The sequence below is a fragment of the Larus michahellis genome, chromosome 2 (assembly GCF_964199755.1).
Source record: "Larus michahellis chromosome 2, bLarMic1.1, whole genome shotgun sequence".
NCBI classification, from domain to species: Eukaryota; Metazoa; Chordata; class Aves; order Charadriiformes; family Laridae; genus Larus; species Larus michahellis.
In genome coordinates, this window is record NC_133897.1 from 81,125,908 (window position 1) to 81,252,310 (window position 126,403).

The 126,403-nt window shown below is 39.8% G+C and overlaps 2 protein-coding genes across 11 annotated transcripts; one reads left to right on the forward strand and one right to left on the reverse strand.

Annotated features, from left to right (window-relative positions):
• Positions 1 to 6,959: 6,959 nt before the first annotated feature.
• On the reverse strand, positions 6,960 to 27,874 carry C2H5orf22 (chromosome 2 C5orf22 homolog). 5 transcript variants are annotated; one of them, XR_012585631.1, is made up of 10 exons: positions 27,716 to 27,874; positions 25,302 to 25,447; positions 23,965 to 24,114; positions 21,252 to 21,708; positions 19,864 to 19,926; positions 17,572 to 17,693; positions 16,604 to 16,670; positions 15,870 to 16,009; positions 10,150 to 10,258; positions 6,960 to 6,982 (listed from the first exon to the last, which is right to left on the reverse strand). XR_012585631.1 is itself a non-coding variant. In XM_074576144.1 (10 exons), exons 3-10 carry the CDS (start codon positions 25,340 to 25,342, stop codon positions 14,385 to 14,387), a joined length of 1,173 nt encoding a protein of 390 aa, XP_074432245.1. In that variant the 5' UTR covers positions 25,343 to 25,447; positions 27,418 to 27,599; positions 27,716 to 27,869; the 3' UTR covers positions 14,023 to 14,384. The 5 variants fall into 5 exon arrangements, 3 of the variants coding, with proteins under 3 accessions (XP_074432245.1, XP_074432243.1, XP_074432246.1); XR_012585632.1 differs by lacking the exon at positions 6,960 to 6,982 and adding an exon at positions 10,043 to 10,063; XM_074576144.1 differs by lacking the exons at positions 6,960 to 6,982; positions 10,150 to 10,258 and adding exons at positions 14,023 to 14,517; positions 27,418 to 27,599 and having other exon boundaries at positions 27,716 to 27,869.
• A 25-nt stretch (positions 27,875 to 27,899) lies between these two features.
• Positions 27,900 to 100,797, forward strand: DROSHA (drosha ribonuclease III). 6 transcript variants are annotated; one of them, XM_074576135.1, is made up of 32 exons: positions 27,900 to 27,967; positions 30,583 to 31,501; positions 34,642 to 34,734; positions 35,300 to 35,531; positions 36,430 to 36,571; positions 38,777 to 38,931; positions 41,956 to 42,036; positions 44,115 to 44,201; positions 44,313 to 44,399; positions 47,454 to 47,525; positions 49,133 to 49,214; positions 50,504 to 50,578; positions 53,934 to 54,103; positions 58,657 to 58,781; positions 62,515 to 62,614; positions 65,597 to 65,704; positions 69,479 to 69,586; positions 72,019 to 72,157; positions 72,820 to 72,880; positions 74,986 to 75,045; positions 77,024 to 77,123; positions 79,867 to 79,969; positions 82,462 to 82,532; positions 83,632 to 83,676; positions 86,608 to 86,765; positions 87,614 to 87,719; positions 91,373 to 91,514; positions 92,480 to 92,562; positions 92,674 to 92,777; positions 94,401 to 94,493; positions 95,319 to 95,365; positions 98,334 to 100,797. In XM_074576135.1, the coding sequence occupies exons 2-32, from the start codon at positions 30,651 to 30,653 to the stop codon at positions 98,462 to 98,464; spliced, it is 4,011 nt and encodes a 1,336-aa protein (XP_074432236.1). In that variant the 5' UTR covers positions 27,900 to 27,967; positions 30,583 to 30,650; the 3' UTR covers positions 98,465 to 100,797. The 6 variants fall into 6 exon arrangements, with proteins under 6 accessions (XP_074432236.1, XP_074432242.1, XP_074432238.1 ...); XM_074576141.1 differs by having other exon boundaries at positions 27,913 to 27,967; positions 30,644 to 31,501; positions 34,584 to 34,734; XM_074576137.1 differs by having other exon boundaries at positions 27,920 to 27,967; positions 30,644 to 31,501.
• The last annotated feature ends 25,606 nt before the right edge of the window (positions 100,798 to 126,403 follow it).

Sequence of the window (126,403 nt, forward strand, 5' to 3'; positions counted from 1 at the left end):
ATAAATGTTTTCTTCTTCTGGGAAAAAAAAAAAAAAGGAAATTATTTTGTCCATAAATTTCTTCTCAGGTTTATGTTTTGCAACTGGAAGATTAATTTTCAGAATGTGACAAATACAAAGAAAGCATCATTTTCCTTGTACGTTACATTCTTCTTTTCAAAGAAAAAAAAAGTTTTTCCCTCTCTCTAGCTATCGTTGTCTGAAAACAACATATACAACTTGACCTTTACCAGCAGACAGCTCATATCTAATGCTATTCCACCCTTAGGGAATACATAATTCTGAAAATCAAAACTGTATCATCAAAACATAGCCACAGTATTAGTCCTGTTGGCAGCTGGGAGAACTCTCAGAGAATAAACATATTTGAGATAACGTCAAAGGTACTTAATATATTAATAGTCACCCTTTCAATAACAACTTACTAGTTTCTGCATTTTCATTGGTCAATCAGAAATATACAAAGAATTCAGGAAATAAAAATTCTGCAGTAACAGACATGACAAATGATGGAATAACATTTCCTTCTTCCCTTTCTCCTTTACTCAGTGGAACATTCACTGTGATTGAGAAGGTTGGATAAAGTGTAAGTTGATTAAGATTGGTGTATGTCTAAAATAAGTTTTAATAATAATTAATCTGTTATACACTCTATAATTATAGCCCATGCATACAGCTATAGGTGCGCAGTAGTGTACATATAAGGGATTGGATTGCACAGATTCCAGCTATAGAATTTATCTACAGGTTCCTCTAAGACCAGAGACCAACAAGCTGTTTATAACTCTACATAATGTTTTCTACAGGTAAATATCTAAAGATATTGATGACATATATTGTTCATACGTGCCCTTAATTTACAAGTTAAATCACGTATTCACTTAAGTGATTCTTAATATGCCATGTTGCAAGGTGAGATCAATACAACCATCACCTTTTTATCTACCTAGGTAAGAAGCCTAGGTATTCATCTAAAACAACTGCAGTGCTGAACATAGAGTGGTCATATTCACATGACAAAATAACATTCTGTTGGGAACAAATAAGTACTGGCCTGTTCTGAAAATCATCAAAGCTAAGAAATGGGCACAGACAGTGGGAGAAAATTTTCAGAAACAAATGCATTAATACTATCAAGACTAAATAAACTCTCTGGTACAAAACCAAATATTCTGGAAAGCTATCTCTCATTCATGCAAAAAAGCAAATGATTGCACATAGCAAAATGGTTTTTAAAACCCAGAAGTAGGTAATGCTTTTTACTAGCAGGGAAAAAAGCTGAAAGTAGTAAATAAATTATTTACAATAAATAATCTAACTGTTAAAGCCCTCTCATCTATCTTATTGATTACTTCTGGGGGACTATGGACATCACTAAAAGGGAGGACTTGGATGCTGCTGCGACTTGCAGACTACTGTGGTGGGTTTTCAATGAACTTTTTTGTTAATGAACAATTGTTAAGATTTAGACAGTATTTTAGCATCCTGGATGATGATATTTGTCTTGTTCTTAGCTACTATTAGTAAATGTTTTGGGTTTTTTGTATCAGAAAAATGTATTTTCCTTCTGAAGTATTTAAGTTGGAACATTTTGATATTTTTTCAATTAAAAATTTCATTTTTTCAGATGAAATTATTTTTATTCTTACATTTCTTTCATCTTACTTAAAAAATATTTCAAAGACTCCACATTGAAGCAAACAGACTAAAAATATATGTAGTTTTGACCAACTCAGTATGAAAAATTTTTACAAACTAGTAAAATCACAGATAAAAATGCTGAAGCTTTCTTATCCCAATGAATCAAAAGGGAAAATGGAAATGGAAATTGAGGGAGTATCTTTGGTAGGGTAGGGAAGGACAGAAGACTTGAAAGAAGGAATAATAGAGCACATTTATATTTGGAACTTTCTCCTAAAAATACTTTTAAGTGAGCAGGTTCTCTTCTGTTCCCAGACACTGCTTAAAAATGTATTGACCTGTGTCAGGTATTTGCCAAGGTTTTCTCAGAAACCTGAAGAATCACGAGGAGCACCAAAAATAAACACACTAGTGGGAAGTCATCCCCAATAGTGTCTAGTGCTTTAAAAATGTTTCTTCTCTATGGGACCAGTCACAGGCATTTTGTTGACTGACCAGTCCTCCTTTTCAGCCGTTGGACCTAAAATCTCCAGATTTTATTCTGCCTCCAAGAACACTATTTCTTTCCTAGGAACTGATGGACTGAGTAATTTGCTTTTTTTGCTGTCAAGCACCCTATGAAAACTGTAGTGTATCATATATACTTTATAAACATATTCCTATTCTTTTTGCAGTTTATAAACAAGGAAACAAAAAATCCTATTAGTGAAGTATTTCTGTCTGATATAATATCGTTGCCTGCATTGAAACTTTTGGACTATCTGGGAAATGGAAGTCACTAATGCATCAGCTTTTGATTTGCACTTCTCGGGAACTTTAATGAGCTAGCTGTGAGCAGTCCCACATTTACTTGAAATAAAATAACACTTCGAGGCATGGAAACAGAATCCATCCAAGATTTGGTTTTAGTTACAGGAATTTACAAAAAGCCACACTTTAAAAACAAAATCAAAACAAGAAAAAAAGAGTTGTCTTTAATTTTCAATGTTCAAGGTGTGAGGAAGGACTGAGATTTATTACATCACTACATTGTACATTTAGTAAATCACTACATTGCTTTTTGAGAAGAATTAGCCCTGTGTGCCAATTAAGGAGGACCAGCCACCTGTCAGTTTAATGACTGGCCTAGGGCCAAGGTAGGGAGGGACTCAGAGAAGCAGTGGGCTGTCTGGACCAAGGGGGCATTCAAGTTCGAGCAATTGGAATTGCACAGATGATAGCAGAAATTCAGTGTTAACGGGAATTGGGTAGCTGGCGACCTGTACTACCTTTAAGTGAAAAAATAAATAAAGCTGAAGAAAAGAGAAGAAAGCCCCAAGGCAGGCTTTGATGCATTGAAGTCAGGTATTTGAGTTAGCTTGGACGTCAGCGTTCAGATGTGAGCAAAATCAAGTGGCAGGGAAGGACCACCTTGTGCGGGGCACAGCGTTCCAGAAGGCTTTCTTACACCTTAGAGTCCTATTAAATTTGTGTTTTCCAAAATACATTTATGGCAATAACAAGAACAGCTGGAAGAGACACTGGATAGCAAGCAGAGTACAAAGGACATAAACATTAGAACAGAACATAGTACAGGGAGATTCAGCATATTATCTCATATCTTCATATTAATAACTCAGCTGTGAGATGTTTCTTGACTGACTGAGGCTGTACATTGAATAAATCTAAGATTTAATGTCACTTAGGGCAGGTGAGGGATGGACACGTTAGACCTGTTTTAGGTGGCCTAGCCCTAAGTTTGCACATAACAGGCCTCATTCTGTAATGTAGTGAAAGACAAACACAAAGGTAATATTATTTTTCTTTGTTTTGCCAAGTGCCTTGAGTAAAATTATATGCTAATGATTCTGCTAAAGGTAAGCAATCCCATAAGAAAGCTCCCTAGCAGACAATGCAGTCCTCTGTGGCAGAATATGTGCAAAACCATTAGGACATTTATGGAAACTGCTGACAATATGTAACTAGCATTTAGCGAGGGAGGGCTGGAATGATTTGTCTCTCTCCAGTGCAGTGGCTCCTTCCTTGAGAGGATTAAATATCCCTGTTTGAAATGATGTATGCCCAAAGTGAATTGTAATTAAACTGTAAAAAAAAAAACCCAAACCACAGAACAGAACCAGATGAAAACTCAGACCAGAGCCCATTTCTTGAATCTTTGGGTATATGGTGAGCAGCAGCTTTTCCTTGCAGAAGAGAGTTCCCTTATCTGAGAGAGGAGGGAGGTGGGAGCTCCTGTAAGGCTGCGGGGAGGTGAGCACCAGCCAAGGGATCCATCCATCACCTTCGCGAGCTGCGCTTGTGACAGAGAAGCCGGGAAGCCAGGGGCTCACAGACTGAAAGAAAGGTAAGGAATTAATCTGCTTTGCGGGGGTGTTACAGTACTGGACCTAGCCGGGCTGCCTCTCTCCTGAGACGGGTCTGCGGCGGGAGCTGATGAGGGTGAGGGAGGGGGTCTGTGCCAAGGCTGGGACTGGGTTTGCCGGGTCCTTGGCTTCCCGCCTGCATCGGGGTGTGGGAGCTGCACCTCCGCTGCGGGGAGAGAGGTGCTCCTCCTGCAAGAGACACTGCAAGCCGAAGGCAGAAAAACGGCGTATTTCCTTTCATCTTGCCTCCTGAGAGTGGACGGGACATGCAAAGGGTTTGTGGTCCTGATGGGGCCACCAGGCAGGCCAGGACAGGCCCTTCCAGGTGCGGCCCAGTGGAGGCATAAGGAAACAGGACCCTTATCCTGGGTCTCCTGGAAATGGGTCTCTTTCCCCAAGACTGACCTTGCTGAGAGTGGTTTTATTCCTCAACAGCTGCAACAGAAGGAAAATGTTTATGCTGTTGACTCTTTGACCCCCCCTGTCCCCAGCCAGGGAGATCGACTCGCAGTGCAGCCATCAGGGGAAGGCAGAGAACAAGAGCTGCCAGAGACAGAGAGCCTGCAACGAGGGGGAGAAATGGAGACAGAGGGCACAGTAACCTCAGCCATCTGACTCATCCCCTGTCCATTTTTCCTGAAAAAGCTCATTTTGTTCCACAGTGACAAGCAAGGAAACCGCAGTGTGGCTGGGGCGGAGAGCTGGTCATGCAGAGGGAAGAGAGTCGCCACTCAGTATCTGTGGTTTAAGACCCTATTTTGTATTGCACACAAGTGCATGATAGTTTTACTGTTTGTAACAAAATGCTCAGGCCGATGGTCCCTGCTTACTGCAGGGGGCTTGGGATAGATGACCTTTAAAGCTCCCCTCCAACCCAACGCATTCTATGGTCCCTCTTGGAAGCTGAGCCATGATTAAGGTAGAGCTATCTCAGCATACCTCTGCTGCTGAGGAATACCTGCAAACGCCCTCCAAAGTGTGCATCCTCCCTCCTCAGCGGTGCCAAAGAGAGCAGCTGGGCTGGCAGGGCCATCTGGCTACAAGAGCCCAGGTAGAGCCGCTGTCTTAACACGGCACTGCTACACCGATATCCCCAAGTGAGTTAATTTCTAATGGGCCTTCATGTCCCACCTTTACAGCACTGACTGGAGGTGTTATGTATTACAATTCTGTTGTCTTGCTCTGCATAACAGATATCGAAATAAGCTGAGAGGAAACTGAGGCAGGCACAGGTAATGGGGGATTTGTACATGTGGTCAACAGATAAGCCACATCCAGCAGAAGTGAGAAACAGAGACAGCTGTTTCTGGTTTTGTTTGATTGCTTTTTGCCAAAGTAGAAAACAACCTTGAAAATGTCCTCTTAATATAGAAATTAATGTATTTTTAATTATGTAAGACTGGTATTTTCTGGAACATATTGCACAGCCTATGTTAGTCATAGATTTCAGTTGATATAAATTTGACATTCATGAACAAAAACTGTGCCTGAAATGAAGAGTTCTTAAAAGCTAGGCTAACATATAGTCAATTCATGATCTTACTTTAATTCTGCAGAACCATAGTGAATGTGTGTGAGTAAGCACAGGCAGGGTGCAGGAACAACCACAAAACCACAGAAGAAATATAAAGAGTAAATTTATTTTTGTTACCTCACCAGCCAGGGGATCCCCGAAGCAGCACCCAGGCAGAGGCACACAAGCGGGGATGTGGGGACGCAGGCACCGCTGAGCTCTGTCCATGCTCAAGGATCCCCTGGTTGGTGAGGTAATGAAAATAAATTTACTCTTTGCACTTTGTCTGTGGTTTTGTGGTTGTTCCTGCGCCCTGCCTGTGGTAACTCACACATTTGGTGTAATCGCCAGGATCCAGGAACAGCCATGCCATGGCCAGCCAAAAAGTTGAGGACTGGGACCACTTTCCTGGCTACACTGGCACTGCTGGAAGCTTGGCCTGAAATAGATGATGGGTCAGTTGTTACTCCCCAGGCAATTGAAACGGCTATGAGGGGACTGCCATGGAAAGGGGAATGGAGTCCTCTTGCAAGTTAACGAGGAGATTGGGATGGTTTTTAGTTACTGGTCTTAGAGCTCTTGATCATGAAGTTGTAGCATTACGGCATAAAATGAGAGAGCTGGAAAAGGAAGTCGTGACTGTAAGATGCAAAAGCAATTGCTTAAGAAGTAATTACTACTCAAGCCATGGGCTGCAAGGTACTGTAGAGCAGTTGGTAGCATGTATTGCTAATAAATGAAAGGACAGGTATGGAAAAAGTAAGGTTTTTATTTCCCAAGTTCATGCTCTCACCACAAAACCTTTGTGGGATCCCAAGGAACGGGATGGAAATATCTGGAGTGAATCCTCAAACTCGAAGGTTAAGTTTAAGTCGGATTTAGAAGGCAGGGAGGTGGTGGAAGCACAACCCCTCATACAAATCAGGGGGCAACAGGAACAAGTGGATGGGGCAGTGCAGGTCACACGTACTTACTCCCCGAAAGAGTTAAGGGAATTTTTAGAGATCTATCAGCAAAACAGTAGAGTCGGTGATCCTCTGAGTCCCCGCTTGTGCGCCTCTGCCCAGATACTGCTTCAGGGATCCCCTGGTTTGTGAGGTAACAAAAATAATTTTACTCTTTGCAAGCTTTTTTAGAGATGCATCAGCTAATAAATGGTAAAAAGTAGTGCTGAGCTTTCAATATAATAAAAAATTCTTGAATACCCAGGAGGGAATTATCCCATTGTTTTTTCTTGATCACAGTTTAGGAAGGGAATGAACTTGCAAAGGTTCAAGGTTTCTTCCACTTTACTTCCAGTCCTTCAAGTAGCTTTCAAATGATGCATTTGTTGCTCCACCTAGTGACAATAACAAGTATCTCCACGGTCAGGAAGGATTCCTCAGTTCAGGAAACAATTGCAGGTCGTGGGGATACAGGAACTGGAGAGTCACAAGAAGGTGGTTATCTGTTTAGGTGCTCTGAGCTGCATAGAACCACAAAACAAGATGATTTACTTTTGCAAACATCACTTTTGGATGACATAGAAAGTGTCTGCACAAAGGATAGTGGCGAGTGATTAATCTAATGCTAAGCTGCACGAAGTTGACGTGTCTTCGTTTCATCCCAGTGCAGCATGCAAGTGAGTTTTGAGGTTTTTAATAGAGAACTGTCTCCAGTGCAGTCCCCAACGCAAGGACTCAACTAGGCTTGACTTGCTGTCTGAGCTTCCTCCTCTAGAGTTTCTTTCTGGACATCCTTCACTCCAACCCTAAGACCACTCTTCTAACTAATAATAGCTGATTCAGAGCCTATCACTTGCAAGCCTCATTAGGATCATTGCCTATTACAGTATGGTTAAACTAGCAAAGCCCTAAATGTTTGTTCACCCTTGGCGTGACTTTTGACTCCTTCTGAGGCCTTCGGTTTCCTAAAGCAAAAGGTGAATGCTAAATAAATGTGATGAGGTCCTACATGAACTGGGATTCCAGTCTTTTCAGGGTTTTAATAGACTTCTTTTTCTTCACACAGAAATCTGATGGCTGTGTCTAGCCCAGGATGGAGTGGAATATCTTCATATACTGGTTGGGTTTTTTTTCTGTTGTTTGAAAACAACAGAAAATTGTAAAATTCAGTTTCACTTCGGTGATTACAGGGGCATGTGTGCATCCATAAAAATAAGATCTAGCCTCAAGAAATATGTTTTTAAAAATGTGTCCTCTTGCACATAAAGATGAAAATATGGATGAGGTGGTTCCTTTACTACTGCTGCATACTAAGAAATTAGAATTCATGTTGCTTGTCCTGGTTCAGTACTAATATCCAGATACTGTAGTTTAAGCCAGCTGGTCTATAGTGTCCTCCTCTTTAGAAAGTCTTCTGCATTCCTTCTGATTTTCTTAAGCATATGTAAGATATTTGTGCCAGAAGGAAACTGCCAAACTTTCTAAAGCATTCTCGTCTTTTGTATCCACACAAGGTGAAAGAAAGCACAGGTGTTACCTTCTGTTTCTGAACTTCTCTGTCAAAGAGGAAGCCAAATCTCTGCCTTTTGAAGACTTGTTATGAAGTTTGTGTATCCAATAAATTATTACCCATTTCTGGATGGCTCTGTGGCTTTCTATCCGAGTTACCCAATCCTCCATCTGTGTATAGATAAGGCTGCACCAAATACTACATTTTAAAACATAAAAATCATATTCAAGCAAGGCTAGCTATTCTGTCTTTCAAAGCAGTAGTGGATAAATACAGTTTTAAAAGGCTTTCCTCTTACAACTTGAAAAAAAAAAAAAAGGTTTGTATTGCAAACAGGCTCATCTTAAGTGACTCCTGTGTCAGTGTCTCAGAAAAGAGAATAAAGCATCTTTTACTGCAGTGCCGAAAAATGTCAGGTTTATTCCATTTCTTGACATAGAAGAAAATCAGTGATGATGGATTTAGAATAAAAATGGAAATGAAGTGTCATTTTCAATAGTAATTTAAATTCTAATTGTAAGAGAAACCCCACAACATTCTTGCACTTCATCATAATACACTGCTGCTGCTCCAGGGTAATTAATCCAAGTCAGTTATCTAATTACAATAAATAAAGAATATCATTGAGTATTCAAAAGATCATGTATAACTGGTATGAAATTCTCAGAGCAAACACTAGGTCTAATATTAACGTTTCCAGGGAGACAGCCATCTCGATGCACAGACATCTGGAGAACTACTGAATATAAAAACTTTATGGATGTTTTCAGTTCTGCTCCTATAGTCATCCTGGCAACGTCTTGATTAAGGTCAAGTAAGTGCAAAAGAGTAATGGTAAAATTTCAAAAAGCAAAAGCAGATGAAGATGCAGAAATCTGTTTTTGCAGTGATAACCAAATTGGGGGTGGGCTATTCCATTCAGTTGGCAAAGACCCTCTACAAAGCACAGCAAAGCAAAGATCAAATTAAAAAGCTGCAGAGGAGCGTTTCCTTTCCTTCATTCCCCTTTTAGATGGATTTCTACCAGTGAGCACAACTTGCAGTCCCCACATTGTTAATTTCTGCCTCTCCATGGGAGGCGTAGACCACCAAGGAGTTCGACTTTTTTGCTTCTGAAGCTGGAAATCTACCCTGACAGAAAGGTAAATTTTCCTGGCAAGATCCAAATCTTGATGCCTCTAAAACCCGGTGTAGCCGATGTTGCCAGGGGCCTGAGGGGTAGCTGAGACAGGGGGGACCCGAGTGCACAGTGGCACGAATCAGCCAGGATGAGGGATTGCCAGGTGTCCCCCAGCCCTGGCATAAGCCCAGGGTTGTTGTCCTTTTTCCCCTGTGACACTGAATGTGCTGGGGCACCAAGGGGGCTCAGGACACCTCCCAGGTCATTTCAAGAGAATTGCAGTCTACACGTTGGTGACTCTGTTAGAAGTGGCCAGTCATTGCCCTCCTACTCTAAACCCCAATTAAAGGGCTTTATACAGAGCAGAGCATGGCTAATTTTATCAATAATTAAATTGTTAGTGCTTCTTCTGCACTAAAGGCTGGGAATTTCTGGAGTTGTTCTGTATGCTGCCTGGGGTTTGCACGGGCTCTCAAATTTCAGAGGTTGATGGAGGAGTGAATACATATGTTAGTCACTCTGCTGTTATAGGTGCTATTTAAAATCAAATCCACTCTTCTCTTAAAATTAGCAGCTGCTCCATTTCTTGCAAAGAAAAAAAAAGTTATTGTATTTCTTATTTAAAATGGGTAAATTATAATCCTGGTGCCTTCATGGTGGTGTTTAAAAGCACTATTCTGATCAAATTTCCTTAATAGCATATCTGTACAAAAGAGTAAATGGCTTAAGCTTGTTTCTAATAATGTTATTTTTCCAAGCACAAGGTTATAACATGCTTTAACTGTATTGCTTAAGTAAGTAATGAGTACTTGTAGTTCATTTAATTACAACCTTTTCCTTTATCCTGAGGAAGTTCTTTACAACGTACCTTATTTTTTTCTTTTATCTTCTGGATGAAATATGTGAAACGTTAAATGCAAGAGTGTCCATTGGTATTGGGATAAGTAAAAACTTACATTGCACTGACGTCCTCTTGGAAGAAACAGAAAAAAAACACAGCTGGGTCTAGGTCACTGAGAACATTCCCCATAAAGAAAACTGTTCCTTTGAGTACTCACTGCATTTGTTCAGACAAAGGTCCTGACTGGTGAAGGGTTTGCATTAAGATGTTCATAGTAAAGTGAGTCGGAAGAACTTCTCACCTATACGCGTTCTTCAAGTGTCAACCTGTGGCAAAACAAACTGCAGGAGTTAGGCAAAAAATTATTTGCCATCTGGAGGGACTTGCAGAGAAAGGTGGAGTGGGAATGAAAAAAAAATTATTCTAAAGTGCCGTTATGACCTTCTACAAGTAGCCAGTAAGTGAAAGCAAGATGAAAATATTGCATTGTGCCAGGCAAAAAAAACCCCCAAAGACAGAGTTCCTGACAGAATAAAGTTTGGATAGGAACGCTTTTTTTGCAAAAAACTTACTTTTGGCAAACAAATTATATGTTGTAAAACCCATTTGCTATGTAGTTGTCAGCTACCTCGTGACATGCAAATTGAGCTAGGCTCAGCGAAGGTTCTTTAAAAGTCACTAACACATGTTGTAATAAAAATTAAGCCCTTAGACTTCAGTTCTACACACTCTAGCCTGAATTCAATAGGTGATGAACCAGACAGTTTTTCATCAATGCTATAAGGCTTTTGTTTGCTTTCCAATCTTTCCTCTAAAGCCCTACAAGCTGGCTATTGCATAATCATATCAGCAAAAATCAGCCCTACCTGAAAGTGGCTGGTTGCAGCCCACAAAAAAGACAAATAGCCACATAGGAAGTGAAGGGAACATTAAATTCTGACATATTTGTGGGAAACTGTGGTATAAACAGACCAGGTGTAACCCACTAACACAGGCAACTATTAACCTGAACTGGAGCTTGACCCAGACTTTAATCTGGCATAGAGCATCAGTCGGAGAAGTGTATGCTGGTTTATAAATCCAGGCCATTCCAGTTGAATCACAGTAAGTCTTTTCAGCCAGACGCACAGCCAGAAACTCATCAGCACCCGCTTCTCACCGGTGCTATCCTCTTTCTGGATGCTTACCTTCCTGGATGCCTACTTCCAGACTGGACGTGAGCTCTGAGTTTTCCTTCCCTCTCTCCTCTTTGGGAAAAAATGATCCTTTCTCTCCAGATCAGCAGCCTGTCTATTAATTTATCGCAGCATCTCCAAAATGAATTTGTACACCATTTTCTAATATGAATTTCAGGGTACTCAGGGACTTTGCACTCATACTTTATTAGAGAAGTGTAATTTTCATGGGTATAAGAATTATCTTGTCTTACTGACAGGTGCTTCTGAGAGTGGAAATTAGTGCAGTACTGATTGCAGAGAGAAATGAATACCCTCCATTCAAGCAGGAAGCTGTTTCTTCAGCAAGGAAAGTATCTGATCCTTGAAAAGGCAAGTCTAGCTGTAAATTTGTTCATAACATATCAGCAATGAACTTTCATCTTTTTAATGGCTATATAGGAGGAAGGACACAAATGGCAGAAATTTCAAGCAGAATTTTTTGGTACAGGCAAATTCATTTACCATCCAAACTCAGACAAGAAAGGCGAGTATAAACACTGTTAATTTTGCCTTCTTCCTTCATGCTTCTGACCTGAAGACAGTAGATGGGAGGCTTACAAACTGCACAATATGCTTAGAAATGCCCCAGAAGTGTAATCTGGTGCTCTGCCTGGACTCTTTAACACCATCACAGGAGGTACCAGTTGCCGAAGAACCCTTCTTGACCTAAGGGCAGATTCATCCTGTCAGATCTGAGAAGGACCAGCCTGATCCAGTGCCCCTCATTAGGCTGGGGACCAGCTAAAGGCCCTTCTTTCTGGTAACTTTATAACAAATTTGAAATTAAAGGTCTTTTTCAATCAGGAAGTAATTTTAATATCTAATAGCTTAATTTTGAAAGCTTTTTTAACTCTCAGGGGGCTATTAAGAATGTCTCAAGTTTCTACATTGTTTAAAAATTCTACAACAGAATAATTCAAAGACGCTTGCTTTGACCTTTCTTGAGTTCCTTCCAGACCTTAACTATAGATTTTGTCTCCTTTCAAGTGTTTTTAGTAATGTGTGTGCCTTTTGGCTATGAAAGAAAAGCAAGCTGTGAACTGAAGAGACAGTATTACAATCTGTGGTCCTGAAGACTGGACGAGCTAGCGTTGGCCCTTTTGGCTGCCAGGGCACACTGTTGACTCATATTCAACTTGCCGTCAACCCAAAACCCCAGATCTCTTTCCTCTCATTCCCCAATTTGTAAGTATAACCAGGATTACTCCATCCCAGGAGAAGAATTCACCACTTGCTCTTGTTAGATTTCATATGGTTGGTGATTTCCCAGCTCTCTAGTCTATCCAGATCTGTCTGGAAGGCCTCTCTACCCTTGAGGGAGTCCACAGCTCTTCCTAATTTAGTATCATCAGCAATCTTGCTCAATGTACATTTGATTCCTGTGTACAGATCATTTATAAAAGCATTAAAGAACACTGGCCCTAAAATTGAGCCCTGCAGAACCCTACTGGTGACTGGCCGCCAGCCTGATGTAATCCCATTTACTATAACGTTGGCCAGCCTTGCATCCAAGGTCCTTTAATACTTCATAAACAGTCACACATTGCGTACAGAAATGGAATCAGATCACGTACTGCTTGTGTAAAGATTTTTTTTTTTTTTTTTTTTTTTTTTTTTTTTACAAGTAAGAGACGTTCTTTGCTGGGCTTGGAACAGGTAAGCAAACAAACCCATTGGGTGAAAGGTGGCAGGGGTACTCCTGTGCTGTGAGAGTTACGTTAGCCGCGGAGAGAGAAGTGCTCGGGGTGTGATAGCACAGTTCTGCCCGGCCAACCGAGGCTCTCACAAAGCCATCTGTGAATAGAGGCACTGCCTCAAGCCACAGCGGGCCCTCAGGGCTCACCCTTCCCACCCAGCTCCTGCAGCCAATTTCATGAACTGACACTGTGCAGCCTAACGGCCAGGCTCCACGGCACCCAGCCTGGGGACAGTCATGGTGGCAGCCCCCAGGGCTGCGCCTGGCAATGGGCCACTCAGGACCTGAGATGGCCTGAGCTGACTGTCAGGGCTCAGCAACGGTGGCTGCTCCCTCCAGGAGAGCCAAGGGTGGCCCTGGAGCAGGCCAGGCCGTGCCGCACCGACAGGGCAGAGCCACAGGACTGGAGCCAGGAGAGCAGGGCAGGATGGAGACAGCAGCAGGTCTCAGCAGTACAGTGATCACTGGGCAGTACAGTGAGCACGGAAAGAAGCCAGGTCAGCAAGGGCTGTCGTTACCCCAGGGCCCTGACACTGGCTGAAGGAGGGGACGTATTACAGACTAATGAAAACAGCCTGTTTGTTTGTTTTGTTGTTTTTTTTTTTTTTTTTTTTTTTTTCTTCCCTCTGGAAGTGGCAGTTTTCTCTAGAACCAGATTTCTTTCTAAATTAAATGGTTCTAAACCTGTTATTTTCCAAATAGCAATACTGAAATGAGAGGAAACCCAGTCCTGAAGGTTTTGCTGCTGACTTCAGTGAAGTTAAATCTTTCTTTCTGAAGAAAACATCAATTCGACTCCTTACAGGATTCAACAGATACAAGCATGCACATGCACGCGTATTTTTTATCCTCAAAAATATCTAAAATGAAAATACCAAGCCAGTGTCTGTACATTAGAGATATTATCTGAGTCACCAATAAAATACTCTAGGGCAAAATAAGACAACGTTAACACAATAGATTATAAATATAAGTGATATTCTGTGGATGGGGGAGAAGCCATAAGCTACTCTAGAGAAATGACAGAGGGATGCCTGGTCAGCTGAGCATAGCAGTTAAGAAAGATCACCACGTAAACCTAATGTCTTAATGGCATTATTGAGATAATTTTTTTAAAAAGTACAATGCAACTCAGGAACATGTCTGTTACTCACCAAGCTCCAACAAAAAAAAAAAGTTTAATTACATAAGAGAAATCCATTTATTTTAAGAATTTATATATATAATTTTTTTTTTTACAGATACTTAAAGAAATCAGGTAAAAAAATAATTTTATGGACAAAACATAGTTTCTTTTGCACCAATTTTAACACGCAAGACAGTAAAAATAATAATCACAGAACTAATCTGAACAAAGCCAAACAGGTGACAGTTCAGATGCAGCAGACTTGGAGAAAGCAATGCAACTGCAAACTAGCTCTTGGTCAGCTTGGGTTCTAGTGCCACCTGCTGAAATAACAGTATTTTTCCCCTTGCAAACATAGCAAATATGCAATTTAAATTAATCCACTGCATTAGAGGGCAATACAAGAAGAACAGTCACAAAGAAGATGCAGTGCTTGAGTAATCTAAGTGCACATCCAGAGTGCCATACACCGAACCTAGTAAATTGAGAACCTTCTCTTGAATGATGTCAACCTGCTCTGAAGGGCAATAGTCATCCAAACTTGATCTGTAACAAGGAATTGAAAAAAGCATGAGAGAGTACAGATATCACTGCAATATGTATTCTTGTAATGCTCTGTGTCTAGGCTGAAGCTACTTTCAAACCGTGATGAGTTCTGCCTCCCAGTATCCCTTCAAAGCGTTGAGCTGTGCTTCTCCTCACTACTTTCAACAGTAACAGTTTGCCTGAAGAACAGAAAGTCTGGAGCAGATTAGGCATGTGACCTATTCATCCTTCCAATTCTACTCTCTTCCTGACTCTGACACAAAACATGTTGGCAGTCAAAGTTCAAGCAAAAGGACTGGTGGAAAGTTAAGACTGAAGAAAAATTCAAGTGCCACTGGTGAAATAGGTAGGAAAACTTGAAAAAGAAATCTTCACAATCCCTGGGATATGACATTATTTACAGTATCTATTAATGAACTGCAAAAAGATACTAGTGAAAAAGCAGAGCTGAACCTTCTTGGATTTTACATCTGTCAAGATCTATGAAAATGATTCTGTATTTTCTCAGTAACAGTGGCTGATAACCCTGCAGCTGGCACAGGAAATACAGCTTTCTTTTATTGTATGCATTAGCCATATTTTCCTGTTGACAAAAACAATTTCATGTCAGTTTCTGCTATTATTGCCTGCCCTTTAAGGGCACACTTAGTATTTCTGAAGTGATTAAATTACATCAATTTGTCAACAGTTACACTGTGGTGTTCATATTAAGTTTTCTCACGACAGATCCCTGGTTCACCCAGGTCGCTGGCCTCAAACTCCATCCTATTCTCCCAAATAAGACCCTTACACTCTTGGAAGCGTAACTTTTACCCCATACAAAGCTTTACTAGAGCTTTCTAGAATATCAGTCCCTTTAAGCCTATTAAATGAAAACCCCTTCCATCAGGAGTTCCACTGAAAACAGAAATCCTATCTGTGGTAAAACCCTAAAACAATAGATTACGGAAGGTTTGTCCAAGCTAGCTTTGCTCTAACTAGCAGAAGTAATAAAAGTAGCGAAGGTGTAGGAAACCCAGTGAAAGCTACCAATCTCAACACACACAAGGCCTCATCACGTGCTTTGTATAGCCTGTGCTAAAGCTCATTAAGTCATAATGTTTTCATTGCTTTTGAAATCTGTGCTAGCTACTCTAAAGCCCAGTAAAACCAGAGATCAGTGCAGAACCTTCCCTTAGACACTGTCACTGCCTTATGAGCAACATTTTCAAATGTCAATTTTCACTACGCTGTAAGTCTTCCACTTTAAGACAGAACTTAAGATGTGCCAACCAGTGCTACATCAATAGAATCATTTAGCTTTGTAAGCACAGTCCAAGTGTTTTAAAGTAAAGTTATCTACATAGTCTTACCGAGCAACTGTCACAAGTGTGGGCTTAGGCATATCTTTTAGTAACACTTTAATGGATTGTATGAGGCCTTCGATTTCCTCTTCAGTGCTAACATGGTGGGGAAGCTCCACATAATCACAGGTCAGACCAGCCTGATGGACCTACATGTAAATTAAACAGAGATTTAAGTTCTGTTGATGAATCATTGATATAGCTTATCTGTGTGAAAAGTCTCTAAGATACTATCTCTAGCCCAGTAGGTAAGTTACACCTCTTCAGGCAGTAAGAGTTGTTTTTCCCCAACTTGTTCTTTAAGCAAAAAGAATAAAATTCTGGAAGGTTGTATGGATCATTTCATTATCTCCAGTGTACTGTACCTCTCCTATGAATTCAGAGTATGCTATAGCCCTTGAAGATGATAAGTCTGATCTTATACAAATAGGTACCTTGATTTAAGTTCTATAAAGCATATCAGCAGACCCTGGTGAAATGAAACCTTCCTTCACAGGAAGCAGCCTGAGACATCACAGTCCTGAAAGATCACATTAATGTTGCCTAAATATAGACAAGTAGAATTTCAGAAGCTTTAAAAAGAAAAGCTGGCCTAAGCAATAAGACATGGGAAAATTACCAAAATCTCACAAAGTCCTGAATAAAGATGCAAGTCTAAAATGAAGCATGATCTTTTCCCACGCATAGCTGAAGCTATGCTTTTGAAATCTGTCTACCTCCTGCTCTTTTACCCAGTCACCTACCATTTCGTAGTCTGGGCTTTCCATCCTGGTTTTCAAACTGTGAACTAGTTGAACAAGTGGCTTCATTCTGCAGTTGGAAACACATATATTTACCTTAAGTGGTAAAAAAACAAACAAAAAACCACCACCAACAAAAAAACAAATGAGAGAGGGGAAAAAAAGAAGAATGTAGAAGTTATCATGGCCTAGGATTCGAAAATGAAATTTGTCCCTCTGTGCCATCTCACACCTGAGAAAAATGGAAATTATCAGTACTATTGTACTGTTTCACCAGGTCTTTCTTAGCAAGACCCTATACTCACACCTGCCTCTGGCAAGACATCTTTGCACTTCTTTTAGGGCAGACCTGGAGAGAAGCTGTTGTAGCTCTAAGTTGTATGAACTTCATAGGAAATACCTGTGGTCATTGTTACAGAGGTCTGGCAGTAACTGCTGCATTTGATGGGGAAAATGAGTGATTTTCCCATCAAGGGAAAGCTCGGACTTTTGCTATTTCTTTTCAGCAGAAAACATTTAGTTTAAAAGCATAGTGGATGCTGCCGAGATGTTTTGTGGACACTGTCACTCAGGTACAGCCTTTCATTCACTTCCATTTTTCCACAGCAAGCAGAGCCTTTGGGACCACCGAAGAAATCCTTCTCCATATCCTCCATAGTCTGTTGCTTTTTTTGAGAGCTCTGCTTCACACAGATACCTAAATTGTTAGTCACCAAATCTGCCTTCCTCCACAGGCAACACAATTTGCATGAAGCTGTACAAGGCTGATCTTGGAAGGCTTACCATGGCACTGAAGACAGCAGACTGCCTTTTCTTTTGTTTTGTCTGACTCTTTCTTCTCCAGAATTAAAGAAAAAATGGTAGCTTTGCATAGATCCTGTCCAGCTTCTCTCCTTTTCTGTTAACAAAGTGCTGGGCTAATCAGTTCCCAAACTACCGTTTGCATTTTAAGCCATTTACAAATCTCCTACCCAGGATACGAAGCCCACTTCTGTAGGGTCTCTTCATCATCACTGTCACACAAATCTGCAAATGCTGCTTCCAGATCTTCTAGCTGATGAACACGGTTTTCAACACAATCCAGCAAACCCTCCTTTAAATAAGCACATATAAAAGTATGTTAGGAAAAAAAGAGGTAAGAACATCATGGCTTACACTACGATTTAAATTCTGAAATGACTGATCTACTGGAATTGGGGAATCAGACACAACTGATTCATTACTGCAGAACACCTTTTCAAAAGGATCAGAATGAATGCCTGCAGAAGCTGTTATACCTTCAGAATAAACCACCTCTCTTTGCACTGTCTTTCTTACAACAAATAGGAAAGGCCACATCTACATGCTGGTAGAATACACTAGGGAGAGCAAAGAAACTGTGTATGGCTTATTGTTGGATTTATTTCTATAGCACTGCAATGCTCAGATGAGTGTGAAAAGAGAATTTAATTTTATAAGTTTTAAAAAAATATTATTAAATCAAATGCATTTTCAGAAAAACAAAACAAAATGGGCTCTTTGATGCTTTGAGGTTGTTTCAACTCTCTGTGCCTGAAAAAACATGGAATTAATTTGTCAGTTATTACTCTGATCCTGCAAAGGCTTATGCCCTTTCTTAAAAAGTTTAGAACGCTTGAAGAGTCAGTCTTCTTCGAGTGACACTATGTACATGAATATAGTTGTGCATGCGAACATTGTCAGAAAGAGATCCACATAACATGTAAAATGAAAAGCAATGCTTGGCATATTTGGTATTAAAAACGCTCAGTGCAGTGGCATGTGAAGGAAAATTATGAAAAGTCACATTGTAATAGATGGGTAACAATTAAGAACATAACAATTCCCTCTTAGGATTCTCCTGGCTGTATCATATAACAGATGCTGCTTCTTGTGGCCAATGATATCAACTTTGGGCTAATTTTTAAGAGGAGCTGAGGGTATCAACCATTCATAGAGTACAGCTTTATGATCCTATCCTGGGGTATAAGATACTTTTCCAAGCAGCATCGGTAACTAACCTTAAAGACACGTCCCATCCCCCTCTAAACTACTTAAAAAAAACCCCAAAATCAAACAAAAAAACCTCAAACACGCTATTACCTTCTAGTATGACAGAAATGTACACCTAACGTACTCTGGAACTACGAAAACAGATTTTAAGAGACAAGACACCTAGGATACTTTCTGAAACTTTGAAAAACCACAAAGTTCACTAGTTTTCTATCTTCAAGTACTTTAAATTGACTGTCTCACTATAAACTCATCCATGCATCTTGCCTTGTTCAGTTCTATACTTATCCATTACTCCCTGTCTGCTAACCATTTCAGTTGCCTCCTATAAACTTGTTGGCTTTCATGAATAACTTATGCCCTGAAATCATATTGGGAACTTAAGTCAGAAGTGTTTACCCCTTTCACATTTAACTACTTTTTAAATAGGTAACTGTTTTCATTGCTGATTGACTAAGAAACATTACAATCAATTTGACAATCTTCCACATACCTCCATTTATTTACACACACATATTAATTAGGATTCAGTAATCTGTGATAACTGTATGTGTTGAATCGTTGTGTATTGGTGTTCAGATGAGATTACAAAAGCAAAGACAAGATCTTGTTTAGAAATTACTTGGTGTAATGACCATTAGCATGGCTGTCTCCATGGTTTGGGCTCAGGGCTGAATGATTATTTTGGCAGCTACAGCAGGCTTACATTTCCATAATTCAGAAGCACACAATGCACACAATGAAAAGTACATTACAGTGGTATAATACTGGCTTTTCCACATCTAAATAAATAGGTGAAATACCAGCTAGGCATTGAGCTCTGACTATCAAGGAAGAGCAACTACAGCAAGGAAGGGGAGAGCCTGGAGGGAAGAAAAACAAAAAAACCCAACATAAAAACCCCCAAATAAACAACAGAAAAACCCCAAACCAAAGCCCTGTTGAGTCATGAAAAGAACGGGATTGCAGATGACTTACTATGTTTTAAATTCTTCCTTGTCAATTACCACTTGTTTACAGAAATTAATTTTCACATTCACGCTAAATATTTATGCGGTTCACACGTTTAACCAAAACACTTAATAAGAAAGAACTCCTAAGATGCTGCTGATTAGCATTCAGCATGCTGCATAGCTTAATTGGAGACCACTTCATTAAGCACCTTTCATAGGTTCCTTCCTCGTCGTAACTCATTTTCATTGGGTAAATCAAAAGAATCATTCTCTCATGCATCCCACAAGGAAACACCATACCTCTGTTGCATTTTTATGAGGCTTCTTGAAATTGTACAACTCTTGCAAAAGCTCATACTCTGTCTTTGAAAAGGAAAAGAAAGAGGCAAAAAATTAGGCTCTTCAAACGTGAAATAAAATCGTCAAAGCTCTCCTTCTTCAAAAAAAGATTTTGATCACTTAGACCATTCATCTACTCTAGTACTGCAGACAACTTTCTATAAATGCAGGTGAGGAAGAGGCTGTGAGGCTTGAGAAAGTACTTGAGTTTGGCCTCAGCCAAACATTTTGCAATTGCTTAACTTCAAACCTGACCTCAAGAACACAGCTTTAAAAGCTAAATATTTACAGCCTATTAGTTAAGAGTCTCTGAAATGAAATACACATTTTGCTGAACAATGAGATGCTGAGTAAAACTGGGATAGCAGATTTAGGCAGACAAAAGCAACAGGAGAGTATGACTGTAAACAAAAACTGGATGGGTAAAGGCTTCAGGCTGGTTGGCCAAGTTCACAAGTAAACTATTACCAGAGGCTTGCCAGCCCTACTCCTTGATAATACTCTCATTTGCTTTTTAGCTTTTCCTTGTAGTCTTACATTTCAAGTGTTAACTTGTGAAAATTTTTGGATGGAACTATCGCAATTTACAATAGAGGAAACCTAGTTAAGAAATATTAACTGCAAATGAAGTCGTTATATCAAAAAAGGTACGCTGGGTGCTCTGCACAAGTCCGCTTCCAAAGCTGAGAAGCTACCATCGCATAAAACCAAAAAAAAGCACAATGAAAAAAAATAAAAAACCCTACACCACCAACCCCCAGAAAAACCAACCAACCAAAAAAAACCCCAACCCCTGAAACTTCTCCATTATTTTATTCAGAATGTATTTAACTAAGAAAGGTATTGAATTTTATTCTTATATGGCAAGACCCCCACTGTGCTTTCCCTTTGTTGTTCGCTTCTCTCTGTGATTCAGAACAACTGACACAGCACACTGTCTGAAGATACTGTGATGCTAAATACTGAACAGCAAAAGCTAATGCAGGTCAGGGACAGTATATGAACTTCTTTACGGTGAACAAGGAAGCAGTAGTCTAGGTGAAACTCAAAGATGTCAGATGTTGGGGGTCTTGCCATATAAGAATGCTTGCTCACTCTTATACTCAGCAGTCCAGACAAAGGAAATGAGAGCAACAGCCTCTCATCAGGAGAAGTTACCACTCTTCGGGGATAAAAAATGATACAATCTGCCACCCCTCCCTGATGAATCTTGCTCTGGGTATTTGGAACATTACCTTTGGAAACCCAAGCTTAGCTTTTACGTCCTAAGCACAAGCAGAAGTGAGCCATACACCACTGAGCTGAAATCAGGACAGAATGGTATGAGGCCTCTCCATTGTCATGCTTACCTGTGTGTACATTTCTTTGAACGGATTTTTAACTGAAAAAAAATCTAAGTCAATGTCTAAAACATAGGCATCCCCTTTCTGCAGCACTTGGCAGACATCTTTAACAACTTCCCTTATTGGGCATTCACTGAAAGAGCTTGAAGCTGAGCACTCTGAAAACGTTTCTGCCTTGTTTGGGGCACTTGCATTTTGTACTTCCTTCTTCTTCAGACTTGGGGTGCTGTGATCAAGGTCACCAGGAGCCACTGATGAAGAGGCAGAAGCAGTGCTGGCTGTGTCATCTGTGTTTAGCTTCGGTCTCTTCGCAGATGCTACTTCGCCATTTTCTTCCTGGCTGTTTGATGCTTCAGTAGGGTTAATGAGAATGACGTGTAAATTTAAAGGCTTCTGGTTTTCTAGCTGATCAGCAGGGACATAAAGACCATCACTTAAAAAGTAATGATCTGTACCTGTAACCCTACAATTGACAATAACTCACAGTTAATATACATCTTTGCAAAGAGCTTAGGAAAAAGCATGAACACTTAAGGGATTCTAAGATGAATGATTGGATGATTGATGGGTAACAAAAGCAATAAAACTGTGTACACAAAATTATCTATTTTAATCTGCAGGTTTTTAAATTTAAGTTTTTTGTACTTTATTGCTGAATCATTAAAATTCACCCTACATTTTTTATGGTAGCCCTGCAAGGTTTTTAATGGATAAGAAAAAAATTCTACATTATGTGCTACTAAGATTAATTTGTCATTGAATTGCATTCTAAAGACAACATTCAGAATTTAATAAGATATTGTCAATATTATGGCATATAAGACTGCAAAGCTCTGGATATTTTGTCTTGGATTGCCTATTTTTTAAGGAAAATTCTGTTAGCTGTGTTTGTGAATTGCTCTGAAACCCATGGATATTGATTTAGTAAAAGTAAAATACTATGAATTAATAGGTAGCATTTAACTCTTCTTTACCACCGATATAGATTCCCTGTTCTAAGTGGGAGAGACCAGGTAGTTTGATGATGAATAGCTACATATCAATGGAATCCACTTAATTAAAAGCAAACAAACAAACAAAAACCAATGCTAAAAACTCTGCTTACAGTGCAAATTTAAAGAATATTATTTTCTAGCCATGTTTCAGTACATTAAACCTTCAGCACCATAAATTCAGATTAAAAAACAAGCTTAAGAAGAATTGTGAACTTCTGCTCACTTGTGTTCAGGCCTTATTTGATTACAGAGTACATCATCAATCAACCACAAAGACAAATAATTTCATGAGCAGCAAAAATGTGAAGCTTAGTTCCCTCATATCTTGTGGCTGGATTATCCTAAGCCTGCTAAGGTGAAAGCTTGGATCACAGCTTCATCTTGTTGATGGGGCATTCACAGGGCCTCTTCTCAGAAATTCTCCACGGTTCAACGTGAGCTTATGGTACTGCCTTTTGCTTAGTATCTATTGCCTATCCAGCCACCTGTTGTCAAGAAAACATCTAGGAAGTTCGTATTTCTGAGGACTCTTTCCCTTTCTTCCTTCATGATTTTTGTAAGCCTAGAACCTGAAGAAAAGATACTTGACCGTTTTCAAAAGGCATCTTGAAATGTTGTTTTCAAGGTTGCTAAAGCAAACAGGATCTGTGGGAGAGCTATTCAGCCATCATGAAGTATTTCTGTACGTGTGCTAGTTCTCATGGTTAACTGTAACTGAAAGCATTAGCTTTTGTCTTATTATTTAGGTTTACTTTAGGCCTCAGATTCATAATTGTAGAGTTTCTGTGTTCTTAGGTGGTAAAATAGAGCTATGCTGTCTTCTGTTAGACTTGCTTCAAAAGATTTATTCCGATATGCTGGCAAGAGACTTGATTTGGAAATGTCCATTCGAGCTGTACAAAATCACAATACAGGGAAAATGGTGAATGTGAAATTGTCATTGACTGCATCTTGCACAATTATGAGGGGCTGTCATAGGAAATCAAATCACAGAATGATTAAGATTGGAAGGGACATCTGGAAGTCTCTTGTCAATCATCTGACTGACGAAGAACTAACTTCCAAACTAGATGAGGCAGGCTATCTAAGGCCTCATCCAGTTGAGTTTTTACTTTATCAATAATGGAGAATTCTCTGTCTGCTTGTGTACCTGTTTCAGTACTTAACTAGTAGATTAAGTTAAAAAAACAAAACAAAAAAAAACCACACACAAGAAAAAAGAATCATCAAGGGAAGGGAAGAGATTTCTCCTCTTATTCAGCACCAGTGAGGTCACATTTGACATACTCCACCCAAGTCTGGGCCTCCAGGATGAGAGAGATGACAAGAAACAGAAGAAGGTGATTAGAGGGTTGGAGCACATGATGGGAAACTGAGGGAACTGGGTTTGTTTTGTCCTGATAAGGGAGGACTGAGGAGGATCTAATTGCTGTCCTCTGTTACCCAAATCCTCTGTTAAAAATTACTGCTTTCTGAGATTTTGACTTTAATGAAGAGAACCTATTTAAAACTTGGGTAGCTGAAATTAAACGTGAATAGCTAGAATTACCTATTAAAAAAAGAATTCAAGGCACAATTTTAACTGTACTCACTCAAATAGTCACCGAGGAACTCACAAACAAATTAAATTTTCATCTTTATCCAAGAATACAAAAAAAACCCCGCCCATGAAAAGCTATAAAGATAGCTTTCATATTTGTAGCATATGACAGCAGACAATTTACCTGATTGTAGTTGTTGATAGGTCTTTCCCAACTAAAAAGTGGTGTTTTCCTTCCGAGATCTGCTGAGCCCAGGGTGGGTGAAGCCACACTACTTGAGAAATATGGCCAGCATAAACAGCAGGCATAATCCAGTTCTCAATACTTAATTCACTGTAATGAATGGAGAAAGACTGGAGATAATACTGTCACTTTCCCTGTAAGTAAAACATAGTCAAGGACACAACAAACAACTTCTACATCTTGAAAACCCCCATGCAAATCATCTGAAATTAGTTCTCCGCGTAAGGTTCACATCATCAAAGAAACAAGAAGAGGGAAATCTTTATTCCTAAAACAGACCAGACCAAAAGTGTCTACGCTAGAATTTTAAAAGTTAGGATTATAGAGTGTGATCAGCTTCACTCTTAGTATGGCACGTTGATTATAAACTACAAGGATTTTTTGTCCTTTTTCTCTTGATGCATCACACAGAGGAAAGTACGAGGAGCATCATCAACACTGTTATAAATGTCTTCAAACATACCTCAAGGGAGTATTTTGCTATAAACTGCTCTAAGTAGATTTTAAATATAATCTCAATAATTAAAGGGAGTCAATCAGCACCTACAGAATAGCAACTTTCCTGATTATCAATGCTCCTATTTTTAGGTGTATGCTACTGCCCACAAAACTTCTTATTCATCCAACAAAGAAAATAAAATATTGACCATGAGTAGCATGATACAATTACTTACATACCAATTACATCATCATGTCATTGCTGTAAATCACCATAACACTGAAGAAATCAACACTTATTTTAAAACAGGAAAAGAAAGACAATAGCAAAGATCACTCTGTGGCTTGTTACCGACCTAAGTAGTTGGGCGAAATGTCGGTCTTAACAGGAAAATCTTGTTCAGCTTCACATATTCAACCACGTCGACACAGGAGAAGTTATTTAAATTTCAGAGTCAATTTTTCAGTATGAGGAGAGCTGTTTTAAAACCACAGCTCTTCAGACATAAAGCACCCACTCAGGGTGTTGTCCTGTTACTCAGAGGAACTACTAATTGGCCTAATAACAAAATATACTATTGAACAACTACACAAAGTAAATTTCTAAGTCTTAAAGAGCTTAAATAGCTTGACAAGACACTTAAATATTTGCCCACATTCAAAAAACATCGTCAAAAAAAAAAGTTTTCAGTAAAAGTGAAAAGACAGCAGATACAACTTGAGGCTGACTTACATCTCTTTTGTTCATATGTCTTATACAGTCATATCAATATTCACTATAAATCAAAGGCAGCAGGAACTAGACTTAAAAGTATTCTGATGCAGTACCCAAGCCTTACCTAAAAAGAGCTTCTTTGTCAAATACAGTGTCGGCAGGCATATTGACAGGAATAAGAAGGTCTGGATGGGAATCAAGATGAACAAAGCTGATGTTACTGGCAGGAAGGTGCTTTGAACCAATGGCACGATAGATGAAAGGCAGCACCTAAAACAACGGAAATGAAAATATTTCCATTGTAACCAGTGAGCTGAAAAATGCAACAGCTTTAACAGCAAAACCACTAAAGCTTCCTCACCATGCATGGGTGCTGTGGAGATAAAACCATCTCGTTACTTGTGTTTTGTAAGTTAACTGACAGAGTGTGAAAACTGACCCCACCATCATTTAAACTGTAGCTGATCTTTTAACCTATCCCCCTTGAAGAAAGGGCTTAATTCCTAATACCTACATGATTTAGTGGCTGCAATAAAGAGACTACCTTTCTCAACTGCCCAACCTTATTCCCTGCTGAAGGTCTTCACTCAAAGGTAGGAAAAACCTACCTGAGATGAGACAACTCATCAATTTATAGTGTAGCCAACCACTGAAGTGCAATAATGTAGGGTAGTAAAATGAGAAAACTGACAGCTGATTCATGATACCTCTTACACTGAACTGTAGTAGATGGAGTCCCTCCCACAGTTATGGGCCAGTAACTGCCTTAGCTGCCAGAACAAATCCAGCAAGGGTTGTGAATCACAGCCCTATTATACAGGGAATGTGAAGACTGTAAAAGGACTGGGCAACAAAAATTACACATGATTTCCAGATTACAACAGAATCTGAGACAATTTTTTGGCATAAAACTGATGACAAATCCTGTGTACTACACAAAACATGACTGACAGCTGAAATTTGGACTGTATTTCATCTGTCTAGTAATAAATTCCTCAGTTTACCCACTAAATATGCAGTTATATGTATACTACTGTAACAGCTGATAAAACAAGGTTAAAAACAAAAAGGGTTCCTTGATCCATAACTTTTACTTGTTTGAAAAAAGGAAGTAATCTGGCCTACGTAACAACCTACAATCTTTGCAACTAAAGTTAAAATTTCACCTCAGGTAAGTGTAACTACAAATTGTGAGACTAGGAGAAGATGGAGGAAGACATGAGCGACTAGAATCTCTAACCTTGCCAAGTTCTCCTGCTTTGGAATTAAGAACAAAGTTTCCTTTACACTAGCTGGTATTATTAATGATGCACCTAGTGACATCTTGCCCTAGAGGAACATCAGTGTCAACAAAGGACCATATAAGTTTCTATGAAGTTCTTACACTTGCTTTATGCAAGACAGACCAACACACATACACACATTAACTGAAAACACAGCGTATATACTGAGTATGAATAGACTTTGTTAATTGAGAACAGAAGTATAGAAAGTAAAACAAAAGATGAATCATTAATAGTCATTATCTCAGTATTCCTGTCACAGTGACACGCTTAGTCCTTGGTTACCATGAAAAGCCAGCTATCATAGCATAATATATTTCAGTGAGTCCTAGCAAAAATGACCTGTGTTAAACTATTTACTTAGAAGTTCAGAACATTATTTTCTTCAGTCAGCTTTATTACACTAAAATTTTCTGTTTGCAAGACACTAATAGCATTAATATTTTTCATTTTTATCTCCACAAGATCTTCATGCCCCCAGCAATCCTCACTGAAATCAGCAGGCTTCTGCACTGCTGGGTGAAGAATCTGCTTACTTCAGACTAAGGTCTCAGCTTACGTTACTATAGACAAACAATACGAGAGACCTGAAAAAGCAGTTCAAAAGCAACTCCTTCTTTGCCCCCTTGTTTAATTACTTAACTAAAAAAAGTAAATTTCCAAATTTAACATTTCTCATGAAGCGGCAGTCATTCTGCTTGTTGGGATGTGATTATATTTACCAATTTGCTGTCCACACATCACACACTGTGTAGGGTTGAGTTTCCAAGCACTTTTCTGATGCCTAGCTAATTCTAAGAGCTATGTAATGTACGTATTATTTCCTTTTAACTACAGCAACTACAACACAAAGAAGAAAAAAAAAAAAGAAAAAAAGACAGCAATAATTGGTTAAAAAGGTGCCAAAATGGGATCATGGCATTAATTAACTTGAATCAGGAAGGAAAGTGAGGTCACCTGAGCACTGAACTTCACTTATGCTTCCTTAGGGAAAGGGGCCGCAGGCGCGGGGACCGTTCCCCGCCGGAGGGAGACACCCCGGTTACACGGCGGGAAGGCGCATCCTCCCAGGAGACCGCCGGCGACCGCACAGCGCATCCACCGGGCACCTCCTTTCGCTTCCGCCTCCCGGACTAAGCCTCCGCACCGTGGTGAAAGAAAAGAAACAAACAAACGAAGCTACTCCCCATGCACGACCCTAGGGACTCCCCGTTCCACCGTCCGGCCCGGCCCGGCCCCACCACTGGGTACTCACGTCCTGGTGGTCCTCCACCACCCACACCGGCAGCGCCGGGTAGGCCCGCAGGCAGCCCCCGCGGGGCCGATCACCGCTGCCAGCCGCCGGGCTGTTCATGCCGCGGCAGCCAGGCAGAACGAGGCAGAGCCCGGCCTTCTTCCCTCCCTCTCTCCCGGCGGGCGGTGCTTCCGCCCGCAGCGCCCTCCCACCACTTTCCGCTTCCGGAGCCGGGCGCTACGGCCCGGGCCGGTCTCGGCAGCGGGGCGCCAGGTGGGCTCGGCGGACCCGGCTGCCTGTCTGGGGGGTGTTGCGGGGAGGATAGGGACTTCCCTTGGGCTGCTCCGTTACAGTGCCGCGGGTCCCCGTGGGGAGTCTGTAGCCGCGGCGGGGGCAGGTCCAGGGGTGGGGGGGGGGTGCGACGGCGCCGGTGGGGGTCAGGCTGGCGGGGCCCAGGCGGCCCCTGCCGGCAGCGCCTCCCGCGGCAGCCGAGCGGCCTGCGGCTGGGGAGGCCGCTCCGTGAGGGGAGCGGGGCCGTGCGGCGGGAAGGTGGCGCGGCGGAGCCGGCCCGGGCAGAGCCTGCCCCGCCGGGTGTCGGTCTCGTCGCCGGGTTTGTCTCCGCCGAGCCTGCGGTGGCCGTTGGAGGCCGTTGCAGACCGTTGGGAGGCGGTGGTTGGATGTGGCCTGGTCTCGGTGCCCTGTTCCTCTCAGCTGTGTGGCTGCAGGGAGAGAAGGGTTGTTTTTTCGGTGTTTGGTAAAGGAACTGGTGTTACTTTTGTGTGTGGTGGCCACCAGCACAATAAGCTGCTTTTTTTTAAGTGACAGGAAAAGGAGAGTTTGCCTTTTACAGTGTTTTTGAGCTTACTTAAATTTAAATGAAAATTGAATGTCACCAAAGTTTGCGGTAGAGGGAGCTTTAAAATAATCTGTGTGTTTGAAATAATTTCATGTATCTTTTTTTATGTTTCTTTGCAACTGTGATTCTGTGCATTTTGAAGCAATGAAATTAAGGTGATAAAACCAGAGCAGTTCTCTGGTGTTGGGGAAGAACTCTATTTAAGAGAGTTAATAAGCAAGACCTTTTGTTTGAATCCTATAACATGTTAAAAAAAAAAAAGTGCTTTAAGGCAAGGCACTGTGGTATAGTGGTCTCTGCTTTAATTTCTTTAAGGTGATAAGCATATAGCTCAGTGTATGTAAACGTCAGCAAAGTATAGAACGGATTTTTCTTACAAGCCTGAGCTGTGTAAGGTCGTGACCGGAGAACTAAAGCAAAATTGATTAAGCATCTAATCGCTTAGAATTAATGATGATAAAAGGTTGCACTTTTGCCAGACAAAATAATAGAAATAGACTTCCCCCCCGACACACACAGTTTGTTTCTTTTTGAGAGCCTTTACAAGGTTGGAGGGTACTGAGGAGGTACGGGCTGACTGGAAGGAACAATTGGCTTTAACCGTCCTGGCTGCGACTTCCTAGAAATGCAGGATTCTCACTTTGGCCTTAGTCCAGTTTCTCTGGAGAGGGAATGAATGCCACTGCCACCAATTCCAGTGGCTTCCACTAAGCCCTGCATGTGTAAGGAGAGACTTAAGGTCCTCTTGGTTCCTCCTTCTCTTCATTTCTTTTCCTTTCTCCCTTCTATTCACCAGAAGTTGTCTGCTCTCTCTCAGTAAGCTACATCTTTTGCAGCAGTGGCACCAGAATGCACCTGAAAGTGGTGCTCTGAGCCAGTCCGGGTTGGACATGTTGCATGGTAGCACGTGGGAGAATATTCTGTGCATCTACGTCAGCATCAGCAAAGCCTCAGTAAAAGGGAGATTTTGTTTTCTTTATCTGGTGATCTTTCCGATTATGAGTGTGTCTCTCCTTTTTTTCACTCCCTCCCCCTTATGGAAAACAGGATTTGAGTTCTGCAACTGCTTAAACAATTTTTTTTTCTCTCCCTCCATTCCAGCCAAGACACCATGAATGATTTTTTAAATTTTATTTTAAAAGTTATTTCCTTTCTTTTCCCAGTTTTTGAAACTTAACACTGTAATTAAAGAATGAATTTTAACTTTAATGAAGCATAGTTGTTTTCATTTATGAACATTAATACAATGAATTAAATACATGTGTAGTTTTGAGCAAGACTTAAACCTACTTTGCAGCAGTGCCAATTGCTGGAAAAGTAACAGGGCCAAGCAGACAGCAGAGGGATTTTTTGAGAACCATTTATTTCAATGAAATTGGAGTAACAGCACAGTCTACATAATATTTTTTTTTTTTTTTTTACTGTAGCCTGTCAGATTCGCATTTCACAAAAATTTACCTACCTTACTTAAAATACTTCGAAATATCTATTGAATTCAGCCCTTTACTAAATTGGGGTCACAATTTTGAATGTAAATTGCTGCTATGTCATTTAGGATTTACATGATTTATTGGACTAGGTAACTTGCAATAAGGCGTTACTAAATTCATTCTGCCTGAAGTTTAGAATCATGTTCTAGAAAGGACACCTTGTTATGGGACTTTGTATGTCCATTGCGGTTGTTAAAATGAGTGGTTTCTTTGGTGTGGGGTATCTGAAAACTTTATATCAAAGTGTCTAGTGAATACTAGTAGAGGTACTTGAATCCTTGGCCAGTCGTCGTATCAATCATTTGTTGAAATTAATATTGCCCAAAGTCAAGGAGTGTGGTCCAGTTTGGGTTCTGGCTTAAAGAGAGTAGAGTGCTTTTGTGGATTAGAGGCTTAAAGGAATCAAAGGGGCATAAATGATGTATACTAGAGGTACAAGGAGCACAAAGCTCTGCGTGAAAGACAGCGGACATCCTTCACTCCTTCTGTTAAAGGAAAGTGCAGAATCTCTAATTTCGGTGCTTTGGAAATACTTCCTGCAGATCCATCAAGGACATCCTACAAAAATTGTGTGACACTGGACTTTTATTTTCCTCATCAAAGGTGAGCCATGTCTTTCCATTCCGGGCGAGGATGTCCCCGTGGTCAGGGGGGACCAGGAGCAAGAACTTCAACACAGACCTACCGCCCTCAGAACCTACGTCAGCTTCACCCACAACAGCCCTCTGTACAATACCAGTATGACCAGCAAACTGCCCCTCCAACAACCTATTCAAACCCTCCGACCACCGGTTACATGCCCCCCAGGCCAGACTTTGTGCCCTATCCTCCTCCAGTGCCACCTTCCACGCAAAATCCCATCAGCCAGTGTCCCATGAGGCCACCATTTCCAAACCACCAGATGAGGCAGAGCTTCCCTGTCCCTCCATGCTTCCCTCCTGCACCTCCACCCGTGCCAAATCCTAGCAATGCTCCCGTGCCAGGAACTCCTGCTGGGCAAAGCACCTTCCCTTACATGATGCCTCCACCTGCAGTACCTCATCCTCCCCCCCCACCAGTCATACCACAGCAAGTCAACTACCAGCCTGTGTACTCCGCGGGCTACTCACAGCAGTCGTTCCCACCACCTAACTTCAATAGCTATCAGCACAACTCTGGCTCCTTTCAGAGCAGCGCTACCAACAGCGGTGGCGGCAGCAGCCATTTTCGGCACACGGGTCAGTATCAGGGAGAGAAGTCACAAAATGATCGACGGTCTCCAGAGAGGAGCAAGCACTACGACGAGCACCGACATCGTGAACACGGGCACATCCACGGTGACAGGCATCGGTCCACTACCCATGGGGATCGTCGGGATCGAGGCCGGAGTCCGGATAGGAGGAGGCAGGAAAGCAGTCGGCACCGGACAGATTACGACAGAGGAAGGCTATCGCCTCATCACAGAAGTTACGAGCGTAGCAGGTAATGTGAGGTATCTTCCACTTGCAGGGGGAAAGCTGCAATTATTGTCCCATAGTATTTGCATCAATGTTCTTCCCTCACCTGTGTTTTTCCCTGTAGCTTGGGAGGTAGTTGGTACTCAGGTTTGCTGGAAAGAGCTACTGTTTTGACACCTTTCAGGTACACTGCTCCTGCCTCACCTTTGCAAGCTTGGCAGATTTGTTGCCCTTGTCCATGGAGACAGCTGGAAGCAAAGAAGGTCTTGTTTGAAAACTGAGTGGATTGCTGAGTAGTGCTCTACTCTCATGGGTATTTACCGTAGAACATGTGGCATGAAAGTAGAGTTGGCACAACTTTATGCAAAAGGCTGCGTTCAGAGTTGAGCCTTACAAACGTTTAAGTCCCAGCACTTCAAATTTCAAGATTTAGGGTTCCAGGTGTTGCTTGAAATTGGTCTTTCTTGGAGTAAGCCCTGTGTTTGTAAAGAACCAGCACTTGGAGGGGGTTTACAGTCTGATGGCTGCACATATCTAATCCTTGCAGTGAGGTGTTTTAGTGAAAAGCATGTTGCGCGGTGTTCTTCGTCCTACGCTGTCCTCATCCTCGTGAGAGACCAGTGCAGGTGTGTGCAGGCTTCACAGGACCTCCCAGTGAGTGCGTAGACCTGCCTGTGTGATTCTGTTCAGGATGAAGACCTTGGCAAGCCAGCCTGTCATCTCAAGAGAGGACTGAGGTGAAAATTAGCATATACCAGTTAAAAGAAATAGGCAAATTGTAAGCTACATTGACATCTTATGATTCAGGTGGATGAGTGTGGACAGCTTATTTTGGGATGTATCATGAAGTTTCTGTGTTTCATAGACACAAAGAGCTTGCAAATTTTGAGCTGGCCTGATGCAGTTTGCTGCGTGGTGTTTTAGAGCAAACCATCAGCAGTTAAATCTTTCAAATGTCTTAGATTTGCTCTCTTGATCACTCTTTATATGTTTAATGATCTAGGTCAGAATATTCAAGGAGAGACACTGGAAAGTTAAGTATTTAAATATTTGATCAGGGCACTCGTATCATGTGCTCTGATTTTAGAAGCTCTGAGCTTTCTCATATCACACATGAAACATGAATTTACACATAGTGCCTGTGGAAATGAAGTTACTTTAATTTAGATGTGCAGAGATTTAATTGCAGAAACTTAGCTGTATTCCAAAAAAACCCCACACAGACATCACGTTCAGTAAGTTTACTCTGATTTCCAAAATAGGATTTTCCTAAAACTGAAGGCAGCTGGCATTAAGGCACTGGCCTTTTCTGTATGACAAGCTTGTGGAATTTTCTGCCCTGTGTAGGTGACTCAGATATTTGCCACGCAATTTCACAATTTATTGTTTAGATTTTAAAGTTCAGTTTTAAGTTTTAAAACACACGTTTTCAGCAGCTTCTTTCTTAAACATTTGTGGAGTACTGCGTGAGGCCAACAGTTTCCAGGTCTACATTACAATGTATCTGCTTATTTTAATAAGAACTACTTCCTGGCCATGTTGTGGATTTTTTTGCACAGCATGGCATAGAATACGCTCTCTCTGAAGACTGAAGTCTGTGCTTGAACAAGGCACGGGTAGAGAAGGATGAACGGGTGTGGGGAAGAACAGTAGATAACTTATATGAACTTTGTGCTTTGTAAATTTGCATTCTATTTCATGTTATGCATATGGAAACATACATATATGTGTTCATAAATAAACTTTACTCATTCTGTTAGTCCACCAAACCACCTGATGCACGTATTTATGGTTCCTTGTGTATCAGCATACTCATTTACTAGGAGATTTGACTGATAACACAAATGGTTGTGGACTAGCAAGTTGTCAGCTGTTATCAGAGTGTGAAAACTGCCTGTGTGATCTTTGCTGCCTCAAGTACACAGTAATTTCACAGAATCATTTAGGTTGGAAAACACCCTCAAGATCATCAAGTCCAACCGTTAACTTAGCGCTGCCAAGTCCACCACTAAACCATGTCCCGAAGCACCACATCTACAGGTCTTTTCAATACCTCCAGGGATGGTGACTCAACCACTTCCCTGGGCAGCCCTTTCCAGTGCCTGATAACCCTTTTGGTGAAGAATTTTTTCCTAATATCCAGTCGAAACCTCCCCTGGTACAACTTAAGGTCATTTCATCTTGTCCTTTTGCTTGTTACTTGGGAGAAGAGACGAACACTCACCTTGTTACAACCTCCTTGCAGGTAGTTGTAGAGAGCAATAAGGTCTCCCATCAGTTTCCTTTTCTCAAGGCTAAATAACCTCAGTTCCTTTAGCCGCTCCTCACAGGACTTGTTCTCTAGACCCTTCACCAGCTTCACTGCTCTTCTTTGGAGATGCTTCAGCACCTCAATGTCTTCCTTGTAGCAAGGGGCCCAAAACTGAACACAGTATTTCAGGTGCAGCCTCACCAGTGCTGAGTATAGGGGGACAATTTCTTCCCTAGTCTTGCTGGCCACACTAGCTGTTGGCCTTTTTGGCAGGCCAGGCAGCTTTTCAGCCACTCTTCCCCAAGCCTTCAGTTAATTTAAAACTCTTTTGCCCCAGAAATGTGTTTGAATGGTCAAGTTCTTTACATCTGTGTCCAAATTGAGTCTTGTAGATGAGTGTCATAGTTTCAGCATGATGCAAATTTTCTGTGTCTGTCAGTTTTTTGTGTGTGCTTGAGGTGGCTGTCAAGGAGGGAGGGCTTGCCAGAGACACTTGAGTGACTGCTGCGCTTACAAAGCTATTGTGCATGGAATAGGTTTTTCCCCTTCCTTGAGGCATTAGGAGTGGTTAAAGACACAACAATCTTACCCTTTGCCATTTGTAACAGGAGAAGAGGAAGAATGGCAACAAGCCCTGTGGTGAATTTATAGAAGTTACACTTATAGAAGCTCTGTATGGCTTGAATTAACATTTGTATTGAGATAGATGGCTTTATGACAAAGGCAGCGGAGATAGGTGACTGTCTTTTGCAAATTTCTTGAAGGTTAGCATTAAGAATGTCTGGGTTTTTAGCAGTCAGCATGTGTGTATTATTTTGCATAACATGATCTCAGCCTGCTTCTGTGCTCCTTTCAGGTGTGGAATGTATGAAATGCCAGATTTCTCATTTAACTTATGTTTTGGCCTCTCCAAGGGAGCGGGAGAGGGAGAGGCATAGGCACCGTGACAGCAGAAGATCACCGTCGCCAGACAGATCCTACAAAAAAGATTACAAGAGGGCAGGAAGGTAAGGAAGATTACATTCGGTCTCTTGTGTATTTGAGGCTCTGTGCATCTATGCATGTGAGTTGTTGTGTATGTATATGTGCATACGTGCCTGGTTTGAAATCAGAAAAGATGATGTCTTAAATTTATTACTGTCTCCTTATACATGCAAATGTCAGTTATCTCAAGACCTTGTAGACTTAGAAACAGGATTAATCTCTGGAGAGGACTTTGCTGCTCTGTCCTAAAAAATTCCTCTTGCATCTGCTTCCAGTCTGTAAATTACCAATGCAAGAATGCAAGTAGGAATTTTAATCTAAAATAGTGTGTATTTTTTCATTCTAATTCTTGAATAAGATTTAAAATACAAAAGCACTTTCAATTTTAAGTCATTTTTTTATAGTAGGTCAGAACTACAAAGTGCTCTTTACGTTGCAAGTTAAAAGCAGGATAAGGCAATTGGATTTTGTTGTAGTTTATATGATAGAATGATGTAGTGATATGAAGCAAACTATTTTTTTTCATTACAAAACTGTCACTGTTAAAGTAATAAAGGGAATTGCTTTCGTTTACTTTCTCCCACTAAGTCGGTCTCCAAGCAGAGAGAGAAAGAGACCCCGATGGGAGGAGGACAGAGAAAGGTGGTCTGAGAACCAGAGCTCCAGCAAAGAGAAAAACTATACCGCTATCAAAGACAAAGAATCAGAGGAGAATGCATCTGAAAAAAATGAAGAGGAAGATGAGGAATTACTTAAGCCAGTCTGGGTTCGCTGTACTCATTCTGAAAGCTATTATTCCAATGACCCAATGGATCAAGTGGTATGTTTGTGAGAGAACTCTAAAATTACTGTACACAGTCCTTTATTGATTATTTGATTACTTGATTAATATGAACCCTTCAGCAGGATCATGTTTTGTGTCATTTAATCCTTCTCTCTTCCCAACCATCTCAGTCTTTTAACCCTCTTAAGGACTTAATTTGTTGGTATTCTTCTCTATTTTCGTCAGTTTCTTCTGTCTGTTTTCATTCAGATTAGTGGTACATGGAAGAGGGGCACTTTTTTGTCTTCAGGAGGGAAGGGTGTTTTGTTTTTTCTGTTATAGCTGTATTTGAGCAAAGATGCCTCAAGCATCGTATATTCCTACAACCATGGAGAAATTTTGTGCAGAAGCAGGAAGTCAGGTTTCTTTGTACTTGACAATAACACTCGCTGATGGAGTAGAGATAGAGGGAGGGAGGTTTCTGGGTTTTTTTTATGTTTGTGGTTGGTTGTGGGGTTTTTTTTGAGAATGACATGGAGGGTGGATTCATGGTAATTTGAAGCAGGCAACAAAATGAGCTGAGTTTTGTGTTTCGTGTCTGTGATGAAATTTTTTTGAATTGCAAAATACTTTCACAGGTCTCCTGTTTCTTCTAAGCCTGTTAAAAATCAATGCTGAGCTGTACTAAATGCTTAGCCATAGTTCTGCTTCGTTAGGCCAAAGGTTTGATGATAATGCACTAGCAAATTAAGTAATTTCTCTGCTAATTCACCTGGTGGAGCAATGTAATGGTATGCTAAAGCCTTAACAAGTATTTCCATGTTTTGTTGTACTACACTGAGATCTGTCTTTCCCCTCTCTTGCTTTTCATCGTGAAATGCTGTTACATGTTGTGTTCATGTGCTATTTCAACACTGTCTTTTTCGTTGTTGTTGTTCTGCTTTTTAATTAACAGGGGGACTCTACTGTGGTAGGAACAAGCAAGCTCCGAGATCTGTATGAAAAGTTTGATGAGGAGTTAGGAAAGCGACAGGCAAAGGCCAAAGCAGCCAGGCCCCCATGGGAGCCACCAAAGACCAAGCTGGATGAAGATTTAGGTAGGTAAAATTGATGACAAAACTTTGAAATGGAATAATCTGTAGTTAACCTGGTTTTGGCAGTTGCGTGTATTTAATAATGTTGGTGGGGTAATCTGTGTTTTGTAAATCGTTCCTTTGTATTGCATGCTCATGTGAGTTTTACTGTTACTTATTGTCGTGGTTTTGGCCAAATCGGCCTATGGCCAGCGACAGACTCTCATGCACAGAGAGTAGGAGGAGAGATAAAGAGAGATTTATGAGTTTAGAAGAAACTAAACTACTTTAATAAAATACTAAGAATAAAATAAAAAGGAAAATAATGAAATAGATACAGTATATACAAAACCATGTTAAGCTCCCAGGATGACGTCACCAGCAGGTACTGGGGAAGTCCCAGGCTGGACTCAGCAATGGGTGGGAACTGAATTCCACAGATGGAGTCAGGAACACACCGATCGGGATCAAAGGCAGATGAACAGACAGGGTCCTCCTCGGACGTCAGCCATTGAAGGAAGAGAGTTGACTCTTTGATCCCTCAGCTTTTATACCGAGCATGGGGCAGGTGGGATGGAATACCCCTGTTGGTCAATTTTGGGTCACCTGTCCTGTCCGCTCCTCCCCGCAGCTGGGACCCCTCTATGCCCCTCCGTTTCCGACCCTTTAATGGGGCAAATAATGAAATTAGCTGACCGGGGTTGTTATAGCGATAGGTACAATCAAGAGCCTCTCTGCATACCATTCCTTGGCACAAACTGTCTTATCACTCTGAACAAACTGCTTCAGACACAACATGCTGTTAATTTCAGAGAGTTAGAAGAGGCCTAGCTAAGAAATAAAAAATACTGAACAGAAAGTTGGTTCTGTTTTACCTCAAACCAGGACACTTTTGACTGAAGCAGAGCTGGATTCTTTACCCAGAAAGCCTAAGGGAAGATGGGGAGTATCCAGCACTGCCTTATGCTAGAGTCTTTTCCATGGTATGAAAGCACCTTGAGCATGATCAGATAGGCCAAAGCATGGTGCACAAGAGGCTTTGAGGAGCTCCTGGTCTTATGTTTCTAAAAACAAAGCAAGAGTAGTGGTGATAAAATTGCACTGACTTCATCTTTCTTCTGGATTGTATTTTGGTTGTGCAGCTCTGCTTCCTATAATCTTATGCAGAAGTATTAGTTTTCAAAACATGGTTTATCTCCATTGTCATGTGCCACCCATGTGGATCTTCTTCCAGTGAAATAAGTCTGCTGGCTGTATCAGTCTTGGCTATGAAGGCATTTATTTAAGTTGGAGCTGAGGAGATCTGTGGAAATGAGTGATGTTACTTGTATAAGAAAGGGAGTTGCTTGTAAGTACCACAGGAGGTTAGAGATATTTATGAAGTCCAGACACTTACTAAAATTATTTTGACAACACCACAAAGGAGATATTTTAATGAGTCTAAGACCGTCTTCTGTTCTTTTTTTCCTTTAGCATTATTCTCCCCTCTGATACATCAGAAAACTTCTTTCAGTTAATACAAAGAAAAATATCTTAAAAAAAAAAAAAAAAGTAAGGAGGAAAACTCACAGAACAGGGCTTCCAAGAAACTTATGACTGGATCCACTCAGTTAGTAGTTCCAGGTGTTTTTCTTATCTGTGGTTTCTGATATGTGATAATGGATTTATTAGAAGTAATTGGTTTTGAAAAACTAGTCTAACAGTACATGTTCTACAGTAATTCTACAGTAATTCTGTACTTCTATACATATATGCTTTTTCGAAACTCTTAAATAGAAAGTATCCTGCTACAGACAGGAGCATTTTTAGGTAAAATGAAACTAGACATAAGTACTTTGCTTATTGCAAACAGAATTAACTTTTAAACAAGAAGAGGTTTTTTTGGTTTTTTTTTTTTTAGCTTTATGGTAACACATGTGTTGGTTATAGCTCTATAATCGTTAATGCCAAGTAACTGAAATTGTTTTTCTACAACTGAGCAGTGGTGCTCCTGGACAGCCAAACAGCAATCTCTCAAGTATGCAAACAGATGCAGTTGTTGTAGACATTTGCTGTCATTTTTAATTAAAAATGCAGTTGCTGTCCCTCTTCATTAGCGTGAATATCACATACAACTTTAATAACTCTGTGCCACAGTTAGCTATGGCATGTCAGAGAACGCATTGCTATTGAAGGAGAGAGTGTGTGGAAGTGTTTTTCAGCTGTTTTTATTTTCCCTGTGTGAATCAGAGAGCTCCAGTGACTCGGACTGTGACTCTGAAGATGACAGCAGCTGCTCTAGCAGTTCGGATTCAGAAGTTTTTGACGTCATTGCAGAAATTAAGCGTAAAAAAGCACACCCTGATCGTCTCCATGAAGAACTGTGGTACAATGATCCAGGACAGGTATGGTGAGAGGAAAAAGTACTGTGTGTCTGAAAGTCATTCTCCCCTGTTGACCTAAAATTCTGTGTTGCTGTCAAACATGCTGAGCGACATCTATTTCAATATGCATTTTTTACCCACCTTTTCCCTTTTCTCTCTCATCTCCTTCAAAGCCCTTCACTTTTGATTTCAAGAGTGTGGTTCCAGCTCATGAATCCTGGGATTTATTCAGCTGGAATCATGTCTGACAGTGTTAATAAAACCTGAATTGCTAACGGTCTTCTAATGTCCTCTTAGCCCTGAGATAAAGGCGCACAGATGAATTCTGGGATGGAGAAAAGGCAGCATGTTTACCTCCTTTACAAATTTTTCACCTAAAAGCTCTCTGCTCATAATGATAAATAATGTTTTAAATATGCAGTTAATGCTTCTGATTTCTTGTCTAATGCTTTTTTTTGTAATTGCATGGAGATTATAATTCTCATTAAATGTAATTGCTGAACTCATGAAGTGGTGTTTTGAATGTATACGTTGCACAGAAGACTAGTTTTTGTTTGCAGATTTGCCATCTTCATCTTTCTTACTTAAATATTTTACTGTCTATCCTAACATTGTCAAATACCACCTCAGTAAATTTATTTTTCTGGCACTTTGTGTGATGCATGAGTTTAACATGCAACAAATCATAATGCCAAGAGATACTGCAATGGTTATTGCCACTGTGGTAATTCAAAGGAGTGTTGAATATTCTGTTACAGACTCATGTTTGTGCTTCTAGTTAAAAAAAATAGTAATAATGTGACTGAGCATAATTAGCTATTTTTATTTGTATGGAAAACAAAATTACAAAACTGTTTAGATATTTAACTGAAAAAATTGTGTAGCCCTTGGGCACACGTCAAAGTAATGTTCCAGGCCAGAATATTAGCTAAATAAGAAGACGCGGAATAACTGTTGTATGAATAGATACAGGAATGTGTGGTTTATGAGTTTCCTGCTGAAAAACTTTCTTTCCCGAGAACTTTCTTGAGACTGACTCTTTGTCTTTCTTGAAGGGGCTGAAATCAGATCATAGTGAGCTTGTCAGTGCTGTACTACTTTTGAGTAGATTTTATTTGAAAACATTTTAAGTTTTCCTAGGTATTTATGTGTTGTGCCAAAATTCTTTCTAACTATCACTACATAAACCAGGAATGATTGCCGGGCACACTGGCCCATACAAGTACACCGTCTGACATGGACCTGGATTTTTACGATGGATCTTTCCAACCCTTCAATCTGAGCAGTGTGTTTGTTACTCTGGATCATCTCCAGCAGTGCTGGCAGGTGCCAGAAAAATTGTTAAAGCTGATGCCACCACAATGGCTTTTTGCTTACAAGTGTTATTTACTTGTTTGTGTTGCCCTGTTGGTCAGAGGAAGTAAGAAGCCATTGCCTTAGTTTATGTAGAATTGTGATCTTTCAGCATCATTTTATCATCACTTCATGATTACTTTTTGGCATCTTGTTCCATGAGCTGTGTCATTAGTATGTCAATAGGGACGAGATATCTGACTCGCTTCTCGAGTCCTGGACTTTACAGGTACCTCACATCTCTCCCTCCGTTTCGGTCTGTGCGTTTAATGTAACAGAGGCAGCGCTAGTGCTTGTTTTTGGGGGAGTGATGAGCAATTTGCTATTGAGTGTATTTTTTAACCCTCTTCTGTTTTATGGCTGTATAAGCCGGTGAGGAAGTATGCTCTTACCTATAAGCATGATTCAATTTCATTGATCCTGTACTTTCCTCAAGGGTCTCAAAGTGTGGGAAAAAAAGTGTGAACAAAAAGATGTCATGTCACTTTGTTGTTAAGATTGCAGTAGTCAGTTCCCAAAGGAGTAGAGAAGTGCCCGACTTCTTACATTCCTTTGCATGTATGCACTGTGCCGGTCTGAAGAAATTAAATTGAGATTAACATTCAGAGAATTAACATCAAAGCTAAAAAGTTGTGTCCCTCTCCCTACTGTCTGAAGACTACATTAACAGCAGTTTGGTGGCTTTTGTTTCCTGAGGTATTTTCACATTGTATCTATTTGCTGGTGGTACTATTTAGCTCCGCCCTGGACACTGGTTCCATTTTCAGACTGTTTATAACGGCATGAAAAGTTCTGCTGGTTTTTGTATTGCATTGCAAGGTTGTTGGTTTTTTCCTAAGTCTAAAAACAATGTTTCAGTTCTTGAATTCAAACTTTGAAAAAATGCCATTAAGGCCTGGGGTTGGGAACTTCATTTGTTTTTCTGATTTGGTTCTGGGTTTTGTGTTTTTTTTTGTTGGATTTCTGCAATAGGTGTGATGTTAAGAGCAGAAAACTTTAGGCTATTGTGGTAATTGATGGTCTGCATTGAACTTGGTCATAAAAGTGAAAAGACAGACACTAGCTTTATACCACGTGCAATGGCCCTTTTTGATATAGCTACTTGATGCACCCATGCAGAATACTGAAGTGGGTATGTTTTTCCCTCTTCCTCTTTTTTACTGAGCTGTTCGCAGGATGTAATTGAAGTCTTCCCATTACTTCTTTAAAGTAACAAGTAAAATCTTCAAATGGTCTGCTTTGCACACTTTTGGTGATAGCCTTCCCACGGTGCAGAGGGGTTAATCAGGGACGGGATTTCAGTCAGTGAACTGTGTGGAACTGTTTGCACTTAGAGATTTCAGTATGTAAATATTTGCACGTGCATGTTTAGGACGTGAATCTCATTTTAGGGAGAAAGTGTTCTATTTGTATGTAAAAGAGATGGAAAAGATGTATATGACAGTAGAGCGGTAAGATTCTGCTGAGAGCATTTTTCCATCTTATGCTTCTGAAACGGTGATGAAGTTCTAATGCTATTGTGCGGTTCTCTTACATTAGTCTATACTGTTTTCAGTTTTATTGGCTTAAGAACATCCACTTAATCTAAGCATGACAGGCTTTTAGAAGCATCAGCACTCCAGGCATTAAAACTAACATACTTTTCCAAAACCATTTTTCAATAAAAACAGAATCCTATTTTGTTTTTGACAGATGAATGATGGACCTTTGTGCAAGTGCAGTGCTAAAGCACGACGAACAGGAATAAGACATGGCATTTATCCTGGTGAAGAGGTAACTAATTCTAAGAATTGCCATTATGAATACAAACATCCTGCTGTAAATTCGTACTTGGGTTGATTTGAGGGTTTTTTTCCATGACTTACAGGCTTAGTAAAAACTCCTGTGCAACTTTAAAGCACATAGTTGTGTAACCTCATATTTAAAATGCAATACTAGTAATGAAATCCACCTGAAAATTATGTAAAACTTTTGCTTGTATTTGTTCAGTTCTAGGGTGGGTTTTTTTTTAAAGTTTCTGAAACACCGTTGCATTAATAAAAAAGAACTTGTGGTCAAAGATCTACCATCTTCAAGTGGATGAGTATGTTATGAGGGCCGTCTTTGTAAAGGGATTGTTTTAAAAGTAAATAAAGTATTAATTCTGCTGCTGACAGGAGCAGGAAGCTTGTCAGGATATGTTCTTCTTGCCTTAGCACTAGAGCATGTCTGCACTGCGCACAGTGCTGTCTGCACGCTGTCAAACAGTTTAAGTTCTTTAGGAATGAGTGATTAGAAAAAATTACTCCATCAGCTTCCTGAAACACATTTGATAGTGGTAGTGCCTTTCTTTTGAAAAACATTGATGAAATAGTGCTTGGTTATTTTTCCGTAGAAATACTCATTTTTACACAGCATGCTTCGTGACCAGTATTGTTTCTGGAAAGAAAAATACTGTTTGGACCACCTCAAACTTTTTTATTATAAAAACCGTTGCTCTTGTGAAAGAATTTGCGAACATTAATACATAGGTTTTACGATTTACCTTTTTAATTTTTCTTGAAGAATTTCATTTTTCAATTTGTCTTTTTACGTATATTTACTAAAACATTCTTTTATTTCTCTGCAGTTAAGGATTTGTGAATATTTCTGTGTATTATTCCATTTCAGAAAAATGACTTTAGTCTTACTATAAATTGTCCCAGTTCAGGATCAGTTCCTCCCTACGTTGTCTCTAGTGTTTTTCTTGCAGAGAAGGAGAGAGAAAATTTTAGCAGGAGAAAACCGGTATATAAAACCTGCTGCGTGAAGGCAGCTGCTCCCTGGAGGAAGGCCAGCTGGGAATTTGCAGTTTCAGAAAATCTCCTAGGATATACTAGTTTTTACAGTGTCCTGTAGATAAAACTGCCTAGCTTTAAACTGGCTGGTTTGTAACGGTCTTGTCGCAGCAGTAAGAAGCTTAATTTGGGGCTGAACAGCCAGAGTAATTTCCCTACTTATTGGATGGGGTTTGCAAAGCGCACAGAGCTGCGTACGTGTGTAGCTATCTTGCCATTCCCATCAGGCCAACTTTAGAAATGCTGTTTACAGTAGTACCCCACTCGCTGCCGTGATTTTTTGTGTTTTTTCCCTGTGCAGACAGATGTATTCTGAACAGGCTGGTGGCAGCCTCTGAACTGCAGCAAATTGGATGTAGGGCAGGCGAGAAACTGGTTTTGTCTGACTGCTGAGGATTTTTAGGTTTTTAAACTGGACTGCTTCAGAACAAGCTGGAAGAAAACATGAATCCCAGGCAATTGGTGTTGCATCAGTGGGCACAGAGGGCTGTCTGCCTTTGGACCTTGCAGGCGGGCATTACAACCTGGCAGACAGAGCAGGGTTACCAGCGCTGCCTCTTGGTGATAGACTAATCCCTTCTATTCAGGCCCCAGATTTGCCCCAAGCAGATGAGCTGATATCTGTCTATCTTGATAACAGACTTTGAGATCTTCTCATGTGAGGTCCATGTTCCTTTTCATAAGCTTTTAAAATCAGTTTCCTGAAATGAATTTATATAAAAGAGGAAATCAGCCTGGTACGTAAACAGCTAACTGCTGTGTGTAAGAAAGACGGAGAGTCAAATGGAAAATGACAAAATTACAGCAATGTTTTTCACCTTTTTTTCCTTTTGAATAGCTCTAAAAATATTTCAGAAAGTGAAAATGTAGATAAGGCCCCGCTTTCCCTCTTCCCAGAATGCTTAATTATGACTACCTGCTTTTATTTAATTTTTCCTAGTGCACATTTCATGGCTATTAGAAATGCTTTATTCTCTCTTTTAATCTAAATTTGCCTTGACTCTACACATAATTCTACTTATCTCTTTCTTTAAGCCCATTAAACCATGTCGCCCCATGACCAACAATGCTGGAAGACTATACCACTATCGAATTACTGTGTCGCCTCCCACAAACTTCTTAGTAAGTACTTTATAAATAATTCTAACCAGGACTCTATTTTTTTTTTTTTTCAGTGATGGAAGTAGTAATGCTTCTTGCTTACTCCGTGGTGGTTTTGTTTGCTTTTTTTAGACAGACAGACCTACTGTTATTGAGTATGACGACCATGAATATATCTTTGAAGGGTTCTCAATGTTTGCACATGCCCCACTAACAAACGTAAGTATGTTCATTGTTAGATACATGGGATTTGTTTGGAAGGCAAGCTGTTTCTCCCCTGAAGTAGAACTTCTGTAAAACAACAGTACGTGTGTGTTAGAAATATCTTGCCAGCCCTGGGGACGTGGGAAAGACATTTATGCTCAGGTTTTGTCCTGACTAATTGTGGTAAGCGTTGTCTTCAAACTGACTGGGACTGTGATGTGCATGAAAGTAATGCTTTTTACATGTGTCACAGTTTGGAAGTGAAATAAAACATGGAATAAATTGTTAAGACTGTTAATTGGATTTAAATTGGATGAGGAGGTTTGTTAAGTTGAAAAAGTTTAAAAACCAGCAACAACATCAAAAAAAGGTTTTCCCTTTGTTAAGTGACAAATGGACTTCTTTCAGAGATCCACTCTAAACAGATTTCAGAGATCACTGTAAACAGATGTACGCAAGTTCTAAAAACTTGACTAGATGTATCCTCTACTTTCTGATATCTGTTCAGCTTCTTCAGGAACTAGGCAAGTTATGATTTTTATTAAAACTTGTAGATATTTAAAGGCAATTAATTTTCTATTTTGAAAGCAAATACAACAAAAAAAGGACACAATTGGTACCTGATTGCCCTGCTTTTCCAATAGAGGCTGTTAGCCATATCTGAATGAAAATTATACAAATACTCCATTTCTGTACATTTGAAGATTTTTTGTTTTCCTGATATTTCAAGAACTGTTTTTTCAAATGTTGTCAGGTTTGTTTGTTACCTTGGTTTTATGCCTATTGCTAGCTACACTGCCAATACGAAAACTCAGTATAAGAATGGTTATCAGTACAGGACTGGGATATAAGAATACTGGAGCTGAGAGGCACTGAGAAGGCAGCAATTATTTTTTTTTTTTTGCGACGGTTCGCTTGCAATGGTATCACATTACTTTTGGTGAGCAGGGGAAGGGACTGTAATGTTGATGAGAAGTCAGTAAGAGACTAGAGTTCAGCCCATGGGATTGAAGCGTGAAGCGCTCCTGCCGGGTAGCGTTAACTCAGCCTTGGGATTCAGGGTAGGTTTGTTCCAAGGCTTTATATTTTCACTTTGCAAAGGAGCAAACAGGAACAGTTTTGTTTTGCTCCCGTTACAAGGGTAAAGAGACTACCTTATTTTTATAATTTTTGTGTTTACTGCATGACAGGAAGGCAGACAGTCATGGAAATCTTTAATATACAGCAAACAAGGAAAACTCTTCTTGTCTGACATGAGTAGTTAGTGGAGACATTGAGCTTACTCTTACCGTAAAGCGCTTGTGTGTTTTTCTCATTCCAAAGAGGGGAAGTGATCAGCAGCAAAATGGTTACTTTTTTACAGAGTTGAATATAAAGCAACACTGTATTGTCAGTTCCTGTTACTAACAGGTATAAAGCCCTTTGGAAGTAGTCTCCTACTGTCTTGGGATGATTTTGTCAACATCTAAGCTGCTGTTTGAGAGGCATTTTGGAACATACTTGATAAAAGAGAGGTGGCAAAGGGTAGCAAAAATAGAGATCTAAACACGAACATCTTTGAACGAAGCAAATTTCTGTAATTTGAAGTCTTAGCTTTAGCCGCTGTTAGAAGTCTTACAACTATTATTACTATTGCCCAGTACTAATTGAGCCAGTCAGATATTAGGGAAAATGGTTAGTACAGTCATAAGTGAAATTATAATTTTCTTAAATAACTACCAAAACAATTTTATAGTACCAACTGCATGTTCCTTTGCTATGTATTTGCTTGTTTATGTGGAACTCTAATTCGGGGAGATTTTGGTCATGGTCACTTCTCTAAAGCATCCATTTTCCATTCAGTGCAAAGAAAAATACCCCAGGCTACTGAGTTTCTGAATCAGAATATCCTCTCCTGGTTGAACTTAGATGTTAGAAAGTAAGCAAACACTCCCTGTATTTTTATTTTTTTTTTAAAAAAAGCCCTGCTGATTTAAAATTGACAGGTTTTCCTGTCCTCGAATTCTAAATGGGACATTTGACTTTCAAGGTTTTTTTATTTTTGTATTCACATTTAATATTGTATCAAATCCTTTTAAATTAAATTTTTTGTTTGGTCGTTTGGGGTAACTCCTTGGTTTATCATGCAGATATCAACAGATTTTTGTAGACAATATAGTCAAAGTTTGACAGTGGGCTGCAAGAAGATGCAAGCAGAATATTGCACCTCTGTTAAGTCCATTAGTTTCAGTGCAAACCCAGCACCGTTCAGATATTTATTTGTATGTTTATCAGTGCAAAATAACCTTGGGTTGCCTCACTTTTACAGACCATTGAATTGTTCTACAATACTTTAATGTTTGCAAGGCCGGTGAATAGTAAAACTTATTAAGAGCTGTAAATATGTAGGATAGGGTTAGGTATTTCTGTAGTCTTTTAGAAATTTAGCATTTTTGCTTTAAAAGATTCCATTTAAAAAGCAAACACCTTTAGCAGTCCACAGACTTTGCAAATAAAGGAACCTTTTTTCAAAGGTGAAAAAAAGGAATTAGATGTTTGTCTTACTAGTTAGTTCAGTGAACTTCTGAGAATATCGATTGGATGAAATTAGTACAAACCTATAAATTTATCCCGAAGTTCTTGTGTTGCTGTGACTTAAAGCCGTATTTTAAGACTGTATAGCTAACAGAATTGGCAGTGTGCTAAAAACACCTGGCCTTCAGGTCACTGTATCAATCTGACATGTTGTGTCACCAACAATAAATTCACTTCCAAATATGCAGGTGAGAGAAGACACGGGTTTACTGAGCTGAGCATTTTCTTCTAAGCAAAATTTCATCTCCAGTAGATGGCATTATTTAATCTTCCTTTACCATCCCTCCTGTCAGCCCTGTGTTATTATGGAGGTGGAGGTTGAACTGTTACTTTTCTTGCACGTGCTTCTGTTCCTTTCTTTGCATGATCCCCCAGTGCAGCTGTTTTACTAAGTGCCCTTTTCAGCAGACAGTAATACCTTTGCATACAAAATTGTATTAACTATACATTTGATGCTGTATAGTTTTTCATGCTGAATTTCTATTTTCCTTCCAGATTCCTCTATGTAAAGTAATCAGATTTAACATTGACTATACAATTCATTTTATTGAGGAGATGATGCCTGAGGTAAGAAGGATAATTAGTCAAAAAGTCAGAGTGGGTTATGTGTTGTTGATATGCTTAATGGATTAAACTCTTCAGAATCCCGTCTTGTGAAATCTCTTGGAGACAGTCCGTGCTCTGAACAAATGTCTGAAAAGGAACTTGCACTTAGAGGTACTAGCATAAATCCATCTACCTAGGCTATCATATATTAAAATCAAATAGTAAGAAGTGCTTATATCCATAGCTTCTTTTCATTTTAAGTTATATACAATATATGTCAGGTACTCTTATCTGTAAGCTGAGTTAGGCATTATCCTCCTTTTACGGATGACAAAAATGCGGCATATGGAGGTGCTGGTTTGCCAGAACCCCATAAGTCAATGGCAGAGCTGAAACTTAATCATGAGTTTGAAGCTCTGAAGATTGCTTATCAGTACTTAATATAAGCTGTTGCCAAAACAAATTTCCGGTGGAACAAACAAAGCACATTCAGTTCATAATCTTTTTTTTTTATTACAAATTAATCCCTGGTGGAGCCAGTTTGTGAAGTAAATTGCTGCAGTGGAACAGCATTTGTAGGTACAGAAACACCCCTGCATATTAACTACAAAGATAGGATCAGTGCTTAATTTAGTCACATATATTTACATTTTTCTTTCTAGTTATCTCTCTTTTCGTTGCTCAACAGCATCTGAATATGAGCAAGAGCTCTGAAATTCCTCAGCAAGATTAACGTGATCAAAGCAATTCATTTCTTGTTACTGAATCTGCTGTGTTGTCTCCAAATCTTGTTCTAAAACAACAAATGGCCACCAAGCACAGTAGAGAATTTGACCTTTTTTTGGACTCCTGGTCAATTGACTACAGCAATTGGCTACAGCACTATTTGGAGATCATCTTTCCTAATGCATTCTTGTGAAAGAGATTGTCTTGCTGGGTTTGGAATTTATGGCTGGTATCATATACATGCAATTTATATCAGCCTGGCCTGATGTTGTTTGTTAAGGAAGGCTTTTTAAGTTCCTTCATTTCTAAACAAAAGCTCTTTGGAGGAGCTACTTCCCCACTTGATGAGAAGAATCTCATTCTTTATTTTTTTTCTTTTTTTTTTTCTCCTCTCCTTTCCTATTGGCTCTTGAGGTCAAAATCCTCAATTTGCATTGTACTGATATGTTGCTATGGAAGTGATCATGATATCACAGATGGTGATTTATAAACTTTCAATATGAACATGTAGGAAAAAGTGAATTATGAAAATGATCCTTCTCAGAAATATGTCATCTGCTTAGCTTGCTCAGGTGAAAGGGTTTTAGTGCGTGGTGAATTAATTTTCGCAGATTCATAATTTCTTTCTATAGCATTGGTTTGGACATTGACTAAAGAGTCTTCGTTACAATGGTTTCATGACAATGCTTTTGTGACAATGCCTTGTGAAGGAGATCATAGTGTTATGTTACAGTAGATGATTACAGATACGTAAATACTGTTTCCAAAGCCCAGTGTCTAGCAGTTGGCAGCTATGAAGACACTGTGTTTTTTCATTGTTTTATTTAAATATCTGTGACTGGCATTATTTGAATTATACTAATATATTATTATAATTTGAGATTATTTTTTTCTTTCCCCAGAATTTTTGTGTGAGAGGTCTTGAGCTGTTCTCTTCATATCTATTCAAAGATATTTTGGAGCTCTATGATTGGAATCTTAAAGGTAATTTTTATTTAGGGGAAAAAAACCCATACAAAACCCCAATTAGTTGTAGCTTTCGTAAACAGGACTCTATTTTGTTATGTTCTTCAGTTTAAAAAGAAGGAAGTGGAGAGGGGCCTTAGAACAAAGTCAAATGATTGTTTATGTGAGAGGGACAAGCTTCCACTTTCTTCTTCAAGAAGATGATATATATTAGAGTCCATTAGTGTCGTCTATAGCAATTAAAATGCACAAACTTGGCACTGTATTCTTGCAGATAAACTAAATTTCTTCCTTAATCCCAAAGTTCTTTTTAGTCAGACAGTAAACATTGTATGTTTAATATTGCACAGTATCGTGTGCACAGTATTTTGAAAGCCAAGGTGTCAGGTAAACTATTCTCTCTGTTTTTTACAAGCTAACAAACAAGTTACTCATACAGTATTTCTCTACAGTCAACTTACAAAGCAGTGTCATACAGACAGCCATAGAGGGATAACGTATCATTATAGCTGAATGCTTTTGACTTGAAAAGATGAAAGTATATGTTTCTGTGAAGACTGTGACAAAGGAGAATTTCAGGGATGATCCTTCCGTTGGTCTAAAAGAAAACTGAGAATGTCAAAGGAATTTGATTTCAGAATTGTGGGTGTGCTTTGGTGTCTTGACTTTGTCCATGAAGATGCACTCTGCACTTACTGCAGTTAAACAGAGGGGCATAGAGGTTTCATATATTTTGTTTAGCCTTCTTTGGTTTGATACTAATTGTATTCTGATATCAATGTTGTCTTTTGTACCACTGGTTCTGATTGTTCGTTCATTTTTAACACCAGGTACTTACTGGTTTTGTTTTTATTTTCACACAAAGCTTTGGATGATAGGAAGGAAATGAAAAAACCACAAAACAGTATCATGGAAATTTCCTTGCTATGTTTGTTATTGTAACCAAAAGACACCCCACTAATTGGGAGGGACTAATAAACTAGTGTCTGTAAGGCTTCAGTGAATTAATTTAATTTTTTTTTCCTGTGTCACTGTTTTAAATAAAACTACTATGTTTTTGTTAGATTCTTTTTATTTTTAAGTTATTGTAGCTTTCTTTGAAATTGTCCATGTGAAAGCTTTCACTAGAAGTTGTTACTCTGTTCCTCTCTGCTGTGCATTTTGTTATTTTTTCCAGTGAAACTTAGGCCCCCGCAAATGTAATCACCGTTCTTTGATTTCATCTGCCGCAGGGTTACATTCTTTTTTTTCTTCTTTTGCAAATATGTTGCTGTTCATAAATTTTCCGTATTTTTTTCATATTTAAGGTCCTTCACTTGAAAATGATTCTATTTGCTGTCCCAGATTTCACTTCATGCCTCGATTTGTGAGATTTCTTCCAGGTAATGTATGTATTATGTACCTTTATGGAATTAGATCTAAAAAAAAAAAAAAAAAAACAAAAAAAAACCCAACCAACAAACCCTCAAAAAACCACGCACCCCCCAAAAATAAAAATCTACAGAAAAACTTATTGGAAATCAAATGGTTCAGTCAGGGTAGAGATCTGGTACTTCCATCTGAAACTGGCAGTGCTTGCTGGCAGCAGGGATGGTTTACTCAGAACTGAGATTCAGATGGGCAGGCCAACTCCCGCTTCCAGCTTTTGTCTCTGTCGTGGTGATTTTAGATAGCGCTGGGTCATCCCTGTCCTGCCCTGTGATGGAGCTGTGGCATTTGAGGTGTGCTATTACCTGATCTCACATGTGAAACTGCATTTAATGTCCTCTCTGCTCTTCAGGATACTGTGTGATTATATTAAAATTATTGATGTGCAATTTTGAGGGTCGGCATGATTGGCACCCCTGAGCACATGTTGTTCTGATTGTTTCTTTCTTTACCCTAATGCAAGCTTAGACCTTGCAGCAAAGGCTGAAAGACAAAGAAACACCATTGCAATGCAGTTCAGCCCTAGCCTGCCAGCCAAGGACAAGCTTCAGTCTGGAGCGTTATGCTCGTTTTGAGTGAACAGCTTACACAGGCATTTAACACGTCCTAAGGTACTAGGACAGACTTTCAGTTGATATAAATGTCATGGCTCCGTTGAAAATGTGTCCTGCTGAGATCCTGCCAGTGATTGCTCCAGAAGGGTTGTGTGGACAGGAGGATGCATTTCAGCTGCTGGTCTGAGGGTGCAGATGAGACATGGAACAATCTTCATCAAGAGGGCAGTGGCCTGGAGGTGCTCTCTGCTCTGGGCTTTGAAACTTAGTTGGGATATTAATTATAGCTGTAACTAAATGAGGTTTGGCTCATTACTGTGGAGAGTGCTGATGGCTAGATGACTATATTTCTAATTGTTGTTCCTTCCTGGATACACAACACTGTTCAATCAGAAGCAGAGCTCTGAGGCTTGCTAGCAAACATTGATTTGGTTCTGCTGAAGCAATTTACAAAATAAGCCATCAAGCCACATGTGGCTGATTAACTTGACCTCGTCACAAAATGACAACAAGTTTGACCTGCCTGGTTTGTGCAGCTTGAGGGTGTTTTCCTGTTAGTTTGGGGTTTTTGTATTCTGATTTTTTTTCCTTTTAGTTTAGAAGTCATCTCTTTCTGTGCTGTTGGATTGTTTACTGATAGGGAGAGATAAGTCTCTATAAACATGTTTTCCTGTGTGCTTCCTCCTTAAGGTTCCCTGCTTTCTAACTCTTTATGAAAATGTCTTTTTCCTGATATTTCTGCATATATAGTTGCCTTTTAGCATCTTTATGACAGGTATTTTTTAATCAAGTTTGCATTTTGTATTGATTATTTTTTGAGATATCCTTGGAGATTTTTAATTTCCAGAGAGTGGGAATCTATTTCCTTCAGGTATGTTTGCAGAACATTATTTATCTCTGTCTAATCAAAGAAGATATATTGGTCAACAGGGCTCCACACATCCATCAGCTGTCTCTTTAAAGATAGAAATTAATTGCTGATTTCCTATCTCCTCTACTTTTCTTTCTTTCTTATTTTTCTAACATAGTTTAAAAAGATGAGGTTTGGGATGTCAGGTTTTCTACATGGATTACTTAGAGACAGGCCTTGGGGTAGCTCTAAGCTTTGAGCTCATCATACCGGATTTACTGAGTGCCGGAGATGCATAGCATGCCGGGAGAGTTGCTGCATTGTATTAATTGTCATAGTTTTATATGATGATAAATATATTAAGAGAGTAAAAGACTAGAAAAACATTTGAGGTCCCAAGTACTGCGTGTTCTGACCCAGGGAAGGTCAGGTCTCTAACTACTGTTTAGCACAGCTACCTGTAGCAACCCGTACCCTCCTAGTACATGGTCTTCAGCGAGTAAGGCTACGCTTCTTTTTATCAGGGATTGTTGGACGTGGGCTACCTCTTGCGTAACAGTATAATCTACTTGTTGACAAACTGAGTCCCCCTTTAATTTGAAGGAAAACTTTGCACATTGAATAATCTGCCCCTATAGCTGTTTAGAAGTATTCTCTGTTTCCAGTGAGGTTTGGGGTGTATTTTCCCCATTTAAGATTCCCTCTTGGAGTTTGAATGAGGTTAATTGTTCTAAGAGGCTAAGTAAGAGAAGCACGTATTGCCTCGCATGTGCATGTCTTGCAGAGGACATAATCTTATGCAACACTGCTGTTCCACAGCAGTTCTGCAAGACTTTTCCTGTGTGCCTGGGATGACATTCCTTGTGCAGTGGCATCATCCTCCGTATTGCTCTAAGACTTGACTTCTGGTTTTTCTCCGCTCCTTTTTTTTTTGTGTGTGTAGTGATAGAGAGAGTGCACTCAGTGGCAGGACCAGATTGCTCCTGCTTGCTGCGGAGGGGAAATAAACATTTGTGCTCTGTGGGGAGGAAACTTGAAGGTGCCTCCATACCTACAAATTAACACCCTGTTGCTGAAGGAGGGGGTCAGAGAGATGTGTGTCAAAATTGAAGCGCTGTAGTAACGTGTCTATCTTTTTACTCATGTGAGCAGACACAGTGAAATTGAATAGTTGGTGTCTTCTGAGTGGTGGTCTGTCAGGACCATCACTCACTCGTCTTTCCTGTTTGCATCTTCACATCTGTAACTGGCTACCTGGAGCCAGTCAGATGTTTATTATACCATCCTCCTTTGTTACAAGCAGCCTTTGCTGTGCATGTTTTCTGGGGTCTCAGAAGTATTTAGCAGTTTTCATGTGCCCTTAATTCATTTAGTGGCAGAGAACAGTATGAGGCTATTTAGCCTTCATTATTGGAGGTACGGCACGTAAGCACTACAGATGAGCTTAAAATGCAAGGATAACTTGCTACATTCATCCAGAAGTATCCCGTAAAATTTTGAGTGTTCTTTAAAAAAGCTGCATAAATGCCTACAGGCTTTTCAACTGCCATTGTTAAAAGAGTGATAAAAGTGTGAAAAGGAAGACATAACTGGACAATGTAACTGATTGTTCTGCCTACTTATTTTAAAGCTTTTTCAAGCAAGTTAGAAACTTCAGCTTTACAGTATGATGAAACTGTTCCTCTTGCTACCATTACCATTATTGCTTCCAGTTTAGCAGAGTGTTTATGCATGTGCCGTATTCATCAATAAAACATTTGCCTTCATATTTGTCAAGTCGCTTACGCATTTTGCATTTTATTTTGCTCTTCCAAATATTATATGTGTTCTCCATATTTTCTCTTTTGCTCATGCTTAGGAGTGAATATCTGAAATGTGTTTTATTTATTTATTCATGTTTTTAAGATGGAGGAAAAGAAGTACTCTCAATGCATCAGATTCTTCTCTACTTGTTACGATGCAATAAAGCGCTGGTGCCTGAAGAGGAGATCGCCAACATGCTTCAGTGGGAAGAACTGGAATGGCAGAAATATGCAGAAGAATGCAAAGGGATGATTGTTACCAGCCCTGGCATGGTAGAGCAAATAATTCTGATTTATGAACAACCCAATGACATGTACATGTCTTGTTTCAGAGAGACTGCTACAGGCTGAATTGGAAAGGGAAAAGATGACTAGTGACAGTGGAGATGACTGTAGGAACAGTTCATTGACCTGTTCCAACCCTGGGAAGAATTGCACCCCCTGCTGTTCTACTTGAAGGGCAGGTTTCCAGATGAGCACTGTTTCAATGTGTGCGTTAAAAGGAATGGCAATATTTTATGTGTGTGAAACAGTAGTTTTCTCCTCTGCTTTCTTATTTTTTCAGACAGTCTTTATGTGCACAATATAATTCTCTTTTCCCTGACACAGGAACAGGGAATTAGTAACTATTCGCTGTTTTCATTCATCTTCCTCTTTTGACCCCCTAGGTCTATTTGAAGTGCTCTATCCAGATTCTGCCCTAAATATGGAGAAGGTGTTTTCTGCGTATTTGTTTTTATCCATGTTGCTTCTATGTTGCACTCACTCACACTGAGGAATTTTGTGTATGTTAATGAATGCATCCATTAACTTTCAGTGCCAGTCTTGAAACCCCTATGGCCTTATTATTTTTGGAACAATTATTATTTTAGAGCATATGTTCTCTGAACACAGCTCCTTTCAACTCCAGTGTTTATGTGAATTTAGCCCATTTTTCTGAATTTCACACTTAAGAAATGTGGGTCATAAGAATAGATGATGTCCACAAAAAGCTGCAGCTCCATATTTTGGACCTGATCTTTTAGACTGCCACGCAGCTTTCTCAGTTGTAATACCTTTCTTTCTCTGACTTAATTTTCCTCCTTTGCTCATAGCTCAGCTTCTTAGCTTCTCCAGAAAAAGTGTGACTTGGTATCATGCCTAAAGGGGAAATTCAGTTTGCTAACTGAAAAACCTGTCCCCAAACTGCAGCCAAGGTGACTTCCTAAATATATTTTTCAATTTCATATTTTTAAGTATGGCAGCATCACATTTAGTAAACTACTTCATAAGCTAATCGTAACTGGGCAAGATAATTTATTTTTCCCTTGTTTTCATTCTGAGTGTTTTCGTTCTCGTTAAAACTTTCTAGACCTAAAGGAAAATAAAATCATCTGTAGGAACAAGAAATACAGAATACATGTGAACTGTCACTATGTAAAATTCTACCTGAGCTGGTTAAAATTGAGTGTTAAACCAGAATCTCATAATAGAAATTGTTAGTCTTAGCTGTTTAACTTAACATTGCCTGTGGTTTCTGTGATGCAAGGTACGTGCTACTGCACAAGTCGTCAGCATCTGAATGGTATACACTGACATAACTTCAGTGGTTTTGCTGAAGATATGCTGATTTCAGCTAGCTGAAAACTTGCTTTTTTGTTTAGCGTGAAGCAACGCGTATATGCTCCTTCCTTGTGCCTCTGAATGGTAACTGTCTGTATGTACAAGGCAGTGCGGTTTGTGAGTGGTAGCGTTCATTTTGAGATTTTGTGTGATTTTTACTGACAGACTTTGCATTCTACAAGACAATGTTTTTTAGTGATGTATGTGGACATCAAAATATGTAAGCACAAAAGAAATCTACAGCACTTTGAAACATTGTCATGTTATAATGCCATCATTAGAACATGTTTTTTCTCCCAAGAAGGTTGCAATGACTTTTTTCTTAGTTTGTGGATTTTTTCTGTCCATTGCAGCATATCCTATTGAGTATGAAAGCGAGTGAAAAATAGAATATGAAAGTATTTTCTATGCATTTTACGACGTTAAAAGATAAAACAGTTCTGTTGTTGAGACAATGTGAAACTGCTTTAGAAAATGACAGCTCTTCAATTCAATTCTATCCACTTGACACAACAAAGTAAAACACCACTAAATTTTATTTTGCTGCCTTCCTCCACAACATCACTTCAGAAATAATAATTCTTGTGAGCAGATGTAGGTTTTATATATGTATTTTTTTTGTTTTAAAGTGAGGTGTATATATGCATGATGGAGAAGAGAAAAAAATTTGATAGGCATATAAATCCTGTTTACTTAAAAAACTAACAGTAGTTCAGCTTTATTTAAAACCATTTAATTTATTCATGGTGTTTCATTAGTTCAATGAAACTTTGTGTTGGGATGGACTTAAAGTTTCACAAATTTTAATCCTTTAATACTTTTTCTAAAATATTGCTGCTTTTCTCACTACTACAAATACATATGTATTTTAACATATTTTTGTGCTACATCTGCATGCAGTCTCATCCTGTCTTCTAATATCAGCAAAGCCTTGACTGATGAGGAATGGAGTAAGAAACAAAGATAATGGGGCTTCTTCTATTAGAATTTCTTTGGTTTTGATGAGACTTTTAAAAGCAAGCTTGTGATTATTAGATGGTCTCTCACAGCACTTTTAAAAGAACACAGGGATAAAAATCTGGAAGAATAACATTTAATTTGCTTACGTCTTGTCTGCCGGTGCGCAATTTATACTGTACGTTTCTGTGTGGTGCTGTTTGTTCATGTAACCTTCAGAAACAGCACCAGAGAGGAAGGTAGTGTTCACCCTGCTGAAGGAAAAAAGCATCCCCTCACTATTTCGCTGTCATAATCATCAGCGGAGGAACAACTGTGATTAAGTCTTAACCAAGGAGTTCTTTTGTCCGGGTTGTTATCAGGTGTCTGTGAACAGCTGTGTAACTGAGTGACAAAACTCCAAGGCAGTGGCATACAAATAAGGGGAAAGAGTGTGGTTTTGAGTGATCACGGGGCAGCACGTTTCACGCAGATGCCGCTATAGGTGTATTGAAAGCTCTTCTCCCTTTCACACTTTTGAAGACCAGATTATTTCTATTTAAGTGTCTAAAACCTGAAACATTTGAATAGGAAAATATTATCTGTATTTTTCTTTTAATTTACTGATTATAATTGGTGTATTCAGTATAATTATTGTGTTGTATTCTGTTAATCATGTTTTGCGACCTTGGTTCTCAGAGGAGCTGTTGTGTAGCAAGGCTGCTTTTTTGCGGGGGGGCGGCGGGGCGGGGCAGGGATGGGAAAAGTTCCTCATTTTGAATGTTGAGAGGGGGAAGAGCCAATGAACAACTTTTGTGAAGATAAAACCTTTTCAAATTGGCTTTGTGCAAACCCCACAAACACAGATAAACTTAAATTTCAGGACTTTAAGCTCTGGTTTAGAGAACATTCTGTCTGCTACAAATTCTCCCCATGTTTTTCATTAGATTTTGTTGTCCTAATCCCTTTTTGTTGGAAGTGCTGTGGGGAAAACGTTTTTTTTTTTTGTTGTTTTTTTTTTTTTTTGTTTTTTAACTTGGCAGCATGTGCCAACTAACTTAAATTTTTTTATTTTTCTCTGTTTCTGGTTGGGGTGATGTAACTTTATGTTCCGTCATCATGTCCAAAGGGAAGCTGATAAGCATTTTTCCCTTGGAAAATATTTCGATGTCTGAACGTCAAAGTTTTAAGTAAGTTTCTGTTTTTGTAGAATAGATTGGAAGTGTGGCCACCTGATGAGGCTTACTTTTATTTCTAGAATTGGCTTTGCTTATCCATGCAGAAAATTATTCCTGTGAGCAGTTCTACCAAGGTGGTTTGAAGGGCGAAATCTTTGTTCTTGACACAGTTTTTGTTGTTTTGTGAAGAGAATGGTGGGAGCTGTAACTCTGAAACTCACCTTTTAGAAATTCACAATGCTAAATTAGAAGTTTTGAGATGCAGGTAACTGGAAATAATGCCCTTTTTCTGAAACCTTAGACAAGCAGAAAATATTGGCCTCATCCAGCTGATTGCAAAGTGGGGAGTAAGCAAGCGCATGACAAAGCAGCTTGCCAGCTGATGGAGAAAATGTTTACTCGGAGACAAACTGTGCACCTTCAACTGAGTTTTTAAATATGTTAGCTAAGTGATCGAGAGCTATGTAAGCAGCATGTCGTCTACAGTGATGTGCAATTACTCATTTTCCGCGTTTTTGGAGGTGAAGCAAAAGTCGTCTACTTCTACGCTGTCCTTTTTAACTATAAAAAGAACTTCTGTTTTGAAGTGTAAAAAGGACGAAAGTCTCCTCATTATAGAAGACTCTTCCTCATTGTACACATCAGCCTAGCAGCCTTTTCTAAGAGTAGCATGACAGGTTTTCTAATGCTATTTATTCAGTGTGGTTGAATGGATCTAATAATGGCTTCACTTGCATTGGGAAATCAGGAACAGAACTAAAATTAGAGAGGTAACCTAATCTTAGCAAACTACTCAGGCATGTGGGAGCTTGGATGCCGGAATGCTAATCCTGATTTTATTTCCTGTGTGATGTGCGACCAAAGAAAGTTTCTTTTAAGTTCTCAGAAATAATCAAGTGATAAATTTCCTGAGTTGTAAAATGAAAATAAAAATGCTTCCTTTTTTTGCTGGGAGAGCCAAATATTGATTATAATATTAATGATTAGTTTTATGTGTATTTTAATAAGCTTTGAATATTGCTGCTTTGTGGTTCCTGGATAGTTTTGGCTGGAGGCAATAAATTTTCTGTAGAGCTGTTGTCAATTAGTTATATTTTGTTTTTCTCCTAGAAACCCAGCTCGGTTCGTATCGATCAACTGGACCGTGAACAGTTCAATCCTGATGTAATTACTTTCCCCATTATTGTCCACTTTGGGATACGACCTGCTCAACTCAGTTATGCTGGAGATCCTCAGTAAGATGCTTTTCCTTCCGTCTTATCGTTCAGAAACTCATTACTATTATCATCTGTGGCTTAAATAGGGCTTGTTTATGTGCTTAATTGAGTCCGATATAAAGTTTACTGCTTGTGGCATTGGACACTAGCTCTTGTAAATTAGAGAATATAAGGTGTAACTTCTTTTTCTGGATCTGCTGAAGTAAATGTATCTGCGCGTGCGGTATGAAATTTCTCAACCTGAGAACAGCTCTTCTAGGTCAGACCAAAGGTTCTCCAAGCTCCATGTTATATCTCTGAGAGGCCAGTTGCGAGATTTTAGAGAGAGAATAGTGTAACAGGTAGGCAGGGAGGAAGCAATACTTACCCAGGCTTCCAAAAGTCTGTAGCATATGGACTTGTGAGTTAGGGGATGTATTTAAACCATTTTGTTTAACAACCCTTAACGGAGCTTCCTTTTCTAAATTTCTCAAATCACTGCTTGAGTCTTTTTATGCTACGGAGAGGCAGAAGATTACAGGTAATCACTTACCCAGTACTATTGTGCATTATATGAAGAAGGACTGACTTTTGTGTCAGAGCTGCTACTTCATCGTTTAATTAGATGCTCTTCGGGTCTTATATCTAATAATGAAGAAAATAGCCATTTTCTGTTTGCTTTTCTTCGTGACATTTATGTTTCTTGCAACTTGCCGTATTCTACTTAGTTGTCCCTTTCTATGACTTGAAGGATCAAGTCTACATTCTGTTTCCTAGCTTGGAAGCTCTTGCGTCCATGCTAATATTCTCCATACTTTTTATATCCTTATAGAGATTGCAAGGAATGTAGTGAGGGAATGGAGAAGGAATCAGAACTTCAGGCAAAGCAAGAAATACTTTTCACTGTGGATTTCCTGTAGTAGCATAAAAATGCTTGCTGGATTTTTGTTCACAGTTCTTTTCTTAATTTCTTATAATTTCAGGGAACTCTTCCAATGATTTGGAGATCTGTGTTCTGAATGATGACAGGCAGTATAGAGCCCATCTTTTTTGCATGTATAGTTAAGGTTGTCTTTCGCCTCATGCATTTTCCTCCAGTGTCTTTTAAGGATGTTGAATTTCACCTGCAGTTTTGAGGCTCAATCATTGATATGTGCATGTATGACAGACATATTCTTCTACAACTCCTTGCTGACTATTTTAGATTTAATATGGTGGGAAGTGGAGTGAGTGAGTGCTTATCCAGGTAATATATTTTCTTCTGAGTTTGAGCATGACTTTTAATCATCCTTGTCTTTTAGTTTTCTTATTCATAAAAAGAAACTAATTAGACCAAAGAATATAAGAACCACTTCTATTTTGATGCTGAATTTCTTAATATTTGTAAAGTTCTAGTACCTTGCATTGAAAACAGTATAGAGATACAAAAATTATTCTTCCCGTGGTTATTTATTTTAACTTTCTTTAAAATTTCCACATTTTTTTTCCCAGAGCTGCTTACTCAATTTAGGCATGCTGCTTTTTATCAGAGTTAAAAAGCAACTTTTGTGAAAGACCTCTGTGGTGCCGTCATGGATCTCAGGTTTAACTCTGGTATATGTGTGAAATAAGTAATGCCCAGAAAAGATTTTACTCTAGTGTGTCCTTTCTTTTTGAGGTTCAAATACAGAATTTTTGTTACTGTCATCTGTTTATTAATTGTCAAACTTAACTGCAGTAACAGAGCTTGTTCCACTCATATACTAGTAGTAAAACGTATATTGTAGATCATAGTTTCAGGTTCTTGGTTGTGGGTTAAAACCTCCTCATGGTATTTGTTTGTTTCCTGGTTCGTTGATTTGTCCATTAACTCATTTTTCTTCTCTGGATGGGGATTTGTCAGAAGTAGATGCGCTGTTCTGCAGATTACATAAATGTGGCGAACAGAGCACAGGAAAAATCCATGGATTGACCATTTCAGATGTGTTTATAGACTCAAAAATTATCAGCATCTCTAGAGGCACAGAGTATACATTCAAGAGTGATGCAGGAAAATAGCTATGGAAAAAAGTGCTAATAAGAAAAGATCTGATTGTGCGCCTGTCACTGTGTTGGATACTGGGAAGATTAAGAAATAGTAAAAGAGCTGCTGCTTTGTTTACTGCTTTGCCACTAGTGTGGTAACTTCTTCCTAAAACCACTGCTCTAAGTTGGTGCTGAGGAGGATCTTCCTTTACGATGTAAATATAAAAGAAAATAAATCATTATGTAAACTTCCTCCAATTCCCTGCTTCCTGTTAGAAGTCTCGGTTTATGGATTTTCTTGAAAAAACTCTGCAAAGGTGATACTATTTTGAAGATAGCATTGTTTCCGAAGGACATGAGGTCCATGTCATGATTCTCTTGGTTGCTCCTCCCGTAGTAACTTTTGAACCTGTTGATCAGTTGCAGCTGAATGTAACAGTGGGATATTGGCTACAAATGGAGTAAGTTCTTACAAGTTTTGTGAAAATCCATGCTAGATTGCAGAGGAACTCCCACTGACAAAGATCTGTTATTGAAGTTTGTGTGTAATTAGACATCCCCAAAATATGAAAAGGCTAGACAGTTGAAGAAAACCAGAAACCTTATGTATGTACTAACCACAGAGAAAACTTGACTTGCAGTTTCCGTTCAGCACAAACCCATGAGGAAAGAAACTTATATTTCACTGTTCAGAATGGCTTTTGTGTTGCTCATGACTTCTAGAGCTTTTCCTCATGTGCTTCACTGAAATGTTTCAGCCAGTGTAAGGACAGGCACTTCTTGGGAAAGGTTACTACTGCATTTCAGTGAATGATAGGTACACTCTGTGGAGAAGAGGGAGTTTTCACCTGCCTGGACTGAGATGTCATGCTGCGGGCAAGTCCTTTCAGCATGCAGGGGTGGCCCTCTGGAGAGGATGGGTGGGTATTGAGGAGACCTGGGTCCTGCCCTGAGTTTTGCTGTTCACCCCACACTGCACACTAATCCCTCCTCTCTGCTGCCATGTCCACCCCATTGGAACATCTGCAGAGACCCCTCACCTCTCTTGGAAAATGCTTTGAGGTTTTTTCTGGAGCAAAAAGATGCTTGTCAACAATCTGTGTGTATGTGGGTGCGTTATTAGCAGCCGGTGTGTTCATAAGCACAAATGGTGAGAGCCTTTTGTTGTATTGGTGTAGTTTAACCCCAGCTGGCAACCAGGACCATGCAGATGCTCACTCGCTCTCCCCAGCTGGGAAGGGGAAGAGAATCAGAAGAGTAAATGTGAGGGAACTCATGGGTTGAGATAAAGACAGTTTATTAAGTAAAGCAAAAGCTGTGCACACAAGCAAAGCAAAACAAGGAATTCATTCACTACTTCCCGTTGGCAGGCAGGTGCTCAGCCATCTCCAGGAAAGCAGGGCTCCATCATGCATAATGGTTACTTGGGAGGACAAATGGCATAACTCAGAAAGTCCCCTCTTTCCTCCTTCTTCCCCCAGCTTTATATACTGCACATGATGCCATATGGTATGGAATACCCCTTTGGTCAGTTGGGGTCAGCTGTCCCAGCTGTGTCCCCTCCCAACTTCTGTGCACCCCCAGCCTGCTCACTGGTGGGGTGGTGTGAGGAGCAGAAAAGGCCTTGACTGCTTAGCAGCCACTGAAAACATTAGTGCGCTATCAAAAGTAGCACGATACCTGCTGCTAATAAAAAAGTTAGCTGTATCCCAACTGAAACTGCAACATGTGTCGACCAAAATATTTGTTTTCTGTTTTTGTCCTTTAGGTACCAAAAGCTGTGGAAGAGTTACGTGAAGCTGCGTCACCTGCTGGCTAATAGTCCCAAAGTCAAACAGGCTGATAAACAGAAATTATCACAAAGAGAGGTATGCTGGGCCTTCCTATGACTGGTAATTGTGCACGGTAATTCAGGATGGAATAGAGCCATATGACCACCCTGTTTATGGAAACAATAGAAATCCTTCACAAAAGATTTTTCTTTTAAGACTGTTAACACTGATTTTATTTTTATCTTTGCTTGTTAGTGGATGTGGTTTTTTTCCTTTTTTCAGTTGTCAAACTTCTGCAACTTTTTTCCCTATTACAGAAATTATCATTATAGAACCATAACTTCTTTATAGATTTTGCCATTAATGGTTTCAAGAATTAGCTAGAGAAGGACTTTCAATTTCAGAATCCAATTTTAACTGGCTCATAATTTTAAACATTTCTCTTCTGAGATAAAAACTGCCATACTTTTGCATGGTTTTAAACAGTAATTTATTGGGCAGTCTTAGTGACATTCGTTAAGATGTTTGAGTCAAAATCATCTGGTTGTTGTTATTTTCAGCAATCTTTAATGATAAATGAGATATTTGTTGGATTTTTGTCTTTTCTCTCTTTTTTCCCCTGACGTGATGAGAAATAAACATTTCCTAAATGCAGATGCTCAACCAATTGGGAATTAAAATCAGAAAAATAAAGTCAGCTAAATATAGACTAAAGCAGCCTGCTCTCAGGTATCTGTTTTTTTTAAGATCTTGGACTGAAGCTTTGAATTTGGCTGGTGCGTGTCTACCAGGCAATCTTAATTGGACAACTTAGGTAAAGAATACATAGAGGAGAAATTAATTTCTTTGGTACTGGATGGAATTTAATTAAGTGGTGGTGTATTTTTATTTATTGATTAGAAACCCTAATGATTCCTAGAATCGTAGAATATCCGGGGCTGGAAAAGGACCCATGAGGATCATTGATTTCAATTCCTGAGTCTTCCCTGTAGCTTTGGTTGCAGTAAATGTTTGATATATTTGCCATTGCTTTTGATTTTTATTATTATGCAAAGCACAGTATGCTGTTGCATGAGCAAGAGTCTTAGTTGATATTTTATTTATGCTGATATTAAATAAGCCTTTAGCGTACTTACATGTAAAATGGAAAAAACCCCAATGTTACTTAACTGTGTCACAGTAGTAAGAAAAAAACATTTTGTCCCTATAGGACATTTTGTTTGCCACAGCTTTCTACACTCAGAGCAAGCAGAAGGGGAGACCATTGTTTTATGGGCATCTTTTCATTAGGGACTAATGGACAACTTATTTGTAAAATTGCAGTGGATTGGATGTAGGGGAGTGATTATGTTTTGCTTCAAAAGATAAAATGCTCCTTTGGTATTTATCACTTCCTCTGTGGTGTGCTGATTTTTGTTTCTAGAGTGTATTATCTAGGATAATGGGTTTCTCAAGTAGTTGTCTGCCATCAGAGAGGCGTATGGAGCTTTATGTGAGGATAACCTATGCATTTTGGCAGTGGAGATGTCAATAACTTAGAAGGAGCTGTAGGGCTGCACCTGACTGGTACGTGGGCTTTTGAAGATTATGAATCATATATTGTGAGTAAGACTGGAGCGCTTCTGAGCCAGTCGGCCTGAAAGCACAGCTAGGTCTAGCAAACACTCTAGCACCAGTCTCAGAAAACACCCAATGACGCAGCCTTGAAATGCAAATTTTTGACAATGTACAAGGAGTGCAGTGATATAAGCATCTCTGTTCCCTCTGCCATCGGTCATTTACTACTATGAGATTGTATGATGTTATTATTTGTGACAAGGTCATGCCTGGGGGCTTTAGTCCTCTAATCTAACTTGGTGCGCTTACAGCAGGTGCATAAATTGGGACCTGAAGGCTCACTTTGAAGTCAGTGGAGAGAGAAATGCATTTTTTTAAGCCATTTATCCCCCTTCGCTGAATATAAAAGGAGCCAGGGCTAACTAGGCTCCTACCCTAGGTGCCTTTATATTGAGGTTTCTGAGGTTTGATGAATCCACATCTGTATAGATGTGCCCCTTGGAGCCACTCTCTGGGTCTCTGTAGAGCAGAAGACAGAGCCCGTTCCTGCACAGAGATGCTCACAGGCTTCAGACTGGAAGCTGGGAAGAGGCAGCTTTGAGCAACTGCCCTGTAGTGAAAAGGAGAAGGAGAGGGAGGATGGGTTGCAGCTTTGAAAAGTTTCATGTTCTGAAGAAGGAAGAGCACTGAGGGAGTCTCTACCATTAGCGCATGCGGTCTGGGAAGCTTGCGTATCCCGGAAGCTTTGCAGTATTGGAACCAGGAGATCCTGATCCAGGGGTGTTTTATTTTAGCTGAGTTTCTTTCATTCCATTTTTACAGAAAATACTTTCTTTTAATGATTCTGTCAGAATCTTTTAACGATTCTATCTCTTCATAGTTTCTAGAGACAAATAAACTGTTCAGACAACACCAAGCAGCCAGTGGTCAAGGCAAATCAGACATTTTTAAAAACTTTTTTTAGTTGAAACAATACTGGTAGATTTCATCATAATAAGTTCCAGGACTAGCGAATGCTGACACGTTTCCCAGACTAGGAGCACTGACAGTGATGAACAGGAACTATTATAAAGTAGCTGAGATCAGAAAACAAAGTCTTTCTTTTGCTTAGACTGTTACACTCCTACTGAATGCTTCAAGCCAGGAGTACTCATGGAGAATGCTTCAATGTTTTGCTGTTTTGCACGCAGGGGTAAAGAAGGTGCTTTCACTATAAGGATCTTAACTTGCTTATTTATGTATCATCTTGGATGTATCAGTTTGGCTGGTTTGTTCTTTGATTTGCAGTAAAAAAATCCAGTCGCCTCTGGTCTCTTCTCAGTCTGCTAAAATCCTCTGTCTACATTCTACTCCAGCACATCCACCACAGTCTTCAGCTGGCAGTTACAAGATTTGGACTAGTCTTAGAAACTGCTCGTGAAAGCTAACTTTAAACATGTATTGTGAACGTGCTCACGTGTGCATTGATACTGCTTTGTTGTACAAAGTTCCTCACGGGAGTTCCGCTGTCTCCTTGTCTAGGAAGCACTGCAGAAAATTCGTCAGAAGAACACAATGAGACGCGAAGTGACTGTTGAGTTGAGTAGCCAGGGATTCTGGAAAACAGGGATACGCTCTGACGTCTGCCAGGTGACTAAACCGCAGAGATATCTGATGTATTTTCTTTCTTGATAGCTGCTATTTACCTCTTGCAAGGGTTTGCTGTGATTGAAGGCAAATGAAAATGAATATGTTTGCCTCAATAAGACCTTTTGCTTTAGGTGACCATTCTAGTGTCCTGTCCACCTCCTCCACACACAAAAAAAGTTATTTCAGTTTTTTAGTTTTCTTGCCACTGGTTGAGAGGGGTTAGGAATGGTCAGCTTGAGGCTGGAGGTTAGCTGAATGTTGAGTCTGGTGTGGAACTCCAAGAGCTTCTTCATCCATCAGTTGGGTTGGTTATAGATACTTTTATTTTCATATATTTTTCTATTTAGATATTTTTAAAAAAAAACGATTTCACAGTGAACCATGAAGAAATACCTTTTTACTTGAAAGAAAAGAAAGAAAAAAACCCACCACAGCTAACTTTTGGATGAAAACAGGTGACCCTCAGTAGGAAGGTCTCTTTCAGATACTCTGTTTCATACGCATGACATCTCCAAGGTACAGATCTCTGCCAGATCCTGTCCTGAAGCAGTTGACAGCCACCAGCTTTGTGACATGATTAAAAAAGTGCAATTTCTATATAATACTGTATTTGTAAAATTCAAGTAGTTAGACAAATAAATACACTGGAGGCATACTTGCATCATTGTTTTAGCTGTTGTTTTGGAGATCTTATTTAAGAATTAAATGCTTACAATTTAATACTAACTTAACAGTACAAAGTATAAATTCTGGGGGTTGCTAAGCAAAGATATAGGTAGAAATCCTGTTGTTATTTTAGAAATCTGGTAAGGCCAAAGGGGGAAATTCTAATGGGAGAGGAATGCGAATAACTAAAATTGCTTTTCTTCTGTCTGAGACCTTTCTTGTGATTCTACTATTGCTTCTGAAGTCGAAGAAAGAGAATAGTGGAATAGTATCTTCTCACATAGCTGAGGAAATCTACAGCCCTTTTCTAAGTTTTTGTTGTGAACTGTATCTGTTTTTACAGGTTAAGTAAACAGAGTAAATTTCTAATTTAGGAGCTTTGAGGCAGTTCTGTGTTATTCATAGTATCTTCGGTGATTCATCTCTTAATGTCTTCTTCGATATTTCTATTTCGTTTCGTGGTTGAAGGACACCAAAACACCAAAGAATGACGAAAGTAAAGCTATTTCACGTTTTTGTGCCCATCTGCAGCTGTAACATCTAAATCAGCCAGTTCTGGTATGAAGGTCCTTTGATTTGATTTCTTTGAGAGGCCAAGAGTAGGCAAACTATGTCTGTAAAATGAAAGATTACTGCTGTTGCTACATGCTTTTTCCCAGATTAAAGAAGACTAAAACTAAATACACATAAATCAACTCTGTGAGCAGAGCTAAAGTGCAGTGATTTAAAATTAATGCTTTTAAAAGCATTGCCGTTTAGAAGATTGAAACTCTTTTAAGTCACTCTGATAGCTTATAGTTGCTCTAAGTTCCACGTAGCATTAATGGCACTCGTCTTTGCAGTGTCAGAAATGAACTGCTTGGAAGGGGAGGAAAAAGGGCGAGTGAAATATTCCAAAAATTGAAAATGGTTGTGTTCTGCCCGGCTCTCTTGAAGTTATCCAGAAGATGAAGTGCACTGCTTGGCCACTAAACTGGGCAGCACTCGCTATGCAGTCTGGCAGGATGGGGCCATGCTGTGAAGATACCACCCCCACACACACACCTTTCCCCCCATCATTGCCTGTATTGTTGCTGGTGTGCCCTCAGCAGCTGCATTAAGTGTTCAGGGTGAGGAGAGAAATGATCTATTTCAAAATATTTCAGCTCACCAGGTTCTTCTTAGTAGCTTCAGGTCAGGAGCGTTTGTCAGCTTGGGGGATGGTGGCGATAGCTGGGGGCATCTGAGAGAGTCACTGCTTTGCCACGTTAGCTGCAGCAAGAAAAGAACATGCAGCATAGTTTAAATCACTTTTTTAAAAAAAAAAAAAAAGTTACTCACATGTTTATAACCAGGTGCAAGTACCAAGGTTATGGGGTAACTCCTATAGCCATATGATTTCGGGAGACTTTTTTTAATCACTAGTCATTCTTTAGCCTAATGCAATTTTTAAAGCAGATATTTTATTTTCTTATAAAGAGATAAATAAATAAAACATCAGAAACATCAAATAGCTATAATCCAGTATGATACACATTAATTGAATTAATCAAGTGTTTAGTGCCACGGAAGCAGCACTTTGTCAATATAACTGCAGGAGTCAAATAAAAGACCTTCTGTGTGCTCCCAGGGAGATGTCAATTCCTTGTTCACTGCACTACAACCGATAAAAATCTAAAACTTTCTATTTCAGTCCTCAAACTTAGGGCCACATGTATTGGTTCCTAAGTATAAAGAATATTAAATCTTGCTTGAGGGACTCTTTCTGCCCAGTGACCTGTGCAGTGGAACACGCAGGCAGGGAAGCAGAGTTGGCCTGTGGAGCAATGAAGCAAGTTTGGGGGATTTTTTTGGTAATTAATTCCTTCGATGAAGGAAGACATAGGAAACACACCTGTGCAGTTTATATGGAGATAAGAGGGTTGTTCCCCTAGTTTGTAAATTATCCAAAGAAAATTCTAAATGAGTGATATGGGAACAAAATAAAATTTCACTTACACTTAGTCAGTTTGCTTGGAGTGGTTTTTCATTTTTCTGACATTCATAGAACCAAAAAGTCTTTTTCTTGCTGTTAAGTAATTACTTCCATCATTACCTTCCAGCTCTGTGTTCAGCTTTCAAAAATTTCAGTCTTTTACTTAAAGTATTGCCATCGGTTATTCTTAACTTCTCAATCTTGTAACATTCACCAATTTATATTGTCTGGTGTTCTTTCTTTAGTAACATGCAGAACTCCGTGACATCATTTATTCCATAAATTATACTTCATCTGCTTTGTATGCTTTTTTTCCTTGCCTCTCTCCACACTACCATACTGATAAACTGTACTACTTGCTTATTTCAATCCAGATCCATCCAAAGTCAGTCAGTAATATTAGTGTAAAATTCCTGCTTTAAAGCACTGGAAGAGCAAGAGTTTCATTGCCGCAACATACAATTAGTTAATTTTTTATTGAAATTTTCCTCAACAGGAAAACATCATCTGTTTCCTAGATGATCAAACAGCAACCTTTATGATATTTTTTAGCACATTAACCAGGAAACGCCAGACTACAGCATTTCAAAAAGCCCTTACTTCTTCCTTAGAAGGAAATGAAGCAAGGCACTAACAACTGTGCATGAAAATCAAGTAGCTACTGTTGTTTGGTGAAAGCTGGCTAATGTGGTATTAAGTGCTTCTTCCCTAATGGTATGAGGCAGCAGAGGGAAATGGTCTGTCTTCCTCTTTGGTACCAACCTAAAACTGCAGGGTGTTAAAAGAGAGGGTACAAACACATAGCATTGTATTCAGTCGTAGCTTATTGAAACTTGATGCTGCTGGTGACCAGACATTTTTTTTATTCATTCAAAATACTTAAGTAGAAGACTGGTTTTCTGTATTTATTTATTTATTCTGGGTGGGGCTGTGTCCCCACTGTGATTATGCAGATGGACAAATGTGATTTAATTAAGTCCTCTGCTGGTGAGGGTTGGGAAACAATTGTTTATTTATTTGTTTTCCGCATTTAAACCAAAACAATAAAGCTCAAGTGTGGTGACAAAGGGGAAATGTTTGTATTTATAGCTTAGTCAACTGAGTGCTCTGTACACTGAAGTTGAATGCCTTTCCTTACTGTAATTGTGTTTTAGCATGCAATGATGCTTCCTGTCCTCACCCACCACGTCCGCTACCATCAGTGTTTGATGCATTTGGACAAACTGATAGGCTACACTTTTCGAGATAGGTGCTTGCTGCAGGTAAGACGTGCAAAAAATAAACTACTTGCTCATTTGTCTTCCTAATATTATTGAGTTTATCCATAATCCTGCCTGATGTACAAACTTGAGAAACGCACTGTGTTGCCACAGCTTGAAAGTGCTTGATTATTTGCAGTGCAAATCTTTCAAAAGTTTTAGTCATCCCAAGAGATTTCTAAGGAGAGACGTTGACTGTGCATGTAGGCATACACCTACATTTGCTCCAGTGGTGGGCCTGGATTTGCTTGTAATATGTAGATAGACAAAAATATGCTTACTGAAAAGACGGTTGGGTACCTTACTCATTATTTCCTTACAAGTTCTTTTTTTAGATATTTATGAAGTATATGACGTTATTCTGCAGATAAGCCTTGATTCTTCTTGATATGCGTCGATTCCTCATTTTGTAGTCTGTTGTTCCTAAAAGTAATAACTTAAGTGTTGCCTTTTTATTTTTCATTTATAGCTAGTGCAAAGAAATTTCCAAACTTGTGTTCAGCTCTCGATTTCTATAAGTACAAGATGAAACTTTTGCATTTACAAAGAAAGGCAGGAACTAGAGAGGAGAATGGGTTTTAAATACATCTGTATTGTATGAGCAGTTGTTTACGTAAGTGAATGTTTGGAATTGATCCAGCTCCAGAAGGCTGACTCTTGGTATGGTGGCCCCTTTCCCCTTATGTTTCTTCTGAAGTTATTGAAGGGAAATGGAGACTTCTGTTCAGGATCTCCCCTTGAAGTAAGCAGCCCCTCTCTCCCCTGACTGGAGCTGAGAAAGGTGAATTTTCTCTAAGTTCAAAAAATGCAGTTTCTGTATATGAATGGAGACTTTACTCCCAAACTACTTTAAGCAGAGGCTTATAGAGACATCTTTTCTCAGAGCTTCTCAGTTTTCTAGAAGTTGGTTTCCAGGGCTGGTCCTACTGAAAGTTACAGTAAACATTGAGCATCTTGTAGGATTTTGTTGCTCACAGGCTGCCTTTTTATTTTTATCTTTCATATTAAAACTGTCATGGAAATCCTCAAAGTGTTGAGACCAAACATACAAACTAAAAAGCAAATTTCAATTGAAAAGGGGAGAAAGCATAAAAACAAGTGTCAGTACTAGTCAAATTAATGTTTAGTTATAACAAAAATACTTTTAAATGCTTGATCCCTATGCATATTTGTTTAAAACCTACAGATTTGTTCCAGAAGAGAAAGACCTTTTAAAAATGTATGTAGCACCAGTCACCTAGACATAGGCAATTTTAGATGTATATTTCACATTGTTTTTTACCTGTTTCATCGTGATGTATTCTTTTTCAAGCGTGGACCGGGCAAGAAAGATTATGCTAATTTAACTATTCAAAGAACTTGTAATGTGTCATCAAGTTCAGATGGAGCAGAAGCTGAGAGTGGGCAATTATGACAAACAATGTTAGTGAGGACTTAAAAAGGACCTGGAGAAAGTTCTTATTGTTGATTAAATATAATTGTAATCTCTAAAGTAAACTTCTTGAAGTCTTGTGTTTAGAAAGCCACAGCCAATGTTTCAGTGAACTGCCGGAATATCTTTGCTCACAGCCTGCAGCACCAGTCCTGCAAGTGTTTCAGAAATAACTTTCTGCAGCTTGAATTTGCCAATGTATCTCTTGTCTTATATATAAGGTGTGTGTTCACATACGTTTATACATGCAATATATTTTAGGTGTGTACATGTAAAGAAAGAGAAAATCCATGAATTTGCAGGATGGAGTCATAGAAGCTAGCTGTAGTTCTATTTTCTGCTGCCAGTGGTGTCGGCAGCAGAGGGTAAGCTTTTAATAATGCTAGATGACAGAAATGTAAAAGACCGTTGCTCTTCACTTGCGATTGAAGAGTAGCCCTGAATATAGTCATGAGAAAGAGAGTTCTTTGAATAACCGTGCTAGAGGTAACATACTTGGGTTTTGTTGTTTGGGTTTTTTTTGGTAGGAAAGTTTTATAGATATTTAAATAACCTAAGTCAAATATGTGAATGGTTGAGAAGCTCTTCTAGTTGTTCATATTTTTAATCTGAATATTTATGCTGCAATGTGAGGGTTAATGTATGTTGAAATAAGCAAGTGTATTGAAATCATGTCAGCAAAGCTGGTAAGGAAAACTCAGCGCAAACTGACAGTTCATGCTTTTTCTCTTCTAAACTAATTTTTCTTGAAAGAAAAAAAAAAACTGTTGAAAGTTAATTAGTTAAACAGATAATTGAGCATAAACGTTGCTTCTTTCTGACATCTGAAACGCTACATCCTACATTTAAATTGCTGGAACCAAGCTAGTAATTGACAAGATCACTTTGTAGCCTTTCTTCAAACTTAAAAATAACAATTACTAGCTACCAGTGTAAGATATTTTTTTCTTACATTTGCAAAAATATAACTAAAACTTTTTTTTCTGTGTGTGCTACATTATAGCTTGCCATGACTCATCCAAGCCATCACTTAAACTTTGGAATGAACCCGGATCATGCTAGAAATTCCTTATCCAACTGTGGGATTCGACAGCCAAAGTACGGAGATAGAAAAGTTCACCATATGCACATGAGAAAAAAAGGTATGCTGTTACATTACTACCATTTTTCTCTCACCTCACAATCAAAAAAAATCCTTTCGTGCATTATTTTGTTGGCCATTGTTATTCTGAGAGATCCCTTCAGTGGAAGATTTCAATGGTTATACACAGGCACCACTGAGATCTTTCTAAAAGACTGGATTTTGCAAATTAGTCAACAAGTAAATTGAGAAAAAGCAAGGATAATAAGTGCGAGGGTGTGTTTTCTTTGATTTTTGGCAAGTATTGTTTTCTTAATTTGCTGCTCAACATGGTGAGCAAACTGGAGGGTATTTTTTAAAATGTCTTGTTAATGTGAAAATGTGGTCTGTCTGCTGCAGAATATTTTTTACCCCTTCAAAGTGTATTCAACGGTAATGAAGTAGATTATTTATTGTTTATGTAATGTTTGGAATGTCTTTTTCATGCAAGGATGGTATTTTTTTTTGGTCCTCTGGACACTGAAATACAGTGGTTTTGTAATGGGATCACGGTCAGTTAGAGAACATCTGTATGGATTATAGTTGCTGTAAGTATAGCCTGTAAGTAACAGGGTGATCTTGTGTATAGCAATTACAAAGTAAAATTTTGAGTAATTATTTTCTAATCCTATTCAAATTGAATTAATCATTGTTTATTTAATAGCGCATTGTTTATGTTTCTAGGGATAAACACCCTGATAAATATTATGTCCCGTTTGGGACAGGATGATCCAGCTCCTTCCAGGTAATGAAAATAGTTGTTTGCAAGTGGGGAAACTGTTGCAGAGGGAAATGTTTAATAGAAACAGCCAACTTATTGTCAGCGGCAGCTTTGGCAAATAGTTGAAATGAAAGGTCATTTTGAATTGACTTTTATATTGTGAAGATACGCTGAACCTCCATTAGCAGTGACATAGTAAGTGTTTGGTCATGCCTGCAGAAAACCCCTGAGGAAGGTATTAACAGATAATTCTATGATTATTTTTTTTTTTTTTATCCTTGCAATGAGGAGGACTAAAAGGCTACCTTTTTGGTTTCTGCAGAATGAAAAATACGATTTGTTGTTATCATTGCTATAAATTGGATTCTCCATCACATTTCCTCACAGTAGGAGTAGGCATGGCACCTTGTTAACGTGTGTCATACTGAATGTGGGCTTCACTGATTTACTGGTCCAATTTAAAGACGTATGCAAAAACAGCTGAGGACAAAATGCTGAACCATTAGTGTTTGTTGTGGTTTAGCCTCAGACAGCAACAAAGAACCACGTGCCGCTCGCTCGGGCCTTCCCGATACGGGAAGAATCGGAAGAAAAAGGCAAAACTCTTGGGTTGAGACAAAGGCAGTTTAACAGAACAGCAAAGGGAACAAGCAAACAACAACAACAACACGGATAGAGGAATGTACAAACACGATTACAGAACTGCTGCTCCCTGACTGGACCCGGGACGCCCCTGCCTGATCCAAGCAGTGATTTCCCTCTCCCAGCAGCTCAGGGTGGGCATGGCTCACAGGGCATGGAATACCTGTGCCCTGGGGAGAATTAACCCTATCCCCTCTGGAACCAGGACAGTGTTGTAGTGTAATAGTCTGACCGCTAAGAATTCTGTGCAAATAGATAATATTTAAGATGCGGTTTGTAGCAACAGCCACCATATTTAGCCAAATGAATTAACAAAGTTCATAGGGCTAATGCACGAAACAGTTGTATGTGAAATCTCCTAAATACATGAAGTAGAAGGCAGAGTGGTTTTTTACTTAGCTAGTGCTATAACTGGGTCTTTCAAGAGTCCTCATTTTGGAGAAAGCTTGGGAATGGGAGAAGTTGAATTCTGAATAAATTACTGTTGCAGTGTTCCCCAAATGCTGTTTCAGCTAGACCGTGTCCTTTTCTTTGACAGTCAGCTTCAAGCTGCTTATTTCAGCTCTCTTAAGATAACATGAGATAAGGCTAAATAGCATTAATTCTCACAAAATAACACACAAATATAAAATCCCACTTCTGAGAGATCTGTGTTTTCCACTATGTTGCTGCACAGAGGAGAGTTGTAGTATTGCTCACTCTTTATTGTTTTGCACAGCAGAGGTACTGGAATTCCTTCTGCCCATAACAAAGGCCTGCTATTTCAGAATTTAGATGAACTATATAATTGTTGGGGAAGTGCAAATTACAATAAAAGCTGAGTTCGGAGGAAGCAAAACTTTCTGCAAAACAAAGGAAAATCAGGAGCAGTGACGTAAGAAAACACAGGGAATATAAGGTTCTACTAGCTTAATGGCATCTTTGAATGCATCTTCTCGTACAGCCATTTTTTCTTTTGAGCTCAAAGGAAGATACAGAAAATAGAGCGTTTAAAGATGCTATGAAAAATGAAAGTGCTTACTCCCTTGTAGCTTTGCCATACCACCAAAGCTGTTGTAGAGCCATCACACCCTGCGGGTGTCGATGTTAATTACCTACACTTTTATGTATTAACCGATCTTAATTACCTAGTTGCATGCACAAGACTGAAGACAGGCAGTTTGTTTCAGTCACCTAGTGCCCTCTGATGGATGCAAAAACCCAGCCTCAGTAGGTCGTTGCACAGTGCCAGTCGACGAGTTTCCTTTCTCCATTTCTTAAGCTCTGATAAATTTAAAAGGTGGTAGTGCGAGTCCTGATTTTCAAGTCATGTAGTTGTTATTCTGTTTTGTAAAGGGTTGTTATCCAGAGAGGGTGGGGGAGGCTGCAAGAATGTTTGTTCATGGCTGATGAGCAATCAACTCTGATTTGTTCTGTTTTAATTGTATCGTGTAAATAACCAGCATGTGTTACTTAGCTGATAGTAAACCTTAAAATGCCTTTTTCAGGATTAACCACAACGAGCGTTTAGAATTTCTGGGAGATGCTGTGGTGGAGTTCTTAACGAGGTAAATGGGGAATTCTTCAACAGTCCTCACCTTTATATGTTATTGTCGTACCATTGGGCTTATTAAGCTTTGCAGTGTCTACTTTATGACTGTGTATGTTTGCAGTCCTGCCTGATATTTAGAGCTGCACATCTGCACACAGCTCTCTTGAAAATTCCTTTAGTGCTGATGATACAACAAGGAAGATTACAAAATGAAAAGCTAGAGTTTCTGTTTCATGGAGTGCAATTTTAACTTGATTGGGGTTAGAGATTATTCAGCTACAGACAAGTTGAGCTTTGTACCCTTTTTTTAAAGGAAAGATACTTTTCTTAGCATGCCATTTTGTTTCCATGGGTTCCTTTTCTCTAGTTGCAAGTGAAAAGCATTTATTGGTAATATTGAATGTGTTGCAGTTCTTATATTTCCAGTTATTAGGACTGTAGCTTCCATAATGTCTCTTTGTAAATAAAATAGTTGAGCACAAATGTAATTTAGTTAGAAGTAATAACAAAAAAGCGTGGTTCATCAAAAATTGCTGCAGTTTTGGTCTGTTTTGAGTATTCTGAAATCAGTGAACAATACAGGGATATTATCAGTTACCTCTATCAGACTCTCTTACTTGAGTACTAGAGTTTTGACAAAATAAAGATTATAATCCCTTTTCAGCTGCTTTGTTCTGCTGTTTTTAATAGGGGAGTAGTCTTGTTTACTGTAAAGCTTCTCTTTCAGCAAGTTTGTTAGGTGAATAACAAAACTGCCCTTATATCTCCATTCCCTACTAGCCCCTACTAGCCATTAGCTACTCAGTATTCAAAGCTATTAGTCTATAAAGGTCTCCACTGCCCTTAAAACCCATGGCCTTTTCTCTCATACAAGAGTACAGGCTGATAAGATGGAAGACTTGCTGATTAAAATGTCTTGTATTTTTCATTGTCATTGCTCATCAACCATCAGTTGACTTTCTGAGCTAACTTTTGTCTCAATTCAGAAAAAACCTGAGTTACATTTCTGTTCAGCAGAGCATGTAAGCACCTATTTAAGTCTGAACTTTTTTTTTCTAACTCTCTTGACTTCAGGTCTCTGCTTTTGTGAATTATGGTGCTTGATTAGATTGCCTCTAAGTTTTATTGCAGTTTTTGCCCTTAAATAATCTCACATCCATCTGCACTTTTCTCCCTGTGTACTGGGTTAATAAAGTATTTTAATAATTAGTGCCATCCACAGCCTTATTTGTGGGATGTTGAAAACTCTCTGTTTTCTTTCCAACGCAAGTTAGATAGTCATATATGAAGACAACTAAAAATCTTTCATCCTTTACTCAGATGTTGGTTGGATCACTGAATTAATTTTTTTGTTTTATTTCTGTTTTATGAAGTACCTTACTTGCATGATGACAAATATCATTAAAGGCAGTTGACAGCCTCTGATTTGTACACATTATTTTTTTTCTGTGGTATTGATGACTTCGCACATTTGATAAATCCAAGCTGTTGAGTTCTGTTCTTTGGCTCCATTAGCATCTGTTAAAGTAGTGTAAGAAACTTGTGGAACAAATATCCTGAGTGGTGGTCCAGCCTGAATCGGTAATATCATCCTAAAGCACTGTGTACCTGCGGCACGGCTTTTCTTAAGGCTGACAGTTCCCTTGTGTTTTATTCCTCAGCACCCTCTAGGTGTCAACCTTGCTGAACCCACTGCTGCTGATAAATAGAAACCTTCAGACGAGGGAAACGCGTGTTGTTGTAGGGATTTAGAAATTAGGTATTGCCCAGTAGAGAAACAGCACTATTCCTGCCCTGCTTCCAGTGCTATCCTGTCAGATATTACTGAGCATTGTTTTAATGTTTGTTTCTTTACTTCAAGCCAAGTTGACACCTTGGGAAGGGACCTGTGTTACCAGCTAGGATCTGAGGGAAAGGCACGGTTCCCTAGAGGCGTAAGTGGTTCGTCTTTAACCAAATGCCGACGGCGTCTGATTTGATTTTTGTTTTGCCAGTGTCCACTTGTACTACCTGTTTCCCACTCTGGAGGAAGGAGGATTAGCTACGTACCGCACTGCCATCGTACAGAACCAACACCTGGCCATGTTGGCTAAGGTACAGTTTTATACGTTTCTGTATTTGACACCCATAGGTAGGATATGATTAGTGCGTGGATTGCTTCTTGAGGGATCTGCCTGCTTTGGACATCAGTATCTTTACTGTGGTTTGTGTTCAAGATTTGGGATACAGGAACTCTTTTCAGTTTGCAAATAGATTTTAAAGATGAAGTAGGACTTAGTGTTTTCTCCAGAGCCTGCTTTTAGGAAGAGTAATTTTTGCAGGCAGAAGGATAAGTTTTTTAGGATGCTTATGTTGAAGGTGTGTCTATATTTACCTTAAACAGGTAATGAAGCTGTTAGTAGAATTTAGTGAAGAAAAAGAAACGTACTGGTTGTTTGTAAAAGGACTTGCTGTTGGAACATGTAGGGAGAACGTGGCAGCAGGTGGTAGAGAAAGTGGGGGGAAAAAAGTCATTTTGTCTGCTCCCTAACCTGTGCAGTTCTTTTCAGATTCACTGTGAATGAGAAACATGTTAGAAAGTCTTTTGGTGAAAAGCTGTATTGTCTCATGGGAAATATTGAGATGCCTCTGAATTTTATTTCATTTCATTCTGTGAATGACAGAGCTTTTTACATTTCTACATGATACTGGCGGGCAGGAGTATGATATAGAAAGTTGATTAAGTCTCTATTCGTAGATAACTTGGTATTCCCTTATTTGTGCTTTATTTTATTAGCCTGTTTTTTGAAAAACAGTCTGAGACTTACCGATGGAATGTATTAAGCTGTGCATGCACGCACACACACACACACACACACACGTCCATCTGCTGTGTACTGCTGATAGTTTTCAAGTGCTCTTTTAATCTTCTCTGTTCATATTCACGCAGTAATTTAAAGAAGCGCATCCAGTCTTGAGATTTTGACAAAAACTGCATGATTTCTAACATGTCGTCTTTTGTGCAGTTCTCCGGAGAGGCATAGGGTGGGGAGTGAACACAGTCATTTTTCTTCAAAGCTTTCTTCAATGATTTAGATAAGCATGAATTGATTGAAATGTCTCAAATTGGGGGTTTGTTTACAAATATGGTATTGAACTGCCTGACATTTGAATTCGTGTTACTATTTTAAAACCTGCATCAAGAAAGCTCATATATTCTTAAAGCTCTGTTCACAGCCTTTACTGTTGTACATGGACAATTTTTGAAAGTTTTTATTGCAACATTTTTTAAACTGTATTTATTTATAGCAGCTACAACTGTGAATATTAGATATCTGTACATTCCTGATTTCCCAACTTACCCTTTTTTCCTCTCATACACCTTATACAATGTTCCTGGTTTCATCCCCTTTAATTATCCCCTGCAGTGTCGTGTTGCGTTCAGTTTACTTAATAGAATTCTCAGCTCCTCAAGTTCCCTTGTGCGTGTGGAATGCTGTTTTAACTGAGGATCAAATGATAAATTTCTGTAGCTTCTAAGGGACATTGTAGCAGAAAATTTAAAAATAATCTGAAACGTGTTGTGATCAAAAAATGAGAAGTAAACGCAAAAAAAAGCTGAATGCAAGCTCCAAAAATGGAGATGAGCCATTGGAGGTGGGGGAGACACACCAACACCCAAACAACACCTGTTAACACGAATAAAAGACAGTAATCTGTAAGAAGTTTAAATTTGATGTAAAACAATTAATGTTCTACTTTTATGTTGACTGTAATGACTGCTCGCCATATATATAGTGCGGTGGAACATCAAAAGTGGTAATTCTGTCTTCTGGAGCAGTAAATAGGCTCTTGTTCATTGAAAAGGGAAGACTCCTTTTTCCCAAGCGAAATGCATCTAAACCACGCACCTCAAACAACTTAGTCTCCACTTTTACCTCTTAAATATACTCCAGGAGGATGAAGTTGAAAGTTAATGAGAAATTAGTCAGTAGAAACTTACACCCAGTTGGGAAGAACCTATTCTCGTAGAAACTTTGCAAAATGCACAAATCTCTTCTTTAAAAATCTCAATAATGGTTTTGTGTCAAAAAGATGAATATGTAAAGAGAACCCAGTAGCTCTTGCCTGCATTTCTATAGCAGAATTATCATCTATTATGTAGGATATCTGACTCACTACCTGAGATTCTGACTGGCAAGCAGAACTATGGTTCAGGCAACAGGTGAATATTAATGATGCACATTTGAAAGGAAAAAGAAAGCTAGGTGGCACTGCGGATTAAAATATCAGTCTTCTGCTTGCAGTGCCCAGAGGCTTTTGCTACTGCCACCTGTTGACACTTTTAAAGGAAAAAGCCTCGGGATTGTGTCTCCCAGGGTTCCTGTTCCTCACTGTTCTACTTTGTCTTCTTTTAGGGAAAATCTTTTTCCTCAGTGTTAACTCTCCTCCCTTTGAATGTCCCTTTGGCATTTCTGAAGGCAAGTCACATGGGGGCAAACTACCAGCAAGAAGCACAGCATGTATTGGGCTATTTTTCGGTCAGACCCCCAGCCCTCCGCTTGAACTCATTCCTAAATCACACTAGTAACATGTTTTGATCTGGCTTCCCTTGACAATTTGGTTTGATGACTTCTAGCTTTCCCACGCTATCACTCTCTAGTTGCTTGTCTCTGACAAACAAATATGAAGTCTTCTAATTTTAGCCTATGTCTGAACTGAAACTATGGAGAAAAGCTTTAAAGTTCCCTCAAACCCGGTTGCTGCATAATAATAGTGTAGCTGAACTGTAGTGACTAGAACTGGTACTCTTGTACTTCTAAAGCCATGCTTTTAACTCTTTCCACGTATTCTGCAGAAGCTGGAACTAGATCGATTTATGCTTTATGCTCATGGTCCGGACCTTTGCAGGGAATCAGATCTCCGCCATGCCATGGCCAACTGCTTTGAAGCTCTAATAGGTAAAGCGTGTGTATTTGTGTATTCAAAGAGTTATGTGTTAATACGTCTACATGCTGTGTCGATTGTGATGGAGGAGATGTGGGTCTGCGTTAAGTAGTGTTAGTAAGGGCAGGCGATAGTAAAGCTTCTTAAATCTTCTTCATCTGTTCCTGTCTCCTGCACGCACGCTGCGTGTATAACATGATGAGCGTGCAGCATTACAATGAAAATCTCATCTTCTGTATCCTGCCTCCCATGTGCTGAAGAGGCACCCCTTTCATACCCTTGTACCCACAGCACTTCTGCCTGTCACCGCAGAACTCCGTCTCTTGTGCACCACCTTGGCCTGCCACCTGAAGTCGTCTGCAGGGTGCAGTTCAGTCACCGTGGCCTGGCAGGAAAAGTGCAGGCTCACTCTTTCCGATAGTACTTGCACAGACCTGCAAAATGTGGAGTCCCACTTCAGCCCTGAATTTTAAACTCTGCAGCTCGCTTTCTGAATGCACCAGGCACTCCCAGCGCCCAAGTCACCAGCCTGCTTCCTCTGTGCCATGCCAGCCTTCTCCTGGGAATTAAACGTGACGTTTGCGGAGTAAATATTTTTTGGTCTTTGCATTTTCCTTACAAATAAAAAGTATGGCAATATGCTCTGGCTGGTGTAATAAAGCTAACAAAACCATCTAGCTGAGGATGGGAGGGAGTTGTGTCAGATTTGCTGTTGGGCACTAAGATGCTGATCGGTCACTGGCTGTGCTATTTGATAAATTCATGTTGGAGAATAAATCAGCACTGCCTGACTGCAGTTACAAATATCAAGCAGTAAGGCAGAAATCTGGTCCGTTATATTCATACAAGCCCTATTTTAAATAGCATATTTTGATAAAACTTTACTTGTTTGAATACACAAAGCAAGCTAAATCTCAGTGATTTAGCTTCATATTTATCCAAGTGTACTGTATATGATATTAGCTGTGGGAATGGTTTATCCCTGATCCAGGTCTTTACATACTACGCAAGCTCCTAAAGCATTTTGTCCTGCTTTGAAAAATAGATCATAGTTGGCTTAGATGTCAGCAGTTCTGCGCATTCTGCCTTGGGCCAAATTGCATTTCTTCTTATCAAGAAATAAGATTTGTCTTTAACTCTGTTTTGCATTCCATGAGTGCTTTGATCTTTAATTTAAAGATAAAAAACAGAAAAGGAACACTAGATATGTATGTGTGGCTTTGTTCATATTCTTCAGCTTGTCTAGGATGTAGTGACGACTATTTGGCAAGCACTGAGATTTGCTAAGAGAGCAGGCTTGCCGTTTAACCTCCAATACAAAGTTGTTCACAAAGTTAATTGAGCAATAAGGTTTTGTCAGGGCCATAGCTGAAATCTGGGAGCTTGTTAAGGGACCATAAAAGTATATGTGGGGTCTTGGAGCTCCTACTTGAGAACCTTTGTAAAAGTCTGGTGCTTATTCCCTGTGATGAAAATAATGACTGATAGTATAAGCAGGCTGCCTAGGACCGGTTTGAAATTCTGTGCTCTCATAATATGCCTTTCGCAAGATAGTCTTACAAACCCCCAAACTGTTCTCCAAAGAGTCCCAAGAAAGGAGCTGACCTAGTGAGAAATTAAAAGGAAAGAGGAGGGGAAAGATACAGCAAGGCAAACAGTGTTCTCCCTGTATGTGGGAACATCGACTGTCTTTCTCTGTGCTCTTCATGTAGCTGTGTATTCCCTTTGCTTTTATACAGATGTGCTTACAAGAACTAGTTTGAGGTTTTCTGAAGCCCTCCTGTAAAGAGTATCAAAAGACAAAATGTTGATACTGAATTTATAAAATGCCTGTATTGATACAGAGTGTATATGGTACACACAAAAAATATAATATGCTAGCAAAAGTTTTGTGTAGAGCTTGTTACTGAGGGGCATGTGAAGGGACAGTGAAGGTTGTACAAGCAGTTTTAAAAAAAAAAAAAAAAAGGACCACAACCTCCAGAAATTGAGAGATGCAGAGGTGAAGTTTCCAGTTCAGACAATGTATTATTGTGATATTGGGGAGACATTGAGATTTAGGATGGTCCTGACACATCCTTTATATGCAGAATGTAATGTTGTTGAAAGTACCGAATAAATGAAAGTTATTTGCTAGCTGTTGAAATGTGTTTCATGCCTTTCACTATCTACATATATGGTATAGTTAGGTGATTACAGGAAACTACTTTGAGAAATAGATTGCTTCGAGCCTAATTGGTTTAAACTTTGCTCTTTGGATGTATAATTTTCTGTCACTGATTTAGCTATTTCAGGTTTTTCTGTGCATTTTATGACTATTGATTTATGTTGGTGTTCAATGTGCTTTAAATTTCTCAAAAAATTAGGTATTACTGCAGAACGCATTCTTTTAAAAAATAAACACGTGGGAGATGAAGAAGGCAGAGGTCTTTAACTTAGCTGTGCTTAGTAATTTTCTAAGTACTAACACATTATTGACCTTTGACTATTTGGTCCTCTCATGCAGGAGCCGTTTATCTAGAGGGGAGTCTAGAAGAAGCAAAACAATTATTTGGACGTTTACTCTTCAATGACAAGGTATTTATGAATTTATATGATTTGATTTCCATTTTTAAAATAACTCAAGACATGCTTTCTTGTCCATTGTCTTACCTGAGAATCGCAGGTGAACAGGAATACACCTGTTGTACTTAGTTCCTGGAAACTGAATGTAGCACGGCGTGTTCAGGGCAGCAAGTTGCACTGGTTCAGGCAAAAAAAATTACGGTGTTTCCTCATGTGTGCTGTTTGTAGGTTGTTGGCTTAGGTAGGGAAGGGTGGGAGGCATGGGAAACCTGCAGACTTCCATTCGAAGTGCTGCTCTAACTCCAGAGGTGGGTGCTGTGGACCCAGGCAGCATCCTTTGGGGAAATGATGCACATGTAGAGCGACTGTTCCTGTTTCATCAGTTAAATCCTCACACCTCTGAAAGTTTTAAACATATCTGTGAAAAAAATACAGGGGATTTCATTCAGCGTTTACCCAATTGCATAGTTAAATTCTAACGTATTCCTGCATACTGAATCTTAGATCACTATGAGTTGGAATTTATCCCATATAATGGCTAAGGAGAGTAACCAGTACATACTGCCGGGACAATTCACGCGGCAGTGGTGCGGGGATAAATTATACAGTATTTTCCTTCTTGAAAGTCTCTGAGTCTGTGAAATGACAAAGCTTATTAGAAATAAAAGTATTTTGAAGCCTATTGTAACTCAGTGTTTATTTGCTGCTCAGTGCCTGTAGTGAAAGAAGCCTATACGAAATAGAAGAAAATAAGTGGGTTTTTTTTCTGTTTTAGTCCTTGCCTTTGGTGAAGTCAAACTTGCTATTGAGGAGTACTTGCAAATAAAGTTAGTCCTGAGGCTTAAACAAATCTTTTTCTTCCTTTAACCACTTTTTATTTGGTTCAAGGATTTTTCCACCTCTTTGACACAAGCTAATTGGGAGAACTACAGGCAGTTTGAACAGCAAATACACGATTTTAAAAATTAGTTTGCTAGCACTATTGAATTTGCAATAAGCAGAGTCAGCATCTGAAATAGTTCAGTATTTCAAGTAATGACATTTTATTTAGTACTGTGGAATTTGTTAAATGACTCCCTTGAGCATTAAAGGCATCTCTCAATGTTTGCAGGACCTGCGGGATGTATGGCTTAATTATCCACTACACCCACTCCAAGTAAGTGTATCCCTTTCTGTAATAAATTTCATAGCTCTGTTTTATTTTCAGGGATGCTTTTCCATAGGTTTCCATTGTAATGACATCTCAGAAATTGTGCTAAAAAGTAGCCAAAGGAGTATATATATTTGCCTTTGTGTTTGCTTTTGGGTTTAGGTTTGGGGTTTTTTTTTTAATAAATAATGAGTGTCTGCCTCTGAGGATTAATAGTTCACCTTTCTTTGGCTCATGTTTGATATGTAACTGTGCTTATACAATAAATCTAGCGAGAGGTAACATTTTGGCAGCTTCTTGTTCATCTTCTCAAAGTTGGGGGGAAAAGGGTACATATTTTGTTAACCTGAAATTGACTGAAACCTTAATAGTAGGAAGGCACATTAGTTGAATGGAATAAGAGCGTGATTCTGATTTTTGTGTGTGTGTGTGCAATGATAGCATGGTTGTTTTGGTGATTCCAGTAGCTTTAATACCAAGTAAACACTGAAATTATGAAGGTGTCTGAAGGTTAATTTATCCTCCATGTATTGGAGGACACAAGTTCACAAGTCGTTATTTTATTACAAGGCTGGAAGTTGGGAGAATGCTTTCCCAGTCCTTGTTCCCTGACTGAATTTTGGGGGAGAGCTAGATCAACTCACAGAACCTCTCTGCACTGTACCTCCTTGTCTTCACATCAAACACGGTAGCTTTTTCCAAGTGTGCAGGCGTGCTGCAAGAATAGCTGTATACAAATTGTCATCCAGTCAGTTAGTAAGGTTTTCGGGGTCATATGAACATCTGAGAGGTTTCTTTTGTCCAACCAAATCTCTGATGTTTTGTGCAGTCAGTTTGATTCCTATGAAACTTCTTATGAGCACGCCCTTCCAGCAGAAGGTCACTTTGAGGCCTCCATCTGAAATGCCCCGTGTATTTGTATGGATTTTGCCAATAGGTACATAAACAAAATCTTCAGCAACAAATCAGTGCGCATGAAGCGTTTTTACCACCAACTCTCTGTGAGTGTAAATAGAAGAGTCTTAATGGGAAGATAAACTTTTGAGATTCAACACCAGGTATCCTTCATGGTGGTACAAGCTCACAAGAAAATTCTTCTTACTCTGGATTTCTTTCTTTTCTCTGACTTTATTTTGTTATAACCTTTTTATCTCTGCTTTCACAAAGACTCGTACTCTGCTTAGGGATTGGAGGCAGTTGGTGTATGCAGCTTATCATTTCTTGCTACTACTTTAACTTCTGTTACGAAAATTTATTTTCTTCCATGTCCCAGAAGCCATCCTAGCTCTACTTGCCAGTAGGGGATACACGGGCTACTCAGGTTGGCCTTTGGGCACAGCTAGCCTGAAAAGTGGTGTTTTAAAAATTATTACTGGGTAAGATACACAGAATTGAGGGCCTGAAATCCCGTTATTTGTCAGCAATCAAGGCAGTAGAAACAGTGATGAAAAAAATAATTAGTGGTCACCTGGATAAATGTGGCCTCTTTAGAAAAAGTCAACATTTAAAGACCAGTCCAGCCTCACAAATGAATAGGACATTTTAGAGGAAACAAAAAGGCACGTAATGACGCAGATTCAGCTGGGTTTCCTAAGAGGCTGTTGGAAAGGTAGTCATGAAAGGCTTTTTAAACATGTGTTTAAAAAAAAAAAAAAGGGAAAGGAAGAAAATAAAAAAGCAACCCCAGTGAATACTGTCAGTCCTTACAAGATTTGAAGGAATGGCTGAAACATAACAAATGGAGAACAGGAGTGAAATGACCACATCTTACAAGGGAAGGAGATCACTGGCAGATTTCCCTAGGGATCTTTGCTGAAGTACAGGCTGTTCGCATCGATAGCTTAGGGAAGGGGATGAGCAGTGAGGTGGCAGTTTATTGACAATACCGAGTTATTCAGGGTAGCAGGGGCAACAGAAGGCTGAAGAATTGCAGTCTGGTTGCGAGAATGCAAGAGATACTAATTATAGAGTAAAAAAGCGTATGGAGTTCTTTGTAGGTAAATATAAAGGACTGTGTGTGAGGAAGCAAAAAGCAGTCTCAGCTCCACATGCAACTGAACTGCAAACTGACCATTATCACCCAAGCGTGGGATTTTGGTGCCAGGATATGTGGTTCTATGAAAATGTCAGCCGAAAGCTCAGCAGCGTTTAAGGAAAAAGACAAACTGAATGTGATCAATTAATAGAAAAGGGACAGGCAACAAAGCAAGAAAAGATCTTAATGCCACTTTGAAAAACTGTGGCTATTCTTAACTTTTCCTTTAGGCATCTTCACCTGGATGATCCCTCCACTAAGGCATTGCTATATAAGAGAGGTGCCAGAGTGGCTGGAGGAAATGTTTAAACCATTTCCCAGCTCCAGAAAGCCATTTAACAGTGTCACCACATCAAAGACATCAGACAAGAAACTGATAAGAAAAGATACTGACCCAAAGTGATAATTTTAATTTTCTTGTGTTATTGTGCCCTTTTGAATTTCATATACTAAGTATTTATTCTTGATTTTTGATACTGAAGGAAAGTGGGAGAAATAGATTTGGATTTTGTCTCATCTTGACGTGCTGTCAGTCTGTCAGCCCTTTTTTAATAATTTTTGAATCTGTTGCTCAGTTGCAAACAATGTAATAATATTAAAAAAAACTCAGACAAGTACAATTGTACACGTTTTGTGAAAATAAGTAGCCCATGCTATCCACGTGTAGAGATACGGCCATATAAGCAACGTGTTATAAATGCCTCAACTGTTAAAAAAGCATACGTCAGAGCTCACATCTTCTTTCAGTGTAATTATCCAAGAAGAAAAGCCAGAGGAAACTGGGTTTTCTCAGTTCAGCTGGCCACAGAATGACTTGTTCACTGTATTCTTTGCCCTTGGTTTACAGGAGGCTTGCTTTTTTCTGTCAGTTTATCATTATATACGCTTCATTTTATTTACAGCTGCAGGAGTCCAATACTGACAGGCAACTCATTGAGACCTCTCCAGTTCTTCAAAAGCTTACAGAGTTTGAGGAGGCAATTGGAGTCATCTTTACCCACGTTCGGCTTCTAGCACGTGCGTTCACTCTGAGGACAGTAGGCTTTAACCATCTGACTCTGTGAGTACACAGCAAGAGTCCTCATGGAGCTCTGTTGGTCCTTCTGTTAGTTTCCCGGATTGCTTTGTTTGTAAACAAACTCTAGATGTTATATCTGTTCTCCAGAAGAGAATAGAGCAGTTGCATTCACCAGTTCGCCTGACTCGGTATCCCATCTCTGACAGTAGTCAGTAGTGGATACCTTGGGAAAGACTACAGAAGGCGTTAGAGAGGCATCCTGGTGTTTATTCTGAGCTTCCTGCATCACTGATATTTGCACATCGCTCCTGAGACAGTAGCAAAACATAGTCGGAGATACGTTTGGGCAGAGGAAAGAAGTAAAATCATGCTCTTTGGTCCAAGTGTGGCCTTTGTGTTCTGTGCTGTGTAGAGCTGCCAAGCAAACAATAGAGCCATACCAGTGGTTACCCAATCCAGGAGCTCGCATGGGCGTAAACCTTGATCCTTTTATTTCTTGTGAATGGACAGACCTTTTTCTCTATTGAAGTCATTGCATTCATTAGTTCACTTTCAATCTTAAAAGAAGCTGCAGATAAAGATGTTATACCATTACAAACTTGATGTCAACTACTCTTCTCCTTCGGTTAGTCCCAGATCTGTGATCTAATAGTTGTGTTTATATGTAGCTACTCTGATTTGCTTTCTCCCTAAAAGTTGGTGTTACAACAGTAATGAACTGTGTTTTCATCTCACCTGGTTAATACTGGAAAATTGTCTTAAACGTGTTTGGAAATGAGCGAGGCTCACTTTCAGATCACTCTTTCTTTTAATTTGTGTGTGCATGCTGGTTTTGTTTTTTCCTCCCTGAGTGCTTATTGATTTTGCTGCATTGATGTCTCATTTTTCAGAGGCCACAACCAGAGGATGGAATTCCTGGGTGACTCCATAATGCAGTTGGTAGCCACAGAGTATTTATTCATACATTTCCCTGATCATCATGAAGGGCACTTAACGGTGAGACTGCCATCAATCATGCTGTCTGGAAGAGAGAGAGTGGGATGGAGACTGAAATTATGGGAGCAGCTAGTGAATTATTCTGGATTTGATTAATAAAAGAAGCCTCAGCCACCACTGCTCTTAATAAGGCTTTGTTAATTTTAAGTCTTGAGCACTGCAATGAATAGGAAATGGTGATTTATGAGCTGAGTGCAATAATTTCTGTTCTGTCTGTGAAATGGATCAATAATTTTAAGGATGTCAGTGATGAAATCAGGAGATAAGACTAGTTCTTGTTTAAAGATGGGTGTCTCAAACCATTTATTTAAATAGGCATATCACATGACTTTTTTTATTCATGACTTCTAGTCTTGAATCTGCAACCAGGCAGGGTTATGTTTCCTAATAAGGTTTTACAATCTGAAATTACTATTTTAGTCTTGTTTTCCTGTTGTCTTCAATCTGGAGCTCCTCTGGTAGCTTTTGGATTTAATTTTACTATTGTTATAGTCATCTCTTGTTGATTACTGTACCCTTTCAGCCTCTCTTATCTGGTCTCTGAACAACCCAGTTTGGGGATCTTTCAGCAATTTACAATACTTTAAACACATGGTGTTAGTGTATGTAGGTTTTTTTCCCTGATTGGTTCATTTAGTACTGCAGCGGGACAGCTGTGGCTTTATTTGTGAGGAAGAAGTTTTCTTAGGCTTACATGCATCAGGAATATGAGTCGAGTCTTCTAGTTAAAACTAGGAAGTGTCACTGTACGTTTCTTAGCTACTCGGAGTGGTTTTCTCAAATCAATAAAGGGATGGCAATCCCAAGCGTCTATCAGGCAATGTGTTTTCAAGAATATGCTTCTTGGGTCTTTGGGACTTAAGCTGTTTACAAGAAAAAAAAAAGTACATGCTCTGACTAAAACTAATTTTAATTTTTCTTCACCAGTTCTTAAGTTTCATTGACATTTGTATGGATTCTTCTGCACCATTCAGGAGACAGAGTGCATAAAACCTGAACTTTTGAAGTAAAAGTTAAAAGGAGAAGAGCCTAGTCATGTTAATTCTTCAGAGAAACAAAACCATAAGGCAGAAATCCAAGTTTGGTGGGTTTTTTTTTGCTTTGTAGGTGACTTTTAAAAATGTAGGCATCAGTGTTGTTTTAGTAAGAGAAATCTTTCAAGAACTATTTGGCAAGAAGGATATGAAGTGTTGCTATTAATGGATGTAAATACTCAGAACAATGATCAGGACGTCTCCATGTTGCTTAATTTAATGCTTATAGTGAGTTGGCAAGTAGAACAAGTTGCACAGTCCAAGTTTGTAGGGGGAAGTACAAAGTTAGAGTAGAATGGATGCTGAAAAGACATTAAGATATGGAGAAGTAGGCAATGCCTAGAATAAAATTTCAACTCTGGGGATGCGCGCGCAGTGAAAAAGAAAATTGGGAATGTTTTTAAATCTGAGGACAAATTAAATGAGATGTGTGAGAAAGGAGACTGATAATGTGGGATCTAAAGAGAAACAGCAAACACTGAGCTCTTTCTCCTGTTATCTGGGAACATACTTACATTGGAAGTAATAATGGAACATTAGCTGAATGGTGTCTGTAGCGTTGAGGACAATTTTGGTCAGCGATGGGAAGATTCCACTTAACTGGCAATGCAGTGGCTTCCCAGTGTGTAGTGATTACTTGTGGAGAGGTGTCTGTAAATTAACTACATTTAAGAAAAAGAAAGGAGAACATAGTCTTGTCTATGCCAAGTGATCTGCCAAAAAAGAGGATGAAAATTTTGTTGGCTGTTGGAAGGTACAGCTTATGCTACAGACATGGATAGTAGTATGCTGTGTGAAGATGGAAGAGTAAAAAACAATCACTTTGTAATTAGAGTTAAGCTCCAGTTGAGCATCCATCACACGTTACATCATCTGCGGTCCTGCAGCCTGTGTGTTGCCAGAGTGGAGGCTGGCTCTAAAAAAGCTGCTGGGAAGGCACAGGTACCGTGTCTTCCCCGTATCCTTAAGAGGAATTGAGTTTCTTGCTAGATCACGCTTGTAGAGAGGGCAAATTCTAATACAAAGCAAGTTGATAACCACAGTGCTAGAAGGATAATGGTTTTTTTTCCATCTCTAATTCACTATGTAGTGTGTATATTGCTCTTTGTTTTATGATACTACTAATCATGATTACAGGTTCTGTCAAAATAAATACTCTACAAACACAGCAAAAGAGATCCTTCTTCCCCCATTACATGAAACAGATTTTTGTCACGTGATGCTACACTCCTGTCATGTAGGTTGCATATAGTACTTAGGATACCTTAGGGAAAGTATTGTTTATTTATCTTAAGGACATAAAAGGAAAGAATTTTGGAAATGAACAAGTAGAAGATGAGTTTAAGCAGAGGTTAGGGAGGCAGGTAATAATCCTATCTGCAGCCTGCCTAGTTTATGAAGATCAAGTTGTGAGTATCTGCTTCATACATCATTGCCAAACAAATTATGAACATACTGTTCTTTATTTATCTGTTGTCAGAGATGAAGTATCAAGTGCAGCAAATAAATCTTGATTTTCATAAGCTCAGTTGACATGCTGGAGCCAGGTAGCATATAACTTGGATCTAATAAGCTGAGCAAATGTGACATGGAAGACAAAGAGAGAAAAAATGTGTATGCAGCTTCTCAGCTCTAGATTACATATAAACAGTGGAAAACAGAGCCATTCTTTCCCTCCCACCCCCATCTCCCATAATATGCCAAACTTCTTAAACTAGTGCTGTTTCATTTAAAGCAAAAAAAGCAAACAAACAGAAAAAATGTTCACCTTAACCAGGGGTTCAGAAAATTGTATGAAACCCTAAAAATCCAAAATAATCTTTTAAAATGTATGGGATCGTATCTTTGGCAGAGCTCTATGCTTATTTAAGCAATCTGTCTGGAGCCAGGGTTAAGCACTTCAGGGAACTCTACTAGAGAACCAGGTGTCCTGGACATTGTCATACATTGAAAATATTAGAGCCAGATATTTGTCAGGGATTCATCGGCACAGCTATACAGCCTTCAGCAGAGCACACAGTACATACAGGCCGTCCAGCTATGCATTTTCTTCTCTGGCCAAATGAATGGAGCAGCTTCTTCATCTCCTTTTTCTGAAACGTTAGATTGTCTTGCTTTAATGTGCATTTGTTTCAATTACTGACAAGTTATTTCTGATTTGGGGAACACTGGGGACTGCTCTATAGATTCCAGAATATTGTATGTTTATCTGGAAAAATGTACATAACTATGTATTACTTAAACTAGAAAAATGCAGATTAGCTGAAAAAATACAGGACTGATGAACAGATGGTATATGATTGCAAAGAAGCTCACAAACAAGCATTTAAATGCAAGACATCTACAGAAGTAGCATGTCCATAGAATAAATAAAATTTGGTGAGAAGAATTGAAACAGAAGGGAAACTCATCAGTAGAAATAATGAGTGTGTGTGTTTATGTAGATCATTTCAGTTGTGCTGAAACAAAATGTAAGTAAACTGAAGAAAGTGAGAGGCTACATGGATAAAAGTAACTTTTTTCCCAGCTTTCCCTACCTGTTATAGTTTAGCATTGCTGATTGTTACCATTTAGTGGACCTTGATTGTTACCATTTAGTGGACCTTCTTTCTATTGCAGCTGTTGAGAAGTTCTTTGGTGAACAACAGGACACAGGCCAAGGTGGCAGAAGAGCTGGGTATGCAAGAATTTGCCATCACTAATGACAAGACAAAAAGACCTGTAGCTCTTCGGACGAAGACTTTGGCTGATCTCTTGGAATGTGAGTTAATTTGGTTATAACAGCTTAGTACTTATGCAGCTTCTTTTTCCTCAGGGCTTGTTTAAAAAAGCCATTAGAAATTCCCCAATTCACTATTAAAAATGTATGTTCAGGTTTTCAAATGAATTACGCCTATACCTCTGAAAGCCAGATTTTTGAACAGTAGCCTAGAGTTTTGAAGTCTGTATGAAAGCATGAAGGAGGCGTACTTGCAGGTGGCTTAGCGTTGTAGGCTTAGAAATTGAGGGGTCGTGATGACCAGGTCAAAAGCATGTCTGGAAGGTTAAAGCTTGTAATCCGAGTTGAGCTATTGAACAGCGTTTCAATGTTTCATTATTATATTCTTGTCACTGTCGGAAGACAAGGTAGTTCCTTCAGCAGGTGAATATTTCTGTGGATCGTTTGGTTGCATTTTAGGTTTCAAAATGGTCATTCTACAAGAGGGAAGGCTACATGGAAATTATTTTTAGTCCATTTATGGAAGTTTGTGCTACCTTCTTTCCAGAGAAAGTGGAAACAGTGATAAATATGCTGCAAAGAAAGTTAATCCATACCTTGTATATTTTGATATATTTTGTGAGTCATTCGGACCTCTTGGCTTTTGCCAGATCCTCTAAGCAAATGGAAATAGCACACAAACAGGAGTGATTTATATCTAAAACTTTTTTATGGTACCCAGTAGTGATTTATTTGTAAGTATCCATGGTCTCCTGGTTAAAATGTGAGATTAGGAGCTGAGTGTTGTTTCTAGCTCTTTAAATGACTGCGTGGATTTGGGTAAGTCACTTAATCTCTTTGTCAACTTCTTTTTTTTCCCTGTGCATGCAGCATAATACCTTCATCAGATCACTGCTGTGAAACATAGTTGAATATAGCTTCAAAGTACTCAGAAATACTTGTTTCTAAAGGTTCAAGCCATTAACTTTCTTCTTGGATGAGTAACTACCTTTTTTTTTTTTCCCCAGCCTTTATTGCTGCCCTGTACATTGATAAAGATTTGGAATACGTTCACACTTTCATGAACGTATGCTTTTTTCCACGGTTAAAGGTAAGATCAGTCAGGTTTCTTCTTTCCTGCCACTGTTTTAACGCATTATTGCATTTGAGACTCTTACCACAACCTCTCAATTGTAAAAGCATCTTTGTGAACTTCTTACAGGAGTTTATTTTAAATCAAGATTGGAATGATCCTAAATCTCAGCTTCAACAGTGCTGCTTGACTCTCAGGACAGAAGGAAAAGAGCCAGACATTCCTCTTTACAAGTAAGAACTGGCATCTTACGTCTGATTATCAGTCTTTCTTGCATGTGGAGGAAGGACGTCATCAGTCACCCTGTGTTTTTCCATAGTTTGGTTTTATTGTAGTTACCCAAGCCTTCCAGTCTGTCTTTGTTTGAAGATGGAAAATGTTGAGCCCACGTATGTCTTCCTGTATAGTGATAGAAGAGGTTCAGGGTAGTGAACCTCTTAACTTGTACACCTCAGCTAGATACCTGAAGCTGGATGGATCTCCCTTCTCTCTTTCAGTTGTAAAATAGTGTAATAGTTGCTTCAAAGAGGCAATAATAAAATTAGCATTGTGTATTGCATCCGTATCCATTCAATTAATCTAGGAATGGGTGTAATGTTAGCCCCTAAAAGAAGAGATAAAGGCTATGAAAGGTCAAGGTTTGTGTTGTTGGGATTATTATATCAAAAAGGTATGAAGAATGAAAATCTTAAGTGCATTTGTCACATTTACTGAAGTAAAGTTTTCAATGAAATGTAACAGTTCGGTTATAGTGTCAAACAGTGTACTTCTGACGCGTGATCGTTTTAACACTGCAACTGATGCTTTGCAAATCTGACTCCTCGGTGTCTCTCTCTGAGGGTTCACAGCTTTGACTCGAGTGAGGGAGATGAATACAAAAGTAACAATTCCCGATTCTTGAAAACCCACTGAGTATCAAGTGCCAAATGTTTGTTTTGTTTTGCTGTGATGATAAATTGATTTTTATAGTATAGCTTAGAGCTAGTAATATGTTGTTATCTTCCTATTATCTTGTTAAATTCCTTTTCTTGGCATTATCTGTTTCACTGCAGTAAGTACTATTGCTTTTAAATTTGGGGTGGGTTTTGTTTGCTCTTGTCACAGCACACGGAGACAGAATACTATAGTTAGATACTTTAAAAATTGATGTGAAATTGGTTCTTCTTCCAAAAAGAAACATGGTAGTGGACAGAACTCAAGCTGACCGTGGGAAGAGATTTGGTACAGCAGGAAGAAAGAGCAAAAGAAGCAATTCATCGCATGTCTAGGGAATTACCTTTTTTCCCTTTAGATGGTTGCTGATACATGTCCTAGACTTCAGCTAAAATGGAAAGCTTGTTTTGTAACAAACTGTAACTTTTCAAAGCTGATGGAAAATTTCTTTGTACTGTCATAATTCACAGCAGAGAGCTACCATGTCCGATATAAAGTCCTTTTAAAACCTTGCTAACTGCTCAGCTTTCAGGAACTAAAATTTTAGTGCACACAATAATCATATTGGTGTGATTATTTGCAATTGCATAGCTACACACAATTTATATGACTTTATTACAACTGTTTTCACAGTGTTTTAACAGTTTGTGTTATAGTTTGCATTTTTGCTTATGGATTAAATTTTAATTTTCATATGGTGCTTCTGAGTGAACTTGGAGTAAATATAACCAAGATTATGCACCATACTGGTAATCTCTGGGTTAATGTAATTTATACAGGCACCTTTCAACCCTTGCTCTATGCTTTGCACTAATTCCACTATATGTATTGACCAGACTGAAAGCTTGATGATATATGTGCCACAAACGGATTCTGGTTGTTAATCCTTCCTGCTTGAATAAATCATACCTTTCTTATTTCAGGACTTTACAGACAGTGGGACCATCTCATGCCAGGACATACACAGTAGCTGTTTACTTCAAAGGGGAAAGAATAGGATGCGGTAAAGGCCCAAGGTATAGTGAAAAATTAATCACATGGTGTTAAAGTTTGAGTGTGGCAGTGTCCAAAATGACTAGCCATGGAGAATAGACAAGTGTGTGGTTGGCCTTAGAAAAGGAAGGCTATAAAAGCCTTTTTCTGTAGAGCCATTCTGAGTTTCTGCCTCAGGAATACCCGAAGGTTTCAACATCTGTGTAGTTTTGGGTCTTAAGCTTTTTTGGTGAACTTGCCTACAAGGTGGCTAGCAATGCTAGACAGTTTGTGGCTCTCAGACTAGAAACTGCAGAACAGCTTCCAGGAAACAGTGACTTTATCTTTGGCTTTGCTACTGGATTACTCTCGAAATTAAGGTGGCAGTTTAAGGGTGCAAGGCTCTCAGGGTTGTTTTTTTTTCTGATGTTATTACTTCCAGGCATTTTGGAATTGGTTTCTAAAGTTGCAAAGACTTCAACCATGAACCCTAAAGACCTCATCTTATTTTCTGCTACCAAATCTGGTGGTGGTTATAAAAATATCATTGATTTCATTGCGTTCACACCTCGGCGATTTTGTTCCTTTTTTTTCTCTCAAGTAAAGGCAAATGTTTCAGTGAAGAATGGACTAGAATATTCTCTTAGTGTTATTGATCTAAGTTTAAAAATATTCTACTGGAACTGTAGTGCTATTGCTCACATATTTATGAAAAGGCTGATATATCATACGCTCTGGGAATTACTAGCTACTGGTTATCCAAAGAGTTTTATTACAAAAGAGTAGCTAGTGTTCCACTTTGTCAGAAACTTTAGTTTATTCTGTACAACTTGGACCTTACGTAACACGTTTTTGTTTGGCTTTCACAGCATTCAGCAAGCGGAAATGGGAGCTGCAATGGACGCACTTGAAAAATGTAAGATATTTGGGCAACAAAGAAAATCATTTATAGTTTGTATTCTTGATCTTTATAGTGAGGTGAGGTGCAGGTTTTGTAGAGGATAAGACTTGAACAGAACGTATATGCTGAATGCTGTTAGCTTCTCAGCAGCAGGTTTCCCTTTTAGTACTTTCAAGATAATTTTGTAGCAGGTGAAGTTAATAAGATACCAACAGGTATTTTTTTAAGGGAGTTGATCAGCGACAGAGGTTGCAACTTACAGGCAACCCCGTACAGTGAAGTCTCATTGAGATTTTCCATGCTTAAATATGCAGTGGGGTAAGACTGCTTAGTCTCTGATGGTGTGGTTGTCTCATCCTCTAATTTAGCAGCGGAAAATTACTTTTCTGTTGCCAATTTAGAAAATAAAATTTGATCTGAGATTATACAGTAGAGTAGGTTAAAATATAGCAGGCAGATCTCCAGCCAATGTAAGTCAATATTTATCTGTTAAGAACAGCTTATATCAGCGGAGGATCCAGTGATCTGTGTGTGCATCTCTCAGAATTATGCACAGGATAGCCAGCATGGGAGCAGTCCTTCAGTGCAGTGGAGTTTCAGATATGAAAGGAATGAATGTACACAAACATCTTATACAAAAGAACTTCGGTCAGTTGAGTTGAAGTGCCAGGTGTATAGATGTATTGTAAGCAAATAGGTTACGCACATTTTGTGAAGCAGAAGCTCTCTATTCAGAAGAACATGAGGTACGTTTTTTTTTTTATTTGATTCAAAGGAAAGACATGCAGTTCCTCAGATGCCAAAGGATTTTAATGTGTTATCTCTGCATCTGGAAATCCCAGGGCTTAAAAATTACAGAACACAATGTGTGCCTGTAATTCAGAATTTTTTTATATCCATCTGCTAGGCATATACTTCTCACGACTAGTAAATTTGACAAGTAAAAAAATGTAATTTCCTTTCTCTACTGAACACCTGCAAGATGTTACTGAAGGGTTTTTTGAGTGTTTTTTTTTTTCTTGTGACAATATCACCACTCAGAGAACTGTGAGCTTCATCTTCTGTCAGTCCAAGGACTTCACAGCTCTTTTCTGAAATATGTATTTGAATATCATAGACTTCCAGAGGTCTCTACTCCAACTGTCCCTCAAAACAGAGCCAACTTTCAAGTTAGGTCATGTTTCTCAGTGCCTTGCCAGTCAAGTTTTGGCTGTCGTTAAGAATGGAGGGTCCACAGCCCCTGTGGACACCTGTCCTAGTATGTATATATTTGTGGAGTGGAGTTTTTGGTTGTTTTTTCTAAGGCATAAGTAGTTAACTTCAAGTAAAAATGCTTTTCATATACCTGTTTATATATATATGATAGCCATGATGAGTTTATTACATAAATTCCCTTCTCAACATCTTAAATGGGTTATAAACAAACAGGTTGCTACTAAGCTGAGTACCTCTGAGTTCTTAAGAATCACGTTATAGGCACAGTGCTGAAAATCCGATTTTCATTTTATGATGCACACGAGCAACAAAACAACCTGGAACTCTATTAAGAAAGCACTGGTGTTTTTAAAAACAGCAGCAATTCAAAAACAATTTGCTTTTGTTTAGATTGCTTTCTGGTTTAAATAAATATACCCTCCGATGTCCGAGTTGTAAATAACCGATGAATAAACCTTTTCTTCCTGTAGTATATAATAAAAGGCGCAAATTTCACCAGCCAATAAAACAAAGCAGTAGAAAGTCATTCTGCTCTATCACAAGCTCCAGCAGATTATGTGGCTTCTGCAGTGAGTCCTCTAGCTGAACAAATCTGTGTTGCCTGGGACCCAGAAAGAGGAGGGAGACGCTTAGTGTCAAGGGATACCTCCCTGAGGAGGCTCTGCTGAAATTTTCTCTTGGTAGCCAACTAGAGTATGAGCAGTCCTTTTCCGAGACATCTCCCAGATTTGTTTATATCTTTAAAGGTCAGTGTAGTAACCTTTTGCGTTCATCTCGGGCACAGATAGGTACCCGGTGCTGATCCCAGAGCTCTGTGTGATCCCAGCAGGAGGTCTGCCACGTACCCTACCACTTCTTCATTTTCTCATCGGCTGGAGGGTGCCGGTCTCTGCAGCACAGACACACAGATGAACGTCAGCACCCTGGTCATGCAGAAAACATCAAATTCTGTCAGCTCTGCACTAAATTGAGAGCAATTCTGATCAACTATATAAGCTGGTTTTATAGCCTCAGTTCTAACTAGTGTACATACGTACCAGCCAATGGACAAGTCTCTGAAATCAGACGCATCCATCCCCCTAGCTATTTCGCCATCACCTCAGCCTTGTCTAGTCTGTTTTAGCCAGTTCTCACTCATCCATGCTCTTAAGACTGTGCTAAGGCTGTATTCTGGTACATAGCCAAGCATTGACTTTTTCAGGAACAGATTTTACTGCATTCCATTTTGCTACACTATTACTATCCCATTAGGAACCCTGCCATAATGTGGGGCACCTCGTGGATTCTGCATAGTTTAAAATAATAATAATAATCATGGAAATATCTGTACAATGCTTGGAACCAGTGACTAATACTTACGGACTGAGGACAAAACGACAAACCCTGACAACATTGACAGTAGTCTCACATTCATTTTTCAGTATCGACCACCTGTTGCTAAGGGAACAGAATGTAAAATCCAGGTAATACCTGGCCATGCTGCTATATCAGGATTTTATATTTTGTTTTTGTGAGTGTATTAGATTTGTCAGTGCTTTGTAGCAGGAGAAACAGATGTGGAAGTCATAAAGAAACACAAGTCTTATGACACACAGCCTTGGTTTACTGTATTATTAGAAATAAATGAGTAAAAATGGTAATAACATTATTCCCTCCTACCCCTAATCTCATCAAAGTTGGTTTTTGTTTTTTTTTTTTAAATGTAAGAGATGAGGCTTTCTGTGTTACCAGTTTGTTTCTTAATGTAAAATATTTTTCCTTGTGTCAGATAACTTTCCCCAGATGGCCCATCAGAAACGCTTCATTGAACGGAAGTACAGACAAGAGTTGAAAGAAATGAGGTGGGAAAGAGAGCATCAAGAGAAAGAACCAGATGAGACTGAAGAAGCAAGGAAATAAAAGAAGGGCACAGAAGCAGTGGCATATTTACTTACTTAATAACTCTGACTGCGGCCTATGGAGACCTAACCTAGTTTCTTGCAGATGATGAATGAAGAGTGCCTGTTGATATCAAATAGAAAAGCATAATCTCTTCTTTAAAAAGTGTCTGTATATATAGCATTTCTTTAGTTTGGTTTTAAGCGTGAAGTTTGTTTGGCTTTTTAATAAGACTTGTTTTTAAATCCTTTTAATTTTTATGAAAAGTTGTGGGATTATTTTTATTATTTTTACTGTCTTGTATGAAGTAATAAAGTATGAATTTCAAAAGCCTGTAGGAGGAAAAGCTGTTTAACAGTTGTCTTCTATGTCCAAATGCTGTTTTGTGAGTGACCAGCAAGGTTATTGCACGAGCGCCGCTGTGGCGGAGGAAAGTATTATGAGAAAGATGTGTCCAGATCGTGTATTATGAGAAAGATATATGTCCAGAAGATACCAGTGTGACCATAATACTTCAAATAGTGTATTAGAAACTCCATACAGGTGCTGTTCCAGACAGGTTCATTGAAAACTGGTTGTATCCAATGGAGGGCCAAATTGATCCTCAAGGTGTAGTTCAAAGCTGGCATACAGTTGTAAGTAACCCAGTTTCCTTCATTTTTGGTGTCTGGCTTTTATTAGACAGACAGATGTTTCTTCTATAAAAGCTCTGAATGGTACCAAAAGTGGAACATCCTCTGTGCCTGTTGGTGGTTTTTACCACAGACTACGAACTTCATTGTAGATGTTGGTGCGTCATTTGTACTTTTAATTTGCCTGCTTCAAGCCATTCATTTTTGTTATGCTGACCTCTGAGTTAAAACAGTCCCTCAGTATTCATTTCTCTGTCTTTCTTTTCTGATAAGTGAAACAGGTAGAACTCTTATTTGCCTTAACTCTGCATTTTCTTCCTGCTTCAGATCCTTTTTGGCAAGTTATTTATGCGTCTTTTCTGATGTAAGTAACACAGAGGTATGTGGTAAGATACCAAGCAGTTTTGTGAGCGTGGATGCACGAGTCTGGCCCAAAGAATTCATAGGGACTCCTGAAAGAAAACCGTTGCCCATTGGCCACACTACAGTGAGCAACTAATTCAGCGGTTGTCTGAAGCACCTTTCTGTCGGTGTGCAGTGGGCATCCATGAAAGCGCTTTATTGCAGGTGCCAAAGTAAACACAAGTGTAGCTGAAAAGTTCAGACTACCCAAATGTCTTCCCAGAGTTTCACTTCTGAGCTTATCAGTATGTGTATTTTCATAAGCAGATTTTTGTACACATGCAATGTGAGATGCACTTACATGTGGTGGTTTTTGTTTTTTTTTTTTTTTAAATTTGACCCCACAGCACTACCTCACTTTCTCCAGCTTCTATGATTGCCTTTTCTTAATGGATTGATGCTTTAAATCCATTTCAGGGGATGAGAAAGAAAAAATAAAAAAAAGCCCAAACATATTCTGTAATTTAGAGACTGATAATAAACCATTAAAACATAAAGGAGGGGATAAAAACGACACGATAAAGGCAAGGAGCTGCTCTCTGGTGGATGCTGCTGTTCTCTGACTTTTGAGACGTGATTGTAACTCCTTATAGCTTCAGTCTGTAAATAGAAAGCTGAGATGCCTCTGAACAGCAGCAGGCTTGAAAAGCAAGCAACAACAACTCCCCTACCCCCCAGGTCTTTTGTATTTCAAAGTCTTTTGTAGAATTGCCCATCTGCTTCTAGCAGTAAGTTGAAATGCTGCGTTGTCGAGGGTTAAGGGTAATTGTGTACACGATTATTTTATTTTTCCTTAGTAACTGGGACCAGATTGACGTGTTTAACAAGTAGAACGTGCAGTGACTTCATTTTCAGGTGTACGGTTGCTTTGCAAATTTCTTTCATCGTATCTGATATCACCAGCGTACTCCAGTGGAATTGTTAGCTCGTCGTTTAACATGACTTTCATTCTTTGTACACATCATTTCACTTTTCATCTCTAAGACGACTGTGAGCTTCTTCATAAACATTTGCATAAAAATAGATTGAATTTATCAGATATGCTGTCGGGGGGGAGGAACCCAGAACTGTTCTTTTTTCTTCTCTGACCCAGAAATTGCTTGAAAACAAACTTTAACACGATTTCTGCATTCCGTTCCTACAGTTAACAAATTTTAGGTCTTTCTCAATAAAATGTAGATGGTAACCATTTTTTCATGAGTGGGCTGTTTTCCCTTTTTTCACTGTATAAGCACGGGCTAGGAAGACTGCCTGAAGAAATTCTGTTTTTCTTGTCTTGAGGGCAGAAAACAAGGTAAATAAATTCATGTTTCCTTTGTCTGTGTCAAAAACGCGGTGTCTTTTTGTGTGTGTGCTGTCTAAAAACAGCGGCTGTGAATGTTTCTGATAATTTAAGGAGATGCGTAGACTGTGTAATGTGAGCACAGTCTTTTGTAACACACACTAAGGAGGGAAAGTTGTTTCTTTAAGTTGCGTTAAATTTGAGAAAAATTATTACTGAGCTCATGTTACTCAGTGGAACAGCTGTAGCCTGTAACTAGGCAACTTTGGCTGCTTTTTTTGGAAATGTGAAGGAGTCTCTTGCTTATTGGTAAAGTAATGTCCTTTTTTGATTGCTCCAGAGCTTGATCTCTTCTGATCTAGAGGTTCTCATGCGAGATCTCTTGACATGATTTGAGTACAAGTAGATGAACAAAGAACAAGACTGAGATCTGCGTGGATCCAGCAGATCCCATGAAAGCACATCTTTCTTTTATTTTTTTCTTTTTTAAAGTGCGTATGTACAGAGCATTGAATAGAACTGTAGCTCATTTGATTAGGAATTTTAATTGAATTTACATAAAATTCATCGTTGTTATTTGCCAAGCCTAAGTTTGCTTTGTAAGGTTTCAGTTCCTATGAGATCAGTTGACAGCGATACTAAGAGAGCCTTGGTCGCTAAGACTGTTGTAAACATTGTTGCTAATAAAATTTTCCAGAAAAGACTTCAGGCATAGTTGTTACTTGCTAAAACAATTTGGAAAGATCAAAAGGCAAATCCTGATCATCTGTCTCCCTACTTCAAAGACTGATTATACAGGCTGCATATTTAAATGAAGTAAGCGGTTCACTCGTAAAAACTTTCTTTTTGGTGGAAGTTTGTAAAGCCCTATAAGAGCTTAGGGAGTTGATCATCTAAATTGTACCCCTGTGCATCGTCTTTAGTGGGGATGGTATTGTAATAGAAATTTCTGTGACCCATACATCCCACCCTGCTTCTCCCCTCCTCACCCCAGGGTTATGTATTTGTCATTGAGCATTTGCAATAGTATTGCCTGAATGGGGAATAATAACCACAAATTGGTTCCTGCGCTGTTCCTTGAAATGTAGTGAAATCTTGCACTTGAAGAGTGCACTGCTGTCTTCTGTTGCCTGCGAGCCTCAATGTTTAGCTCTCGGAATGACTGATATCTTACTGTGAATAGGCTCAGAAAAGAAATGTGACACGTCCCGTCATTGATTCCTGATAATTATTCTTGTCCAGGAAGCCTTGGTGTCCAGGGACAGGCGTTCTGGGTTCTGCTGTCTGTTCTTTCGTTCATAGTTAAGCAAATATGGTGAATAACCTGGAAAGCAGCTGCAAAATAAACTTAGATTTACTTATTACACCAACAAAAAAAAAATAAAAAATTGCCATAACAATATGGTAGGTGGAGCAGGGAATCAGATCTCTCATCTGTCATGGACACATCTCCATACCATTTATTATTGTAGAGCTGCTCATTAGACCATCTACCACTGAAAAATAGGTTAACTCTTTGTATTTTGAAGACATAGTTTCTCTTTGTATGAAGACACTGATTAAAAGGAATTACAAATCTGGAGATGTACTGGTTGCTTCAAATTATAGACAAAGGTGGAGAGTTTTGTTTTAGTGAGAAAGGCCTTTTTAAAATATTTCATGACTTTTTCTTCCCTCATATTCTGATGTATTTTGTGTTCCCAGCTTCAGTTAGAGACGGTGTGTTTCTTAGCAAATTATTCATGTTTATGGACATACTATGTCTGCCTATCAATGAAACACTAGGTAACACCATCCATCGTGTCTCCTTAGTGTATCTCCGGATTCCTCTTTTAAAGCAATCCTCTGCCTGTAGAAGGAAATAAGGGTCAATGCCTTTGCACTGGTCTTGTTTTGTCTTCCTTATTTTCTTCTCTTCGTGGTAGCCTACCTCATTGCCATTGCAGTGAGGTGCTCGGCTGGAGCCTCTCGCAGAAGCTTGCAGAAGAGAAGAACATCCCCGCCTGTTGTGTCTGTGCTTTCTGCCCCCAGGCACATTCTTGACCTGGAAGGGCATGAGCTGAGGGAAAGGAGCGTTGCTGACTGGAGCGCGTGGGCTGTTATCAGCATGCTGGAAGATCTGCCAGGTGGTCAGGAAAGCGTCACAGTCAGAGGCTGACCCCGCAGCTGCAGCCGAGTGCATTGTCCAGAACAGGTAGGCTGGGTCTGTGGAGAGAAACGAAAGGAAATATCTCCCCTGCTTTTAAAAAGTCAAAAGACAAGGACTGCTTGAAGACAAAGAAAAGATTGACTGCCTTCACCGACTCTCCTGGATTTTTTGTTTGCATGCGTGTTTTTTTCAGGTACCCGCAAATTTCACAGATTCTTTCTAGGTTCCCAAGGTGAAATAGTTTATGTGCTCCTGCCACTCAATTTCCCTGTCCATCAGGGAGCAGGTTTCCCTCAGAGGCCTTTTTCTTCACCTGCTTGCTACAGATAACAAAGGAAGCACCAAATTACACTCAAAACCTCGCTAGCTAGGTATATTTCCCTTTGTCTAAATCCTCACTACATTCCTCAAAAGGATTCCAAGATCTTTCACGAACACGGGTATAAATGATATACCTGTGACTTACCGGAATGCCTCAAGCATGCGATTCTGTTGCTCTTCACAGCACCTGTGTGGAAGGAATAAGGGGCTGCTTATTCTATTGCTGAAACGTGAAAACAAGGACGAAATTGTCACTTGGGCCAGGCCTCAGGAGGTCTGTGGTTGAGCAATGACACCTCATCCAGTGGGTGCCCCAGTCTGTAGATTAAGTATCTTCTTTTCTTTGAAAGCTTGCTACATTTCCCTTCCCATGCCTGAGAGTGTCTTTAAGGGAGAAAAGCAGACCTTGGACGTGCAGGCTGGGCACTGTCACCCTCACCCCTTTTTCCTACGGAGTCTTGGGAAGCAATGATTGAGAGGTCTATAAAATTAGGGACCCTACTACAAGAAGCCAGAGCCCAAACAGTGTGTTGCTTGTACACGTTTTTAGAAAAAGCAAATAAATAAATAAAAACTTCCACTTACAGCAGACATTTCAAAAGTAATGCATTAGCAAAGGACAGACTCTCGAGCTGACAAATCGTGAACTTTTGCTGGTGGCAGAAGTAGCTCGTACGTCGGTGGTCCAGAAGCGACGCAGCAGTGATGGGTGAGTGTTTGTCACTGGAGGTAGCTTGTTACTTTATTTAAAGATGGGGATGGTGGTCGTGGGAACCCATGGGACCCCACTGATGCAAGCTGAGCCAACATTTCTATTAAAAAAAAAAAAAAATGTACTTCCCTGCAGACTTCCTCCTGTCATCACTTCAGCCATTTACCGTGTCAGAACAGTTCTGACATGGTGACCCGTTTTTGCTGCCAACTAGAATTACAATTCAGATGTTGCCGCTCTGTTTCCAGCAGGATACTTGAACTAGCAAACAAAAAAGCAGCCATCTCCCAATCTAGCAGCACTTGAAAATGCTAACATTTTTCAATATCCATTTATAAAGTCCTTTTTTTTAAAAGAAAAAAAAACAAAACAACAACAACAACAAAACCAAACAAATGAAAAAACCCAACAAACTATTAAAACTCTCTAAGAATTTTTTATGACCTCATTGGACAAGTTATCCAAACTTTCTGCTCTTACCTTCTGTTCTTGTGATGATAAACATTGCTGAATACAGAAGAATCTTTTAGCTTTGTCATCATTAAGAAAAAATAAGTATCACACCATCCAAAGGTAAAAATAAGAAAAAAAAGAAAAAACCTGTTTTAATCTTTGGTGTTTAAAATTTGTCATTTGTTTTCTTCTTCCTTCTTCCAACAACCCAGACAAATATTTTAAATATGTTTTACGCCTGTCAAAATGTGCCAGATTTTACAGCCACTGCCTGAGCTCAGTAGGTGTCTGTGCACTGACAATGGAAAGCAATCTCTGTGTTATTGCTTACTGGTTTTTGAGTCGGGGCTTAACCAGACATCCAAAATGGTGGGACGCTGCCAACCTTATAAACCCTCGGAATTTTCAGCAGCCTCGATGGCTTTACCCACCAACAGGTTTTCAAAACTTCACATTCCTTTCACTCCCATTGCTATCAATGTTTTTTTCATTTTTCGGAGTTTTCATTATTTCTTTTTTAATGTTGTCCATAGAACTACCGTCTCCTATTTCAAAGTTCCCTGATCCTTACTTTTTGGTTAACAGATACCACATCAATTCCTTGCCCACTGTGAGAAAAGAAAATAAATGACCTTGAATTCTTTGCCCTTGCAAGTCATACCTCAACATTTATATCAGAAATCAAGTACCAAGAGCAAGAACAGAAGCCTCACTATGCACCTATGCAAATAAAATACTGAGTCTTTCCAGGATAATTTGGGGGGGCGCGGGGATTCTGTCGGACATTTTAAGAGAGATTGTAAAGTCTTAAGGCACGTAGTGATGTACTTTTTGCAGCTTATGTTGCAAATTTATGCAATTGGATTAAGTTTGGCATCTATTCAGCTGGCAGCTTATAAATGGACATGTAAGCAAGGAGAGAAAGGTAAAAAAAGGCAGAACTATTACCTTAAACACTAGAAAAGGGCCTATTTCAACACTGACTGCTAAGCAGCAGATTGATTTGGGTAGAAAAATACGGTAACTGCTTTCAAATACGTACTGAAAAATATGGGGGTTTCATTGCAATGTAAATGCAAGTCTGCACCATGTGCTTGGGATAATGATGGCTTTAAATAAACACATTTAGTTGCATTTTATGTGAAGCCAGAGTGTAAATCTTAAAGATAAGATATAGCAAATCAATATTTTTTATTAGAAGTGAGGTGATAAAAATTTAATATCTTAAGATACGGAGGTGGTAAATAATCTAGCAAAGCTGGAATAGGTATCTGGAGTTTAATTAGGAACATACTTGAGTACATACGTTTGGGATAAATGCAGATAAATATATTTATAACATTTATTTATTTATGAAACATCCAAAGTTTTCACTCATTTCAACATGATACTTTTTTACCATGTAAAAAAAGACTCCTCTGTGTTCGTTGTTTATTTAACAGGTATTTAAATATTGTTTGTATTGTAGCAGCATCCAGAGTTCTTCACTAGTACTGGGGCTTTTCAGGCCAGCCACTGTACGAACACAAAATGACAGGTAGTCCTTGGCCCAGAAAGAAATAAAAAGAAAGCAACCACTTACTCAAAGTCACCAAAGAGGTCAAGGGTAGAAATGGGAACAAAACCTGAGTCTGCTGAGTCCCAGCTGAGATTCGTCTTCTCTTCATACCACACAGCTACTTCCCTACAGCATTTAGCTTTAGATATAGTAGCTGTTTTATTTCTACATTGATGTGGGCATTTCAAATTTCATGCGCGGCAGACTAGAAGGCGGTTTTACGTCATCTCTTTTGTACTGAAAGCTTATAAAAGTGATTTTAAAACGTGAAAGAAAACTCAAGTGTCTGGCGCTGTGTGGCAGAGTCACCCTCCGCAGCAGCACGTTCATCTTTCCCAGCCTTTGCTGTTGAGCTCCCGCAATGGCAGCTCCGGCTCGTAGCTCCAAGGTCCCTGCGGTGACGGGGCATGTGACAATCGTCACTCGGGTGGTAACGAGCAGCACCGTCGCGCTGGGGCAGAGCTGGCACTGGCTCCCTTGTGCACAAGCAGGACAAGGCAGGTCTCTCTTCTGGATTCACGGCCAGGCATTATGGCTTTGGGTTTTTTTAAGTCAGGTCATCTCCCCACCAAACCCATTAGTGGTTAGTATAGCTCTAAGCACATGAACTGTACTTCCAGCATGGCTACAAAAAGAAAATAAGCATGTGAACAGCTGCGCTCTCGTTTATGCAAAGTACTTGATTTCAAAGTGCCTAAGCAATTTCCTCGTTTTCTTCGAAATAAATTGTTTGAGAACTGTTTCTCTTCCAGTAATGGCCACAGGCAGGGCCATGGGTTAACATCATTAGAAGAGAAGAGCGAAACTCTTAAAAGGAGCGACTGAAGGAGCTGGGACTGTTTAGTTTGAGGAAGAGGAGGCTGAGGGGAGAACTCATCGCTCTCTACAACTACTGGAAAGACACTGTAGAGAGGTTGGTGCTGGTCTCTTCTCACAGGTAATTAGCGATAGAACAAGAGGGAATGGGTTCAAGCTGCAGCAGGGTAGGTTTAGGCTGGACATTAGGAAAAAACTTTTCACAGAAAGAGTGGTCAGACACTGGAATAGGCTGCCCAGGGAGGTGGTGGAGTCACCATCCCTGAATGTGTTTAAGACTCGTTTAGATGTGGTGTTAAGGGATATGGTGTAAGGGAGAACTTTGTAGAGTGGAGTTGATGGTTGGACTCAACGATCCCAAGGGTCTTTTCCAACCTAAATGATTCTATGATTCTAAGAGCGTCGCCTCTTCTTAGTCTTGTGCTGTCATGTGTACTTGCTCTTGCGGCAGGATTGGTGGTCGCCGACCCCCGTGGCAGTAGTGGGAGGTGGAGGTGGGGGCAAGACCTCTCGCCGCATGCTTGAGCACAGCCCCCGGGCTGGGAGCATCGGGCACCGGTGCTAAGGTGGGCTAGTGGGAACTCCTCCAATGCATTTTCAGCTGGTAAGAAGGCAGGTGGGTACAAGCATGGGTTTTAGCTCATTTAGCCTTGACCGGCAGAAATTCGCGAGATGGGAATGAAAATTCTCTCTCTGTAAACTGGGGTTACACTCTGACCAAAATATTATTTCCTGCGAGGAGGTGAGGAAGAAGACTAGGGGTCCAGAGGACAGTACGCGTGCAGAAGATCTCATTTCGATCAGCTGTTGCTTCCATACTCTTTGGTAATGGCTTATCTTGCAGCTTCCCAGTTTTGGGGGAGATTTTTTTTCCTGGTCCCACACATGCATGCGTTGTACAGACATATGTATGCCTATGGAGTTAAACAGACAAGAGCGTGTGTGTGTGTGTGTGTGTACAAAGAAGTTTGGGACTGTGCAAGTGCGGGAATGAAGGAGGCCCAGAGAGACAGCTGCATGACTCCTTCGCCTCCTAGGCAGATCTGTCATTTCTGGCTATAGGATTGGTTTGTTTATTCTGTTTAATGATACTGACCTTTGTGTTGAATAGGTTGGCCTGCTGCAAAGCTAGGATTTGTGGCCTTTTGGGACTTTAGCTGTTTGGAAGACTGAGGATATTTTTTACTACATCGGGTCCAAAGAGAACGACTTCTGATGACCCAGCTGCCCTTATAACTCACTTGCCCTTTACCTTTTGACAGACAAAGTGACTTCAGACTTAGTCATATATTAGAGACTGTTTAAACTTGAAGAACTTTCTGGTAATAAATGATGTCTTATGGCAAAAAGAAATTGAAAGTGGTTTTGAAAATTCCTATTTTTATTATGTATTGCATGTACTTTCTTTGGGGAAACTAATCCTGAATTTGTACTGTGAGTTTTAGAAAGGACCTATCTTGAAAAGTAGAAAAAAATAATAATTTAGATAGATCGGAGGGTGTATTGCCTCAAACTGTATTGTCTTCCACAATAGATCTTACACCAGTGTTAATTTATCTGTCTCTGAAAGAGCAACCAGTTTCTCCCTTACAATGTAAGAAATTGTCCCCAAATCTTATTCGATTTTTGAGACCCCCAAGTCTGATTGCACAATCTTTTTTAACTAAGTGAATGCCTCAGGATTGGCACCGAAGAGTTCACACCTGAGATGTTTTGTGGCACATCAAGAAATGGCCTTGTTTGGTGTCTAGTCCCTAGACTTGTAGTGCCCCTGATCCTGCAAGGCTTATGCCTAAGATCAATTTTAAGCATGTGACTGTCCGTCTCTGTTGAGCTGAGCACGTCAGCTGCGACTGGGAACTCACATTTTTTCAACTTGCATGTCATCAGTGACAAGAGCTTTGCAAGCTCTGCTTGTACGTGCAGCCTCCACTGCCTGCAGAGGGGGCGTAACGCTGGCCGCAGCCCAGCGTCCTCCTTTGAGGTAAAACAGAACCACTTTTCTGTTCTGTAATTTCACTTTTTAGCTAAGATTCTTCTAACTCTCTGAAATTATCTGAAATTAAGGGCATATTGTGGAGATACTGTTTGTTCTCAGAGTGGTAAGACCAAGGAATGCTACGCAGAGAGGCTCTTGCTTATGCTTACTGCTGTAACAACCAAGGTCAGCCGACTTCGTTATTTGCCCCATTGGAGGGTCAGAAGCAGAAAAGCGTAGAGGGGTCACACCTGCAGGGAGGTGCGGAGAGGACAGGTGACCCAAAACTGACCATTTGGTCATTTGGATATTCCATTCCATCTGCATCATGCTCAGTATAAAAGCTGAGGGACCAAAGGGTCAGCTCTCTTTATTCAATGGCCGACGTCCGAGGAGGACTCTGTTCGTCTGCCTTTGATCCTGAGCCGTGCATTTCTGAATCCAGATTTGGAATCCAATTCTCATCTGTCGCTGAGTCCAGTCTGAGACTTTCACAGTGTCTGCCAGTGAAATGACTCTCGTCCTGGGAGCTCAATATGGTTTTGTATATATCGTATATATTTTGTTATTTTATTTTTAGTATTTTATTAATATTTTCATCAAAGTAGTTGTTTTCTTCTCATCTCATAAGTCTCTTTCTCTCTGTCTTTCCTCGCCTTGGAGACAGAGGTGGGGGAGAGCATCTTTCATTCAGTCCGGCCCAAACCACTACACCCAGAGACCCAGGGGCTGCCCAAGAGGCCCGGCAGTTCGCTTAACAGTCCTATAAATACACGAGCCAAAATTTCTGTCCTGTTTGCCTTCCCTCAGCTGTATTGGTTCTGCTGGGTGGAAAGCAAGGAGGGGGGGTTAAAAAAAAAAAAAAAAGATTTTAGTACTTTGTATGGTAAGTTAAGAAGCACTCTTTCTGACTTCACACAGGAAAGGAATCTGCTGAGTAAGGAAGTGCTAATTTCACATCGTTTTTTGCAGCAGAGCTGCACTGTAAGTACCAAGCCCGAGAGGAACGAGAGCATAGTCAAATTAATGAAAAATAGGTTATGATGATAAATTATTCAACTGGATAAAACTACTTCAGATTCAGAAGACGCTGAAACTTAAGGGCCAGATCCTTTTCTGGTATAAAAAGATTCAGCTTCATCACTTTCAGGGAAACAGTGTGAACTTATATCATTCGGTTGAGAATCTGACTATGATTGGCAGCATAAGCAATCATTTAAAACTCGGTGGCACATATTTCATCTACTTTGGGTGACAGCCATAAGGTGAATGTTTTAAATTCTGACATGGCATAGCCTTTCTTTTGAGATCTGTGGTGTGATTTTAAAGGAGATGAGATAAAAGCCCTGCCTCTCCAAAGGCACCTTTTCTCTGATGTTAAAGGAAACAATGTAAAAATATTCCCACTAAATAAATCATCAGGGACTTTCAGAATAGATCACATCCTTCTGTCTTAAAACTTGTACTACAACTCAAGATGTTCACCTTAACTCAGTTTCTTTTGTTCAGCAATTTTTCCGTACAAGGAGGCTTACATAGAGAAGGCAAGTCCAGAGGAGACACCCCATCAGAAGAGGTTCCAGTGAACAGAGACACGAAGTTCCTCTTTCGACTTCAGGCATGGCACTTTCAGAAGTTTAACCCTCATTAATCCCTCTCTCCCATTTCCAAGGAGGGGATAGTGGAGAAAAGACTGAAGGTTGTTATTTTGATGAGGGTGAATACCAGTGACCCGTGAATGTACCTGGCTCTGTAGAATAGCCTCCAGTTTTTGCAGGTACCTTAGCCAACATAATGGTAGAAGTATGCTGATTTGGCTTCTGCTGCTCCAGGATGAACTTTCAGTAACACTTGTCTTCAGCCTGTGTGCACGTAAGCACGCAGAGCGGTGGCGGGAAGCATAGGCTGGCACGACAGGCTTTGAAGGACCATGTCTGAAGTCAGAACTTGCAGCAAGTTGCATCTATAGAAAAAGAAAATGCCCCAAACTCAAGAACTCCTGGCAAGTCCACCTACAGTACTAAACTCTACGGTTGAAACGCATCAGCCAATTAGTTGCACTGAAGTAACCGCTATGGCCCCCTAGGCCCCTGCTGCAATAAGTGGAGAGAGAAAGCAACACCTCCAGACACTGGTTCATGGCGTAGGCAGGACGAATCACCTGCTCTTGTCTGAGAACCGAAGGGTGACAGCTCTTTTATCTTTCTCATTAGTCCAATGCCCACAGTCAGATGCGTTGAGTCTAGGCTTTAAACATTTGTGGCATGTAGCTGTAATAAGACACAAGTGCTCAAATTGAGACAGCGTGGCGCAGCCTCCTTAATGCTTTGCATAGCCAGTGCTGTGGGGACAACACTTCTTTATCCCCAGGTGACTCCCTAAACGATCCCCTTATGTGCAGACGTGAGGAGGAGTGACAGTTTCTCCAAAGAGAGAGTATTTTCAAATGTCAAGAAGCTTTATCTTTTAATGCTTTAAACCATATAAATTCCCCAGATAATATGTCTCATAACTGAAATGAGACTAATTAGTAGGAAGGTAATGAGAGACCATTCACAGAGGTTACCTCCCAAGGTCTGGTCACTGCTATGGAAAACGTGGGAGAGGGGTAAATACTGCAGTCTGCTTTGTTCCTGTAGCACCGGCATGCACGGTTGTTAATTAACCTCAGCAAGGGCAAATTTAGAATGGCAAAATGAGGAGGAAATTGTTAAGGGACTATGAACTTTGCCTTTCCTTTCTCTCCCCTTTGCCTCCCGTCAGTGTCCCTGGGCTGGCGCGAGCTCCTTACCACTACCCCAACCTGCCCCTGCACCCACAGCAGTGCTGGGGCTCCATCCAGCCCTCCCTGCGCTACGGCCACACGCTTGCGCTCGGAAACTCGCATTCAAGTGCTTTTTGCAGGAGAAGGTGAAGGGCTACCGGAACACCTTTTGGCATAGGTCATCAAGGTTATGCAGATGCCTGACTCCTTTTTAACTGAGAATTAAATGCCCATCTGCAAAAGCAGAAAATAACGCTTCTTGACCTTATAGTATTGTAAGTGTATGGCAGTTACGGGATTTTGAGCACTTGCATACAAAGGTACGGAGAGTTGTGTGAGGACTTGAGACAGACCATTGAATTAGACTGCCATCTGTGCGAGCAGAAATGGAAACTATTGTACTGACTGTGAATGGTAAAGGATCCAAATGGCAAATTTATGTTCGGGGTTACTTAAGCTTGAATAGAAATATGAGGTCTCATTCTAAACTCATCTGAATTGATAGGATCCTTCCCTTGACTTTAATAAGCACCTATACTGAGCTGAAAGTTGAACCTTGGAATGAAACCTTGGCATGCAAGTAACTGAGACTTTAAAAGCATGAATTTACAGTTTGTCAAAATACCAAGGAGATACTGCTGATGAAACAACATCTATGCTGTGTACTAAATCACAATGTACTTAATGAAACACAGATACCTCTTTTGAAAGAAAAGATCTATTGAAAACCGGGCCTGTGCTGAACGAGGGTCATCCATTTGCACAGCTTTTAACAGTCACCACTTACACCTGAACAGCTACAGGGTCTCTCGGATCATTCAAAATGCTTGAGGAAAATGCAACTGAAGGAACGTACAGCCAAATCAGTGCTCACTGCAAAAGAAGCATCTGTGTCTATATACTGATTGAAGGAGCTGTATGGAGAGGGAACAAAATGATGAGCTGAGGAGATGTGGTAACTGAAGTATAACTGATGAGAAGTCAAATAAGATAAAAAAAAAAGAAAAGAATAGCACTAATGTCAGCTGTCAAAAAAGAAAAAAAAATTACGAACAAGCAGGTGTAATGAGAAAATAGGTATGTTGCAAGTAACAGAATTTGAACACTGTGCCAATCTGAAGCTGATCAGACCATTGTGGAGAAAAATCATAGACAGCATGCCAGGGAAACTTTTTTCTTTGTGTCGTCTCAGAACTTAGATTTTACAGATCTGCTCTCTTCATCATTTTATTCTTGATCCAGTGTTCTGAAGTATGTGCATTAATTGTGCATCAGCTACCTTTGAATTTTTCACTAGCCTAATTACTCTTAGATTTTTGCTCATGTTTAGCATAAACTTTTCCTTCCTTTGCTTATGGCCATTACTTCTTTTTCTGTTTTCTTCTGAGACTTGGTGTAATTTCCTTCCTTCATTTGCATTGTTACCTTGAAGATATTTACAGGCTATGTTCATTTTCCTCCTGAGGTTTACCTTTTCCCCTGTGTTCTCTGTTCAGTTCCTTTCTTTTTTCTTCTCTTTCCCTAATTTGTATGCTCCTCATCTTTTTTTATCACCAGTACAGCTAAACATTTTGACTAATTTTACATGTGATCTTTTTCTCCTATGTTTAAGACTAATAGTTCAGTAGCAGAACTGACCTTAAAATGCTGGGAGGGACATTTCCACGAAAATACTGCATAATATTCTCTCTTTTATCACACCTTTTTGTCCTTTTAATGTCCGCCAGCAGCAAACTTCTTGTATTGCTAAGCCAGCTGCCGTGGTTACGCAAAAAATTAAAATAAATCTGTAGCCTTCATTTTTTTTTTTTCCAAGTAGGACTTTATATTCCCATTGCTTTAATTTCTCACCGGTGCATATCCTATTCACAAGCTGCCCAGACTTACATAGGTTCTGCATAACTTGTGGTACATACGTGAGTCTGGTGCGTGCATTTGAACAAGCAGGCAGAGCCTGCGCTCCGCAATTAGAACGCAAGAATGGCATTCAGTGCGCGTGTCCGGCTTTGGATGCTTTTCAATTTAAGAAAGACCAGGCCAGGTTTACAGCTGTGTTTAGCACATTGTCCTGCACGTAGATGCCTAACAGGATTTTCAGAAGTGACTAGGCAGGTTGAGTTCCTAATTCTTCATTTCCTGATTTTACCGGTTTACTCCTGAATTCCTTCAGACATCTGCCACCTGCTCCTGGTAAGTTTGCCGGGGTGAGAAGTGCCGTTTTCTCCATGCAGTGATGAGACCAGCAGAGCCCTGCCCTTACCAGTTCTTCAGCAGGACCAACCTGAAAATGCCTAGCAGCAGCTAAACAAACTCAGAGCGATGCCAAGGGGCCACGCAGTGGGAATTAATTAAATAAAGGGAGCCTAGCAAAAAGACACCATGCAATCAGTTCATCCGATGACGAGAGAGTGAAGAACTGACGAGCAGAAACATGTTGCTTCGCAACTCAAGATGAGGCATCATCTTCCCGTTCTTTGCAGATAGACTGATTAAAAATAGCCCCAAATAAAGAAATAGGTTGGATGTATTAAAAGGGCAAGAATATACTTTTCCTTGCAATCTCTGGCCTCGTATTTGTTTCTAAAAATTATCTAATAGCGGGAGAGCTGCAATCTGAGAACGTGCCTGCGCTGGCAGTATGGTGCCAGGGAAGGGGAATCTCGAGTCTGTCAGAAAAAGAAACTCGTAGAGCAACCCACGAGCTCAAGAAGATACAGCTCCTTCGCCCTGAGCCCCTGTTGTCACTGGCTCCCATCAACCGGAGGGTTTGGTTTCAATGTTGTGGGAAACCTTAGGCAATCTCACACAATGCAAGTGAGAAAATGACAGCCCTCTGACGATGTAGCCAGTTCTCCTGATCAGTGTGATTGTATGAGAGCGCCGTACTTAGTTATATTGATTTGTCTGTGAGAGCTCTTTCTGCCACATAAATCTCATCGAAAATCTTTAAAGATCTTGCCCCAGAAGGCCACTATGTTTTCTTTCTCAGAAAAAAGAAGCAGAGCCAGGAATTCATTCCTCACCGTTTCAACCAGAATGGTCCATTTACGAGGCAGGTCTGAATGCATATCTATTTTACATTTTGAAAAATTTAAAAACAGCGCTGAGCTTTATGATTAACCTTCACATCTAAGCAGTAGTACCAAGAGCTGTATCTATCTCGCCTCCCTTTCTTTCTTAGTTCGAGAGGCTTGAATAAAGAAAATTACCTTTCTTTTAGATGGGGCAATTTGAAGGAGCATTGTACTTATTGTAGCTCAAGCCTTAAGTACAATAGGCGCCACATTATAAAGACACCATTTGTGCCACTCTAGTTAAAAAAACTGTGATAGTGCTTCCCTGATGAAATTCTCCTTTTAGAGTACGTAAAATAATTTTAAATATAAATATTTTAAATTAAGAATCAAGTCTTCCTACTCAGCCAGAGCTAGGGAAGCAAAAGATACAAATTCATACTAATTCTCCATAGAATTATCAACAAGTCTGAGTCATAAACTGTGCCTTTATGTCTGGCAGACACGTTTCTTCTACCATACATACAAGTAAATATGAGTAAACACAAGAAGTTAGACCTTTTTTTTTCCCTGATAAAAATACATTTTGGAAAAAAATAATTATTAAGTCTGAATTATCTGTAGCACACAAAGAACCTGTTTGTGTAAACACATACACTTGTGTTAGTTTTAGGCTGTTCAGGTACAGAACAGCTTGTATGATGGGGCTATAAATGTTTCAGTTACACTAAATGTTTGGTACCATTATTATTTTTTCCTCTTAAATTGCCTGGTAAATTATTCCTTGGCTTGCTCTGTCGGTCTGCACAGACGCAGCTCTCTGTCCACACACTGTAACAGGAGACCGGGGACTTCATTTCTTTCTCCTCTTTTTTTCTTCTCAACAAAATAACATCAAGACCTTTTACAACCACTATATGCCAAAGCGTCATTTACTCACTTTAACCGCGCAGCCCAGTGCAACTTAAATATAATTACTGCAGAGAAAACAAAGCTAACTTCATAAAACCAGGACACGGCGAGCAACATCTGATTAGCCAAGCGTCCTCCTACAGGTGCAGAACCATTGGGAGCAAAGGAGGGCTTTGCATTAATCCAGGACATAACAGGAAATTAATCAGGCCATCATTTTTTCATTTATTGCAGAGGGATACACCGTTACTTTTGTAGGGAGCCAGTTTCAAAGAAGTGAGCGCTGTAGCAGTCCCCCCAAATGGTGCAAGTTTGTGGACATGGCCTTAATTGTGTTAATGAATCCTGGCCTAGTATATATTCACGTGTTTGTGAATTTACTCTCCAAAGCCTCTTTGTCTAAGTATTCTTATTCTGACTTTATGGTAAATGACTTGAAGTTGCTAGAGCAGATGGATGAGAAATCTAATGCAGTAAAGCAGCAGGGTTTTTGAGGACTGGAATGGACAGTGCCTAACAGTAAACGTGGTAATTTTTTCATGAGTATAAGCTCTTATACCAGCAGCACATCAGCACGTGATTTTGATACATACCTAGTTCCGGATATTTGCTGCGCACAACTTTATCATAATTTTCAGAGTGACAAGTACAAAGAATGACTCAAAGCGATGATGGAGAATACAGAAAACTCATTCTTTAAAAAGCTTGTTCTGGTCTTCACAAGTGTGGAAGTGTTTTTTCAAATAACAGTCCAGACTGACTAGAATTTGAATCCTTGTCCAAGAGTTGAAAATCTTGCCCAGATTTATGCATATTTTTCATTTTATGTACCAGGACCAGTGCCTTTAGTTTCAGTGAACTGACAGACTGAATAATCATAAAATATAAAAAAAGTCAAAAGTCAGTTTCTAAGTCCCCATCAAGTTCCAGAAACCAACTCAATGGTTTTTGGAGCAGTCTTTGGATTTCTGAATTCCCCTTGCTCAGCTCTTGCGTGTCTGCAATATTAATGGCTCTGGTTTATGGGAGAGATGTAAATGTGTCCACTAACCCTTTATGACAGTCCAAGTTATATTTCTGTCAGGAACAGCATTTCTCCAGCTGACCCTCATCACTCCTTTACTCCTATACGTGTGTATATATATAGTATATATGTTTTATATATATATATAAAATATATACACACATATATATTTAGTATATAATGTAAGTGTTTATGAATATACATAGGTTATCCAGAGCATAAAAGAAAGGAGATGCAAGAACAAGAGCTGAATGTAATAAAAGTTTGCAGTTCAGCTTTGGTCCAGCTGGTCTAGAGGCTGGGTACGCAGGAGGGGTGGCCAGAGCTGGCACAAAGCAAGTACTGCCTGCAGCAGGGATGTGACCTTCCGGTGGAGAGAAATTGAGAGAGAGGAGAGAGACAGCTGACAGGATTTGATGATGTCTCAGCGGACATACAATGAGGGGTTGTTTTGGTTTTTCCAAGGTAATTGTTAACAGGCAATAAAACGAAATGCTGAAGTCTTGGCACAATGTTTTATATATTATGATCCTCCTGCCAGAGATCTTTGTTTGCATGTAGTTTTTATTTCATAGTCCTCAGGAGCAACATCTGTAATCTGAGTCCCTTTGTCCTCTGCTGCACTTCGTTCTGGTCATCAAACGGTTAACCTGTATTGTCTTTCGGTAGTCCCGTTTCACCCCTGCCAGAATCAATGAGAAAATTCTGGCTGCGCAAGTGAGCAAGCCCATGGGCCAGATGGATGTTTGGTATCAAGGCATTCGAAAGAATCTTTCTGCAATAAAGAGCTCTGTGAAGTATTTGCTCTAAAGAAAAGTACCAATCTCTTGTCTCCAGGGCATTTATAATCAATATTATATTACAGGTTGATTAAATACCAAGATATTAGAACGGTGAATCTCAAAATGTAGTTTTGACTTTTCTTTGTTACTCAAAAACAACTGTAAAAATTGTTTGGAGAAATGTTGACAAGATCAGAAAACAACAAAATCAAAATAGTATCATAGTTACTACTTCTGAACACACGAACTTGGCAAGGGGAAAACACTTGTCATTGGATCAGTGCCTTGCAGATGCCACAGGTGAGCAGAATATAACCTTGTGAGCACTATAACCTTGTGAGCTAAATATTTCTCTTGTTTATCCTGCGCTCCGCGCAAGTAGATCGTAGACCGTGTGGAATAATTTCTGCGCATAGCTTCTTAGGCTAGTATCCAGCATATGTATAAAAGGTGGGTGCGTCTCAAAAAGCTGGTAGCATCCACAGGAAGCCAAATAGAAAGGTTGCAAACTGTTGTCTTCACAGATGTTGAATAAGGGGCATGTCTGGTATGGAAAACTTGAGATTTGATGCATTTGACGCTGTGACAAAAAATGTGTAAGGAAGAGAACAAAGGCCACGAGAAGAAGCACGGCTAACCCAGCCATTCTTTGGAGCATTAACAGCTGGCATGGCCCTCTTGTCACTAGATTCCTTTTGTTCATTTAGTCTTTCTGCCTTTGATAACAGGTATTAGCTTCATGTCCATCTGAACACGGGTGATGAAGGCTGGGACCGGTGGGAGAAGGAGGCAAAGAGAACCTGCCTCCGTATTCTAACTGTAAAAAGGTTTGGCCATCGAAATCCCAAACAGTGGCAAAACAAAGGCGCGCCTGGTTCTGTTTTTTCAGTTCTGACAGGGACATCTTGATATGTTGGGGAGAAAAGTCCACAAAATGAGTAGTAGGGTGGAGCGCACCCTCTGGGAGCTGACAGTAAGCAGACCTACAGGAATGCCGTGTCAGAGACGAAGCCAGACGGACCCCTCTCTTTCTCCTTCTGTCCCTGCACCGGCTTCCTCACTCTTTCACTTACCAGAGCTCTTTTATTCAGTCCTCTTTTCAATGTCTCATTACTAAAGTTTAGGTTTGTTCTTTGGGGGCGTTTTTGGTTTTATTTTATTTTATTAAAGGAGGTTTGAGAGTTTGTTTGTTCAAATAAACTGGAGCTGTAGTTGGGAAATGGGTTAAGCTTCCTTCCAATTAAGATAATTGACATGAAATACCCAATTGCATCCTGAGAGAGAGAGAGAGAGAAGTAAGTTCCCCAGCTGAGTTGTAGAAGAGAGCAGCTTTGTCTAACAATGTAGGTAGGAGCAGATGTTTGGAAAAACATGTAAAAGCGATCAGGAGGGGATTTATTCATTTGTTTATTAATTAAGATGCATGCATGAGCAGACAGCAAGCAAAGTACTGAGTTAAGAAAGGCAAAGTTCCAGCAGGGGATACAAAGAAAGCCGTATACAGGTGATTCTTCTATATTATTATTATTATTATTATTATTATTATTATTATTATTATTATTATTATTATTATTATTATTATTTTTTAAATAAAGGAGGAACTACTCCAAAGCTTTTTGGAAGATGCAGGTCAGCATGTCCCCCTGCATACAGTCTCCCTCACCGTGTTCCCCTGGTCCTAGGGAGTTTCTTCTATTCTGCTTGAATAAAGTAAGGCACGTGGTAAGGTCCTATCAGACCATGAGTACCTCCACATCAAGCGAAAATATATGTGGGTCTGTGCACTCTGCGGCTTGCCACGGTTAAAAAATGCATAATGAGTACTGGAGTGACTCTGAAACAGTGACTGACTGAGGACTTCCGACAATACTGATGTTTGCTTTCTACTTTTAAGGGAATAAGGAAAGTGGAATCAGCTTTTCTGAATGGAGGATCAGACACGCTTGGGGATCTGATGTGGGGACAGAGAACTGCTGAGAACCTGTTAGCTTGTGTGATCAGTTTGGAGGAAAGAAAATTTAGAGGGCAGGTATTGGCTAGGCAGCTGTCTGTGCTTAAAACAGGGAAAGATGTTGCCATGGTTTCCGCCGGGGTGGAGTTGACTTTCTTGCTAGCAGCTGCTGTATTGTTATATTTGGGATTTGTGATGAAAATAGTGTTGGTAGCACACTAATGTTTTTGGTTGTTGCTAAGCCATCAAAGCCTTTTACTGCTCCTCGCCCCACCCCACCAGTGAGCTGGCTGGGAGAGCACAAAAAGTTGGGAGGAGGCACAGCTGGAACCCCAACTGACCAAAGGGGTATTCCATACCATATGATGTCATTGCTCAGCATATAAAGCTGGGGGAGGAAGAAGATGGAAGGGGGGACGTTCAGAGTGGTGGTGATTATCTTCCTAAGTAACCATTACGCATGATGGAGCCCTGCTTTCCTGGAGATGTCTGAACACCTGCCCGTCGAGGGGAAGCAGTGAATGAATTTGTTGTTTTGCTTTGCTTGTGTGTGCGGCTTTTGCTTTACTTGTTAAACTGTCTTTTATCTCAACCCACAAGTATTTTTTTTACTTTTACCCTTCTGATTCTCTCCTCCATCCCGACCAGGGAGCGAGAGTGAGCCACTGCATGGTCTTAATTGCCAGCAGGGCTTAAACCACAACAGTCCTTTTTGGAACCCAACGTGGGGCCTGAAGGGTTCAAGATAATGACAGATTTGATTGGAATGTGCTAGATTGAATTTATAGCTGTTATTGCTGTATACCTATTAATTGGCAGACTCCTGTGCTTGCCATGGGGTTTGCTTGCTTTACTGTGTATTATGGTTTAGTGTTTATTAGTGACTGCTTTTTGTTTTCACTGCTTGCTGTACTGCTTGTCATCTTACTCTGCTATGCCTGAGAACACTTTGGTAATAGAATCATAGAAAAGTTTGGGTTGGAAGGGTCATCTACTCCAAACCCCTCTGCAATAAACAGGGACATCTTCAACTAGATCAAGTTGCTCAGAGCCCCGTCCAACCTGACCTTGAACATTTCCAGGGTTGGCACATCTACCACCTCTCTGGGCAACCTGTTCCAGGGTTTCACCACCCTCATTGTAAAAAATGTCTTCCTTATATCTAGTCTGAATATACCCTCGTTTAGTTTAAAGTCATTGCCCCTTGTCCTATCACAACAGGCCCTGCTAAAAAGTTTGTCCCCATCTTTCCTGTAGGCCCCTTTGGGTACTGGAAGGCTGCTATAAGGTCTCCCTGGAGCCTTCTCTTCTCCAGGCTGAACAACCCCAACTCTCTCAGCCCGTCTTCATAGGAGAGGTGCTCCAGCCCTCTCTCCTCCATAGCAATGGCGATGTGCCTGGGCTGGCGGATGGCCAGAGCATTGCTGTTTGCTGTGCTGTTGTACGGGACAGGCTGGAAGTCCAGTGTGAACTCGAGTCAAAACAACTCTGCAGACACCAAGGTCAGTGAAGAAGGAGGGGGAGGAGGTGCTTTAGGTGCAGGCTGCAGCCTGTGGTGAAGACCGTGTTGAAGGCAGTCTGTCCCCCTGCAGCTCGTGGAGGTTAATGCTGGAGCAGGTGGATGCTCAAAGGAAGGCACCCATGCTGAGGCAGTTCATGAAGAACTGCAGGCTGTGGGTGGGATCCCACGCTGGAGCAGGGCAAGAGTGTGAGGAGTCCTCCCCCTGAGGAGGAAGGAGCTGCAGAAACCTGTGATGAGCTGACCACAACCCCCATTCCCCATCCACCTGTGGTGCTCAGGGGTGGGGAGGTAGAGAAATGGGGAGTAAAATTAAACCTGGGATTTGAGCTGCATGTTGTGGGAATTACTGTAGCAGGAACCCCTTGTTGCTAGCCAGGCTAGGAGCAAGGGGAGGAGTTCATTGCAAAGTTAAACCCTACAACTTGCCCCAAAGGGACCAGGGGTGGCGATTGTAATGGATATACCTTTAAATTGTTGTAACCCATGATTTCAGTTGCATGCTATAGGAAACGCTACAGCAAGAATCACCTGAACCAATGGAGGACAAGCCTTACAAGAAGCAGTGCCAGTGCAGCAGTGACTTGGCCAGAGCTGGCTTTGGTGCCTGGTAACTCCACGCAACACCACACACCATCTCTCCTGCCTGGAAAGACAGTTACGACAGATGGAGCCCAAAGTCATGGACTAAATAAACTCAATGGACATTTTGTGGACATTTATGGACATTTAACAGATATTTCACAGGAGTGATCCATAGACTAAAGGAATTATATCTGTGTATTATATCAAAGGATGAGAACGGGGGTGGTGGTTGATGAAGATGTGTTGGATAGTGTGGGACCTGAGCATGGCGTAAATGGTATGGAATGAGGGGTGGAGAACGTCATGGTTTCAGCTGGGATGGGGTCAACTTTCTTGCTAGCAGCTCGGCTAGTCAAAATTTAGCTTGTGATTGTAGACTAATATCCTCCTCATAAAAAGCATCACTAAATGATGCCTTCTGAAATTATATCACACTTTTGGGAGGCCTCATTGATCACAGCATAGTGATCCTACTGCTCTTACAGCACATTGTGAGCCAGGCAGTTATAAATGGCATTTGAAAAATGGAGCCAATTTACCCCTGTGTCTTAAAGTGATTGCAGAATCTTTTTGAAGGATTATCTTTATGATATCTTTGTAAATACAAACCATAGATAGAGAGAATTAGGAAAAAAAAAAAAAACAAGTTAGAAAAAACAATTTATTAAGTAGTATCATATAAATAACTTGTTACAAAAATCAATTTGCAAAAAGGCAAATTCACTCTGTCTGTGAGAAATTGTTGTTCAAATTGGTTTCTCATTAAATCCTTAAATTTCATTTCCCCCTGCCCCCCAACCCCAAAAGAGAAGCCAGTACAGTGAACAGGAAATATAAGGGACAGAGTGCACACTTGCCATCTGACCATAACAAATTGCCCATGCACACTGCAGAAGAGATAATTGTTCCAGCGTGGGTCCCTTTGCAACACAGGGAAGCTTCTGGGTATAAATCTCTTGGGTGACAAAAATCTTATCGCCCGCAAATGTCCCTCTGTGCTGAGCAGAGACCAAATCCATCTGATGCTGAGGGTCCCTCGGCTCAACGGGGGACAACGTCGCAAGAGACTGCGTGGCTGGAGCATGCCAGCAAGTAAATCTTCCCAGGTGGCGGCATCAGTTTCGATTTATGCTTGGAAGTATTTTTAATTAAAAAAAATCAATACCGAAACGCATTTATTTTAAGGGTTTAAAAATCAAAAATCGCAATAGGAGTTTGCCAGATTGATTTCGCTCAGTAACACAGTTAAGATGCACATAGCATTTATTATAAGGCCTTTCTTTTAAGTTTAATTTTTCAAAGCAATGAAAGTAATCACAGAATTAAAACAGTACAGTGATTCTGAAGAGTTTTTTATGTGTCAAAATCCCAAACAATTTTGTGTTTGCAGTGTTGTTTCTGTGTTGTGTTCACCTGAATGCTTAATAATTCTATACATTTGTTTCTTTAATAAACACTAAAGTAATAGTTCGTAGAAAACTAAAAGCTTATAGAAAGTGTCTCCAGGTATATTTACATAAATAGTGCAGTCTCATAGGAAAGGTCAAAAGCCCATGGGAGTGGAAAGGATTTCTCTATATGCTGGATTTACGCCATATTTGTCAAATTGACTTTGTGGAAGGAGAAATTTGAAGTTAGCAGCTCCTTTTTTTTTCCTTCTTTTTTTTTTTAAAAAAAAGACAGCAAAAGACACATGCAGGAAAAAAAAAAAAAGAAAAAGAACAGGTTCTGTAAAAGCTCCTTTGAAATGCAGTGACTCTATGCATAATAAGACAGCTTTGTGGCTTTTAAGTGCCATGGGCCTGCCTTGCATGTGACTGATGACCTTCCCCCCACCCCCTCAATGCAATTTGCTTTCTGTTCTTCTTCCTGAAACCCCCAGTTCTCTGACTCCTGTACTCCCTGTAACCCCAGTGATGGCTTTTGGATACCTACTGCTGAGTTTTATTAACTATTCAGGAAAGTGTTTAGTGTATGACAAATGCAGGTCTGGGCTGAAAAGCGTAACATGGCAAAATGATGGGCAGGGTCAAGATTGTCTCAGCTGTGCCTAAATAAAAGCACTGAAGGCAGAGACTGGCATTAAAACATTGCATTGGCCGCTGGTTTTTTTTCCCCTCCTTCTGGAGCAATGCATGAGGCTGTAGATGTTAAATATGTTTTTGTTCCTCTTTTTCTTTAAATATCTCTTAATAATCTTTTCTTAATAATCTCTTAGAAAACAAGTCTTTCTGAAGACTAAACTGAAAATGAAAAGTGTTGTGGCTTTGACATTTATTGGAGGAGGCTGCTGTTTCACAGGTCTAGAGGGGCTGGAAAAACCCCCTGTCTTTCACAACTTGCGACATAGTTCATACTCATTGGAAGTAGCATAATGCCTGTTAATTTATCAGCTCTCATTTGACAAGGGAGCTCAGACTGCAGTGTTAATTGAAACACAAATGGGGAGGGCATGGCAGCATCCAGTTGGGACAGTGGTCTTCGGAAACACTTCAATACGACTTAGAGCCAAAGGAAACATGGCGAGATTTAAAACAGAAGGTGTCAGGAAGAGCTAACACGGCGGTGTTCGCAGGGAGTGACCTGCTCAGAATCACTGTCCGTAATTCACCCTGCAGAAGGCCATCAGATTAGATCCGCTGCAGGAATTTAACACGTTTTAATAATAATCATGACACAGGGACTTTCTTACCTAGGGATTTGCATGGAAATGGCCTGGATTTAATTTGCTTGGTCTGAGAAAGGTGATGTCTTTCTTCCTATCCATGCAAATCTTCCTCTGGCTGCTGTAGGAAACCTGGAAGCCTTAGAAGTGATTGTGCACTGTTGCCCCTTCTCAACACGGGTAAGTCTGGTTTTGAAACATGGCCAGCTCCCAGTGTTCACTAATTCCCTTCCTTTTATTCACACCGTACATGTGCAGACACACATTCCCAAAGCCATTTCTCCCTGCTGTACTTCTTTGTGACCGTTCTGCTTTTTGCAGTACTAAAAATTTTCAGTTAGTTTTTGTTTTTTTTTTTTTTGTGGGGGTTTTTGTTTGTTTTGTGGCAGAGAAATGGATATATTGTGCCTGGTAATGTAGCCTGCTACTTCCCAAACCAAATGATTTGAAGGTTGCCTCTCCCATTCACTTTTAACAGCTAGGAAACACCTGTCCATAGAATGAAGTAAGACCTGAACAAGTAATGAAATAAAAAAAAAGTTAGAAAAATATGCCTGTTTCTTAGGACAAATTTAGAAAAAAGTGTTGTCGGTACAGGTGAAGTTTTCCTCTTCTACTCGGAATTTTTCCCAGCATTTTTTTACAAACAATAACTGAAACACACAGATAACTTGTTTTTCTCATGGTTAGACAGCATTATCTGTCAATGTCAGCTTTGGGAACACGTCCCAGTCCTGTGGTACTGTCAGTAGAGCCTCGTGGAAACCCCCAATTTCCTTTGTTCAGAGCTTGCTGCAAGTTTCTCCCTCAGCTCTCTTCCAAGCACGTGTCTACACAGAGAGATGTCCTGGCACAACTGCAGTTGGAGGCAAGTGCTGTTGTGTCTCCCCATACTGTGGGACACAATAGCTTTTAACCTGAAATAATCATTCCCCTGGAGTAAAAAATCCTTTTTTGTGGAATAAAGTGGCTGGTTTAGGAGCTGGGATGGAATAGCTATACTAGCAACCTTATTCCATTTCAGGTGTAGAGATGTTGTTGTTCTGCAGTAGCAAAGCTGGAAACATCTGCCATGTAAACTTGCCTCTGTATCATAATAACTCCACTGAAGTCCTTGGTATCTTTTAATAGGTCTCCTGTAGTTAGATCAGATGTTTTCCCAAATTAAAAGCCAACTGCATTGCTCATGTCTCTATCTGGCTTAGATAAACTTCCAAATAATATTTCTTCTTCTCAAATAGGTGTGGTTGTAAGAAGAGCAGGCTTAAAACAGCCTTCAAACCCACTTCATAGCCCATAGTCTATCACTTGTTTATCTATAAATGGCAATTCTAACACTGTGTGAAAGCATTGTTAAATACTTATTTCTATCATCTAGCACGCCGGCATGCAACAAGGTACAAAGAAATACTACTGCAAAGTTTTGTATTCACTGCAATATGGCACTTTCAATATTTAATATGCAGTACTGATTTTATAAATTGCACTTTGTGGTACTGCCAAGCAAGAAGAAAAGACAGAATTGAACTCTTCTTGCTGTGTGAGAGATGCTAAATCTGTCTAATTTGCAGGAAAAAAACAGACCTTAAAACCTAGATGCATAAATAATAATTTGGATGCGAGTTTGCCTTGAATTTTCTTAGAAGAATCCATTTGCTATTCAGGCACCATATTTGTGGTGACATAACATAATTTTATATATAATATATTTACACAACAGGCATGAGTAGCCACTCTCTATTATTTACTGTCTCACTCAATGGACAAGATAAAACCAGCTTTCAATTCAAAGAACAAAAAGAAAAAAAAAAGAAAAGAAAAAAAGAAACTTGAGTTTGGACTGCTACTAACAATCACTAAATCAGACAAAATCACTGTACAAACATGGGAGTGTAGTTACAAGATCAGTGATCCTCCCATCTTGTTATTCCACCCCAAGGAGTGACTAACGCAAGCTGACCTGCAGGGTGGCCCAGCCCCTTCAAGGCGCGAGGTCTGTCTTCAGTCAAGCGACGGTGACTCCCTCTCCCCTGGGAGCAGGGCCAAAGAGGTGTGCGGTTTCACAGCCACCTCTGCCGTCCCCTCCACACACCCATCTGTTTCCTCGAGGCCTGAGGAGGGGAAGGGACGGCTTTGGGCGTCCAACTGGACTCTTGAGCTTGAGGCGATTTGCTTGAGGCAACCCCAGGCAGTGAAGGGTGAGACACGGACGTGTGCTAGGGGGCTGTTCGGAAGAGACCCTTGAGAGGTACACTGCCTCCATCCACGGTATGAGAGCAGCCAAAATGAGGGACCAGTGGCAGGTGGTGCTGAACATCTGCTGCTCCTCCATGTATCTGAAATCCAGATGGTCCCTCCTGTGTGCCAGAGCCAGGTTTTGGACAGGTTGCCTCCTGGATACTCTGATTTCAAGGAAGCCACGAAGGGCTAGGCTTTCAAAG

Bases quoted from the DNA above. Each gene is read 5' to 3' on its own strand.
- C2H5orf22 (XM_074576142.1), bottom strand. From the start codon at position 27,814: ATGAACAGCCCGGCGGCTGGCAGCGGTGATCGGCCCCGCGGGGGCTGC. The intron at 24,115-25,301 runs GTAAGGCTTGGG...CATTCATTACAG, and splicing joins GACAAAGAAGCTCTTTTTAG to TGAATTAAGTATTGAGAACT. The intron at 21,709-23,964 runs GTAAATTGTCTG...TGTCAATTGTAG, and splicing joins CTATCAACAACTACAATCAG to GGTTACAGGTACAGATCATT.
- DROSHA (XM_074576135.1), top strand. From the start codon at position 30,651: ATGTCTTTCCATTCCGGGCGAGGATGTCCCCGTGGTCAGGGGGGACCA. The intron at 86,766-87,613 runs GTGAGTACACAG...CTCATTTTTCAG, and splicing joins GGCTTTAACCATCTGACTCT to AGGCCACAACCAGAGGATGG. The intron at 91,515-92,479 runs GTGAGTTAATTT...TTTTTTCCCCAG, and splicing joins TTTGGCTGATCTCTTGGAAT to CCTTTATTGCTGCCCTGTAC.